Source organism: Rhinolophus sinicus, linkage group LG01 (assembly GCF_036562045.2).
Source record: "Rhinolophus sinicus isolate RSC01 linkage group LG01, ASM3656204v1, whole genome shotgun sequence".
NCBI lineage: Eukaryota > Metazoa > Chordata > Mammalia > Chiroptera > Rhinolophidae > Rhinolophus > Rhinolophus sinicus.
Window position 1 is genome coordinate 202,756,270 of NC_133751.1, and position 128,747 is coordinate 202,885,016.

General features: G+C 47.5%; 3 protein-coding genes and 2 long non-coding RNA genes across 9 annotated transcripts; 3 read left to right on the forward strand and 2 right to left on the reverse strand.

The window, feature by feature from the left end:
* The first annotated feature begins 294 nt into the window (after positions 1-294).
* Positions 295-1,800, forward strand: LOC141567521 (uncharacterized). Its single transcript, XR_012490210.1, has 2 exons — positions 295-718; positions 1,420-1,800. It is a non-coding gene; the product is annotated as an uncharacterized LOC141567521 (long non-coding RNA).
* A 13,082-nt stretch (positions 1,801-14,882) lies between these two features.
* Positions 14,883-15,658, reverse strand: LOC141567523 (uncharacterized). Its single transcript, XR_012490211.1, has 2 exons — positions 15,365-15,658; positions 14,883-15,106 (listed from the first exon to the last, which is right to left on the reverse strand). It is a non-coding gene; the product is annotated as an uncharacterized LOC141567523 (long non-coding RNA).
* Positions 15,659-44,575: 28,917 nt separating this feature from the next.
* Positions 44,576-49,505, forward strand: PTMA (prothymosin alpha). The gene is made up of 5 exons (XM_019739816.2): positions 44,576-44,807; positions 47,495-47,566; positions 47,812-47,905; positions 48,428-48,495; positions 48,771-49,505. Exons 1-5 carry the CDS (start codon positions 44,763-44,765, stop codon positions 48,816-48,818), a joined length of 327 nt encoding a protein of 108 aa, XP_019595375.1. The 5' UTR covers positions 44,576-44,762; the 3' UTR covers positions 48,819-49,505.
* Positions 49,506-59,888: 10,383 nt separating this feature from the next.
* PDE6D (phosphodiesterase 6D) lies at positions 59,889-96,936 on the reverse strand. Its single transcript, XM_019739815.2, has 5 exons — positions 96,700-96,936; positions 63,875-63,963; positions 63,149-63,274; positions 62,352-62,457; positions 59,889-60,491 (listed from the first exon to the last, which is right to left on the reverse strand). Exons 1-5 carry the CDS (start codon positions 96,747-96,749, stop codon positions 60,410-60,412), a joined length of 453 nt encoding a protein of 150 aa, XP_019595374.1. The 5' UTR covers positions 96,750-96,936; the 3' UTR covers positions 59,889-60,409.
* A 353-nt stretch (positions 96,937-97,289) lies between these two features.
* Positions 97,290-121,288, forward strand: COPS7B (COP9 signalosome subunit 7B). Of its 5 annotated transcripts, none has more exons than XM_019739810.2 (8): positions 97,296-97,507; positions 101,407-101,652; positions 103,113-103,290; positions 106,378-106,453; positions 108,944-109,032; positions 110,728-110,930; positions 112,788-112,893; positions 120,076-121,288. In XM_019739810.2, exons 3-8 carry the CDS (start codon positions 103,129-103,131, stop codon positions 120,232-120,234), a joined length of 795 nt encoding a protein of 264 aa, XP_019595369.1. In that variant the 5' UTR covers positions 97,296-97,507; positions 101,407-101,652; positions 103,113-103,128; the 3' UTR covers positions 120,235-121,288. The 5 variants fall into 5 exon arrangements, with proteins under 5 accessions (XP_074171068.1, XP_019595369.1, XP_019595372.1 ...); XM_019739812.2 differs by having other exon boundaries at positions 97,305-97,507; positions 101,377-101,652; XM_019739813.2 differs by lacking the exon at positions 101,407-101,652 and having other exon boundaries at positions 97,301-97,507.
* The last annotated feature ends 7,459 nt before the right edge of the window (positions 121,289-128,747 follow it).

Here is a 128,747-nt window from a genome sequence, read left to right on the forward strand (position 1 = left end):
GTGCTCACCCCTCTGTGTCTGAGTGTTGGACTATTCAAGGCTATGGCAGGGCCTTGCTTGTGGCTGAGGGTGGAACTGGCCCCTGCAGGAGCCACTGTCCCTCTCTGGGGGCAGGCCTTGGGCAACAGGTGAATTTTGCAGCAGTGATGGTGCCTGCCAGACACTTGTCATCAACCTCACATGGATCTTTTGAATTCAGTGTTTGGCACCAGCCCAAAGTCTCTTGGTACCACGGACAGTGATCCCTCTAGGCAAAAAGGAAACGTCTGGGACTGTAACAAGGCAGACTTGTGAGCGCCCAAAACTGGTTCTGAAAGATTTACAGAAAAAAAAAAAAAAGACTAAAAATATTTTGAACAATGAAAGCAAAATCTTTGAAACAGAGAACTTTTTAGGGTGGTTCCTTTAGACTTCTGTTCTATTTGGACTTTGAAGAGATCTGTTTTAGTATTGTAGAGGTGAAAAACTGGGTTCATTAAAGGAGGTATTTGTTCATGCCTCTGCACAAAGAGGTGGAGACAGAGAGCTGGCTCCTGGGGTCCCCGGGGTTCCCCCCCTTTCTGTTTGTTTCTGTTTACATCTGTGTGTCTCTGGGCGTGTCCCCCTGGGTTGTGCACACCCAGGCTCCTCTAGGTGTGTCCCGTCTCTGCGGCAGATCAGGCAGCAGGGTGTTTCTCCACTGCGGGGAAATTCCAGGGCAGATCCTGCCTCAGCTGCAGTGAGACAATATTTCCTTGGGAGGAAACCAGCTCTCAGAGCCAAGAATGAAACAGTTTCCACTCCTGGAGGGAGAGGGAGGAGGGAGAAGAGAGAGGAGGGAAGAGACAGGAGGGAGGAGGGAAGAGGCAGGAGGGAGGAGGGAAGAGGCAGGAGGGAGGAGGGAAGAGGCAGGAGGGAGGAGGGAAGAGGCAGGAGGGAGGAGGGAAGAGCCAGGAGGGAGGAGGGAAGAGGCAGGAGGGAGATGGGAGGAGGGAGATGGGAGGAGGAAGGACCAGGGAGAGAGGAGGAAAGAGGCAGGAGGGACGTGGGCATTGCTATAGGAAGGCGGAGCTGTCCTCATGGAGGCCCCCCAGGAAGGGAGCCGCCCAGGGCCTACAGGCCCCTGATTCCCTGAAGCCTCCAGACACAGTTTAAATTTAGACCCGCTATTCTGGTCCTTGCAGCTCTGCCTCACCCTGTAGCCTTCAGCTGGCCAGTTTCCCTAAGCACAACTCCCGGACCCAGGGGTGGATTGTGTAGTAAGCTTTTCTCTCAGAGGCAAACAATGTCCTAATCATTGTTTTGTGGAGCTGTGTGTGGAACTGTGATGTGGAAAGGAATGGAAGAAAGATCAAAGCCAGAAAAATCCACCACCCTAACTCATATTTCCAAACCTGGGACCCCCATATCCACATGCCCTGAAATGTATTTGTCCCACAGGCGTTCATGGAGAGTTGGCCACGTGAGCAACTGCGATGGGAACCCACTGAGTCTCATTCACTGCCTAGTGGAAATTCAGACAAGAAAAGGACTGGTTAAGTGCACTGGGGAGAGTGCTATGGAGTCATGCAGGGGAAATCAACGTCACATAAACTCAGTTCTCCAGAATGGAAGACCCAGGACAGCAGGGACGGCTTTGCTCACTGCTGTATCCCCAGCTCCAGCCCCATGGCTGTATTAACTGAACACTTGCTATGTGCCAGGCACTGTATTAAGTACTTTAAATGCATTATTCAATCTTATCCTCACGTACTTGAATCCCAGTTTTCTGTGAACTCCCATGCATGTACGTGAATCTAAAAATCTCTTTTCTCTTGCTAATCTGTCTTTTGCCAGTTAATTTGCAGGCTCCCAAATACTGAACATAAGATGGTGGAGAAAAAGGTTTTCCTTGCAGACAATGTCAAGTTTGATCTGGAGGGAGAAACACTGGTGCTGCATCCTTCAGGTGGTGGGGGGACCTGCTGACCCCTAACCAGTTGGTGGTGGTCAGGATGGATCTGTACTAAGTTTTCTTTCACCTGGTCACTGTGCAACTATAGTGTCCGAGGACACTATAATTTTGCAACTGTGTTTCTATCACACAAAGCTAACTTACATCGGAACCTCTTCCCTCAGCCTCTTCAACACGCTTCCAGCTGAAAGAAGGGCCGCGCCAGGAAGGGACACTGTCCAAGCAGCAGGTTGGCTGGCCATAGAGAGCAAGTGGGCATTTACTTTGGGGAATATGGTGTGCACTGCAGCCCTGAGCTCTGTGAGCCTGAGGGGAATCCCTTTTGGCAGGACTGACTCACACTAAACAAACTCATCAAGTACAGATGTAAAAACCAGAATGCTATCTTCTTATTTTACAGAGAAGCCTGTCTGGCCAACAAGATACTCTCATTTTGCAGGTCTGTACAGTCTTTCTCTATCCCTTGGTATGTGAGTCTGGCAGGAAACTATACTAAAGTGGGAAGGTTGCTGCGTGGGCCTAGCATCTGTTGGTGAATGTCAGTGGCCCAAAGCGATGAAAGGGTCGGATGTCCATGAGAAGAAGGCCCCTGCTGGCCATGTAGACCATAGGACAAAGCACATATTCTTCAGCTCAGTTATTCAGAGCATGACATGTAAATACTGATAAATTTAGAACTGCTCTGACTGTGTGTGTGTGTGTGTGTGTGTGTGAAGCCCGCCTACCCAGCCCACCCCTCGGGAGCTCTGGGGAGCAGGTGGAATACTTCTGACCTCTTAGCATCTTTCTGAGGTGTCCCTGGCCAATGGCTGCTGGCCTGCCTGAAGTTCCTGGTGAGAGAAGCCAGGCAGGAGAGCTTGTTGGTTGCAGGAGGGTTCAAATAGTAAAAGGATGGTATTTCTTATAAAGAGCCCCAAGCTCAAGGGCAAGGTGAGTATCTCTGGATAGACAGAGATCTTGGTACCCTAACACTTGGATTTAGGGGCACCACAGATAAAGTCTTCTACCCAAAGACCAACCCCCCTTTGACTCCCCTGCCCCAAATTCTACTATGTAGTCATTTTTTGGATTAAGGTACTATAGTCCTATGGGGCCCCTTTGGAATTCTGGGTATGAATAAATGAATCCAAGAGTTACCCTGAAATTTCTGGCTGTGTCTGGGTACTCCTGTTTCTGTGGAAAGGCATTCTTTTTCAACAGGCTGCAGGGGGAAATGACCAGAGAAATAAAAGGAAAAGAATGAGAAGGGAGCTATTTATATGCAGATAAAGAGCAATTTCCAAGAAAATATTGTTAAATAAAGAAGCCAGGTGCAGACCAGGTGCCTAAAATCTTCATATTTAAGTAATAACCGGCAGGGTTCCAGCACATTCCTTTTGGCTGTAAATGTGCTGAGTAGCTCTGGAAGGAAAGAGAGCTGGTCAAGTTTGAGGCCGAGAGGCAGGAAGGAAAACTTCTTACCACATTCTCTTTTCAACTTTTGAATATTGTCCCATGTGTTTGTGTATCAATTCAAGGCACAATTTGTTTTTAAAACTGCATTTGGCCTGATGTTAAACTGCAGATGCTTCTGCCTCTAGCTCTAAGACTCAGGTCTGCTCTTTGCTGCCAACACATTCCCAGGTCATCACGGACCAGGCAAAATCGCACGTCCGTGGCCCAGGGACAGAGGGCCACTGGCAAGGGAGCAAGTGTGAGTGGGAGTGGCACACAGGTCCTCTGGCACGAGTTTGGGGCACAGTCCATATCTTCACTTACACCTCATAGATCCCAGAAGGAATAGGACACCAGGCATTGACCATTGACCCCCGCAGATGGCAGTGTGCGGCCAGCCTTCCCAGGAAGGGTGCCAGCCACACAGCACACCAAGAGTGCTAGCAGGGCGACTGTGACAGCAGGAGCACCCTAGGCAGGGCTGGGCAGGTTTTGTCATCTTTTTGGAGCCACAGGCCTCTCTGGAATCTGGTGAGGCCTCTGGAACCTTCTCAGAGTGAAGTGTTTAAATGCATAAACTAAAATACCCAGGATTAGTGAGGGATATAAATGATAAATGTCTAACTATTACATTGTTTTGTACACCTGAAACTAATTAAAAAAAAAAATTAAAAAAATAATAAAATAAAATACCCAGGATTACAAAGCAAGCAAATTATTTTGAAATACAATTGCCATGTGTGCTAGTAATTCTTTATTAATGTATTAAATCAGGTCCTGATATATACTATGATTTTGAAGTCTTGATATGCCTTTGGGATTTTGATGATTTTAAATTAGTTATTTTTCAAGAAACAAAAGACTCAGGAAGAAACTTTTACCTCCCCTCTAACGGCCTAAAAGAATTTAGATGAGGGCCTGTCTGGGAAGGGAGCTGTCCTCATAGGTTATTGTGGTTTAATATGAACTGGTGTGTGATAGACAGGGAGGAACCAGCAAGGCCCATTTGATCAGTCTTCTCTGTGTCCCAGGGTTAAAGGGAGCCCAGCAAACATTTGTTTATCAAACTTTTGCTTTTCCATCCCCATGTGAATTGCTTCCTGCCCTTTGAAGTCCCAAACCGCCCCCCACCCTTCTCTTTGGCTCAAGGTGACATATAAGCTTCAACTACTTGATTTGTCCCAGGGTCTCATATTCCCATGGAACCCCAGTACACACATATTTTGATCATTTTCTCCTGTTAAACTGTCTCATGTCAATTTGATTGTTAGAGCAGCTGGAAGAATTTAGAAGGGTAGAAAGAAAATTATTTTTCCTCCCCCACATGAGCACAGATGATATTCAAAGTATCTGCAACAACTGTGGTGTGACACGAAAATAGCTGTGACTTCTGTTGTTGACAAAGTTCCAGGACCCGCCCATAATACTGTGGTGCGAGGCCTACACACACAATGGAAGGAAATGCTGTATTTCAATGGAAGATTAGGGAAAGTAGATTTGTAAATTCTTCCCATCCAAGTTCACCAACTCCCAGGACCTTAACTGCACACTAAGAATCTGAGGAGTGGAAGTTTAGAGGGGCACCAAGTCGGGAAGAAAAGATGGATTTCTAGACCATCCCTCCAAACCAGTGTTTACTTTTTCCATTCATAGTAGGTGTGGCAGGGGACATAGAGGGCGGTCCGGGGACTGGTCTGGGACACTTTGCCTTGGCTGGAAGCCAGTGTGGAGTTTGCATGGATGGATGCTCCACCTGACATTTCCAGGCTGTCCAGTGACAAAAGAAAAGCAAGGCACGGCTGGGAGAACCATTCAGGGCTCCCCTGCCTTCTCATTCCTCCATCTCTCCTCCCAGGCCACCCCGGTTCATTTTGAAGGGGTTCAGAATGAGCCTCCCCAAAATGCGCCATTTAGGCATGTGAACTGTTTCGAGCTGAAGGTCACCAAGACCCAGCAGATTGAAGAAAAGCTTTTGCCTCCACTTTACCTAAAAGAATGTAGACAGAGGGCCTGTCCCAGAAGAGAAGATCACCACGGATAACTACAGAGTGTGAGCCAGGTGTGGTGGGCTGGAGGGGGCTACTCACGGCCTAGAAATCACGTTTCTGTGTCCCATTGTCTCTGCAGGACCCAACAAATATTTGTTTACCGAACATTTGCTCTTGCCATCTTCCTGTGAACTGTCTTCCTCCTCCATGAAGTCCAGGATCCCTCCCACTGCCTCACTTGAGTAGGGAGGGTTTGAAGTACTTGACATGGAGGCCCCTTACCCTCCTGATCTCGCTCCTTTGGATTTCCACAGTCTTTCAAAGTCCTGTAAAATATCGCTGCCAGACAGTTCCAGGAGCCGCAAGTAGGGGCTGGGCCACCCCATCCCTTACGCCTGACACACACTGGTGTCACTACCACCACCTGGTAGTGTTTGGACATAACTTCCTCATGCGACTAGTGCCAGCTCCCAGAGGAACCTTCTCATCCCATGCGTGGCCACACAGAGAGATCTGGAGAGGGAAGGGGAGCACAGCCCCTCCTCTCCACCCCTACCTTCCCTGAAGTGCCTCTGCTGCCTGAGCAGGCAGACATTTCTCAACCTGCCCATAAAACCAGTTTCTCCAGGTCCTTGCAAGATGGTTCTATAGGGAAGAAAAATTTTTCCTTCTAACCTTCTAGGTTCTTTGGCTGCTCTAATCATCGAATTAATATAAGACAGATTAACAGAAGAAAAACAAATCTAATTTTGTATATACGGGAGCGCCATCAAAAGTAAGACCCAAAGGGCAGCCAGGCAATTGAAGCTTATGTAACATTCTGAGCTGAGGAAAGGGGTAAGCATCCATCAGATACAAAGGGGAGGAAGGCCTTTCACAGGAAGGCAGAGATGTTTGGAAAACAAAGGTTGCCCTGCTCTGCAGATAAGTTTCTTAGGTAAAAAAAGGTATCTCTGGTAATAGCTCTCTTCCTGGTACAACCCCCCCTTTCCAATGCAAATTTAGACAGTTGAGGGGGAGGAAAAGAGCTTTTCCTGAATCTGCTGGGTTTTGATTGCCTTTAGCTCAAATAATTCTCATGCCAAAGTGACATCTTTTGGGGTGGTAAATTCTACTCCACTTCAGGACTTACCTATTGGGTGCCTCCCCCATCCAATTGTGGAACAAAAGCCATTTGTCAAAAATGGGAATAGATGTTGTTGAAGGTACAAGGGGAATCAAACTCTCTTACTTTTTTGTATATTAAAAATTTACATAAATTTTTAAAAATTTAAAGTAGTTTGTTTTCAAGATAGATGACCTTAAAAGTACATATCGAAAGTCTCTTGGTTCATCATCACTCACAACAAATTTGAAAGTCTGCAGAACTACAAAATCCTACATGGGTAGAAACCACCACATTCAAATCATTCCCTCTTATACTCAGACCTGATTATAATCCCCAGTTTTAAAAAGTAGCCATGTAGCCATTTGGAAGATTCTGGAATAAAGGTCAGTATGCTCACTAAGTCAGTAGGGAGTTCTGCATCTGCCAGCCTTCTTTTCTCCATAGTAACAACTTTACCTTTGACCAGGCACTTTTTCCAGCCTTTGAAATGTGTTAACTCATAGAATTCATCAACTTTAGAAACGTACCACTACTATCCCCACCTGTGAGAGGAAAATGAATTGTAAAGAAAGTGACTTGCCCTAGTCACACAGCCAGTGAGGGGAGAGCCCAGCAGGCCACTGACCTTGGGGGCACAGTGCCTTCCCACGCTGTGGCCAAGCCCCAAGGCACATTCCCATCACAGACTAGAGACTTCTTCTCAAGTCTTCTGAGGCACATCCATACAACGGAATATTATTCAGCCATAAAAAGCAATGGAATACTGATATGTGCTACCACCTTGATGAACTTAAAAACATACACTAAGTGAAAGAAGGCAGGCCCACTAGGCACCTATTATGGATTCCATTTACATGAGCTGTCCAGAACAGGCAAATCCAGAGACAGAAAACAGATTAGTGGTGGGGTTGGGAAGAGAGGCAGATGAGGAGTGACTGCTAATGAATCTAGGGTTTCCTTTTGGGGTGATAAAATGATCTGGAATTTGTGGTGATGGTTGCTCAACTTTGTGAATGTATTAAAAACTGAGTTATATGCTTTTAAAAGGGTTGGTGTGGTTTTTTTTTAAAGAGATAATTTTTTAAAAACTTTTATTTACTTAGGTGTGTTTTTCCAGGACCCATCAGCTCCAAGTAGTTGTTTCAATCTAGTTGTGGAGGGCGCAGCTCAGTGGACTATGTAGGGATCAGTCAGGTAACCTTGTTGTTTAAGAGCACCACACTCTAACCAACTGAACTAACAGGCCGCCCCCCCTCCCCCACCAAAAACAAAGGGTAAATTTTATGGTATGTGGATTACATCTCAAAAAAAAACATCTTTTGAAAGTTCTCAATAATTTGGTCTAATGAGAATATTTCATTTTAGTCAACCAAAGCTAATGAAGGGTAGCAGAATATACCACCCCTAAATATACCACTTTGGCATAAGGATGATTTGCGGCTGAAAGCAACTGAGAAGCAGAGACAAGAAAAGTTCTCTGCCCTCCTCCTATTTGCCTAAAGGCAGGACATAAATTTGCAGAGTTGTCCTCCCTCTCCCCTCTCTACCAGGAAGGACAGAAGTTAATCACTGGATACAACTCTAAACCCTTATCAGCCTGGAGATGGCACCAGAGGAAGCTTCATAACAAGCCTTGCTAAAACTAGCCCTTACCTACCATTAGTTCCACATATATTTACCTTCCCTAATTTTTCACCCTAGATACTCAAGTCCTTTTCCTTTGTCTGGTCACTTCTTTAAAAATGTGTTGTTCTCTTGTTAAGATGCTATAATAAGCCCAAGTTCTAAGCACCGCCTTTGAGTTACTCATCACTGGGTGCTCCCAAGTGTATCATGAGATGCACATTTTAATGAACTTCTGTTTATTTTTCTCTTGATAATCTGTCTTTTGTTAGTCTAATTTATAGGGCCCCAGTCAGAGAACCTAAGTGGGGAGAGGAAAGTTTAGTTTTTTCTTCTCCTATAGAAATCTCCATGGTCTGCTTCCTTTCTCCATCTCAGCTCCTGTCACTCCCGCCCCGCCCTCTAAGCTCCCACGCCCAGCCTTTCTGGACTTCTTCAGTACAGCTTTGACGTGCCTTTTCCCTCTTCAGCATCTGAGAATCCTGGGCTCAGCTAAAGCATCACTGCCTCCAGGAAGCCTCCCTAGTCTTTTGCCTAAGTCAGAGCCACTGCCACCTGGTGTAGCACCTCACTATCCTGCATTCACTGATGTAAATGATGTTGGGTCTGGCGGCAGTTTCTGGGTGTGGGCCGGGATCGTGTCTCATGAAGCCGAAGAATGGACACACGGGCCAGGGAGAGGCAAAATGTTGTAAAGGAAGATAGCTTATTAGAGGCAGAAGAGGTTGCAGCTCCCAAGTGGGAGGGGGTACCCGAAACTGGGAAGCCCAATAGCTAAGGCAAAAGGCTTTTACTTTTATACTTTCCCCTGCCTGCTTGGGAAGGGGGCTGGAGCCTTCTAATGGAATTCATCTATTAGGTTTGTCCTGTTTGCTCATCCTGAAGGGATTAACGAACCAGCCCATTCCTATCTATCAGATCTGCTCCTTTGTCGGACAGAAGGGATTTGAGATCATCTATTAAACTCAAGGCATATTCTCATGTCTCTGTCCTGGAGTGAAGGAGACATTCCAGGACCTTTAGTTTCAGGATACGGCTGCTTTTTTGTTTATTCCATCAGAGACCCTCCTGTCTACCTAGCAATCATACTAACTAACCAGTCTCATCACCACCCTGGTAGTTTGGCTTCCTCAAGAAATTCTAGGTTCCATGAGGGCAGGGGTGGGCTTTCTTATTCACTATTCTATCCCCTGCCACCAGCAACCCAACAGAGAAGGCACAAATCCACTGAACAAAGAACACAGGGCTCAGATGCAGAGGGGCCTGGTGCTTTGAGAGGGCCGGGCTCCTTCCCTCCCAGGGTCCCAACTGACATCCAGCCAGCCCATCCTTCAGGCCCTTTCAAAGGTGGGGGGGCAACCTCACATGGATCCATTTCCCCTAAGCCCTTTACTATTTACTTCACATAATGCATGTACCTGATGCATCAGGCAAGCACCTGACTTGTTTCTGAAGTTAATTTAAAAACTTCTCGGGGCCAGCCACGTGGCTCAGGCTATTGGAGCTCCGTGCTCCTACCTCCGAAGGTTGCCAGTTTGATTCCCACATGGGCCAGTGGGCTCTCAACAAGGTTGCCAGTTCAACTCCCACAAGGGATGGTGGGCAGTGCCCCCTGCAACTAGCAACGGCAACTGGACCTGGAGCTGAGCTGCGCCCTCCACAACTAAGACTGAAAGGACAACAACTTGAAGCTGAACGGCACCCTCCACAACAAAAACAAAGATTGAAGGGACAACTTGACTTGGAAAAAAGTCCTGGAAGTACACACTGTTCCCCAATAAAGTTCTGTCCCCCTTCCCCAATAAAAATCTTTAAAAACCTTCTTTCCTTAAGTTTTAAGCAGTTTTGGATGTTATCTGTGGTGGAAATGCTTGTGATCTGCAAGGAGCTGTATTAATGTTTTCTCAAAGCAACCACCTAGTTGATCTTGCTACTTTTGAAATGTGGAACAGCAACCAAACATAACTGCTGCCACTTACTGAGCAACTACTACAGTCTGTGGCCCAGTCACTTTACAAATATCATTTCCAATCAACACCCACCCACCCCAACTCTGCCCGGACATGTTCTTACCCACGTTTTACAGAAGACAGAATAAGGAATTAAGTAACTTGGCAAAGCCACAAGCTAGTAAGTGTTACTTTCTTTTATAATATTTAAGAAAAGGCAATTATTTAGGAAGCTTTTCAGTTTCTGGAACTTTTTGATTGTTCCTGCCCTGCCCTCTCTACCTTGAACTGAATCTAATCTGCAAAAATGCGTTCCTCATAGGCTCAAATGAGCTGGGGAAACGCAAGTTAAGGCAGTTATGACCTGAGAATGTGCTACAGTAGGAACAAAAGGGGAGACAGGAATGAGGCGGCTTTCCCTCCCACCCCCCAGACGTGATCACGAGTCACGTGAGTTTTCGGGGCTCACTAGATGCCAACATTGCAGAGTCGGGGTGCTCCAGACGTCACCGAGTGCAGCCCCCTCAGTGCACAGGCCCGAGCTGCCCCCGAGACAGCGAGGACCGGAACTTCCCGACACCTCCGAGCCGCTGGGGCTTTTCCATCTGCACCAACAGCTCGCTCCCAATTAATCAAAAAGTGCCATCGGTTACCTGTATAACAGGAACCAAACAACGCACAGAAAAACACTGGCTGGAACCAGGCCAGTGTATTAAACAGTGGTTGTCTTGGAAGGTGGGTTTACTATTTTTCCTACTTTCCTGTACTTTAAGTACTTTTGTGTACTTAACCTTTCCGTATTTCAGCTTCTCCATCGGTACGTAGTTACGAAAATTAAAGCACTTTAAAAATGGCCTGGTAAGTATTCAGTGAATGTCTGCTATCAGTTCCTTTGAAATTACCAAGAACATGTATTACTCACACGATGAAAAAAATATTTTTAATGTTTGACTGATTACAGCTTTTACGAATGTCTCTTTAATGAAAAAAAATTTACTTTTTTTTGCATCGGTGTCCTCATCCCTCTCCCAAATCCACATCCCAATGTGAGGTAGCAAGTTGCAACTACTGGAATCATTTGCGGAGGGGTCTGCCTTTTCGTTAAGAAAAGCCCTGGGAACCACATTCCAAGACTTTCTAAATGGCTACATCACCCTGCTCCCGCGCGGACGGGCGCGGAGCGAGAAATGACTTTGGAAGATGGCCTCAGCTTTCCCGGAAGCGAGCCCGTCCCTCCGCACTGGTGAAAAGGGCCCCAGCTCCGCCATTACAGGGCGCGAGGCAAAATGGAGGCGCCTAACCCTCCGGCGGCGGCCGCCAGCGGGGCGCCTGCGCCCTAGCGCACCCGTCCGGCCCCACCCGGCCCACGAGGCCGTTAAGGCCGTTAAGGGAGGGAGAAGGGAGGGGAAGGCGCGCTGCACCACGCCCCAACTCGCGCCCGAGCTTGCGGTTCCGGCGAGCCCAGCTCCGGCCCCGGGAGTCCAGTCCAGGCCGCTCCGGACCGCTAGCCGCTCCGTAGATGCTGACCGTGCTCCGTGCTTTCTCTCCAGCCCTTTGTGTCCTGGTGCGCGTCGGAGGGAGCGCGGGAACGCGCGCCGTGCCGTGCGCCTGCGCGAGGGGGCGGATGGCGCGCCCTGCCGGGAGTCGGGAGTGGGCGCTGCTCCCGGCCGCCCCGCCCCCGCCCCGCCCCTGGCCGCCATTTCGTGCTCCGGCGCGCGCGGCCTCCGCGTGATGGACGCCCGGAAGCCCGGACAACAAAGGCCTGAGTGCAGGGGCTGCGCGGATTGCACGTCTTTGCGATGCCCGCGGGACGAAATTGGCGTCGAGAGGCTGCTGCTGTGCCTGACTGTGGAGGGAAGTGGGCGCCTCTACCTCCTGCGAAAGGACCTGCGCTAGAGCGCGCAGACGCTCTCGGATGCCCATACTTGTGTTTGTAGCCGGCATGCACGAACCCGTGGGTTTCCACGTATTCCTGTGTGCACAACCTCGAGGACGTTCTCACACTCGAATATGCGCGCACTTGTGTTTGCACTGCCTGGCTACTTACCAGGTCCGGTGTGCATGGACTCAGTGCTCATACGAATCTGGGATGTGCTCGGACACGTCTATTCATGAATCTTGTGTGTGGCCCATCCTCAATAGCGGTGGGTGTGCAGAGACCAGGAGTGCAAGCTCTGTCTCCCCCCAAAGTCAGGGGTAACCACGAAAAGTATCCCATTTCTGGCCTGTTTTGGGTTGATCCGCTCTTGCAGAGTTTACTTGCAAAGCATAACCACTGGGCCGCTACCCTGTGGTAGTCTCACCCTTTCCTGTGTTCTTTCCTCCCGCTCATGGGGCTCCTACTGTGACCCTGACTTTGCACTGGGGGCACGTGGTGACAGTGCGGCCTAATGAAGGAAGTAGACCGAGAAAGGGGTAGTTAAGGGCATCGTGATGCAGCTGTGAAGGAGGGGCCTGGCCTGCAAAGGTCAAGAAAAGCTTCCCAGAAGAAGCCATGAGCCACGGCCAGCATGGTCAGCCAGGTCCAGGCCCCAGAGGGAAGCGGTGCTCAAGCCCCAGAACGTGGTTCTAGGAGGCATTTGAACAGGAGATAGACCAAATTCACTTTTCTGGGAGGACGGGTTTGAAGCAGAGGCGGGCAGGTGATGGAAAGGACGCCTGTTTGTGGAGCCCAGGCTCAGCAGGGAAGTGGCCTCCCCAGGGAGGGAAGGGGGAAGAAAAGCAGGATGGGGGACTGTGGTCTCAACAGCTGTTTACAACTCCTGCTGCTTCTGGCTCTTCTGTGTTGAGCACACTCTTCTCCCCAGTAGAGGGACACAGAAGCAAGCCCCAGAACCCCCCTTTACCAGCTGGGCGTAAGGACAAGCACCTATTATTGATGAAGGTGATGTTGGATCTGTTGACAGTTTCTGAGTGAGGGCAGAGATCATGCCTCCTGAAGCTGAAGAATGGAAACGGACCAGGGAGAGGCAAAAAGTTTAAAAAAAAAGGATAGTTTATTAGAGGCAGGAGAAGAAGTTGCAGCTCCCGAGCGGGAGGAGGTCCAGAATGGGGGGGGGTGCCCCGTGACTGAGGCAAAGCTCTTACTTTTATACCTTCCCTTGCCTGCTTGGGGAAGGGAAGCTGTTTGAAGAAGGGAACCGGAGCCTTCTAATGAAATTCATCTACCAGGTTTGTTCTGCTTGCCCATCCTAAAGGAATTAGCAAAGTAACCCACTCTTTATCAGATCTGCTCCGTTTGTCAGGCCAAAATGAATTTTATGATTAACCTCAAGGCCTTGTTACATTATGTCCTGGAGCGAAGGAGTGATTTCAAAACCTGAAGTTTTAGGATATGACTGTCTTTGTTTATTCCACTAGGGACCTCCCTGTCTACCTAGGGACATGCTAACTCTCTTGTATCATTATCAGTGGGGATGGAGGGAGACACTGCCTGTGGAAAACAGCCCAGGCACAGAGTAAGTGTTCAGTAAACACAGGATGTGGCATCTGAGCAGGACTGGCTTTAGAAGTCCCCTTGTGTGGCCCTCCTTTCCCTTCCATCAAAGAACCACCTGTCTGTGTATCTTGCATCTGGTTATGGGTACCCTCTTGTTATGCTAGCTATTTCTAAGTTCATTTAAGGGTATAAAAGTCCGTCTCCTCTAACATACCTCTACATTCCCATTGAGAACCCTTCCATAAGATCCCCGATATGTTGTCATTGAACCCCCTTTTGAATATATCTCAAGATGGAGAACAGGCCACTTCACAAGACAGCCTTACAAGCTTAACATGTAACGTTTACCTTATGAGGCCCAGAACTTTCTGATCTGAAATGAAGGCTTTTTTTTCCTGTCACCCAAAAGATAATTTCAAAAGAAACTGTCAACAGATCCAACATCACCATCAATAATAGGTGCTTGTCCTTACGCCCAGTTGGTAAAGGGGGGTTCTGGGGCTTGATTCTGTGTCCCTCTCCTGGGGAGAATGAAAACTGTAGGGGGTTCTGAGGTGGGACTGGATGGGCGCGTGGGGAGTGACCTTGACAGGCACAGCCTAACTCCCCCCATCCTTCACACAGTTGCCCCAGGTCTGGGCATAGTCACAGTCCATGCTATTGAGGGTAGGCAGAGCTGATCCCCTGCTCAGAGGCGCCAGCCACTTTATGCAGAAAAAACCAGCAGGGACCCTTCTCAGAAGGGGACTGTGGGCACAAAGGATGCCCAGGGCTGTCCTTAGGGGTGAGGTGATCCTGCTGAACCCTCTCAGCAGCCACTTCTGGGCAGCCCTGCCTGCCTGGTAGGGGGGGACTGGGGATAGGCAGCCTCTGCAGGCTGGAGCTTCCTAGGAAACCAAGCCTGAGATCTGCTCTAATAAAGTAACCTCGAAGTAGGGGAGATGGTCCTACTTTCCCTCCTGCTGAACAGGCAAGTTGTACTGGCTTCCTGCTCAGCATTTCACCCTTTTCCCAAAGGCCCAAGGACCTGGGTGATGTCATCCTCAAAGGCCCTTCCCTGGATTGTGGGCTCCAGAGGTGAGCCACCACCCCATCCCTTGAGCAGGGGGCCAGAGCTGCCTCCTCTGACATCTGCTGCACTGGGCTTGGGGTCCGTGCCCAGGAAACACACCTGGTGACGTTCTCTGGCTCCCAAGAGTAAAGCACAGGGACCTAGAAGGCGCCACCCTTGGGTGGCTTCTTATTTCCAAAGGGTCACATTTAAGAGTGAGGAGGGGTCCCTGGAGAAATAAGACTGTTTGCAGAAGAATAAATGCCACCTTGTGCCTGCTGACTTCCTACAGAGGTCTGTGGGCTTGTTCCGGGCCTGTGTAAATAATTCAATGGAAAACTCCAGAAGGGAGGCAGCTCACGTGATCCTGACCTTGCCCGCCAGCAGCCAGGTTATATTAATAAAATGTTTCCCCTCTGAGCAGTCAGTGACGGGGTCAGGATGCCTCAGTCACAACCCAGATAAATAAGACATCGCTCTGGGCTCCTGGGGAGGGATCGCTGGGTAGGTGGGATTTCTTCTGGGAGACCACCCCTCCCGCTGCTTCTGCGGTCCTGCTCAGAGGCTCCAGGATGTGGCGCCTGTAAAATTGCAAAGCCTGGGTCCTGGCTGTCCCAAACGTGTTCTGCCCCCCCCCCCGCTACCCCCGCAGGGCAGCCCGGGGCCCAGGCAGTTTGCTGGGGGTAGGGGGCGGGAAGGTTTCCGGCCGGCTTCTGCCAAGCCAGGCAGGGTGTCCCCCTCGGGCAGCAAGGAAGGAGGACCACCGAGCACGGCCCCTGCCCCCTCCCCCACTTCCCAGTCCAACTCAACGTCGCATTCCCTGCCATCCCAATCGGCACCTGAGAAGTTGGGGGTTGGGCGGATCCCGGGCCCCAGCCCTGGGCGGTTCCTCCTGGGTTCGACCGCCCCAGTCCGGCCCTCCCGTCTGGGAGGCGGCCTGGGCGGGGAGGAGGGAGCAGGGCGCAGGGCGGAGGGCGGAGGGAGGAGGGAGCGAGTGGAGCCACTGCCCAGAGGCCGCGCCGCCGAGGCACAAACATTTCCTTATGTGGTGGCTCTGAGGGCCGAGGGCCTGGGCGGCGCCCGGGGGGTTGCTGGGGACGCCAGACACGCCCCGAGTGATCGAGGCCACCCTGGCTCCCACAGGCAGGGCCGCTGCCCACCGGGATCTCCGCCTCATCTTGTGGACTAGACAAAGAGGAAAGTCCCCCTGCCCTGTCCTTTGTCCCTTGGAGCAAGTCCTACGTTTCCCCAGGAGGAAGTGGCTGCTGCTTCTCCAGCCAGACCCTCTTTCCCGACTTACCCTGCATTTGTGGAGAAAGATGCCTGAGATCTGAGGTTCAGGCCAAGTCCTCAGGCCTGGGCCAGGAAGGAAAGCAGGTGTGGGCTGCCTGCTCTCCTTTGCCGAGGTACCACCCCGGCCCTTCCCTGGCCCATTAGCACAATGCAGCACCCTCTTTGCCTCGGGAGCTATATTTGGCCTTGGGGTAACAGAGGGACTCATGGGAGGGACGCCAGGGAATGGAAGTGGACGAGGGGCATCCTTTTAGTTCCAGGCTCTAGTCCTCCAAGAGCACTTGACAGCTTGGGGTGGCTGGAGCTGCCTTCTCACTGCAAGGGCAGGTTTCAAGGTCTCCCTGCACTGCTGGGGGCAGGGAGGACAGGGAACTGAGCAGGTGCCCGAGCTTTCCAGAGCCTGATTAATGCATCCCTAGCTCTGACATCCCCCTCCCGAGGTTCTGGGGTGTCTGCTCTGACCCCCAGAACTATCCTTGGGCCAGTATCTCTCTTCTCCAATGTTACAGCCTTTAAGCAGAATTTAATATCTGATAGGGCAGCTTCCCCCATGGGATATTTTTTAAGTAGGGCTTTTAGCAGGGCATTTGCTCAGCCTAGTGAATCTCTAATTGGTCTAGTTTCAAGGAGTATAATTTGAGGCTGCATCTGAGAGAAAATTCCTGTATTGGAGGCCTTCGCGTGCAGCCCCACCCCCATGGGCTGAGGGAGAAGAAACTCCCTGTGCCCGGCCCTCGCCCTCCCCACCAGCTTCCCGGTGACTCCGATCAGTCCTCATCCCTCCTCCTGTCGCCCTTGATCCCTGGCTCCCTGGGGTCTGTTCCTGTGTCACAGGACACTCACTCAGCTGCCTTCCCCTGCCACTGCTCTTACTACCCAGCATGGGAAAATCAGCTCCAGCCTCAGCGTTCCCCTCAGCCCCAGGGCACTCACCCCATCCCGGTTCTGTGGGAATGGCCAGGATGCAGGCCCAGCAGTTAGAGAACCACTCTTCTGTAGGCTGCGGGGTTCTGGGAGCTGAAGTCAAGAACGCTGTCAGTAAAATGACAATAGCCATCCTGGCCCCAGGCACTGAAACAGTACAGCACTGCATAGACTGTCCAGTTCTAAGACTCTCTTTTCACACTGAGGAGAGGTCCCCAAGAAATCTGAAGAAGGGAGATGGGGAAATAGACACTCAAAACCATGAGACACGCTAATCCAAACACTGACAAAATGTCCCAGTCTCAGAGTTAGATGTGACCTTAGTCGTCACCTCATTCACCCCAACTACTGAGAGCAGAAATCTTTTGCACTATTCCTGGATTGTTTCCAGTGGCAGGGAACTCACTACTGGAGTGTGTTCTGTCTTGTATAGAATTGAAATCTGCTTTCTTTAATGTCCATCTTCATGGTTCTTGTCTGCCTGCCTGTGTTCTCTGAAGGCAGGGTCCCAGCGAGTCCCACTGCCCTCCCACAGTGCTGGTGGAGCATAGTGGCGTTCAATGAATGTGTGGTCCGGATGAATAATGAAGCAATATTCAATGTTTGTCAAAGTGCCACCTCGAAGCCATCCACTCTGGGCTAAACCACACGAGCATTTCCCACCATCTCATCTATGACACAGTTTCCTGAACACTGTCCTTCCCAGCTCGCTACTGCATCCAGGTTGCAGTGTTTGTTCTAAGGAGTGGACCCCTGAAGCAAACTCAACTCTCCAGATGTGCTCAACTGGCGCAGAAGGAGAGTGCTGTGTGCTCTGTGCTGTCATCCACACAGCCTGGCCCTGTGAGGCCTTATTTTTAGCATCCTGCTGTGGTTGCATCTCTCTGAGCCCCAGGCTGGTCCTTTGTGTGGCACAGCTGTAGCTTTAACTTTCACAATTTTAACAAAGAGAAGGGCTCCTTGCTGTACATGGCAATAGCGCCTTGCCCTGGGATGGGCCCCAACTGTCATTTCAGGGGTCTAGAGTGGGGAATGGGCAGCCCCAGCCCTCCCGGGTGGAACCTGCTCATGGGGCCAGGACTCTGGATGTGGGCAAGGATGCCAGCCTGTGCCTTTTGCCAAGGAAGAAACACCTGGCTTGGGGCTCTCCCCAAGCCCCTAAACTGAGACCCATAATTGGGTACTCAGCAGGTCCCTGACTATGGTTAGGGTGCTAGGGTTGCCAGATGCTGTGGCTCAGCCTTGCTCTCCCACAGCTGAACAGGTTTGGGGGAGCTGTGAACACAACTCCGAGTTAATATGTGTTTGTTGACTGACGCCTGGGTGGCTAGGAGATGGGGAGCAATCCCAGGCGAGTGTCCACACCTTGGACACCTGCTCCTTCCATCTCCTCCTAGGTTGAGCGCCAGGGCAGACTCACATCTCTCGCCCTCAGTGTGTGGGTCTGATGAAGGGCCGTGAGAGGAAGTCCTGGCCCTGAGGCAGCCTCGGGTAGACCAGCAGTCTGGCCAAGACCAGGCCTAGCCTGAACATACAGACTAAAGGCAGGTGGAACGTGAAGTCCAAAAAGTCCTACCAGGGAGGAACAGAGAGGTTTCCCTCCCATGAAGGGGCTTTACGCCACACAGAGTGCCTTCCCTCTAGAGTGACCTGCCAGCCAGGGAGGGGCAGGCATCCTCCTTCCCGGTCACCACAAACATGATGGAGCAGTGGTGGGAGCTCAGGCAGGGGCCTGGCCAATGGAGGAGGAGCGTGGTGGGGGAGGGACGGATCATTGCTCCTGCTCAATTCCACTGCAGATCATTGTGACAGAGAGGAAACCCCAGAAACCAACGAGGCCAGTGCAGGGCAACTGAAAGGAAGATAAAAGTTACCCGAGGCTGAGAGGAAAGGAAGGCTGCGGAGAGGCCCCTGGGTGGCCCATGTGCCAAGGAGAGCAGGAGCCCACTCCTAGACCGCACCCTCACACCCCCGGCCCTTCGCCCAGCCTGTGCACACCCCTTCACTCGGTCCTTCCCACTGTGCTGATGCTAAGTGGAGACAGGTGCCCCTCTCCCTGCTCGCTGACACTGCTGTGGATTTGCAGACACCTTCAGGCCTAGACCCTCGGGGCCTGTCCCAGGCCTTGGCGAGCACGTGAGCCCCTGGAGCCCCTTGGGGCCATGGAAGGCAGGCTGTATGTGTAGGGAAAGAGTCCTGGACAGGTTCTCAGGGCAGGGGTTGAGGTCCAGCTCTGACCCTAGCTGGCTGGATGACCTCGGGCAGATCTCAGCTCTGCTGGCCAATGTGTAATTGCTCTGATTCTCAGAGGATGGGCCATGTGAGCCTTCCCTAGGTGGGAAGCAGGGAGGAGGTCAAGGCCAGAGCTTGGGTATGAAATGTAAATGAGAAACCAATATGTAAATCAGTCAATGTTTGTTCCTTCTTTTCTGACAAGACCCAGTGTGACCCAGATGCCCCCAAAGAGTGCCTGTGACATGGCATTTGGGTGTCCTCACAGAAAGGAGTGGTCTAGGCATCTGGGGGGTACAGCAACATTGACCTGCTGGGGACAGGGGCCCAGCTGGAAGCCAGCCCTTCCCTGCCTGAGCCCAGGGCCCTTGGTCCCTTGCCGGTGAAATGCACAGCATTCTGCCCCTTCTGCAGTCACTTGTGTCCTGTGTCAATCACAGACTGTCAGTGGTATCTGTCCCCCCAGGCTCAGAGTGGAATGTCTTTCAGTCTGGGACCCAGGTGGCCCTGTGGGGCTGGGGACTAATATGGTAAAGACCTTTGAGGAGCTGGCTGGCCACCCAATATAACAGGAACAGTTGTGGCTTTAGATAGGGGTCTCTGTAGGCCAGGTCCCCTAGGCTCTTTCTAGCAAAAATACCTTGGGGTGAGAGGAGACCAATCTTGGGATCCTGTCTCAAAGGATGCCAGGCACTCACTCAAATGTTGCCAGGCAGGGTAACACCAGCATTGTGGGGGAGGGGTGGCTGTTTCCTGAGGCTGCTGGTCAGGCAGGCAGCTGGGCCACTGGGGCCCTGGGGAGACCCAGATGTTGTCTCTTTTCAGCTCCGTTGCTTCCCAAAGTGGGAGGAGGGAGACTGGAGAGGCCACAAGGAGGAGCCAAGGGGCCCCTTGGGGTTTACTGAGGAGCAGTCAAGGAGGGAGAGTAGGGGACATCTGTTTCCCAGGCTGCAGGCTTCAGGGAGCAAAATGGGCCAGGACGGGACTCAGAGCACCACCTTCCAGGCCTCCCTCCTGCAGGAGTGGGCTCCGAGGTGTCCTGGTAGGGACTGAGTGAGGAAGATGGGTTCTAAGACCCCCACACTGAGTGAGCCCCAATCAAACCCTAGTTGTGGGAGACGTGAAGCCAGGAAAGGAGGGTCAGCCCCTAAGGGAAGGTAGGGGGATCCACCCCCCAGCTCCTTCTCTGCCCTGGCCTGCTGGAGGGCACCAAAACACCTGAGACATAGACCACCTGGCAGTTTCAAACCCCATTCAAGCCCTGGATGAGGGCAGGGACCCCCATTTTACTGGGACTCTTGTTTTCCACTGAAATCAATGAGCCTCAGTTCTTGAGGGTCCTTGGAGTCCCCCTGAAGCGCTAGGTAAGAGGCTGCGAAGAAGGAGGCATGGGGAAGGGCTTACAGACCTGGGGGGCTGTCTCTGGGCACTGTGCCCCCGCCCTGGGGGCTTGCACATCTGATTGCACCGCCCTGGAAAGCCCCCTTCCCTCCCCTGGCCCCACCCCTCCTCTGGGCTCCCTCTCCCCACCATCCAGGTCCCAGAGATAAAAGAGCCCCTCCCCACAGGGCATCCCACTTCCTGCCTTGGTCACTGCAAACAGCTTAGATCCCTGTCCCCAATGAGGAAGCAGGAGTGGCTCTGCCACTGTGCTGGCTCCCACCCTCCCCCACCCCGGGTTCCAAGCACCTGATCCCACATTTATCCGTGATATTGACTCCTCCCGTCAACTGAAACCACTGACTTGAGTCCCTCCATGTTAACCCGAGTGCCCTGAGCCCACCTCCCTCTTGGCTCCCTTTCCTCACAGCCACCTTCTTGAAAGAGATGTCCCCATCTCCATTTCCTCCTCCCTTCCTCATTCCTCAGCCCGAGGCCCGGAACTGCTCAAAGGCTTGTCTCTGCAGTACTGGTCCGCCTCCTCTCCTGCTCCCTTGAGTGTCCACCTCTCTGGCCCTTCCTGTCCTCCTTGCGTCCCTCTGTCTGCCTGGATCTCAGTGCTAGAGTTCTTTCACCAAGAGTGGCGGAGGGTTGGGGCCAAGGGCACTGGCATCAAACACCCTGGGTTCAAAGAAGCCTTATTGCCTACCAGCTGGATTGCCTGGGGCAAGTTCCTTCACCCTCTGGGCCTGGGTCTCAGCTGCAAAGTGGGTAGGACAACATGGAAGCAACCTCCCAGGTCTGTGAGGATTTAGAAGCACATGCCCTCCCTTAGCACGGCTGACACAGGACAACTGCTGCTCGGAGGAGCTGAAGGGAGCCCCGGTTCAAGGTTTGCCTGGTGGACCCTGGCACTGGTACTGTCTGACAGCAATGGGCCAGATAACCAGGGTGAGTTTACAGAGGGCTTCACAGGGCTTCCGGCCATTGGGCTGCTCTGGGGATCCCAGTGATCTGAGAAGTCACACACACACATACCCCATGATTACTCTTCCTGAGCACCTTTGAGGGGCTCAGTCATTTGTACAGAATACCATGTTCTTCCCTCTGCTTCTACTGCTCCCAAGGTCAAAGTCCCCCAGCCCACCCCACCCTGGGCATCTTTATCCAGAACCTGAGGCCCCGGGACATAAAGGGTGAAGGCTGGCAACAGATGGGTTAACTGCTGGCCTGGCTCCTGGAAGGGATGCTTCTTAGGGCATGCAACTCCCCCGTCCACTCCTGGCCTTTCTTTGGTTCCCAAAGCAGCCAGCACCCCTGCCCTCTTCATACATTCCCCTCTACTCCCTCTGACCGAAGGGGACAGAGGGCTCCCCCAGGTGGCCAAACGTTCCAAGGCCAGAAGCTGGGGAGTCTGCAAGGCCCGCTTCAAACATCTTGCCCCTTCAGCCCCATAAATATATCTGCCTGGTCAGACCAGATGTTCTAGTGTGGGGTTGGGAAAATCAGGTCACTTGTATGTGCATTCACGTCTGAATGAAACAAGCAATATGTGCAGTCCAGTGTTGTAAAGTGTTCTGAGCCAGGCTGTGGGGAGTTGCTCATAGCCATGCTAAATGCTGGTGGAGTAGACTGTCTGCTGGGCCTAGCCTAACACTCTGCTTTGTGTCATGGGTCACAGGACACAGAGACCTGGGGACAGGAAGCAGAGGGCAGAGGCCCAGCTAGAAGCCCAAAACACAGCAGCACCAGTGATCACAACCATCTATCACGTGCCTTCTGTGTGCCTGTCACCCTGTCCCAGGCTTTCCATTCTTATTTACTTCTCACAACAACTTAGGAAATAGGCATTATTATAATCCCCATTTAGCAGATGAGGAAACTGGGCCTCGGTGAAATTAAATCTCTTGTCCAAAATCACACAGTCATGTAGGTGAAGCCTGAATTTGAACTCACAGATGTCTGACTCCAAATTCCTTCCTCTTCTGGAAGCCTGCCTATGCACAGGAAGATAATCTGGCAAAATCAATAGAAGGACATGAGCATACACGGAGATGCTCGTGAATGAGGATGTGTAGCTCCTTCCTGCCCCAGGAGCACACGTGCAGGTGCTCAGCAGAAGCAAGTGGGACGATAGGCCAGTTATACCAGCACCGCGAATACTCACATGTGAGAGAAAGGGAGAGCCAACCAGCTGTCCTCCAAGGTGCCCACCCAGGCCCTGATAGCTTCCGACGTCTGCTTGGATACTGGTCCTTCCAGAACACGGACTCCTGGACACCAGAAAGTTCCAGTGATGGGCTGCAACCCCCCTCAGCTCACTGGCAGGCTGAGGCCCAGCGTTCTCAACCCAAACAGGTCTGGTGACAGCCATGCACAGCCCATACACGAATGTGGGCTCAATCACACATCCCTCACACACACACATCTTCTGAAGACAGAACCTGCTGCCACCATCTGTTCTGTGCACACACAGTTCAACTCTTGACCTCTTGGGCACACAGTCCAGCTCACACTGACAAGTGCACAGCTCTGAGAGAGAAAGGGAAGAAAGATTGAGCTAGCTGGGGTACTGAAAATCCCTGAAGCCTCATAGACATCTGGGGCCTAAGCCCTGGGATCAACCCCTTGGATTCAGTATCTGCCCTCAGGTAAGCTTTCCACCTTCCCAGGCCCTGCCTGAGACTGTCTTGGGCCCTCCCATTTTAAAGGTTGTGCCGAGGCCTGGAATGCCCACGATGGCCACCAGGGGGCGTGTGAGCATTGAATAATCCATTCAGCCCAGCCTTTCCCCCCAAACCTCCTTCATTCACTCCTAAGTATGTATAATGTCAAGCATCCATTCTGTGCCAGGTGAAAGGAAACGTTGAAGAGGGGAAGGTGGTTAGGACAAGGGAAGAGGCACGTACCTACGCTTCAGTGGGACTGGAGGTTAGATGGGGAAGGTGTTGACAGGAGGCGCTCGGTCAAAAATAACAGCTAGAATTCATTGAGCACCAACTGTGTTCCAAGCTCTTCTAGATTTTGATAAGCACTAACTCATTTAATCCACAACTGTATGAACTAGGTGCTTCCATTATTCTTTTATTGTGGGTACACAGTAAAGCAGGCATAATGAGTTACTGCGTGGAGTTGTCGTAAGGATTGAATGGATCAATATGATTATGTGCAAAACACTTGGAACACTGCCCAGTTGTTATCATTGTCCCCATTGTACAGAAGGGAGAACCAAGGCAGAGTTAGCAAGGAGTGGTTTCCTTGCTGGTTCCACAGTGTGGGCTTATCCAGTTACTAGACCCCCTGATAGGTCCAATTAGGGAGTTCTGGGGGCAGCAGGGAGCCACTAGAAAATTTTAGCAGGGAACGGACAAGACCTAGTTTGCATTTCATGCTGGCTATAGGGTGGGCCAGCCTGGTGGTAGAGGATTGGTTAGGTGGAGGCTGTCACCATGTGTCCAGCTGTGATCAGGATGACAGCGGAGCAGTAGAGAAGACATATTTGAGATATTAAGGAAACAGCCTGGAGGGTCTTGGTGACCAATTTCATGGCAGAACTGGGGGAAGGAGGAGCAGAAATCAGTGGATGGGGAAGCAGAATAGGGAGAGGGGAGGGACACGTGGGGCATCAGAGGGGAGAAGCCTATGGGTCCCCAACCTGCCCTCTAGCCTTGACCTGGGAGAGGGCTCCAGCTCTACACCTTTAGGGCTGAAGGTAAAGGAAAAGCAGCCCTCAGATCTCTTTGCCCCATCTTTCCTGGAGAGCCTTGTGTGGTGTGAGGGCCAGGAACCCTAAATTCTGGCTCCCCTCTCTTCAGGGCCTGTGGGGCTCAGGGCTCCCTGAGGATGGCACTGCACTGGTCTCTCCCCTCCTGCCTGGCACCCACAGGGGCAGGACCTGTGAGTCCCACCCACCCTCTCTGGTTGGCTGTCCCCAGCATTGGGACAATGATAACATCCCCCTCCCCTTGGACATGGAAGCGTCAGTCTCACAAAGCCCTCTCTCCTCTGCAGGATCTCCTTTAATCCTCACAACTACCTGGCAGTGTAGGCTCTTATGATTTTGGTTTCACAACTTTAGGAGTCACCTCTGGGGTAAGAGACTTGCCCTAGGTCACACAGCTTGCGCCTGGACCTGTTCCCTTCCAGGATTTTGCTGCCAATCATGGGCTCTTATCCCCTCTACTCCCAGCACCATCATGCCCTTGGTGGCCATCTTGGGGAGATGGAGGCAGCTGTACTCTGCAACTTGTACTCTGCAGCTGTGTCTGTGCAGAGCTGAGAATGGGGCTGAGAGGGGCATGGTTTGGAGTCATCAGGACTCCTGGGGTAGAACGTGGGTCCAGCTTCTCTCCCAGCTGGGTGGGGTACAGAGCCTCCCTAAGGGTGGGGGTGGAGTGGATCATGCCTGGGCAGGCAAGTGGGGACAAAGAGGGCTCCAGCACACCTGGCCGCCAGGCAGCCAGAGCCCGCCAGCACAGATTCAAAGTGGGGTTGAGGCTGTGATTGGTGGCTCGGGTCCCTCGCTCCACCCCTTCTCTCTCACCTCCCAGGAAGCCGGGAAAGAGGGATGCAGTTGAGAAGGCCCCTCACTTAAGTCCTTAAGCACCAAGGGGTGGCCTCGCTGGCAGTGAACTCAATTAACTCCCTCTCGTGCCCCAAGCGCTGCAGGGCCCGTCTGGCTTTCTGGCGCCGCTGCCGTAAACGTCGGTGACTCCGAAAGCTGCCAGGCTTGGGTGGTCCGGGCCTCAAATCATCCACCCACCCTGACCTGTCCTGCAGGCTCCTTCACTCCCAGTCCGTCCTCTCTGAGTGTTCCGTTCTCTGACCCCTCTCCCAGTCAACTTCCTGGGCCCTAGCCCCTTTCCATCTGGGCACCCCTGGCTCACTCCTGCCCTGGAACCCTGCCCTTCCGGCCTTCCTGCCCGGGCCCCGAACGAACCCGAGCGCACCTGGGCCTGGGGTGGCGGTGGGGGGAGCTGGGTGCACAAGTTGCCGGTCTCGGCGGCGGCGGGTCTGGTGAGGGGGTGCTGGGTAGGAACCCGACTCCGGTCCGCGCCCCGCCCCCGGCGCAGATGGCCCGGGCGCGGGCAGGTCCCGGGCCGCGGTTCCGGGCTCGGGTTTCGGCCGCTAGGGGCGGGGCCGGCGCGAGGGGCCCGCTGAGGCCGCGGCCAATCAACCGCCAGGCCGAGACCCCAGCCACCAATCATGGCTCCGCCCGGCCGCCCCCTCCCCGCCGCGTTCTTTGTTCCCAATCGCGCTGGCGGCCCTCGGCGCGGCGCGACCCTGCGGCCAGGCTCCCGGCCTCCCGCCTTGCGACTTCCGACCCGCGTGGACCCGGTTGTGTGCACGCGCGTGTGTGCAGGGCCGGCCCAGGCTTGTCCCAGGGCACTCCGGGCCCCGCCTCCAGGGACTGACTTGCCCGTGGCCTTGCACACTCGGGTGCCCGCGGCTGCCCCAGTGTGAGCCTGGCCAAAGCCCCAGAAAAGCTTTTTTGAGAGGATGAACTTTGACCATGGACGGGGCGGGGGGCGGGGGGGGGGGCTTTGAGTGAGCACCGGGACCTGGGCATTGGTCCAGCTCATTGCTCACCTTTCCTCCCTCTCTCTTGCTTCCTTGCCTTTGCTCAGGCTCTTTCTCTGCCTGCTGCCTTTCAGATACACCCACCTAATGAATCCGGATCCTTCCTTCCAGACTTACCATGGGGTTGATTCTCTGATGCTCCTGGGAGTCGCACATGACCACTCACCCAGCACGTGGTCCCCTCTAGTTTGGATTTGGGCATCTCAGCAGAGGCCCTGAGAGACTCACTCAGCAACCCCAGCACCTGGAAGAGGGTGGTGCTGCTCCATGCCTGTCTTTTCAAGGGGGCAACAACAAGCTCTCAAACACTTTGGGAGTCACACAGCACTTTCAGGCCTATCCTTGGTTCCACCTGAGACAGGCTTGGTATCCCAGGCCTGTTGTAGGATTAAAAGAACTAAAATCTGTGGTGAACAGAGTCTGATAAGGAATCATGCACCCGTGCATGCCACAGCCCCTGCCACAGCATGGACTTGCCCTTCCAGAGCCCCTGCCACTTCCAGATTCCCAAACCCAGCAGACACTCCTCTTATTCTCCCTCCCACTCCTTGCAGTCCCCTTCCTTGACCTTTGAGCCTGCTCTGGATGCCATCCTCAGTCCCCTTTTCTTCCCTCCACCTTCCATGAGCTCATCCACTCCCAGACTTCCACCTACCCTGCCCTGATCTGTCTCCTGGGTCCCTGGGAGACCTCCACCTGGACATCCCTGGAGTATCTCAAACCCAGTTTGTCTTAAACTCAAGGTCCCCTCATCTTGCCACACTCACTTCTGTATCTGTAAAGGACTCACATCCTCCATTGCCCAGGCCAGAGACCTAGGTGTCATCCCCACCCCCCTCGCCCACCATCCCAGCTCGACTGCCCCACTCCCCCAGGGCCGGTGCCTTGGTCCACGCTTTCCTACTTTTTGCCTGTTCTCCTAATCAGCCTCCTTGTTCTCTACAGCCACAGTCTGCAGGGCCTGCTGCTTGCAAGGGTCCTTCTCCCATTGCACTCAGCATCCAGTGCTAACTCCTGGGTATACCCAACAGGGCCCTGCCATCTGGCCCTGTCTGCCTTCCTGTCTCGGCCACAGGCACACAGAATTACTTCAGTTCAAGCCCTTGTCACACACTAGGAGGTTGGGAGTGGGTCTACTTTTCCAGAGCCCCCTAATAGAAGTGGTCCAAGGCACTGGGGCAATCAGAGGAACAGTTAAGGCTGGGGAGCTGACTGCTTCAGCAAATAGGCTCTGCAAACAGGCACACTTAGGTCTGGGCCCTGGCTTTGCACTTGCCTACTTTGTGACTTTGGCTCAGTTACTCACCCTATCTGGCTCTCATGTCCCAGATGGGTTTAATATGGCCTCTTTGAAGGGCTAGAGGAGAACTTGAGACGCAGGGCCAAGAATGGACAGGGGCAATCTCCCATCCCAGGTACTCCCCAAAGCTCCAGCTTCTAGATCACCTAGGGGAGAGGCAGGACCTGAGATGCAAGAGCAAGTTGGGAGGCATTGGGGGAGGAGGAAAGAAGCAGGAGAGGAGGGGGGGAGGGGAGGCTGACAAAAGAGACCAGCTGCTGTTTGCACACAAACCCCAAGTTGATAATGAGTGGAGGGGCGGGGGCGGGGCAGGGAAATGTCTTGGCAGGAGCCTCTGCCAGCTGAAGAGTCTGCCCAGGATCATCGTGCCCCTCCCTCCACCACCCCCTACTCTGGGCCCCCACTACTCACACCCAGCCATGCATCTGCTCCTAGGGTCCAGTCTGGGTGATCTGGCCTCCTCAGCCCAAGACTCAAATCCTCCCGTTCAGCCACGCACATCTTGAGAGCAGCCCCAGGGAAGCCTACGGGAAGGGTCAGAGCCTAATAGAGCTCCTGGGCATCAGAGGACCAGCGAGAAGGCCCAGACTCCAGCCTCTGAACTCCTGGGCAGATTGAAGGCCCCTGGAGGAGCTCTGGAGAAGAGACGAGGCTGCCAGATGTGAGGCATAGAAGAGTCCTCTGCCCCTGCGGCCTCCCCCTTACAGGGGCAAAGCGGCATACCATGGCTGGGGGGTAAGCCAGGATGCTTCCAACAGCCCCTTGGCTCCCAGTAATACCAGGAAGGCCCTGGGTGGCCCACCAGATGGGATGAAGATAAGGCCCAAGAAACACTGATGGGACCCTTGGTATTAGGAGTGGGACCCCCTCCCCAACCACTTGGTCACCCTTGCCTGGAGCATCATGGAATGGTTTCTCTTCCTATGGCCCTAGGGAACTGCCCCATCTCCGCCTGCCCCCAGGGTCTGGCTGGCCTGTTGGAATCTCCCCTGGGCCAAGAGCTGCCCCATGCCCACAGCCAGCTCCTGCCATGTGGACTGTGGGTGCAGCTGACAGGCTGTGCCAGCAACAAGAGTCTGTGCTCCCACTGCTGCCATGTGCCAGCCTAGCAACCGCTCCCAGGGGCTGGGAGAGGCGGTGCGGGGAGGGGACAGCAGCGCTCATGCTCTCCTCCTCCCCACTGCCTCCTCTTTCCCTTGATGCTTGAGCTCCCTGCCAACACCTTCTCCAGAGCAGGGTCAGCCTGGCGCCTGTCTCCAAGGATGGGGCAGGAGTGTGGCAAACCACATCGCTGGGCCTTGGGCTTCAATGGGCCAGTCCCTAAGGAGCCAGAGGCCAAGCTGTGTGTGGAGCAGCAGAGAGGAAAACACTGTGTGGACCCTGAGGCCCCGGGCAGAGGCCTGTGGGAGAGAGGACCATTCCCTTCAGTTTCTTTCTCACCTCTCCTTCTCTGAAGGAATGGGATTGGGTGCAGTGCGAGGGAAGATAGGGCTGTCCAGGGAGGCAGGAAAGCTAGGCAAAGGCTTGGAGATGGAATGACAGGGGCACAGGAGCAGAGGTTCACAGTGAGAAGAGGCGTGGGGTCAGGTGATGAAGGGGCCTTGAACACCAAAGTAAATGAGGACTTTATCCTGGAATCCGTGGGAGCCACAGAAGATGCTGAGCAAGGAGAAACAAGATGGCCAGGACAGTGGGACGATCATAGCCACAGTCCACCGAGAGGAGGAATGACACCCCAGTGGGGATCCAGCCCAGTCCTTGAACCTCTCTGGGCCTCAGCTCCCTCCGCCGTAATTCTGGGGCAATAGGAGATTGCTCTCATGAGTTGTTGGGGGCGTTGGATGATGTCATGCACGCGGAGCTCTCCTGAAAATACTATTTTCAGTAGCGGGAAGAAAGAGTGGCTTGAATGGGGGCTCAGATCCTGAGTCACAGGGCGGCCTCCATGTGGTCAGAGTGCACCATTGCTCATGTCCATTCCTGGGAGGTTTGGGAAGTAGTGGTGTACCCAGAAAGAATGTTGATGGGCTCCCAAGGGTGCCCCCGCACAGCACTGGCTGTGCAGCCGGAGTCCAGAAGTGCAGGATGTGTTCCTGAGCCACATGCCGTGAGAGGGCCTGTGGGTGGGTGAGAACGAGTGCTGTTGGAGCAGTGGCCTAAGAGGTAACTGCTTTAGGATCTCCAGGGCCCGCCATGAAAGGCCTGGGTACCACCAGGGAAAAGGTGGGGTGGGAGCAAGAAGCCAGCCACCCACAAGGTTCTAGATAGTGAATGGGCCTTGACGTAAAAAGGCCTTTGGGGTGTAGAAGAATAAAGTTGTTTCTCCCACACCCGCATGTGTGTGCACGTGTGCCTATTTTGTTGAGCCTGAATGATTGTGTGCTCAGGGACATTTTACCTGAGCTGGATTCCACGAGTGAGCACAGGGCCGGCTTCAGCAGGGGCTTCGGGAACATCAGGCCCTACGGGTAGAGAAATGCCCACGTAAGACCCCGAGGTCAGTGCCAAGGAGGCCGGCCCGGTGCCACCCCGAGAAGGGACCAGGCTGGCTGGGGCCCACGGCGTTACCCGGCCCACCCTCCCAGGCCCAGGCCACAGAGGAGGCATTGATGGGAAAGATGTGCCTGGAGGCGCTGCAGCTGGCGCAGCATTGGCATCGCTGGGCCTCGGAGGGGGAGCAGGATGGTCCCTGTAGCATCCGTCGGGCTCCAAGCCCAGTTCTGAGCATCTGTGGTTGTGTGGGCACCCAGGCGTCTTCATCCTGAGGTGCTTCTCTGTGGCAGGCAGGGGGGCCTGACTCAGTGCCCGCACACCCCTGGAAGGAAAAAGCAATGGGCCTTCCTTCCCAGGAGTTGGCAGGAGGCAGAGGGCCTCCCATCCACCCTTGAAGCCCACAACGGATGGTCTCTGCCCTGCTGAGACTTCTTCAGTGACCCTCCAGCAGCAGGCAGTATTGGAGCACCTATGCCTGACCATCTCTCTGGCCTTGCTTTTCACCACTGGACTCCCAGTGGACCTTTCACTCACTGGCTTGCCCCCACTTACCTTTCTGATTCTTTGCTGCCAGTGTCCTAAGCTCCCCACATCTTCACCCACCTGGCCTGCCTGGCCAGCTCTCAGGCTTTACCTACCCCTCAAGCCTCAGCTCAGGCTTGTCTCCTCCACAGAGCCTTCCAGGATTGCTGCAGGCCAACTTAGGCCCTCCTAGGCGCCCCTTGCATTTTGTAGGCGCCTCCAGCATAGTTATCTTAATTATCATGCTAGATTATAACTGTTCACGTGCTCCTTAGAGGTGTAACTCGCTCAATATCTTCCTGCTTGTTTCCTCCCCGGAGATGAGTGTGGAGGGGCCATGAGGCAGTGAGGGGACCAAGGCTCAAGGCCGGTGCCAGGCATGGGGGTGGCAGCTGGCCTGTCACCCCACTGCCCCTCCATATAGGACCACACAGCCCCAAGGGCCCTGCAAACCCACACCCCTTACAGGCCTGCAGCCCTTCCTCCCTCCCCATTGTCTTTCCAAGGGTTTGTTAAGGTGGTGCTCCCTGGGAGGGGGGGCCCTGGGAACACTGAAATAGGAGCTAAGACCCCAGAGGGAAAACCTTCAGTCCTCCCCTTTTGCCAGTGTCCAGCTCTTCTGGCCCCATTGAGCCGCTGGTGATTCCTTAAGTACAGAAGCTCCCCCAAGCTTTCCCACCCCCAAACCCAGAGTCCTGGAGCCGTGCCAAGCAGAGGTTACACATGTCATTTAAGACCCACCTCTGCTGCTTACAAGTTAAGGGCCTTGGGCGAGGGGCCCATCCTTCTGAGCCTCAGTTTTCTCCTCTGTGAAATGGGCATCCTTAACAGTCCCTGCCTTGCAGGTGGGTGCGTGGACAAACAGAGCAGCACAGGAAGAGCTGCTGTGGGGCCGGGCACACAGTGCATGGAAGTTGGCTGTTATCACTGTGGTGGTTACTATGTGTTGAGCCCTTTCTTGGCTGAGCTGTTGGGATGGTGTTTGGACCCCAGCAGAGAGCCACTCAGTATGTGCTCACTAAACCCAGGGACATGAACAGGATGGGGGTCAGCCCTGGAATGCCGCACCTGTGCTATGAGCAAACAGCATGCATCAGGGAACATCTGGCAAGACACCAGGCCTTGTTTCTCAGGGACTTAAGTGTCTATTCCTGGTGGGGCCAAGCTCAGGACCTGGCCATGCGCCCTGGCTGAATGAAGTTCTTCCTCCTCCTTTTCCCAGGAGGGGAGGACAAGGCTGGCCCTCCCTGTCCACTCTCCTCCCCCAGTTCCCCTTCTCTGTTGCCCCACCATAATTAGGCTCTTTGCAGCTCAGAAGGAGGTGTCTGTGTCTCCTCTCCATCCCAGTCTCAGCTGGCCCAGGGTGGGGGTCTCTCCTGAAGCAAGGCGGGAGCCCTGGCCAAGCCTGTGGTAGGGTTGGGCCCTCTTGTCTCGCACTGCACGGCCCCTTGCTCAGTGGTCAGCTGTGCATGGGGCTCGGCAGGGCCCGGACAGGCTGCTCTCGTCATTAGCGGTCCGGCCTCGCTCCAAGTGAATTAGCTGGTCCTCCGGGAGCGAGCGCTGAGGCCTGCAGGCTCCTGGCACGGGCCAGTGATTCATTCACCACAGCCTCACCCCCACCAGAGGCCAGTGGCATCCCTGCCCCCAGCCCACCAGCCTGGTTGGCGGCCGGGGAGCAGGAGGCAGCTGCCCAGAGCAGCCCTGGCTGCCTGTCCATCTGCCCCTATCATCCTATTAATCAGGTTGCTCCCTGCTCCCTCGGGTCACGCTGGCCGCCATCCGCAGTCCCCTCCCACATGCAGACCTGGTGGCCCTGGATCTGCGCCTGGCCCTGCTTCCGCCAACCTGGCCCGCTCTGCCAGGCTCTGTCTTCAGCTCCCTTCGTCCACTGGGCACCTTGAGTGACCCTCGGGAGTCTCTCTCATCCTCTTTCCCCCTCCCTCTGTGCCTTTCTGCCTTCCTCAACAGAGGCCCTGGGATCCACTTAACTGGTCTTGATGAAAAACAGAGGCTCTGCCCAGGCATAGGAGGCTCCCGATAACTGCCCAGGGCCGGTCCCTGCCAGCCTCAGGGTAGGTCTGGGCTTTAGGACTAATGTGGATGAGGAAGGCACTGCCTCTGCCGCATAAGCCCCTAGAAACCCACACACGTCCTTCAATGACCCCTGCCTCATCATTTTCATTTACTCAACAGGAGACAGGTGCTCAGAAGCAGGTGTGGATGAGTGAATGAATGAATGAATGCCTTTCCCGCACAGCAAATATGACTTCTCTTCATCAACTCATGTAACTCACGTTTGCTCAGACCGCTCTGGCTTGAAAACTGTTCCACAGCAGCTGCAGAGTGGAAAGCACCTACATTTCGCAGCCAGAAGAACTGAATCCGGCCCCAACCTGTTGCCTATGAGCCGCCTCTGAGCCAACAGGTCCTCATGGTCACATGGGGCCGATCGCCCTCCCCCAGGCTAGTTCTGAGGATTAGAGACCATTTGTCTTGTACATAGAGCTACCACCCAAATGGCAGCCAGAGAGGACTCTGCCCCAAGGGTTCTCCCTGGGGGGCCTCCCTAGCACATATGTCACATGTGTGTGCAGTTTCCCCTGCATTGTTCTCTAATCCTTGATGGTTGCTCTATAATTGCTCTCAGATGGTCTCATCACAACGCATAGCATCTGCAGAACAGGTGACAGTTTACAGACTGTAACTTCTTCCTCATCCCCTTCCCACCTTTACAAAAAGAAACTGAGGCTCAGAGAGTCCACCAGTTTCTCTAAGACCACACAGTGAGGAAGCAGAGCTGGCCCCTCCCCAGCCTATGAGGCCTGCTGGTCCCCAGCCCACTGTGTCCCCACTTCCAGGCAGGGGAGGGAGGCACCGGGAGGGAGCTCAGCTGGAGGCAAGGAGACTACCTAGGATCTGCAGGCTGATGGGGGACGTGGGCATTTCACTCAGCACCGGGCAGGCGGGTGCATGGCTGTCCATGCGGGATTATGTGCTCACCTGTGTGTACAGGGGTTGAGGCTGACACCAGGCGACCCCGGAAGGGAGTTTCTGGAGGGATCATGCCTCCCAAGGTGGGATGTGAGGCTAGGTTAGTTCCACAGTCCCTTTCTGTTCTTAGGCTTCGGTGACTCAGAAACTTCTAGAAAAAGATTGGGCCAAATGAAATGTTTCTACTGGAACTGAGGTTCCATTATCACCAGATAAGCTGCATTATTCGCTGTTTTATTTATTCATTTACTTAGTTAGTTTTGGTCAGAAAACTGGAGCATCAGGGAGGTACCTGGAAATGTCCCAGAGAGACAGTGAGGTGAGAATGGGAGAGGAGGCAGCTAAGCTAGGAGCCTCCGGAGGGAGCGGTGGGAGTGCTCATCCAGAGGAAATGGGAGGAGGATCAGCAGGAAAGGCCTGAATCCACCTGGAGTAGCACTCCTTGCCTTTGAAGTCCCAGCTCTGAGGATGCCTCCTCTGAGAAGCCCTCCCTAACTGCTCAGGCGGGGCTCATCGGCTCTCTCCTCAGGTTCTGTTGCTGTGGCCCTCCACACACTTAGTGTGGACCTTCCTGATTATGCCTGCCTCCCCCACTGGGTGGTGTGTGTGTGTGTTTGTATGGATGCCTACATTTGGCAAGGTTAAAAAAGTACAGAAATGTATAAAGAAGAATGGAGCAAACATCCGTGTACCTGCAGGGACCGGCTTTGTGCCCCGACCTGTAGATGGGAAGGGTACTTGCATGACTGCCGACGTCGCAGACAGTGCTCATGACTGCACATGCACAAACACATGTCTGGCCACACTCATGGAACATGTCACCCAACATGGATTATGTGTTCATGGTTGTATTTCCAAGGCACGTGCACACCTATAGTCGGGATGTGGAAGGACTGGAAAGAAGCCTGTTTCAGAGAAGAAGCCGGGCCAAGGCCAGGGGTGTGTCTGGGCCAAGGCAGCGTGTCTGCCGTGTGCCTGTCCGCCCAGGGTTCCGCCGAAGGTTCCTGCCACTCTCACTCAGTGTTTCTGTTTGATTGGGCAAGGCAAGCTCCCTCATCTAGGGGAGTCCACAGTGGGCCAGCAGGGTTGGGGCTTCCTGGCCCTATTTCCGGGATTTCAGGCTGCACTACTTGGCCGTTTCCGGGTCTTTCCTGCTGGCCCCTCTACCAGACCTGACGTCCAGCAGCTGGGAGGCAGCAGGCAGCCCTGGCTCCGGGATGGCTTACACATGGTGTGACAGATCGGGACTGAGGGCGACCCAAGGGCAGAGATCAGAGTCTTCAGTGACTTCGGAGTTGTTACCACCAACCGCACTGCCACAGTTTCTTGAAAGGCAACAATCATGAGCTTTGTATGCCAAGAAGGGAAATTACCACCAAGTAATAATAATAAAAATTACCAACTTGCTCTAAGTTGTGGGTTGCTTTGTCACTGAGATGTGAAGAAAATGACTGCTGCCAGTGTCCTGGAAAAGCTCATATGCCCCATTTCTGCAGAGCAGTTCCATTCTCTCTCCCCAAGATGGCCCATGTGGAGCTTCAGGTGCTCAGCTGATCTCAACAGCTGTAAGCATCAGAGGGCAGTTGGGGTTTTCAAGAGGGTCCCCTCTGTATTTCACTGGGGATTTGTGAGCCCCTGGGGTCCTGAGCCCAGGGAGCCCATTCAGGGAGTGAGGGGGTACCTGGCTGGATGGCGGCTCTTTCCTCTGAGGGACTGGCCAGGCCTCATTGTGGAATGTCCCAGCCTTGGGACCCTGGTGTTTCGAACTCCTGCTGCTAATTCTGGGGAGCGTTGGGCCACATTTTCTTAAGGCTGAGCCTCGTGCCAGGTCTCTAGGGACATTACTGTCACTAAGGAGAAAGCCAAACCTGAATTATTTGGTGTAAAAGACACGGAAGAAGCCACAAAGAGAGGTGGCTGATTTGTCACTCATCCTTAAATAATGCAATGAACTTTACCATCTCTTGGAAAGTCCCCCAAAACATAGGAGAATGATAACAGGGAAACGGCAGGTGGAATGGTAGTGAAGTGTGAGGAAGGTGCAGAATCACCAAGCCCTATTCGGGCAGGGGATGCTAGGAAGGTCTGGAGAATTGTGTGTGGGTTTTTTTTGAGGGGGACAACCACTTATGGAGCCAGGCCAGGGGCAAAAGAGCAGCTGGGGCTGTGTGGGATGACCCATTTACACTTCACCAGCTTGCTCTGGGACCCTCCATTTCCTCTTCCATAAAATGGGGCATGAACCTGGATTGGTGTGAGGCTTAAAATGGCACAACCTGTGAGAAAGTGCTTTAGTATAAGGGGCTCCAGCTTGTTTAATTAATTATCACCTCAATTAATTTAGGCCTCGGTTCTAAAGTTTATAGAAATACCTAAAGGCCAACAGGAAAAAAATAATCACTGAAGAAGTTGAGCTAAGGGAAAGTAGAGTAGAAATAAAAGGAAGCTGGGGTCTGGTTAGTCTCATCCACCCGGGGTCTGTTCCAGAACCCAGAAGTACCTTCCAGGTGAGTCCGGCAGCGCAGACAGAGAAGGAAGTGTAGTCAGTTATAAGACACAGAAGTTCTATAAACAAAAAATGAAGCAAGTGATTCAGGAGAAGTCTTAGGAGGTTGTTATTGAGCCCCATTTTACATGTGAGAAAACTAAAGCTCGCAGCAGTTCATCTTGCCTGAGGACCCACACTGTAAGCCACAAAGGCCAGCTGGGAAACCCCCACACAGAAGGACAGGAAGGGGGGACCTGGAGTTTGTGCTCCTAACCACCAGGAAACACTGTCCTGCTGGTGCTGAGGCCCAAGAAAAATTTGTCCTGTGAGTCACTCTGAAAGGGACCTTGTGTGACCTTGTACTTCCACAGCCCTGAGCCAGGCCATAGTAAATGGTAGTTCTGCCTGGAGAAGTGTTCGAGGCAGATGTTACCAATTGTCTACTGAGGCCATGAAAAAGCACAATGGAACACCCTGGGAGCTCTTAGCTTTCAGTAGGCTAACTTTCTGGTGAGCCCGTAGAGACAAACAATTGCAAAATTCTCTTCCCCGCAGGTCACCAGGTCTCACTGGAAAAAATCTTGCCTCACAGCTGGAAAGTCACATATCTGGAAAGACTTCTCTGCTCCCCCTGCAACCTGAGAGGCACCTACTGGGGGATGAGGGCCTCAGTGGGTGAGAATAAAATCAACAGAGAATGGCAAGCACCCCTGTCCATGTTCAGGAGGTGGGGTTGGGCAGAGATGAGAGGGTGGTAGGGTTGCTTCTGACCAGTGAGTAGCTTTACTCTTTGAAAGTTGGAGGCTGCACCTGCTACTGCAGGTAGGATGGGTCTCTGGAGTCAGGCTGCCTTGTTTTGAATCCCAGCTCTGCCACTCACTTTGGGCAACACCTGCCCACACTGTACCTCAGTTGCCCCTTTTGTAAGGCAGAGATAACCGCAAGCCTTATAGGACTGAATGAGTTAATGTTAATGTACATTTAGAACTCTGAACAATGTCTGGCCCAGAGTTTGTTCAGTAAACAGGAGCTGCTCTTCTCACATGGCCTCTCTACTGCTGACATCAAAATGTGCCGGGGTTTCCACTGTGGTCACTTGTTATGGCCCCGATGGGGCAGGTCTTTGGAGTCTTGCCCAGTAGCTGTACACCAAGGTGGAAGGGCACTTGAAATGTCTGTGCTTGGTTGGGCCAAGCCAGGTTCCAGAAATGCCCCTCTTCCCATTGACCCTCCTGTCCCACTTTCTTGCTCATGCACAAGCCTGGCTTGTTTCCATGCTGGAGCTGCCATTGCTCACTACCCCCTCTCCCTCCTCTCACATCTTACCCTGACTCCTGGCTCTTGCCAAGCCCTACTTGCTCCAGGAAGTGCCCCTGACCTCTCTGGTCTGCCCTGGTCTTGCAAGCTGGTGTCAGCCAGGACCCCAGACATTCAGCGACAGGGAGGGGGGTGGCATGGAGCCCTGGCAGCCAGGGCCACGGGGGCTGTCTTCCTGGCCAGGCGCCACTCCACTGGCAAATCAGGCTTCCATTTTGGGTTCCAGCATCTCCATATGTAAAATGAGGTTCTCGCCTGTCCTCTCGATCTGCAGGGGTGCTTTCCATAACTGTTTGAAGTGTGTTCAGTTTTTCTCTGCTCCTCTGGCACAGAGCAGGCAGCAACACCCCAGGATGAGCGTTCAGTGGAACGTCAGGCCCAATTCCATTCAACTCAGATCAACTAAACAGTCATTTCATGATGAAGTATAGTCAGACGTACAAGGCAGAGGGCCACGCCAAGTGGAAACACAACCAGATCTGCCCTTACCACCCCCAGCTCATGATGCCTGCAGGGCGGTGGGCGCTTACACAACTGTCCATGCCCAGAAATCCCTTCATTTCAGCTCAGATGATGGGAACAAGTTGAGGAAGGTGAAGAGACTTGTTTAGAACCACTGTCAGTCAAGCCTAGGAGTGGATTCTCCAGTCCCACTCCTACTGGTGGCCCTGAGAGGAAGAGAGGCAGGGGCTAACGAGAGAAAGCACAGAGAACCCCACTATTGCCAATTGACAGCCTTCTACAAAGCCGAAAACTTTAAGTAACCAGAAGCTGGGGTTCTTGGCTAAGGATGGCCTTCATGCTTGTTCCTCCCTGCTTTGAAGGCTGTTTCGGGTAGGCTCATTTAGTAACATTAATCGTTCATTTCTAATTTTCCTTTTATGTGTTTCTGCAGGTATTCAGAATACATTTTACTTTCCATCATGAATGCCCCTGAATCCAGATTTGGCCTTGTCTAATAGTCGTGGTGACTTTTGAAGAACATCCTGGAATACATTCTACCATCCTGACAATGTAAATTGAGGAAACCTTGAACATATCACATCAGTGGAGAAATCAGTGGAGACTGATTTCTACAAACGTGATAAATACTTTGAAGGAGGGGTCTCAAAACCATGTCTTGGCCAAGGATTTTGCAGCCCAGAGCTCTGTGGCCTGTGAAGAGACAGGACAGAGAAGGGACAAATCGCCAAGCTGTTCTCTCCCTGTGGGCTGGGCCATATTCTTCTCTCCATTTAGCAAGTGGGAAAACTGAGACCTTGCCAGCAGCCAAGTGGATGAGAGGTGTCTGGCCGATGCTTTTGAGGTAACACTTTTAAAGCACCTAAGTGGCAAAACGAGTGGCCTGGAGAAAGCTGCAGACAGCCAATAAATAGTCACAATTCAAGATCTGGCCACAAGGCAGCAAGTTGAGAACACTGCAGCCGAAGAAAGTGTGAGCCAGCTCTCAGTTCAGATGTCTGAGCTCCTGCTTTCCTCTCAGGCTTTAAACACATGGAGCTCTGCTTCCCTAGAGAAGGTGCCACCACTTTCCTTTCCCTGGGGAGGTTTGAGTTGTAGGGTAATTCTGCACCCCATTTTGAGATTTTCCTATAGAATTGTCCAAGTGAGAGTTTCACTTTTTTCCCCCTTGTGAATCTCAGAAAACCTCTTAGAGGAGAGAACATTTTCTTTTTTTTAAAGATTTTATTGGGGAAGGGGAACAGGACTTTATTGGAGAATACAATGTGTACTTCCAGGTCTTTTTCCAGGTCAAGTTGTTGTCCTTTCAGTCTTAGTCGTGGAGGGTGCAGCTCAGCTCCAGGTCCAGTTGCCGTTGTTAGTTGTAGGGGGCATAGCCCATCATCCCTTGAGGGAGTCGAACAGGCAACCTTGTGGTTGAGAGGAGGTGCTCCAACCGACTGAGGCATCTGGGAGCTCAGTGGCAGCTCAGATCAAGGTGCCGTGTTCAATCTTAGTTGCAGGGGGCACAGCCCACCATCCCTTGTGGAAGTCAAGAAGTCAAACCAGCAACCGTGTGGTTGAGAGCCCACTGGCCCATGTGGGAATCGAACCAGCAGCCTTGGGCATTAGGAGCACTGAGCTCCAACCGCCTGAGCCACAGGGCCGGCCGGGGAAAACAGTTTTGAAAGGAGCCTGAGGCATCTCCTCCCACAGTTCTAGATGCTTGCTCCCACCTGGATCTAGAAACTAACAGATTCCCATGCTCACAACCATCACCACACATGGCAGCCAAGAGCCCACCCGGGAGCGTGTGGGAGCTGGTGATCCCTGCGCTGCGAGTGCTCTGTGAGCTTCGCTAAAACCTTCAATCCTTCTGCTCTGTCATGTGCAAACCAAATGCTCCCAGCATCACCCTGTATTCTCCATGGCAAAGAGAAGCAGCACCCAAGTGGGAGGCTCTTTTGGATCGAGGGCCACAGCACCCTTCTTCACGGTGGTATAAGATTTCTTGTGAAATGCCAATCTTACCAGTGTGACCGTGTCCCAGTGTGCCCGGGAGTTTCCTGGTTGTAGCACTGGGAGCTCTGCGTCCCAGAACAACCTGGACTGTCAGTCCCCGTCTGTACTCCCCTTTGGTGTGAGAGAGTGAGCAAATCCTGGCTGGTGGTATGTCCTCCCTTCCTTACACCTTCTCCCTGCAAACAAGACTGGGGTGGCTTGTCTGCCAGGGGTAAAGGGAAGGTAGAAAAGACCCATTTGAGGTTAACAGAGAAGAGGAAGAGGAAGCTCTGAGATGTCAAAGACCCTGCGTTTCCTCAAGCTCCAGCTTACCTGGACACACAGATCCTCAGTGGGAGCCCACTCCAGGCTCCTGTTTGCTGGGTTTCCTGTGGGGCCAGGTGGCAGGAAGTGCCAGGTGCAGAGGTGCCGGTTAAATGCTTCCTCACAGTCACATACAGGTGTTTAACCTTTCCTCAGGCGCCCCGCTTTCACAGGCTCTCGCAGGCAGAGTGACTGGGTGTGTGCCTGCACATGTGCTCTCCCCACCGGCACCTTCACCTGCCACAGTGATGATGGGCCCACGCACTCACCAACAGGAACCAGAGCTTCAGCAAAACACCCACGGAGCTCGAGCTATGCAAATAGGCTTGCACACATGGGGATGGATGCAGGGAAGGGGGTCGGGAAATAGTCCAGGCAGGCAGAAGATGCCTGGAGACCCTGCAGGGGGCATGTGCAGGGGAGTCCAGAACTGGCACCTCCATACGAGTGTGCTCTGGGGGACGCGGTGGCCGCATACACAGCACACACTCTTCCCCAGCCTCTATTCCTCATTTTTACTCGGTGCTCCAGTTTGGCATCAGTTTCGGGGCAGGCCTTGAATCTCAAGAGATGCTCCCCACCCTCTCCCTGCCAGGCAGGAGCCTCTTGGTACAGCCAGACCTGTGTGGGTACCAGGGCCTCTGGCACAGATTCCCGGGAGAACGGGCAGGCCCGGGCGAGCTGTACAAGAGAGCAGGCGTGTGGGGGGTGACTCTTACACAATCTGGTCCTGGCTCAGTAGGGCGGGAGAGTTGAAAGGCCTCTGGCAGCTCCCCAGGCCCTGATGCCTGGGCAAGGAAACCACAGCCTGAAAGTCCTGGTTTCTGAAGGGTGGGAAGGCGGGAGTTTTTGAGGTCTGCTCCACTCGGGCTGCCTCCCAGACTCTGTCATTCCTCTGAGGCCAGAGGGACTGCCAAGCATGTCAGGCACCGAATCATAGACTTCCAGAAACTCAGCTAGGCTGGTGCCCTCATTTCCCACCGAATATGGGAAGATTTGCTGAAGACATTGTTCCTTTGTCCAGAGTCCTACGAACACTGTGAAACCAACCCTCTTAGGTATAGAGGGTGGCTGGAAAATGGAGTCCCAAGAACACTAATGGTTTTCCCAGAGGTGCCAGACACTATCTGAAGAACTTTCGGAATATTAACCCCTTCAGTTCCCACCGTACCCCTGGAAGGTAGGAACTGTTACTGTCATCTCCATTTTTTTGAGGTGAGGAAGTACCTCTCCCAGTGTCACATGGGCAGCATGTAGCAGGGCTGGGATTTGAACCCAGGCAGCTTTGCCAGCATTTATATTCTTTCTGGTCTTTTGGGAATCAAGCAGAATTGTGAGACAACCATTTAGGAATAGGATGGAAATGGCTTTGGAGAAGGTGTTGTAAACTTAAGTGCCTACAGGGCCAGGCTGGTGAATAAATGTATGACTCAGGCTGGGCAGGGAGAGGCCTGTGGTCCAACTGGAGAGTGTGTAGGGAACCCAGAGGTGTCCCTATGCACATTTCCTAAACACAAAACTTGCTTGAAGGCCATTTGGGGGCTGCTAAGAGAGCTTTAACATAAGCCCAGTGTACCTGAGGCTGTGAACAGACCCTGACCAGGATATGTGGCCTACCAGGGTACATCAGCTTTTTTTTGGTGGTGGTGGTGGCGGGGGGGGGGGGGGGGGGCTTGAAAGGCCACAGAAGCAGCAAAGGGCAGAGATGCATCAATAAATAAAAGTGGGGAGTTGCCTAAGGCTCATGATAGCCTAAGTCGAATATCACACTCCCATGGCCAGGAGGAGAGGCCCAAGGAGGCTGCTTCATTTCCAGGGCTCATCTAACAACTTCTCCATTCTAGGGTTTTAGCCTCAGCCTAAGCACGGATTCATTTGGTTACTCCAAGTCCCTTGCTATAATCCTTCAGTCTGCTCTCCTGACTGGTTAAAAGGAAAGTGATACCATATTAGAGGTTGAACCTATCAATTCGCTGATTTTCAATTGGTTTTGACCTACAAAAACATCAATTTCATATGATTCAACGCTATAATTGTCCTACCTATTGCAAGGTGCAGAGAACAAAGGAAAATGCTTGAAGCATGAGCCACAGGCTCACTGCTATGTACACAGCAGGCACTCAGTGAGTGCTTGGTGAATTAAATGCTGGTTCCATGTTGGCATGAACCTTTCTTACCTACTTCAAGCCAAAGGCAGCTGAATGGGGACAGGGTCAGGCAAAGCAGTGATTCGAGGGCAATTCACATTCACCCAGCTTTTCCTAGATGCAATACCCACCCTGCTGCACTCCTCACATAATGGCCACAATCCAGAAGTCATGTTTAGCTGTGGACACAGACGACTGTCCAAGGCTACCATCCAGACAGGGAAGACGACCCAATCGCTTAGATGTGGCACAGACCAAGCTCTCTCGCTGCATCGGGTTTTGTGGACTCAACAATCCCCTAGAGTGTAACCAGAGCTTAATAGATGCACCGCAGGTAGACGGCGCTCTCCTGTCCCATTTATAATGCCGCACAAACCTCTCGGAGAATGTGGCACAAAGGAGGGGGTGGTGGCGGCAGTGGCCGAAGAGCCTGTTCCTCATCTGAGGCCAAGGGCGGCGTCAGGTCCGCGCCTCAATAAAGCTGGTGGTGGTAGGGAGGGGACCGAACAAAGAGTTGAGACGCATGGTCCTCGGGGACACCTTTGTGAGTCCCTTGGATTGGCGCGCGCTCAGCCTGGGAAGAATCCCACCTCCAGCTATTGGGGCGCTTTGGGGCAAGGCGGAGACACGGCGGGCGCCCCCTCCGCCGCCGCGTACCTGGGACGGGATGGCGACCGCTGGGCAGCGGGAAGTGGCGCGGTGCCCCCGCCCTGTCCAGCACCTGTCCCACGTTTGTCCCGGCCAAAAGACGGAGTTCGGGTTTCTTTTTCCCCCAAAGACAACTCGCTCGAGAAAGCCCCACAGGCCAGAGGCCAGACTGGCGGATATGCTCGGGGATGCGGGGCTGACGCGTGCGGGACTGACGCGTGCAGGACAGGGTGAGCGGGTAAGGGCCCAAACACAGCTGGCGCTCTGGTTCTCGGTGCCTCTTCCCGATGGGGCAGCGGAGTCCGAGGCCGGGGGAGGAAGCCAGACGAGTGTATGGTAAGCTCAGTAAAGTGGGTCTCGTAGTGGGAATGGGGCCACCTGGCCACTGACCTAAGAAAACCAAGAAGAGCGACTCAGTCTCTCCCCTCGCCCCGGATTTCAAGCTCTACAGGACTTGGCAACTGTCTTTCCTCTATGATCCCAGACTCCGGGTTTTCTCCATTCCCTGATCGGCGGCCCCAAGAGACAGACAGCGGCACCTGCCAATGGAAGGACGCAAAGCGTCAACTTTGTGTTCGCCCGCCACTCTCAGCCAGTGTGCGCTCGTTTCTCTCGAGTCCCGCCTTCCGTGTCGGGCGCCCCCTTGTGGCAGCACAGGGATGAACTCTATCTGTCGCCATCTTGTGTGTGGCACAGGTATTTTTCTGGAACTTATTTCCATCTATTCTAATGTTTCTTCCCACACAGCGGGTTTCTTAATTCGACAGCCAAGTGCGGTGGCAATAAGGAGAGTATAGCCTACAGTTTTCGGATCGTCTGCGTGGGTTGGCTCGCCACGTCACGCCACATTCGCCGAGCCCAACGCCATCTTGAGTGTGGCGTCTGAATGGTTCCCTTCTCGGGGCTCCTCGTGGTTCCCTAAATGGCGCCCCAAACTTCAAGGATTCCCCAAGGAGTAGCCCAGCCGGTCTAAGGGACGATTATTGCCCCCCAATAACTCCTCAGTGTTTAAGTTCATGTGCCCCTCGCAGCCCCTTAAGTGGGATGAGAGAGGGGTATGTATGCTCGAAGGCCAGGCGCTGGAAGGAGGCTCCCTGAGTCTGCCGCGACGGCAGTGACCGTTCCGGGCAGGCGCTGTCCAGAATCCTGGAGTGTGGCGCCCGCGGGCTGTCATGCTCGAGGGCAGGAGCCTGTACCGGCCTTTCAGTCCCCTCGATGTATGAATCACTGAGTGTGTGTGCTTGGCTCGTAGCCCGCTCCTCGACTGGCTTAGGGGGTGAACGCAGGGGATGATGGTGGGCGACGGGGTGACCTCCCCAAAGACTCGGGGCCCCTGGGGCTGGGCAGATGGGATGGACATGGTAGAGAGACGGGCAGTCCAGGTACGCAGCTCTCGGCCTCGCGCCCTCATCGCTCGTCGTGGGGCTTACGCCCACCTGCGCAAGGACAATCCTTGCTCGAGAGTGGCCAGGCACCGGGGCAAGCATCTCCTTGGGTACGGCTAAGGGAACCGCCCGGGGCGAGCTCAGCCCAGCACCCGGCCTTCCCCTCCCCCTCGCTGGCAGCCGTCGTGCGCCGGCCGCCACCTCCTCTTCCCTCCCCCTCCTTCCGAGGAGCCAAGGGGAGGGGAGGACGGGGGGCTGGGCGGGCAGCTTTGCCGCGCTTTGGCTTTTTGCGTCAGCAGCCCCAGCAAAACAGCAGCGGGAGCGCGCGCCCCGAGCGCTCCCGCGCGCCCTTCCCCCGCGGCGTAGGTGCAGCGGAGACCAGGCAAACTCAGGCCCTGAATGACAGTGAGATCGGCGACTGCGCAGCGCGGGACGCACCAAGGCACTGCCGCTTTAAGCACGCTTGCCCATTGTTCGGAATGGAGCCAATGAGCAAGCGCCCGCTCCCTGCGTTCAGCCAATAGTATTCGGGCAAAGGAAGCCTAGTGCCGCCCATAATCTATATTAAAGGTTCTGGCGCCGCGTGAGTTCCCCACTGGCTGCTCTGAAAAGCCATCTTTGCATTGTTCCCGTGTCTGGCTCCCACTCGCCGCAACCACCTCCGCCGCGCGCCTCTTCCGCCGCCGCGGACTCCGGCAGCTTTTTCGCTAGAGTCCTCGAACTCTCGCTTTCTTTCTAATCCGCTGCTTAGGATCACCGGCGTGCCCCACCATGTCAGACGCGGCCGTGGACACCAGCTCCGAGATCACCACCAAGGTGAGGGTAGACGCCGCCCGCCCCTTCGGGCTCCGCGCGTTGTCGCCGGAGCGGTGTTTGGCGCGCCGCGGCTGGGTTACCGCGAGCCCACTGTGGTTCCCTCCTGCGGGGAGCCCGGTCTAGGCCCCCTGGCAGTCCACTCGTTGTGTGCGGGGGAGGGGGCGGGAGGCGCCGCGGGCAGACCTGATGTCTGTGGTGGAGTGGGACGGGCGTCCTCAGGGTCGTGCGGGAGGGGAGCGCGGAGGCTAAGCGGCTCTGGGGGAAGGTTGCTCCACGGTTCCGAAAACTTGTTTGTGATTCGTCTGAGTGGCGGCGGGAGGAGAGGGGCCGGGCTGGGGGGTCGTCGGCCCGCAGGGCGCACGGAAATAACTTTGAAACTCGAGCGCGTTTGGAATCGGAAGTGCTGGGGGGGGCGCGTGTGCGGGCCGGCTGCGGGAAGTGGCGGCGGCTGCCCGCCGGCGGCGCTGCTCTTTGTTCCGCGCCGGGCCGCCCCTTTTCGCGCCTTGTGGGTCAGAGAAGGTTTATCTGCCCTGAGGTCTGATAAGGTGGAGTGGGCGGCGGGCCGGTAGCGAGGTCGACCGTCTCTGCGGAGGTGTGAAGGTCTCCTCAGACTTGGGTGCTTGGGGAGGCGGGGGTGGGCGTCTTCCGGGAGAGTGTTGAGGAGCAGCCGCCTAGTTTCAGTAATTCACCAGCGGTGCCGGGTTTGGCTGAGGAGCGAGCCCACGCGCCGGAGGGGAGGAAACGGAAAGTGAAGGAGCGGCGCGCCGGGACGACGATGGGCGCCCCCCGCGGCTGCCCTGGAGCACCGTGTACGCGGTCCCTCCAGGGGCGACGCGGGCGAACAAAAGCTGCGGCCGCTCCTGACCCGTTCTGGGGTCGTGCTGGGCGCCGGGGCTGCCAAGTCTGGAGGTACGGGTCCGTTGCCGCCCTCAGTTTTGAGGTCCTGTGCGTTTGGCGCAGCTCCGCTTCTGCGCGCCGGGTTTGTCCCGCTGCCCGCCCCAGGGAGAGTCTCCGCCCTCGGCGGGAGCGCGACACTTTTGAGGCGAACCGGCTTTTTAACCTTTCGGCTCTTCTCAGAGCCCCTCTCGTGCCCCTGGTGACAGGCGCGAGTCACCTTGGCGTCTCCTTAACCCCAGTGCCCCTGGCGTCACCTGGCTCTCCCAGGGGCGATTCCCCCGGCGGAGCGGAGCTTGCGACCCGGCTCTCCACGGGCTCGCGCCGATCCCCTCTGAGCCCAGCCGGGGACTAGTTTGCGTTGGAGGATCTGCCTTCCCCAGCGCGGACGTCCGCGTGTGCTTTTCTCCGAGGTGATTTCCCGCTGGTGGCACTAAATAACCGTGTGGAACGCGTCCTCGACGACCTAGGTTGTGGGGCTGAAAAAGCCCGGCGGACGTAGGGGCGTCCTCCCGCGGGACTTTGCCCGCCAAATGCGGAGACGCAAGCCCGCGTATCTAGGCCGGGGGTGGGGGGGCTGCGTGGGCGTCGGGAGCCAAGGAAAGACTCGTGCGCACCTCGCGCGGACGCCGGGGCCGCGGCGGCCCCGCGGGCTCTGGGTCTCTAGGGTCAGGGACACTCTCGGCGGCCCCGGGGCCACGTGCTCCGCGCGCGCGGTGCGTGCTGAAGCCCGCGCGCAAAGCCCGCCGGGCGGGGACTGCGCGCCTGCGCGCTGCGACCTCCCCGCCCCCACCCCCTCCCTGGGGCTTTGACCGCCAGGGGGCGGGAGCGGGCGGCACCGGTGTCCACGGTGGTCCGGCAGGGGCCAACCCGGCAGACAGGTGCCCGGGGCGGCTCTCTGGACGGCGCCCCGGGCCGTTCGACGCCTGTGTTGGCGGCCGGCCCAGCCATACGGGGTGGAAAAAGTTACGGGGCATCAGGGAGACGACCGCCATGGCGCTGCCTGCTGGCCGTGTCAGTCCTGCTAGGTGCGCATGGACGGAAGGGCTAGAGCCCGCGGGAGGGAGATGGGGCGCTCCAGGCCGCGCTATTGCGAGCGAGCGAGCGAGAGAGAGAGGCCTCAGGCTTAGGCACGCGTCACCCGAGTCCATTTTCAGGCAACGGTTTGAGACACCGCCCCCTCCCCACCCCTGGACAGCTGTCCAATATGGGGGGGATTGGGGTTTGGGGGTTTTTACAAAGGCCTGAGGTGGCCAGGTCCTGGACTACCGTGGTTTTGGCCCTTGAGCTCTGGCTTCGAGGACTTTGGTGAGGCAGCCTCCCCAATTCTGCCTGTTGGCTCTCTCCCTTTCCCTTCCCTGGCTAGTCCACCCACGGGAATTCTCCCGCAGTGTCAGGGCCCTCCCTCCTCTGCCTTATTTATGGCACATACCTGCTGCCTTCCCAGAAGGATTTGTGAGAGGCGGTGCTCCCTCTGGTTGGAAACAAGTCTGATGGGTGTGTGTGAGTGAAGTGTTTCTGGGCTTGTCTGCCCGGCCAGACGAGTTTGGGGCTGTGGTGCCACATGGCCTTTTTAGCGTGTTCCTCTAAAGGCTGCGAAATCAGACTGACATCCTGACCACAGACACACTCCGTATTCTGTGGCCTTTCTTTCCGTGGGTTCCATGTGTACTATGCGGCTCTTCTCACTTTGGCCATCAATCAGCACCACATACATACCTGTAACCCCTGGGGGCCGTTGCTAGCCTTAGGTTTCTTAAAAGGCTTACTAGTTCCTTCTTCCCTTTTTGAAGGACTTAAAGGAGAAGAAGGAAGTTGTGGAGGAGGCAGAAAATGGAAGAGACGCACCTGCTAACGGGAACGCTGTGAGTGTCCACCTTGCTCATGACCCCCTAACAGCTTCTGGCCAAGAAGTTTTCCTCCAATGATTTTGGACATAGTCCAGGCTGGGGGATGAGGCTGAGCCCTTGGGCCCTTCTTGTGTCAAGGTCTCCTGGTGTGGAGCTTCAGGGGCTCTGAGGCTGTAGACGCACTTGGGCAGGGTTTGGAGGAAGGGACGGGGACTGCAGTGACGCTGTGTGTTCATTAATGTCGTGTGTTTTCTGTTGAGAATGAGGAAAATGGGGAGCAGGAGGCTGACAATGAGGTAGATGAAGAAGAGGAAGAAGGAGGAGAGGAGGAGGAGGAGGAGGAGGAAGGTGATGGTGAGTAGCCTTGTCTGTCTCCCCTTTTGGGGCGGTACCTGTCCCTGGCCTCTGGCACGGGTAGGAATTGGACTCCCAGGGTGGGGGCCAGTGGACGACCTGCAGCTCGGTCCTGTTCCTGTGGGGTAGGACCATCCTTGTCTTAGGCTAGCGATGTGAAGCTGTACCCCACACTTAACTCCCGCTGGAGAGCTCCATCCTCACTGAGCTGTGGGTGTAGTGTAGCCTTGGTACAGTTGCTTGGGTCACTGGACCCTCTTCTCCCTCCTGAAGAAAAGTGCCTGCATGGGCGTGTGGGTACCCTGACTGCCTGGTTTATCAGGCAGCAGACAGATCAGGGACACTCTACCCTGGCATATCTGTTACTGAGAGATGCCCTGAGGCACTGCAGTCCAGCTCCCCGCTGTGCGTGTGCCCCCCCCCCCCCCCCCGCCCCCAGTCTGGCTGCCACTGGGTGCGGCGACCAAGGCCCTCCCTCATTGGCTGAGAAGGCAGTGTGGTTTACCTGGGTTAATTCTCCAGGTGAGGAAGAGGATGAAGATGAGGAGGCTGAGGCAACTACGGGCAAGCGGGCAGCTGAAGATGATGAGGTGGGTTCTGGCCTGAGGGAGAGTTGGGGGCTGAGGCACTGTAGCTGGAAGGGCTGATGGGACTCAGCTGTGTTTGGGGTGCTGCGTGTTCCTGAGTGGCTCCATCTCAATGTTGAGCAGGAACAGGAGGGAACATGGGCCCGGCTTCCCAGAGCTCTAGAGGCTTCTGGAGCTGCCAGTGCCTGGTCCTTCACTGCCCACAGGAGCTGAGACAGTTGGTAGTTGGGCCCAGTGCATTGGAAGGGGCCTTGACTTGACAGTCTTTCCCTGTCCAGGATGACGATGTTGACACCAAGAAGCAGAAGACTGATGAAGATGACTAGACAGCAAAAAAAGGAAAAGTTAAACTTAAAAATAAAAAAGGCCGCCGTGACCTATTCACCTTCCACTTCCCGTCTCAGAATCTAAACGTGGTCACCTTCGAGTAGAGAGTCCCGCCCGCCTGCCCGCCCACCACGGGCAGTGCCACCCGCAGATGATGACACGCTCTCCACCACCCAACCAAAACCACAACGTGAATTTGCAACAGGGGAGGAAAAAAGAACCAAAACTTCCAAGGCCCTGCTTTTTTTCTTAAAAGTACTTTAAAAAGGAAAATTTGTTTGTATATTTTATTTACATTTTATATTTTTGTACATATTGTTAGGGGTCAGCCATTTTTAATGATCTCGTGATGACCAAACCAGCCTTTGGAGCGTTCTCTGTCCTACTTCTGACTTTACTTGTGGTGTGACCATGTTCATTATAATCTCAAAGGAGAAAAAAAACCTTGTAAAAAAAGCAAAAACAACAAAAAAACAATCTTATTCCGAGCATTCCAGTAACTTTTTTTGTGTATGTACTTAGCTGTACTATAAGTAGTTGGTTTGTATGAGATGGTTAAAAAGGCCAAAGATAAAAGGTTTCTTTTTTTCCTTTTTTTGTCTATGAAGTTGCTGTTTATTTTTTTTGGCCTGTTTGATGTATGTGTGAAACAATGTTGTCCAACAATAAACCGGAATTTTATTTTGCTGAGTTGTTCTAACAAAGCTGTCTCGAAGCCTGGTCTTTCTGTTTTGGTTTCTTGAAACCTGGGGATGGGGCAAACAGATAGGGGATGATTTTGAACTCAGGCCATCTGTTTTTCCTGGGTAGGAACAGTGGGTCGAAGACACCTGTTTGGGAGGGGATGGGTATGCCCTTTGAGCCACAGCCTCTGGAGTTACAGGCTGAAGGGAGCTGCTTACCAGGTTGGCCTCCTACTGATTGTACCAAGAACCTTTCTGGGACCACGTCATTGGATGCCACGTGGACCTCGGTGCCCTGGAAGGTGTCCATAGATAGCTCCAGTCACTAGAACAGGCTGCATGTGTGGCTGCCCTAGTGTGGATGCAGCCTCCCAGTGGGACAACTTGGCCTTAGCTGCGTGGGCCTCACTGTTAGCCTGGCTATGGAGTGGCTCCCCCTGGTGGAGGTATGTGGCACCTTGTCCCTTAGGACTCACTTTCCAGGGCACTGATGCAGCGGCAGTGCCCTCATTATCCAAGCTCTCGCCTCCTAGAGAAACCTTGGTTAGCCTGGCAGGCCCCCCTTCTCCTTGAGCACAGTGGGAGGTGATCTGTGGGCCATTTTGACTTTCAGACAGGTGAACAGTGTGGGGAAGGCTAACTAGAGGAAGTGTGACCTCAAGCTGGAACCCTCAGGGAGGTGACAGCCACTAAGCCTTGTGTCCTGGCCTGGGGTCCACAGATGAGTTCCATGCGCAGAAGCCGCCTGTAAGCACTCATAGTATGTCCTTCAGTAGAGGTGGTTGTGCCCATTCTCCAGGGGTCGGGAAGGGTTGACACCCCAGCTGTGGCGGTTCAGGCAATGGGCATATTTCAGCTGGAGGCTGCAGGACCCGCTGGAAGAGATCAGCCATTGAGGACAAAGTTGTGAGTCCTGAGCCCAACTCTGCCACCAGCTTGGTGACCCTGGGCCTCCTTAATCCCTCCTGAGTACATCTTGTGTCATGGTGTCCAAGTGAGATACTGATGGGTGTGAGGAAAGTGGTTCAGAAGGGGTGGGCCACAGACCTCCCACCGGGAGGAACCGCGCCTGGAGTTGAGTTTGTCCTGCATGCAGGGGTGGCTGTGGGCAAAGGAAGGTGAGGGGACCGAGAAGCCGTGCACCCTGCCACCCCAACACTGGCCATATGGGGGTTACTTGCTTTGGAGCTGATGGGGTGGGGGGCACACTGATCACAAGAAAGCCCTGGTACCCCAGCACCTCCTGATAGAGGGAGATGGGTATTTCATCCATACCCCATCCCTCTCATTGCCTTCCTCCCTCTCTGATCCTCACCATTTGCCTTGAGTTGTTATAGAGACGCCTCCGTTGGGGGTGGGGGTGGGCGAATGTTAACAGGCATTCAGGCCTCCATCTATCTACAGCTAGTACTATACCGGGCCACAGACCAGGGAATGCGACGCAGGGAGGGCTTCCCTGGGGAGGCAGCGTTGAGGCTGAGACTAATGACCAGGAGGATGAAAAAGGAGATGGGGGTGGGGGTGGAGAGGGTGAGGGTGCATGGACAAAGGGGGTGGAAAGTGACAGGCAGTCTGTGGGCCAGTTACGAGGTAGGATTGGGGGAAGCCATGGAGGAGTTTTAAGCAGGAAAACGGAAAACACTGAAGTGACCAGCAGAGGTGGGGTGGGGGTTACGGGGGATGCTGGGAGGGAGGGAGGGGTGCATGTAAGAGACCACATAGGGTAAAGCATCAGGACTCAGGGATGGATTAGATGTTGGAGGTGGTTCCCAGGGAGGATCCCCCAGGTTCTGGCCTGAGCCCCTGAGCACAGGAAGGAGCCATTTACCACAGGGAAGGGGCTGGAGATGAGGTCTGGAGCCCACAGGTGCACAGGTGTGGCGGGCAGGAGACAGGCCTGGGCTGGGCCAGAGTAACCCCGGCCAAGGTGTGGAAAAGGCGAGCCAGAGCGAGGGTGTAGCAAGGAGACAAGGCTCAAGTGACACTGGGGAACATACCCAGCTGGCACTGTCCCACCCAGTAAGTGAGAACTCGGAGACCAGGGTCACCTCTTCCTCTGCCTGCCCAGTGCCTCGCCCCACTCGCTTACCAGCCACGCCGCCTCCTGTGTCCATGACAAGCTTGGTCCTCAGGGCCTTTGCACTTGCGGTTCTTGCCACAGGAATGTCTGGCTCCCAGACTTCTCATGACTGGCTCAGTGCCAGCATTGGTCTTCCCTGGTCCCCAATCTAAAGAAGGCCCTCTTCAGTTCTCCCTTGGTGGCATAGTCATTCTCACAGTGTGAGCTTATATATTTACCTGTTTGTGTGTTTTTGGCTGCCCCCACTGAGGTCAGGGGCCACTTACCACACTTCCTGCATGTGGTGGTATTCTGTTCACTCATTCGTTCGTTCATTTATTCATTCATTCACACTGTACCGAATGCTCTTCCTGTGTCAGGTGCCTTTATAGGCTCCAGAGATACAGAAAAGACCAAGAGAGACCAGGCTCCTCATCCCGACACAGCAGGACACCTTCTGGTGGCAGGACACCATGCTCACCCTCTCCACCACATTTGTGGTTTCTGTCGGGCATCGTGTGCTGGGGAAGTCCCTGCCCTTCACAGGGGCTAGAGCTTAGCTGTCCTCAGTGGGCCGCTCAGGCCCCAGGACACACGTCTCCCATTGAGCTGCCCCCAAACTTGCCAGGGTCAGGGTCAGACCAAGACTTTGGTAGCAGGGACCCTCTGACCATGTGCGCCCACCCCGCACCCCTGCACAGGCCGGGCCACTGGCCAGATGCTCTGTCCTGCTGCCCAGGGCAGCAGTTTTGTGGATATTCCCAAGCCTGGAGTCCAGGGGATTCTGTAAGGCAGCAGAAGGGGGCTCCATAGAGCAGGCAGCACGTGGAGCTGGGTCAGGTCTAATGCAGCTCCCTCAGGCTGCGGTTCTGCTCAGAACTACTCGCAAAACCACACAGGAGAGAAGCAGCACCATCCAGACAGACATGGCAGTTAATACAGGGCAAGTAACTGAAGCTTGCTGGGCCTCAGTCTTCTCTGCACAGTGAAAACAATAGCAGGAAGCATGAGCCTGGGCCCAGGCCTGCCTCTCTTGGGGTTCCACATCTGCACTGAGCTCTTGTATCCTCTGTCCCAGCCACATCCCCATCACCCCACTGAAAGTTTGGCCTGGGACAGCCCTTGCTGGGTTTCGCAAGGGATGGGCGCCCTCTGGTGGCCACAGAGGAACTGCAGCGGGCTCCCCTGGGTTCTGCTCCGTCTAGGAAAGAGCCCTTCAGTGGGCCCTGGTCCCAGGGGCAGCCTCAGCCACCCCACCCCCAAAACAAGACCTTCCATCTCTGTTGCTGGAACCTCAGTCAGACATGACAGTCATTTCCCAGGCTTGGCTCCTCTGAGGTCACAGGCCCCCTGACTCACTCTGGCTGAATCCCATTCAAATGCTCAGTGTGCACAGCGCCCTCCTAGGGAGGCCCCACTCTCTGAGCCCTGGACTCCTCACAGTGGCTGCTGCTCTGAGTACAGTCCTAGGCCCTTAGGCTGCTTGGAACTGGGGGCGGGGCTGGGGCCACCCAGCTGCACTCCCTGGCACTGTCTGAGCTGCCTGCCAGGCTACTCCAGGCCGGAGAGCCAGGATCTGGTGTCACTTCTACTCCGTTGTCAGTGCCGGCACAGGGATCCAAAGGCCTCCTAAATCCCTGATGCCCAGTCTGCTTCTGCCAGGCCTCCTGTGACCTCCTGTGTCCTATATGCAGGCCAGCCCTACCCGCCTCGGGCCTCTAGCTCCCCATGGTCCCCTCCTGGTGGAAGCTACTTCCTGGGGATAGAAACCCTGGTCCCAGCTTTACTTAGGATAGTCCAATTTTGCAGTGTGGTTGCTTGTCCTCCCCAACCCTAAGTTCAGGTCGGACAGGGAAGGGGGCAGGGCTGTCCCCAGGCCTTCCCCTCCAGAGACCTCAGCCTGTGCTCGCAGGGTCTGATCTGAGCTCTGACGTGATGGACATTCAAATTAGGAAACATGGGCTGAAACATTCTAAGACCACCTGGGACATTGACCTAATATACTGGGTGAATGACTGTGGGGACAGAGCCAGGAGTGCAGTTTCCAGGTTCTCGGCCTCATGTGGAAAGGTGCTGGCTCAGGTAGTAAATGGCCATCAACTGTGATTGGATGGCTATCAGCTGTGGCTAGTTGGCCGTCAGCTGTAACCATTGAGCCATTGGCCACTAATATAACTGCTATGGCTACGCTAGCAGCAAATGGGGGCTAGCAAGAAGACGGTGGCTGGCAAGCGCGGATTGCAATTAGGATGGCGGGTTGCGGATAGTGTGGCTCCTGCTTCCTGTGTCTCCAACCCAGCCGCCAGCGAGAATATAGTGGTATGACTCCCCTACCTATGGCTCCTTTTTGGCCTCACCATATCCTGCGTTCTTATGTGGGGAGGAGGAGCAGAGACCCCGCAAGCCGCCCTGCATGACACATGGCACAGGGAGCAGGATCTCCTGCATGACACCCCGCATGACAATGACACACATTATTTCTGGAGAAGGCCTAGCAGTCAGTGTGGGGTGAATTCTGTCAAGTCCTGAGCACAGTCAAGGGAACCAGCTTGGAATGTACGTGCCTGCATGGGCTCTCTGTCAAGTCTGCTGCCTGTAGCAACAAGTACCAGGTGGTCACTTGAGACAAACTCACTGTACCCATGCCAGGGGCGGGGGTGGGGGTGGGGGGTGGATCAGCTGTGAGGCTCTTTGCAGGGAGCAGATAGATCCCTTGCAGCAGGGAGCAGATAGATTCCTTGCAGCAAGGAGCTGCTGGTGAGGATTCCAGAAGGTACCAGGGGACAGCTGTTGTTTCTGACACCAGCCGCCATCTCTTCACCCTGCTCTTGGCAATAATCCCCTGAAACAATGTCCAGTTTTCTTCCTGGAGAACTTCCCCTCCCCCACTCTCAATCAAGCTCAGGTAAAACCTGTGACTTGCTTCTGGCCTATCAGTGCCCTGAGTCCCCCCACCCTCACAATATTGATTAGCTTGGAGTTGACACATGATCCAAGCTGATGCAATCATAGTGAGCCCTGGGATTTTTGCTGAGTTTCTGGGAAGGAAGGAAACATTTGTTTTTGTCCTTTTGGGGACTTGAATTTAGGCAGCTGAGAGGTTAAGGCTGCAGCCCACACAGATAGGAGCAGAACTGAGTTACAAGGTAGAGGAACCACAAGCTCTGATAACATGGCTTTCAGCCCCTGGCTCCAACTGTGCCTGACACCTGACGAATCTCGGACTTTTCAGTTATACAGTCAGTAAATTTCCTCCCAACTTAGGCTCGTTCAAGTAGGTTTTCTGTCGTCCGTAACTGAGTCCTATTAGTCCTGTTAGCAAACACGAGAATAAAGGGCTCCAGGCTCCAAGGCCAACCAGGCCGCCATGAACAAAGACAGCTTGAAAAGGGAGGAGTGCAGAGATGTGGGAAATCCCCTCTCCGGTGTGGTTTCCAGGTTGAGGGCACAGAGAGGTGACGTGACTTCAGAAGAGGTTGTGATGCTCACGGTCCATCTCGCGATAGGATCCCAGTACTGCTTGAATTCTTCCCAGCTGGGTTGCGGGGGTTGGCCCAGGGCGATCTGAGCTGCCCACGTTGTATCCCCGGCCTACAGCCCCGTCCCTCTTCTCCAGCACTCGGTGATCACTGGTGCTCTGACCTCTCAGGGACACACTGAATTTCCAGTGTTCCCACCTGTGCCTCACAGTCAAACAGTCTCACTGAACTAACTTCATTCCTCTGAGGCTGCTGGATAAGGGGTGAGACCCCCAAAGGCATGTAGCCTGGCGCTTCCTAAGTCTCTGTCCAAAGCTGTGCCTAAGAGGTGAGATCCATCCTGTTTGGTGACGTGCTGGGGTAAGCAATGTTAAAAGGGCTTTCTTTCTGCAGAACTCACTGCGTCTTTAATATATCAAGGCTCTCCAAGAGGAAGGTTTAACATGCAGCTCGCACCAGATTTAGTTGACCTTGATTTTTTTTCTCAGAAAGCCTTATAACATATTGAAGGACATTAGTGCCCAGAAAAAGCTGAACTTGCACAACAAAGACCCTCACCAGGGCTCAGGAAATATTTGCTGAACTAAACAGATGATGGGAAAAGATTCTTTTGGGAACCAGTTCTACAATCTGGCTCTTAGAACCCTGCACGGGCCTCCTTCTGGCTCCCCGGCTGCAGCTGGTTCGGGCCCCATGCTCAGCTGGTGCTGTCAACCCAGCCCAGGAGGTGACTGGTGTCAGTAGGTGGGGGACAGCAAAGAGTGGAAACTGGTACAAATCTTTCTGGAAAGACCCTATATTTCAAGATCCAAAAAATGTGCACATACTTTTTGGACCTTGAAATTCATCTGCAACTCTATTCTGTGTCCTAGGAAAACTTGTACCCCTTTCCACATAGTTATTCTCTGGGTCCTTCTCTCTAGTCCCTCAAAATGTCCCACGTCAGACTCCTGTGGTTTCCAATGGAGCCCAGGGCCGTGGCCTGCTGGGAAGTCACCTAGTCTTGAAAATGCGGGGAAGGATGGGTTCCAGTCCCTTGGGGGAGGTGACAGTAGATTCTACAATTCTGATCCCTTTGTCAACACTGTCCCTGAGAGCTTTGAGGCTCCTCCACCAGTCAACCTCTCAGTAAGCATCTCTACCAGGCAGCTGCTCTTTCCTTTCCGTGGGGACAATGTTGTCTCAATCCATTCTGAAGAGAGAACATTTCCTGACCTTGACATCAAATGGGTCCTATTATTAGGTGGGTGGGCATTTTATGAATTTCCTACTCTGCCTAGGGGGTCTGCCAAAATCACAAACAAGGACTAAACTTGAAATGGTTAGCCTCTTGTTATGCAGTGACATTGTTTTAGATGTGGTACTGCCAGTGGCCACTTGCCTCCCCAGGGAGGCCAAGGAAGTGCCTGTGGGCAGAGGCAAGGTTTTCCTCAGCAAATGCTGGTGTGTCTCCTCCCAAGCCCACACCTGACATCCCAGAATTCTGTGCCATAATGACATCATTTGGGCCTGGAAAGGTTTGAGGCTCATTATGATCATAAAACCATTTCCATGTCATAAAATGTCTACCTTTATGTGACGGTAAACCCTCCAAGAAAAACTGATTGTAACCTTAGCCTAATTATAGCAATGAATTGTAGACTGTTGCTGAAGGTAAGCCAATTCAAAGTTAGCAGATATCTGCTGGAAGAGATGATTTGGATTCCAATCCTGACCATGGGCTGGGCCCCGAGTAAACGATCTCTATAACCAACAAGGTAGCATGGAAGAAATGACCATCATCAACTGCTGTAATAACATAAAACAGCAAAATAAAACCCCAAGTTCTCTAACTAGTTAGACTGATCATATGCTGTGCCATTATATGGGCACCCTGTGCACCATAAAATATTCAGAGAGCAAATTGTTTAGCTCAAATGCACATACGTTAGCCCAAAATGAAAGTGATAATTAGAATATAAATTAAAAATTCAAGTGACAATAATTTTGCTTATCGTCTTATAATTGAGAAGAGCTATTTGGGGGATGGTTTCAATAAATCAAATCACTTAAAAAGCCATTCTAAGAAATCTAAGTAAATGCCTTCTTTTTCTTTGAATATATTTTCTTTAATAAGTACAATTCAAAAGCACTCCATGGGACCAGGAGCTGCCTCGAGTTCAGAAGTGGGTGTTCAGCACCCCACTTATTGCTGCCGGAGATGGAGATGTGTGTTTCCAACCCTCTGAAAGGCATGTTTTAAAACCACGGGCTTACCAGAGGTCACCAGACTTTCTCTATTCACTGCTTCCTTAGTGTGTCTAATTTTTTTCATGGTGCAACTAGGCCAAGTAAGTAACTAATTATGCCCTTTATTAAGTAGTTAGGTCCAAATAACTTATTAAGTACTTATGTCCTAACTTAGTGGCTATTGCATTATTTGGGGGGAAAAAGCCACATAAATTGAGAGAAAATGTTTTTATTTCATTTATAATCACAATGACTCACTAATGGGGTGTGTGCCTGTGGCACTGCACAGCTTCTCAAACCTTGGAATCAGATTAGACGCTACCACCCTCATTTCCTGTTCACACTGATTTTTGAGGTGTACTTGCTTTTTACAACCCAAACCTCCAAAAACCTGGTCTCCTAAAGATACCTCATCAAAAAGCATGTAGTGTGTTCTAATGTTCAAACTGAACTATCTTGAGCTAATAGTTTGAGCAGTACGTGACAGACGTCCCGTATCACTGTACTTCCTTTGAAAATTAAAAGGTCCTGCAGCGCTCCTGTGAGTTTGCTGCAGGCCCCTGGGGCACCTTGGTGTACAGTTTGGGAACCGAATGTCTTCACCAGATCTCTATTCTCATGACTCCACTCCATTCCACCCCTCAGCCTATTCAAAGTTACAGTCAAAGCTGCTCAGTTTCAGACCAAATAAAATCACCAAAAAAACTGTTAAGCCAGATGACGTCTTCACTTTGAGGACCATTTTAACAGGATGTTTCGAAAGCTCTACAGCAATCACCAGGTCAATAGCAAGGAGTTCTAAAAATAAACTTGGCAATACAGAGGGATTGGTGGTCAGACGCACATCCTGGGGCTCTCTGGTTGTGATGTGAAGGACAATTGAGAAGGGGAGCCAGTGCCATCGGTTGGACAGGCCCCAGACGCTTAAAGGAAGCGAGGTGCGGCAGTGGGCATGGAGGACAATGAAGGAGAGGTTTCCGAAGCCACGGCAACAGGCCTCGACCTACTGGATTGTGGGGCAGCCCATCCCTCCCCTCTAACCTCCAGAAGTTCTCATCTTTCCCCCACACCTGGGCAGAGGCTGCTCCCTGCCCCTCCCACCCAAGCCTGGAGGGTGAAGGAGAGCAAGGACCTCTTTTTCCTGCTCCCCACTCCTTTCTCCTCTTCATACTACACCAGGCTGGAAGGGGCAGGCTTTCCTTCCTCCCACAGGTAGGGCCTTTCCTAGCAGATCCCGAGTTCGCTGTAGGAAACTAGACAATCAAATGCGCACACCTGGTTCTTGTTCTGTTGATGCCAGTCTAAGGGATTAAAAAAAATCTCTTCTTTTGAGTAGAACCTGGCTTTCCAGGCTGTTGGCCTGCAAGGGACTTGTCAATCCTGTTTTGGGGATTTGAAGCTGTTTGCTGCTGACTTCCTTCTGTTTCTTCACCTGCTCACTCCAGAATGCTGCTGCCGTTGCCCTGTCCTGTTTTTTTCAGAGCACTGGTTACATACTACCTGAAATGATCTGCTCTCTGTTCTCCTCTCATTGGAATCCAATGGCAGGGACTTCACTTATCTTGTCCAGGAAGTATCTCCACTATTTAGAATGGTGTCTGGTACATAAAAAGTGCTCAGTAACTATGCATGTGGTGAATGTATAATGCTTAAAGAATTTAAGAGATGGCATTTTCAGAAAGCAAAAGGAAACCTTCACTCATTTTTACCTTGCTTTTTTGTTTTTTTAATCCAATCTTTGGTAATTAAAAATGAGCTTTTCAAGACAACAGATCTAATGTGAGGAACAGAACTGTCACTGAAATATGGGGACAGTATACTAAAAATGCACTGCTTCTCCTCCCCACCCACAGAAGCAAACAGTGCCTTCAGTAAGTGACGGGGAGCAGGAAGCGGGAGCAGGTCTACACCAGGGATGGCCCATCTCTTGGTGTATTCTCCTCTCCTCTAGCCTCAGACCATACTATTTTGGGAACTGAAAAACTTTTAATTGTTGGTATTTTATAAAGGACAGTGAAGGCTACTCGTAGCTCAGAGGTAAGTTCCTAAAAGAGAATCTTTTAAAATTTTCTCTCTTATGTTACTCTTGAAAGCACTGCAGATATAATAATCACTTCTCTCCCACACTGGCATCCTCTGATGGCAGTTTTTTAAAGCCCCCCAGCGTCCCAGCCCATCCCGGACGCTTACCCAGGGATCTGCAGTTAACTTCAGGGAGATCTTTTCTTCATTTTCTCACTTCTGTTCTCTCACTTAGGCATATGAGTCCCTACTCTACCAACTTAGAACTTCTACTTTCTGGAAACCTCTTGAAGAAATGCCCATTATAAAGGAATGGAAAAAGCTAAAACAACAAACAAACTAACAAAGGGAGCATGTATGTTGTAGAAGGGATCACTAAATATCAGATCTAAAACACAAAGTTAAGGTAATAGATTCTGTTCAGGTATGTTTTAGGTTCTTGGGAAGCAGGAACTGAAGCACTCAGGCACAGCGAGATCTATGTCACTCTCTGGAGTAAAATACTGTTGTGATTCTACGGTCCGATAAACATCTTTTTTCCCATCACGGAGCCAGGTTCATGTTCCGGAAAAAGGAGAGATGAAAGCAGTGCCATGCTAAAGACTGTAGGAATATTTTAATTCATATGTTTCAATTCATTACGTAATAATAATATCACAGTCTATTTTACAAGTTAAACGTATGAGAATGTATGAAATAGAAACAGTAGGAAAAGACTAAACATGGGTCAAGAACATGAATTTTTCCAAAACCAGGGGCCAAAGGAAGATGTGTCCCCTGCAGGAAGAGGCAGGGAGGGTGACAGGAACAGCATCAGCCCGTGGTATGTGTTTGTCCCTGTGTTTACCCTGGGAAGGAGTCGAGGCACGCCCTCTGCCCTGGTCTGAGGTGGGGAGTTAAGTCTGGTCAGTGGAAGATGGCAGCTTGAGGGAAAAAAGCCATCTGGTTACCTACACAGAGAGCTGGTCCCCTGGTGGCCTCAGGTGGGTTTTGTCATAGAAGGAATTAGGGGTGGAAGTGTCAAAAATCAAATGTGTGGAGGAAATAAGTAAACAGTTTCCTCCTCCGCCCCCCCAAAAAACCCCCCCAAATTCTTGAAATGCACATACATTCTTCTCTCAAACGTAGAAAAGTCTCACTCTGGATGTGCTTACAAGAAGATCGTCGTCAAAAAACTTTGTCTCTATGATAACATTCCCACTATAAGTAAGAAGAGAGGGCAAGAGAGTGATGTATTAGGCAACAGATTTCATTTTCACAAAGTAGTTTCAATCTGGGTCTGCTGGACCCATGGACATGCACCCACCTAGAACCTTGGCTTGGGGACATAAAATTTGTGTCCATATGGGGTTAGAAGTCTAACATGACGTTTAACTTATGACTAGGTTTGTCTTCCTCAAGTTCGGAAATCAGGAGAGAGAACATGTCTTAATCCTTGGTACACTTAAGGCCCTTAGCAGAGTGCTCTGCATACAGGGGTGCTTGTAAATATGACTGCCTTTCTGATGCACATGAAACCTGCAGCCTGCAGGAGTGGTACTTTTCCTTATGATTCGGCTGTGAGTTGGTCTGTCCTGCATCTATTTTCCTCACTTTGGGTAATAGCACTCTGCTCTTCTTTTGGGGAACCATGTATCTCTAGTCCACTGGTCAATCAAATGGCCCTTCCCTCACCTGACAAAGGGGTGGGCACTGGATGTAATCAGGGCCAATCAGACACTCTTTCCTGAGCAGGATACTTCCTATGGTTGGTTGCTCCTTGAGGAAACCATCCACAGATTCCTGCCATCTGCATCTCTGGAGCTGCCCCGTGCTCATCCCTACCCTTTCAACTCTGTCATGTTGGCCCAGGGTCAGTTTCTACCGCTTGAAACCAAAGAACCTCAAATGATACACCTGTGTTAGGTAGAGTAGAATTTCATTTTCCTTGGTGGATATCTCAGTGTTTGCAAACCAAACCACTTTTGAACTGAGTTAAGGGCAGAAGAGGTACTGTTTTGGGGTTCTGAAAAATAAGACATGACTTCAATAACCTAAATATATTAACACAGACTTATTGGTTTTAGCACCTGAAAGAAATCAGGCTGGCCAAGAAGTCAAATTAAGGTTAATGAAATCTAAAAAATGCCCTTCTACAGACTACATTATACTTTCCCAGGATCATTATTAGCCAGCAGATACATTTTTGTTGGCAATTACATATAAAAAAGGTAAATAAGGAACTCAAGATCTGATTGGTTCATAGAATATAAAAATACCTATTATTCTAATTAAAAACCTATTAAAGACAAAGTAAATAATCTCTATTTACAATTTCAATGTGGCTTTCATAAAGGACCTGTTTAATGAGATTATCCAACATGATACAATTATGTATGTGAATAAATTGTTACTAGGCACTATTACTTAAACCTTTGAAAGACTGTCTTTTCCCAAGAGAAAATGGTGGGTGGGCCGTTATTGACAGTGTTTTTGGATAAAGGACAAACGAATTATTCTGTGAGCAGAAAGTATAGCTATTAAAATGGAAAGCTAGTCTCTGAAAAACTGTAACAAAACATTATCCTCTAAAACAGAATTAGGACTTTGCCAGATTCTGTTAAAGGCTATCTAAATAGAGCACCAGAAGTTTGATGGTCAGCAAAGGGAGGAAATTAGCATGGATTTAATATATTTTAATTATGTGCCAGTTTCCTTCCATGTCATCTCACTTGATCCTCACTATACCTCTGTGACAGAGCATTATTAATTCCACGTTTAGAGAGGAGGAGAGCAAGGCCCAGAGAGGTAAGTACATTGTCCGAGATTAAACAACTTGTCAGGATCAATCAGGAATTTAGTCTAAGAGTCTAATCTAAAGGTTTTTATTCTCCCCTTTGTATCACACTGTCTTTTTCATATGACAAAAGTCAGTAACCTGTAACCTTGGATCCCCCGGGTTATTCTTTTACCCTCACTTTCCACCTAGCTTGCCTGCCCGCTGAATGGGACCACGAGTCCCACCTGCCAGGAATGCCTGCTTCTAGACACACTCCACGATCCTGCGGCCTGCTCACTCACGTTAGCACGCTGGCTGGCATCATCTGGGACTCGGGCGCTGCCTCTATCAGGGACTGCCAGGTGTTTGTGGAGTTAGGGATCACAAAGCCAAACTCGAAGAACCATTCTGAAGGGAGAAGGAAAAGCGGGTGAGCGGGTGCCCCAGATATTATATAGTATCAGGGCTCTTTTTCCCCTCTTTTAGAGTGAGCCTCTTCTTACCCTGAGAACTACCAATGAAGCCATCGGAAACCCGTCAGGCCAGAGGCATAGAAAGGACGTGGAAGCCCCCTTCAGACTGCCCTCTGAACCACACCAGACGCCTGCTCCCTATGCTCCGGGGTCTAAGGACTAGGGCCAGTGGGCGAGTCCAGTATAAGCCACACTTTCTTAGAAGTAGGTTGGATGTAATTATAAACAGACATATGGACTAGGCCGCCCACTTGGCATCTGAGCTCTGGGACACATGTGCACTCTTACGCTTCCTGGTGAAAACTCAGTGCAGAGGGGCCCTTGTCAAATCTGTGTGCCTGTCTGGAGAGCACGGTACCAGGCCCTCCGGGGCAGCTTCCCTGTGACCGTGCCACAATACCACATCAGTGACAAAGCAGGCACCAATCCTCAGCCCAGTGTCAGAAAGCCTCTGGTTGGGCGCAAAGCCCCTTTTTGTGCCAGCTTTCTTTTTGTTTGCAGGGTGTAGGAATCCTATCACAGATTGAGATGCAAAATGAATGTTATCAAAGCAGTGCTTTAGTTCACTGGGTCTTGTGTCCCTGTCACCCTGAGCCTGGATTTCAGGCCTGGAGGCAGCAGAATACCTTCTAGGCATTGCCCTTTGAAGTAAACTTTTTGTTCCAGGCGGAATTTTTCCATTTGCTCTGCTGAAGAGAAGTTCAATTCGCGAGACACTGCCTTGCACTTGAGAATTTTCTTGGGAACACGGGCTGGTAAAGAAAAAGAAATATTGAAGTCATTCTAAATGAAAACCGAATGACTATGGTGCTTCAAGTTTCTGGGAGCTGATTTAGAGAACCCATTATCTATGCTAAATTGCAGAGAATGCTTTGGTAATAGAATTATACTTTTTAATTAAAGGCAGAGGTCCCTAATTGGTCAAATGCATTTGACTGAAAGATCTTCAAGGAACACCAGATTTACTGCATCTAAGGGCCTTACGAGCTACTCTCATCAGGAAAGGGGCTGAATGGGCACCGTCTTTCTACTCCGTTCTGTTGGTTTAAACCCCTTAGTTTTTCTTTTACTTCAGGGAGATAAAAAGGCAAATTTTACTTTGGAAAAAAATAAGTTGAGACCTTAGTTTATATTTTTGGGTATGTTCTAATGCTAAAATTTCCACACTAAGTGGGTTTTGGGAAGTGGGAGACAGAAGCATAAGAAAGGAAGTAGAAATCTCAACAACACCTGGACTGGCGTGCTGTGCCTCCAGGGCCTGCCCTCCTATTGGATCTGCACTGACTGAGCTGCTGCATGCTTAGCCCTGTCCTCCAGTCTCAGCCCAGGGAAGACAAAGGGTGGGCCAGTACCTTCATGCTCCACGCCGGGGACTGACAGGTCTTCTGTTCCTTGCCAGAGTATCTTCCCTGTCTCAGCATCCCGAAGGTTCATCCAATTTCTGATCAAATACATTAAGGAAAAATAAGGCACTGAAAATGACTCCTACTTTGTACTCGGCCTAACAGCTAAGTGCCATGAAAGCAAGAAAGAATGTGTGGAGTGTCCAAAACCCATCTAAAGGAAGAAGCATAAAACTCAGAGGAGATATATATTTTGTGTATTGTTTTAAATTTTGTGTTGTATTCTTCTTCTTCTTTTTTTATTATTAGTTTCAGATGTACAAAACAATGTAATAGTTAGACAGCTATACCTCTCACAAAGTGCTAACCTCCCTCCCCCAATCTACTACTCTCAGAGGAGATATTTTATCTACAACATAAGAACCCAAAGACTGTACATAGTTAGAAATTGCAAGAAAGAGGTAGAAAATGAACAATGTAAAATTTCAAAATTTCCAACAGAATCTGACCAGCCAAGACAAGATCTAAAGCAACAGATATAAGTAGCATCCTAGGAAACAACTCGGGCAAATCACTGTAAAGATCACAGTCCCTACGTTTTACTCTCAAGTCCAGAGCTCTCAAGTAACTTTTCAGTGGCCTGCTCTTAAATGTGACCATATAGCAAAGCATCACCAGAAACTCAAGAAAGCATTTTTATGAAAGACAGACCAAAACAAAGAGGAAAAAAGCAACTTAGAGGAAAAAAGAGACTACAGAAGCAGATACAAAATTTTAAAAAGGAGCATTAAAAACAAACAAAAACAATCAGAGACAACATAAGCCTTACAGTCACTAAAAATGATACACAGTTGAATTTTGCATATTTTAGGTGATTTTCTCTGGCTCAAGATTACAATTTTTGAGGTCAGTCAATTGATAGATAATCTCAGTCAGAAAATATCTTCTAACTTAAGTATAAATATTTTCTAGCAACTGTATTGTTCATCATACAATAAATGAGTAATAATACCAATATAAAAAGAGAACACTCAGAGAACAAAAAAGAACTCTAGAAAATTATATATTATGATAGCAGAACCAAACAACTCAATGCAAGGATTGGAAGATAAAGTTGAAGAACTCTTTCAGGAAGGAAAAAAAAAAAAGGCAGTAAGGATAGAAAACAGGAGAGTAAAGACACAAAAGCTGGAAATCAGTCAAAAAAATCCAACATCTAACTAATAGGAGTTCGAGAAGGAATAAAAAAAACCGAAGAGAGGAAATCATCAAAGAAGTAATTCAAGAAAATGTCCCAGATGAAAACGGTCCAGCAAGTGCCCAAGTCACATTATTGTGAACTTGCAGAACGTCAAGATTAAAGAGAAGCATCCAGAGGGAAAACAAATTGTCACATAATGGGTCAAAATCAGAATGGGGAAAAACAGTCAGAATGAAACAGACTTTTCAATAGGACTCTGTAGGATTAAAAAAAAAAAATGGAGCAGTGCCTTTAAAATCCTCAGGGACATGATTCCCAAAACTAAAAAGAACACTTTACTTTCTCAAGAAACTAATAATAATATGCTCCTTCAAAACGACAGAGAACAGCAAGGAAGAGGACAACACTGGATCCAGAAAGCAAGGGATCTAAAACAAGAGACAGGTGAAGGTGTCCTTGGAGTCACAGTGAAAGAGACCTGAGGATAATAACTCTTTATAGAGGCCTGGAAGGTGACTAGGGGTCCAGACAGGAGCAGGTCAGAATGCTCAGGGAGAGATTTTCTTTTAGATGAAATTCATAGAATATCCAATGTGTTTACAATGGAAAGAAGATTGATACAGTTAGGGGAGATGGGGAGGGGGTTTAAATTAGTGAAGGTACAGAAAATCTAAGCAAATGAATAAAAATCCAAGACAATTATTAACATCAGGGAAAAAAAGGTGGTACTGAAAGAAAGTTGTAGTCACAGTATATTACATGGCTTCATTGCAAATGGTGCTGACATAGTCAAAATAATAAAAACACAGACTATGGAGCCAACACAATTAACCTGGGAGGATAGAGGAAGAAGAGTGTGTATGTGTGGTCAGGTGTCAAGTGTCATTTTCCATAGTGTGAAGTCAATAAAAAATACCTAAAAAACCTTAAGACAGCCACAATGTGCTATTTAGAAATACCAAGATACATACCAAATAAATCAGCTGGAAAGACTCGAAAATGGTTTTCTCTGGGGAGTAGAAAATAGGAGTGGGAGGACATGGAATGCTGCTCTTCATGAGAAACTGGGTAGAACTATGACTCTAACGATGTACCATCCAACTTTGATAAAAATAAAGATTAAATTTAGAAAAAGATAGTCCTGAGTTTCTTTGTTTGTTTTTTAAAAACAATGGACAAATCATTAAAAGAAGAGAGAATCAATATTATCCACATGTGGAGGCTAACTATGAGAAAGAGGGTTAGGATTTGTAAAGAGACTGAGCTTCAGATAAATACAGTTGATACAGTTTAGGTGTCGTTTTTTTCTTTTTTTTCTTTTTTCTTTTGCTGTCTAGAAACCAAACCTCATTCCAGCAGCACCTTGCAGCCTCCCTTCCCCAGTGGGAGGCAGTGACTGTTTTGCACTATAGCAACTAGAAGAGTTGCTTCATATTTCTAAACTACTTTTTTTTTGGTAACACCTAAATTCAAAAGCAAGTCAAAAGTGTACATACTTGCTTAGGTCACGTCTTAGAATTCTAATTACTACAAATATGCTTACCCATCTGGGGTCTCCACATGTTAAGAGAAAGCTTCCCTAACTTGCTCTAGCAAGTCCACTCTGAGCTCCTATCTAAATAGTACGACCTTAGACATTTTAGCCCAAAGTTTTCAGAAGGTACAGTACTCATTTGACTTCCTCAGTTCATGATTTTCATTCTCTCTTTACACTCTATTTTGTACCAATACAAACTACTCTGAACACCAGACTTTCTTAAGTTAAACAACAAAACTAAAATTACTTCTCAAGTTCCAGGCTCACATTCAGGTGGGGGCATTCTAGCCAAACTACCGCAATAAAAGCCTTCGAGAAGGGGTTCCCCTCACAACGCAACAGCTGGCTCAGACCTAGCACCCACCAGAAAAAGCATTGCTGCCACTGGCCCAGGTCAGCAAAGAAAAGTCTGGGACCGGGACTTACTCTTCAATCTATTAGGAGATAAAAAGAAAAACGTCTTAAATTATAGTGTTCTCTGTGAGTGGACAGTGAATTTCAGATTCTTCCATTTTATAGCAAGGGAGAGAAGCTACTAAAAATACCTGGTTTATCTCCCTAACATTAGCACCTCTTCTCTTTATAAATAATCAGGTGAAGGACTTACTTATCTTTTTGGGAAAATTATTAAAAAAATACCTTTGGTCAGTTCAACAATTAGGCATTTCCTGCCTGTACCCTAATCTGAAAAACTGCCTATGTCTATATCACTTGCTTCAGTTTATTATCCTAACAAGACCTGTAGGATTTTTATCCTCAATAAACAATACGAAATTAGAGAACTGAAAACAGAGCTCATCCAACAACAGTGGGATAGAAGCTACTTAGAGCCCCTCCAAATTCTGTAATTTTAGGGGTGGAAAAGAAGGCTCCTAGTTCATGGTAGACATGTAGCCATTTGGGAATAACTTTATAAATCATAAAAATACAAATCCATGCTAGTCTATTAGTAAAACAAAATAAAAATTATTGATGTAGGTGTAGATCTTAAAATAATGAGAAAAGCTGGTCCTCAAAAGAGGACGCATACTTGGCTAAAAATGTTGGAAATGAAAGGCAAGTTTTGATGGCTGGTTGTCACCTGGCTGAAAACAATTTTTGTCTTAACAGCTTTTTGCCAACCAGATTTTTCAGAGAAAAAGAGCCTGAGTTTTAAGACTCAAAGGTCAAGTCACTTCCAATCTTGAGAGAGGAGAGGATTAGGCGGACAGGCTTTAAAGAGGGGAGCGGGAGGACTATTTATAAACACCACCTGCCGGGTCAGCCAGGTCTTTTCTCATTTAAAAGCTCCCTGGTGATTTATGTGCCGGACAATCACCAAGGAAGCCTCCACCCTGAGGAGAGCTGTCCCTGGTAGGTAGCCTCTTATGTACAACCAGGCAGGCAAAAGAAATACTCTCACACAGAAAAGTGAGAGCATCTTAAAAATAAGCTTCAGAGAAAAATCAACAGTGCGTCAAGTGCCAAACCTTAGGAAAGGTGAAAAAGGAAGTAAATGAAGGTAAACATTATGGAGGCATGAGGGACACTTGGCTCACCTCGGACAGTTACATAAGTCCTCCGATGTTTTAAAGAATAAATGTGAAGGGGTACAATTTAGGTTCAGTCCAGGGCAGGAGCTGGGGACAGACCCAAGGCAGAGACGGCGGTCACTGAGGTGGTGGCGGCGGAGTGGGAAGGGAAGGCCTGGGGATGGGAAGAAACTCTGCCAGATGAATGGGGTTCTAGGTAAATTTCCTCCAGGGATGTGAATGCAGGAACTGGGATAAACGATTTAAAATATTTTGTAACAACCATCTAGAAGCATTTTGGAATGAGTACACTGGCTCTTGGAGACTTAATTAGTTTTAAATAGAAATGGTCCACATCAATTTTTATATATTAAACAGAACAGATCCACTGTACATGCAAGTACTTCACTGGCCAGCTGAGGGAGATTAGGGGAGAGGAAGAGAGCAGAGAGAGTGAACAAGGAAGGCAGAGGGGAAAGAGGAAAGAAACACAGAACACACATCAACAGGGAGAGAGAGAAAGACAGACATGAGAGAGGGAGTGAAAGAGACAGAACCAAGAGACAGTGCCAGGACAGAAGGTAAGAAAAAGAAAGAGCTCAGGAAGTTTGGAGATGAGAGTCGTTTTTCCTACTGTAATATTGAGTTGTAAGACTTGTCTTGGTTAGTGGCTTTCACAGAATGGTTTTGAATTGATGGAGGAAGACCATGTGCTCTTAACTGTTAAGTCTCTTTGAAAATGTTAATTGGCTGATTCATAGTTTCCTGTAATTTATCATCCAAACTGTGGTACTTTTGAGAATTAAAGAGGGTCTAACTCAGGGCTGTCCAAACTTTTTTCAACGGTTTTCACCAAGGGCCATATGCGGTAAAATACACAAACAGCCGGTCCACTCACTCGAGGTGAAGTACGTATTGCCTCACCTGGTTTATTTAAGTAAACTAAATATATTTTTGGAATTTGCTGCGGGCCAATTAACAACGGATCATGCGCTGCAGTTTGGACACCCCTGGTCTCACTGGAGAGCACGCTTAAACGAGTTGGTTCCTGTAAAGTGTTTAGAACAGTGCCTGGGTATTAAGCAGTATGTTAGCTATTAGTATTATTATTATTGTTAATTCATAATCATCTATCTAGCCTCCTGATGGTTTTCCTTGCTTCTATTCTCGCCTCTAATCCATTCTCCTCACAGAAGGAAGTGGTTTCTTAAAACTGTAAATTAGATGTCAATCCCCGTTTTCCTTTGCACTTAAAAAACAATCGAGATCTTCCCACAGTTCACAAGGCAGCCCAGCCAGCGCGCTCTAGCCACAACGGAGTCCTTTCTTTCTCCAACACTGGCGTCTCTTCTGCCTGCGATGCCCACCTGAGCGCTCTTGCCCTTGACTCTTCACACGCTCAGGTCCTGGCTTCAGTGGCACCTCCTTAGAGAGACTCTTGGGACCACTCAGTTTACAGCGGTCCCAGAACCTAGATCTGCATGACTCCTAAGAAAATCACTAGAAAACAATGATTTTTTTCATACTGTTGATACTTGCTGTTAAGCTGGTTCTCTTAAGGTATTTTTTCTTTTATATTGTTGATACGATAGCCTCCCAACTAATCTCTCTCCTTCAATGTCTAGTCCATTGTTTCCCAAAGGATGCTTTGAGATCTTGTTTAAAATGCTGTTTCCAAGGCATCTCAGACCTATTTAATCAGAATCTCTCCAGGGTCTGGGAATGCTCATTTTAGAAAGCAATTCTTATGTGCAATAAACTTGAGGTACCACTTGTCTAGTCTTTATAACCTAATACACTGTGACTAGCGTTGCATTCCTAAAATACAGGCTGGAGCATATCATCACTTCAGAAACCCTCAAAAGATGTTCACTGTTCGGAGAAAATTCCTTGAATTCTTAGCTCATCACTTAAAGTTCTTTACACTGTGGCACAGACATCTCTGGTCTCCTTTCCTGCTTCAGACCCCTTCCTATCCCCCATTCTCACCTGGGCACAGTGAATAATACACCATGCCCTCATGCATCTCTGCGTGCTCTGGTCAGTTCGGACGCTTGTTTTGAAGTCTCTCACTAGAGGAGCCAGCAAAATCAAGAGTTGAGTTGCCTTTTGGGGACCAATTAAGTGTTATGATCACCACAAGGCCACACCAGACAAGCTGATAAAAGGAGATGGGAAGAAACCCTGCTTTGGCGTAGAGGACCTCTATGGAGGCAACCATGACAGAGGAAAATGGTAAGACACGGTAATTGTCATTGGCAGAGGCTGGCTACAATTGCCACAGATGTACCAACTGTAGAGCAAAGCCATCCATATCACCCCAAGAAAATCTTTCTAAAAAGCATCAAATGTGACTAGTCCATTTCCATCACTGAGAGAAGGAAACGCCCTCTGTCTTTTTTATATAATGCTGTAAAGGCTGCGAAGAAAAACTTGTTCCAAAAAATGGCAGTTTCTCATTGTGTGATGAGACTAAGAGAAAAGCAATAATGCAGAGCTGTTAAGAACCCTAAAAAGTTACACAGCTGAGAAGTAGCAGCCCAGGATTTGGAATGATGGTCAGACTCTGAAGCTCAGGCTTCTCCCTCTATCTCCCGCTGCCTCCCTCCCTATGGGTGAGGAATAAAGCAACAATAAAACAACCATCTTATTCTTTGTGCTCTGCCATCATCTTTCTTATCCTTTCCTCCAAAGGTTAAAGTTCACCCTTGTTTCTATTACAACTTTCTAAATTACCATATTTTTTCTTAATTAAATGAAAAATAACTTATTTGTAAAAAGACACAGAAAAACTAAGTCTTAATTACCAAAATGCTCAAACCAATGCAATTCTGATTTCAGTCATAGGCTCAGGAAAATGATTTTGATCCTTTCAAGCATTAGCAGTTCAGGTCTCCCTTAGTTTGCTCATTCTGGTATATCCTGAGTTTTATGGTCTTTGGATGATGTAGAGTTGAAGGTGAATATTAGGTGATGGAACAGAAATATGTTTTTAACAATGGATTAAAAGACGCATTTTGTATTCAGGGAAGAGAATGAGTCAAGAAATGTTGAGTTAGGAGAAATAAAGATGCTATGTGTAAAGTAAGCCATGATTGGCCGGCCCAGTGGCTCAGGTGGTTGGAGCTTGATGCTCCTAATGCCAAAGGCTGCCGGGTTCGATTCCCACATGGGCCAGTGGGCTCTCAACCACAAGGTTGCTGGTTTAACTCCTCAACTCCCGCAAGGGATGGTGGGCTCCGCCCCCTGCAACTAACAACAGCAACTGGACCTGGAGCTGAGCTGCACCATCCACAACTAAGATTGAAAGGACAACAACTTGACCTGGAAAAAGTCCTGGAAGTACACACTGTTCCTCAATAAAGTCCTGTTCCCCTTCCCCAATAAAAAAATTCTTAAAAAAATAATTATTAAAAAAAGAAAAAGTAAGCCATGATTCATGCTTGGTAGAAAGACAAACACTAGAAGCATTTCCTTTAAAGTCAGAAGTGGCACAGAGATACCTTCCAGCACCACTATTATTTAACACATTATTCTGAAGAAACTAGGCAATATAAGAGAAAGAAACAAGAAATATAAAAATTGGAAAAGAGTAAATTATTGTTATTTGCAAGTGATATGATTAGATATTTGGAAAACCCAAAAGAATAAAATGAAAAGCTACTGTAAATAATAAATGGATAAGTAAGGCTGCTTGGCTTAAAATTAATATACAAAAAGTAATAAATGTTTTGTATATTAACGAAAATCAGAAAATGCAGTGGAAGGAAAAATCTCATTTGCAAAAGCAACAAAAAAATTAAGTACTTAGGAATAAACACATCATATAAAGTGTAGGACCTATAAGAAAAACTTTAAATGCTACTGAGGGACACAAAATAAATCTTAAATAAATGGAAAGGTACACCCTAATTTTGAATAGAAAATATTAATGTCATAAAAATGTAACACTCCATATATTAATGCAATGTACAGTTATAAAAAAATGTAAATTTAATGCAATCCAAATAACTATAGGATTTTCTGAAAAACCAGAAAAAGGGATTCTAAAGTTCATATGGAAAGTATGAGAATAACCAGGAAAATTAATGAAGAGTAACAAAAAATAAGTAACAAATACATCCTCCCAGATGTCAAAACTTACAAAGGTATAGTAATTAAAATAGTGTGCAATGCTGGATATGAGACAGATCATTGGAAGAGAATAGAAAGTTCACCTAGAAAACAAAATTATATGGAATTTTATATGTTAATAGGGACCTTTTAAATCGGTGGCAAAAAAGATGAACTACTGAATAGTGTTGGAGCCAAAGGGTGGCCATCTAGAGAAATTAAATTTCTACTTCACTCCTTCCATTAAAATGTATTTCAAATAGATCAAAGATTTAAGAGAGAGAGAGAGAGAGAGAGAGAGAAGAGAAAACTACTAAGAGAAAATGTGGGACTCTTTTTTATAACCTAGAAGTGGGAAAGGTCTAATATGACAAAAACATCCAGAAGCCTTTAACAGGAAGTCTCTTCCTTCTCTGCCCAACCCTGCAAACTGCCGATCTTACTCCAGTGCTACCATGTCGTTGTCCTATTCCTCCCATTTAAGGCCTGTAAAGGCTCCCTCTTGCTTTTAATATATAATTTATTCCTCCATCTGATTTTAAAAAAAAAGCATAGTCCACCTTATAAACTGAAAATTTTTTTTTGGTCAGGGGAGACTTAGTTTTCACTGTATAACCTTTTATACTATTTGAAAATGTTTAAATCTGTACATGACTTAAAAATAAAAGCATAAATAACTTTTATAAAAATTACTTCTTAATTGTTAAGCAAAGGACAGGCCTAATTTTTCATAGCCCTGCTCACTTGAATTTCTTTCTTTCACTGGAAGCTTTTCTCTTTAGTGATGCAGGCTTGGGTTCCTCATTACTCTAATATACGGTAAATTCCAGCAGGGTCTGTTGAACTGGATCTGATTAATTTTTGCAGCAGCTTCTGCCAAGTCAACTCTGGTGTCACAGGTTTCACTTCACTAAAGGCAGCGGTGTGTAGCTTCTTTAAACAAAGGGGCAGAATGACCAGGCCACACATTTGTACCTCCTGGCTAAGACAGACACTATAATCCTACATCTCTGAACTCATCAACATTTAAAAATCAGCTTCCACTTGCCAAACAGCCCCTTCCCAATGCCTATTTCTTCTCTTCTTTCTCTGTGTAATTTTCTAGTACGGCTCCCCATAACTCTTCCTTTTATCTGGAACTCTCATAGTGCTTTTAACAGGCATTTTGTGTACTAGTTACTGTCTCCCTAATTTGATTATGGGTTTCTTGAGGGCAGAGGTGTTTCCTCTCATTAAGTTGATAGCAAAAGCAGGGAAATCTTTGGCTGTGAGTTCCTTGGCATTTGGTCACATCAATCAGTAATGTTTCCATTGTACCAAAAATACTTAGGAAAAATTTTATTTTTCTCTTGGGTAATATGGCTTGGAAAGATGAACAATGGAGAAATTGCTTAGAAATTATTAGGTTTGGGGTACCCTACATAAGGGTAGTCAGTATTAATTTTTTATAAGGTATATTTTCTTAGGAGGGATCTTTAGAATTGTTTGAATTAAGGCAAAAAAAGGGACTAATTTTAAAATCAGTATTTTATTTTTATTCTACCTTGTGAAGTCCAAATTAATTTCTCTTTTTCATGGCACTTATTAACAGATAGCTTAGAGTTATCATATAGTTCTTATTTGTCTATGACTTTACTATATTTTTAGTCTATTTAAAAAATAATCAGGGGCAGCCAGTTGGCTCAGTTGGTCAGAGTGCAGAGCTCATGGCACCAACATAGCTGGCTGGATTCCCACATAGGCCAGTGAGCTGCGCCCTCCACAACTAGAGTGAAAACAACAACTTGACTTGGAGCTGATGGGTCCTGGAAAAACACACAGTTCCTCAACATTCCCCCCAAAAAATTTAAAAAAAAATCAGATTCTAGAAATAATCCTTTTCTGACATGCTAAGAACAACTTAGAATTATAAACTGGGAAATGGAGTTTCTAAAAGATGCTACAAAGTCAAAACAGGGGGAACAGTCCTAAAGCTTTGCCAGAGAAGCAAAGATCATTAGCTCTATTATGCAACTTGACCAAGTGCAAAGGAATCATTTTTAAATGGAATATTATTATTATTAATAAATTGCAGTCAGTCTCCTTTATATTTTCATACTATTTTTAAAGATTTTCCAGCTTTTAAAATAAATGAGTATAGCCGCTTGCTGGTCATTTGAACATACACATTTAACTAGAAAAAGGTACCACTCCAGGATCCTGTGATATGCCTCAATATGAGAGGCCAGAGAGAACACTTTTTCATGCAGGTGAATTTAATTCTAGCAATTTAAAATAGCCATGTGAAAACAAAGACTTTTTTTGTAAATTAAACAATTTAAAAATATCTGTAGGAATTTACTGTTTTAAAGGTACCAAATGAGTTACCTTATAAAGGAAATAACTTTAATATTAACATTTAAAGCCCCAATCTGAGAGCTGTAAGTGAATTTCTGTGATTGTGATTTCTTAAGACACAGTATATCCACAATAAGTCTTCATTGTGACAGGGAAGAATTCCAGTCATGTGGGATGATAACAACTTCTAAAGATTATATCCCACTTAGATACAATCACATTTTAGATACTGAAACCCCTAAAAAGTCAGAACTTAATTTGTCACACCACTGTAATAAATCTTTCTCTACCGCACAAGACCTTTCTTAAACAAATTCCTTTGATGTCTTCATAAAGTTACCTTTGTTCCTTTTTTTAAAGCCAAAGACTCTGAAGTGCATCACTGTCACATCAATGGCATCTTATAATACACTTTTAATACTGCCTCACGCAAGGGCCAAGATCAAACTATCTGTATGGGAAACAGCTTCTAGGGCAGCACTAACTGTTTCACCAAGGGAACCTGAAATTCTGTGTTATGTTGGTAACTGCTGGCAGAGATGGTTGCTGTCAATTTGCTTGTCACATTATTTTCCTTTGTCTCAGTGAAAAACCACAGGGGAGGCCGACAGGGTTTGCTTTTGACTTGTAACAACAGCAGAGGCTATGGACTCCCTCCCCTGCCTAACACGACTCCTGGCTCCTCCCCTGGAAACGGGAAAAGTGGAGACACAACACACCAAACAGGAGGAGTAATCTGCTCTTCCATGAAACTTTTGGTTGGCTACTTGGGGAACATAAAAATGTCCCTCCGAGGAAGGATCAAAAGGAAATTCTGTAGAGCTGGCTTTGACAAAAGTCCACTAGGTTTCCTGTTACCGTTTGCTCTTGGCTCAACTTCTCACTTCTTTTAACATACATCGCTGAGTCTGAACGTAAATAAGACAGTTGAAAAGCAGCTGTTTCCACAACTGTTTTGCATGGTTAGTCACCAAATGAACTCTCAGGGTAATTCTAGAACATATGTGATCCAGGTGAGACAGCAGTTAATGGTATTGTACCCACCAATGTCCATTTCCTGGTTTTGATAATATACTATGGCTATGTAAGCTGTTCTCATTGAAGGGCGCTGGATGAAGGGTACATGGGAACTCACTGTACCAAGTTTAAAAATCAAAAAAATAGACAAAGGCGCCCATAGGTGGTACATCCACACTACTAGTTTCTAAGACAACATTTAAGACTCCAAGCTAAGCTTTTCTTTATGGCCTTCAATATATCCCATTGTTGTTTTACTTATGTTTAAACCTTATAATGAGGTTTTCTCCTCAGTAAATCAGAGTAAATTATATTCTAGTAGGGTAACAAACATTTCAACAGGGCAATAAGGCCAGGAGTACATCCAAGTGAAATTAAAGGGCCAGGAGGAGGTTTCCTGAGCTCCTTTGACTGGGGTTTACTTCTCACCCTGAGAATTACAGGTTTCAGGATGGGGAAAAGATGCAGAAGAGTCAGTAGTTGTGGAGAGAGGTGCTGAACTATACATAGCTGCTGGTGCTTTTGAACCTGGGTAACTAGAAAAATAATGGTACTGTATAAACATTCAAGAGAGAAAACCGATTTCATTTCAGAGAGGAGACGAACGGAGTGGGTAACAGTCTGGTGGAGGACGCTCACTGGGAAGCCCTCAGGGACCTCAAGGATGAAATGGAAAAAAAAAAAAAAAGAGCTACTGTAGAGCGAAGGTGGCAGGTGGGAAGTGCACTGAAGTCTACCTCAGGCTGTAATAAGTAGTGTGGTACTAGCACAAAAATTGGCAGATTGATATACTAAAAACCTAGCTGCGACACCAGCATATATGAAAACTTTAAAAGATGCTAAATTCCAAATCAGTGAAGAAAAATGGTTAATTATCTCACATTGCTTGCTCTAATAAACTCCAACTGGCCTCAAGAGTTAGAATATAAAGAAAATATAGGTGAATATTTTATGACCTGAGAATGAGGAAGGCCTCTCTAGGTATAAAAGCAAAAGAAGAAATCATAAATAGAGTATATATAATTCCATAGAAAAAGCTTAGGACCTGAGTGGTTTCAGCAGGAGAGGGAAAGCACTCGAGTTGGGGACAGAGATCAAGAGATTAGTTTATTCAAATTGTTTTAAGTTTTTTCGAGGAGAATGTATTTGTGTGTTATTTGAATTAATTAAATTTCATTTAAAAAGTATTTCAGAAAGTAAAAACAGAGAACACCTTCTTTATCTCAAAAGTCACCATAAAAAAGTTAAGCCAAATGAAAAACTAGAAAAATATTTATAACACAACAAGCAAAGAGACAAGGTCTTTACTATATAAGGAGCACTTACTCATATATAAGAAAAAAACACCTTAAAAGAACACTAGGCAAAACATGGGGGAAATGCAAATTTTCACCTGTCAAACTGGCCCCCTGAGCCTGGCCCTCAGAGTGGTTGAGGGAGACAGAGCTGCCCTCCCCAGGGTTCCCAGGGGCGTCTCCTCCTTGGGGACAGGTCAGGTTTCAGTGAGGGAGGCCTGTGGGAGGGAGGCTCAGTGAGGGGCTCCAGGAGGAAGGGGATTTTGTTTAGAACGGAAAAGGGCTTTCGGAGGGGTGGTGCTGGGGAGAACTGGAGGAGTATAAAGCAAGGGGAGCAGAAAACCAGAAAACACCGGTACTAGGAGGAGCCTGCATTTTGGGAGGTACAGGAAGTTTACAGAAACGAGGGGCATGGAGTCATCTGTAGCCTATTCTCAAGGTTTCCAACTTTGACAAAATTATTTTGGTGCCAAAATTGCCCAAGGGCTTTGTCTCTTTGGGCATTGACCTTCATGACCTCCTCTGACCTTCCGTTCTAGTGAGTCACCAAGCCCTGCTATTTCTTCCATTGAAATGCATTTTCATGTTTTCTTTTTTAATCCAATTTACGCACTATGCCAGACTATTGTTTCTAAAATATCACTTGGATCCTGTCACCTCTCAACTCAAAACCTTTCAGGGCTGTCTATTGTCACTGGATCAAGAGTAGACACACGCCCTTGTCTGACACTCTTAACTATGCGGGTCTCCAGTTCACTTCAAAAACCACCTGTCTGGCCAAAGCAGACCAATCACTGACTTGTCCCTGCACGTGGCACTGTCCCTGGAAACCTTTTTCAGTGCTTTTCCTGAGGCTGATGTCCCACCCCAAACCCCTTTCTTCAGTCCTCCTCCCACTAGTATACGATGTGGCTAAAGCACAGGCCCAGGGGTGCAGAGCCCTGACCGTAGTCACGGCTCTGCGTTTCACAGTTGTGCAACCTTGGGCTTGGTTTCAGGCTTAGTTTGCCTCAATTCCAAAACGTAATAAATATTTATATGATTTTTGTGACGATTCAATGAGAATTAATGTATACAAAACTATACAGTGCCTGGAACATGGTAAGTACTCGCTAAGTAACATTATTGTTCAAACCACTCTTTTCTGAGTATATAGTCTTTCTTACTAGGCGGTACTAGCTTGTGTGCACTGTATTTTATCTTTTCCATTTAACCTTTTTATGCTTTGGTATTGTTTCCTCCTACTTTATATACTTCATCTCACTGACACAGGGTGTGACAAGCCCTGTATAATGTGCTTTACAAACACAAAACCCCATGAATTAGGTATCGTTATCTCTATTACTTCACTTTCTGGGTAGAAAAACTAAGTTTTGGAGGTATTAAAAACCTTACCTAATATTAAACAGTTATTCAATAATGGGCTGAAGATGCAGGTGATTTTTGCATTGATTTTTAAGATTGAAATTGCTCACAATTTCTACAAATAATCATTGGGCAGTCCTAATGAGCCAGTTCTGTTGTTCGTCCCTTACCTGGAGATTTTCCCCAGGGAGAACTGATCGTGTCACTAGATCTGGCTTCCACATCACTCCCCAAACAGCCAGAGCCTGTGCTTTGCTCCAGGGACTGCCATGACCCCTTCACTTTCAGAAAGAAAGCACACTAGAATCTCCATGTTCTGTTATAAGAGAGGAAGATCATTTGAAGAGAAATCACACCATCAGGCATGAAGAACAAACACCAGGTTTCCATCAGCAAAAAGCATCCTTTATCTTCCTTTAGTTTTTTAAGAGGAAAAAAAAAAAAAAGAGGCTCTTAATAGAAAGAGCCAAGCCTTCTGAGTACAAGAGAAGGCAACTTTTCCCAAAGGTAACATTTACAAGAGTGTGTCTTAAGAGTCAGAAAGACAAAACTCTGAAGGGCACGGAAGGACAGACCCCACTACTATTTATTCTCTACTGTGATCTATTACATGAGAGTACCACTACAAACAGCCAAATTTTTTTTTGCAAAATTGAAGAAAAACAAAAATGAACCATTATATTAACTGATATTGCAATTATGTTTACAAATTGATTCCCAGTGGAACCATCACACGTGGTATATCCACATAATGGATTATTATATGGAATTAAAAAGGAATTAAGTATTGATATATGCTACAAAATGAATAAACCTTGAAAACACTATCTTAAGTGAAAGAAGCCAGTCACAAAAGACCCAGTCTATGAGTCCATTTATATGAAATATCCAGAATAGGCAAATCTATAGAGACAAAAAGTAGATTAATGTTTTCCCAGGGCTAGGGTAGCAGGGCAGGGGAAATGGGGCGTGACTGATAATGGGGAGTCACTGATAATGGGTTTCTTTCTGAGGTGATGCGATGTTCTAAAAGACTGTGTGGATGGCTGCACACCATTGTGAATACACTGGAAACTGTTGAATTGTACATTTTAATTTGGTGACTTGTATGGTACGGTGGATGATAACTCAATAAAGCTGTTACATATGTATTTTAAAAGAATTATAGCCATATCAAGGCTTTAAAATTAGTGTTGTAAACTATTTCAAAAAGCAAAAATCCAATAAAGAATCAGAGAGACACTGTGAAAAAGGGGTCTGCAGGAATATGAAGAATCTAGCATAAAGATGAAATGTATTCCTGGTCTGGACCAAGCTGAAAAACAAATAAAAAACCACACGACATGTCAATTATAGCTCAGTAAAAATGGAAAAAAACACTAGGGAGAGTCCAACAACCTGTTTCACCTTTCTTTGCAGTTTTTTTTTTTTTAATAAATGACAAAAGTATGTCTAGTCTGCACATGCACTCCATAGATATATGAAAAGCTTAATAGTAATTTTTCTCATGCCCAAATAACCTTTCACCATAACGTTTTCTAAATCATTGCTTCAACAATAATTTAAAAATAGGGAATTAGGCTATTAAGGCCATCAATGAGATCCATCATTCATTTGCACAGCACCTTAAAATTTGTAAATCATTTTTACACATATTATCTCGGCTGACCCTCTTGAAGCAGGTGTCACCCCCATTTTAAAGATGAAGAAACGGCCTCAGAGACATTAACTAGCCTTACAGCTAGTGAGAGGTAGAGACCAATTAGAACCTAGGTCTTGCTCTCCTAAGCCACCTTCTAAGTTTATAACAAAATCACTCTTTTTGTATAAAATATTCCTCTATTTTACTACAGTTTTTTCTTGGTGAATTTTCTCTTACATATGTTATTTGAATCTGATTTTAAATAATAATTTAGTACATAGTGAGACACAGTTTAGTATATAGTATAATATATATTCTACACTAATCTCAATCATATACTTCATTTTTAAAAATAAAATAACTGTTACTCAGGATGAACAAATTCCAAACTGACTACTACAAATAGTTTTTGACTAATGGTTAAGAAGTCAAAATAATGCTTTAGGGCAATAACTTTGCTAGGAACCCAAAAATCAAACATGTCTTATCCATTTAATTTACCAAATATATTAACATCAGTGGCCACATAAATATTCTTTCCTTAATTTGTGTTTTCCAACCTTATTTAAGAGTTAAGGCGCTATGATGACAGAGGATAGTAGCTGCACATCCTCCAAAACACAGTGTCATTCTGAACATAAATAAATGTGGTCTAACCCCCAAATTTTGATATAATTTTAGATAGAAGTTTTCAAAATTATGTTCCCTCCAGAATGGCCACAATAGTCATCTACTTTATAGTTGTTAAAAACTTAACTGGTGTAAAGTAATGATCAACATATCATTGGTAAAAACAAAACAAAACAAAACAAAAAAACCAAATTAACCCAGATTTGAATATGACCAAAGGGTTTTGGATCCTCACACGTATAACAAAGCTGAATTGGACATTTCATTTGTCCACCATTTATTGAATGTTTATGAGTGTTAGACTCAGGGCTAGGATATACTATGATTAACAAGACATGATCCCTGTGTATGTTCCCTGGAGTTCTCCTCCAGGTAGGGAAAACCACCAGGTAAAAGAATAATCACAATGCAATGTGAGAAGGACTATCTATAACGAAGGCTTGTACAAAGTACCATCTTGGTCTTGCTTGTGATCTGGTCTTGTGAGATAAGATAAGTATCAGTGTCTAAAACATGCCTCCAAAGCTGACGATACACTCATGAACCTGTATCGCCTTTCAGTACTGTGCCATACCCAGGTGTCTCATCTCTTCCTGATTTGCATATCCAGACAAGATAGCCCAGGTTGATAGTACTACCGTCTCAGGTTAAGGCACAAACTCAGATCAGACACTAAAAGGGAATATCCCTTGTCACCACGTCCAGCTCCTGAAGCCTTTAGGTTGTAAAGTGCCTCGGAATCTTTCTCCTCAGAAGAAATGCTAAGTTTAAAAGCTCTGTCAGTCAGAGCTCTGTTATTCACTACAATTCTGCGAATAAAACATTAAGCCTATTTCTTTAAAACGAAAAACTACACATTTCTGAACCTTTTATAGACAGATTCTGGTAGAGAAAAGGTTAAACGAGGTAAAAGGATGACAAATACGCCGAACTTTTCTCCTGCAGAGTAAGCCACAATGCACATTTACAAAGGTTCCCCAACTGCAGAAAGTATCTCCTGTCTTCCGATTGGAAAGAGACCATTAGCAAAATTGATTTCCTCCCATATAATTCAACTTGACTGAGTTAAGGACATAACAGTTTTATAGGCAGATCATTATTATTTTTTTAAGTTGTAGGACTGGTATTTATTCCCAAGGTTTGGGAAAGGGGATGTACTTGACTTTCTTGGATTACAATATAGCTTGGCTAACTACACACCACTGAGATTCTCTAAGGGTTTTCCAGCTTTCCATGTCATGATGTATATGACTCGATTCACTTGATTAATGCAGAGGAAACTCAAACTGTAAGAGACAACTGTAAGTTGTCTTAAAGCACAACTCCAACTAAACCAAAAAGGATTTGAAGAGGAAGTTTAGAACTACAATTCCTTCCAACACATGGGTTGCAATCCAAACATCATTAAGAATCCCCTGTGGCGCATGCAGCATCTTCTGGGAAGGTAAAGTCAAGTTCTTCGTGCTACGTTGAAGAACTCAGACAAATGCTGGTACACAGTTACCGAGAGTTGAAAAAGCCTCTGGCAGGATGTGATCTGACCTCATGGCAGTGTCGACATCGCCATCTAAACATCTTCCCTCTGTTGACAACGAAAGCGTCCAAACACTAAAGGTTTCCGAGTTCATCAGCCAGTCTCTCCCAGGCCCTAGTCAATATGTAAACATACTTTTGAAGGTAAAAATCCAGTCATCCTGGGTCAGGATTCACTTTAAACAATATAAAAGCCTGCGTAAATGCTATTGCATGGTATGAGAAAATATTTATAATATACTGATATGTGAAAAAGGAAAAATAATTTAAAAATTAGAAAGCAGCTTATGAAAAACATTGAATGTGATTACATTTTTAAAAAAGTATATATACACATATGAGGATTCTTTACCAAAAGAATTCATGGCTATTCTAGAAAGTTTGGAAAACAGAAGACAAAAAAGAAATAGCTGTAATCCTATCACCCAGAATTTACCATTTCATATTTTGGTGTCTATCTTTCCATTTTTTCTATGCATATATACATCCTCTTAATAAATGTAATTGTAAAAAATATAGTTCTTTTTTTTTTTTAGTCATTAGTCTTACACTGATTTATATATAATGATATTCTAATAAACTGGGGCAAATTATAAGACTCATGCATAAGAGTGGTTCTCAGCCTTGGCTGCATATTAGAATCACCTGGGAACTTTTAAAACCCCAATGCCTGGACCATCCCCCAGACCAATTAAATCAGAATCTCTGGAGCTGGAACCCAGACATCAGTATTTCTCAACGCTCCTTTGGTGATTACACTGAACAGCCAGGGCTGAGAACCACTACTTGGCAGAGTTCCCACTGCCCCCCCCTGCCCTCAGCACCAACTTTGAGCAAAACATGATTTACAGTAGTGCTTTCTTAAACTTCCATGTGCACACAAATCCTGTGGGGGATCTTGCCAACATATAGATTCTGGTTCAGTAGGTACGGGGTGGCGCCCGAGATTCTGCATTGCTAACCAGCTCCCCAGGCGATGCCCACGCTATTGGCCCAGGGACCAGACTTTGAGTTGTGTTAGGTGTCTGGGAAAGAAGACCCTTTTAAAGAATGGAAAGAAAAAATTATAGACATCGAAGCCCATATTCTATACCACCAGACAGGAAGGGGTAGTCTACAGCGGACGAACAAAGAATTGATACTGGGAGTTAAAAGACATTTCTAGGAAATAAGATTTTAGGGAACTGAAAGAAAGTTTGAAATAACAACACATTTTTCAGGGGAAAACAGTCATTGGAGCTTAAATATTTTGTGTGCACAAAGGAGGGCAAGAAAGCATGGGGGAGAAGACAGGTGGGCAGTGAGAGAAAAAGATCAAATGTCTGAAACATTGTTATGGAAAAAATAAAACCCTTGGCTACAGTGCTGGAAAGCCATGGAGAAGCACTGTAAGGGAACCTGCAGAATTCTGTGCCAAAAACATGTTTGGGAACCAGTACAGATAATAAACTGAAGTTGGTGCAGATTAATAACCACCTTCCATCAGCTCCCTCCTGGGGACATAAGAGACCCCAGGAGTGTAAATCTCCCCAGGCAGTGCTTTAGGAACCAACAACAAACAGTGGACTATTTACCCAGGCGCTTTCTCTTTGTGTTCAGAGAGCACAAGAAGCTCAAACATGGGGTCTCTTTGCAGCATCTTGGCAATACCCTTCTTCAAATTTCTAAACTTCACTAGACAGATAACCACAAAGAAAAAGGAAAAGACGTAAGATGTTTTTTTCCCCTGAGGGCTTTCCCACGGAAATTTGAAATGTTTAGCATATTTTTTAATATGACAAAGTAAATATTTAATATAAAAATATTTATAAGTCACCATTAGACCCTTCATCTTCCAAAATAATTTCTAACAATAACAAAATAGAAAAACTTTCATATGCAATTATCTAGGGCGACTAGATGAATGAGCTGGTATACTTTATTGGCAATTCCTTATCTAATAGACCATATCTAAGTAAAATTCTATTTAAATGAACAGAAGAAACTAAAGGGGAAGACTTTACCAAGAAATGGGAAGAATTCTTTTGTCAGATGCTTCATGCTACACATCTCTTGAGTGTTAAGAACCTTTGGCAGAACATACAAGTCATAGTAATACCACTGACCTTTATATTCAGCACTTCTGTGCTGTATAACGGTGACGGCTAACACGTACTGAACGCCAGCTATTGGCTAAGCGCTTTATCCGGATCTAAATCTTCACAACCCTATGAAATAGGCATTATTATTATAGCGCTTATGTGGACGAGGAATTTGTGGTTTAGGGATGGCAAGTAACTTGCTCAAAGGTCACAAAGCCAATAAATCATAAAGTTGGTTATTGATTGCCTGATTTCAGTATCCATTCTTTTAACGTATGACACGATCAGCTATCCTGTATATGCCAGTCTGTACCAGGGAGAGACTGGGGGACAGAAGATGACTAAGTCACGATCCTTAAGATCCTGGTATAGGACAAGCAGTCCTCTGACAGGAAGCTAGAAAGGCACCTCCAAATACTGCAGGAGACAGGAGGCCGTTTGGTGTGGAAGGCCAGTGAAGATTAGGCTGCTAATATATTCCGCAGGTCAGAACTCATTTACTTTTGGGGTCCCTGATTCTTGGTCTTTTATTAAATATGGGTAAAAGACATACTTACAAAGAAGATGTGTTGTATGACTAGAGACACTATTTTCTAGGTTAGGCAAGTTTTACAGAAATTGTTGAACCATATCAAACTATATAAAAATCAATAAAGCCACAACCACGTCCAGGTAACAGATCTAGTACAAACTGAGGAGTTGGTCTGTTCCACATTCAAGTGGTAAGGAGTCCACTCAGGACTGGGAGAACAGACTCAGGTCTGGTCTCTCTTCTGAGCGTCTATAAAATCTCTGAAGGCTAAAGGAAACCTCATTGATTTTATTAGCCTATCAATCGCTGTTGAGGTCAATAATTCTTAATCTATGGTTCATCAATAATGCAGACAAAGTCCTAATTCCTGCATTTCTCGGAGCTGGCTTCCTAACAGTCTTGTTTAACTTGATAATTGGAGACAGTATAAGGCCAAGGAGAAGGTGAACAATATTTCCAGCCTTTTCTAGCATCTGGCTATATTCATCGCTTAAAGCTAGCCCTCAAAGAAAGAGGAGGCAGAGTAAAAGAACTAAATTTGAGTACCTAAATTCAATACATATGCCAAGTGCTGTACTAAGAGCCCCTCTTTTCTATTTTTTAATCTTCTCACTTAATACTGACACCCACATGAAACAGTGGTGCTCTCAGTTGAAGACCTTCCTCAGGAACTCAAAGCTCGTAAGTAACATATGAGGTGTGATCATAAAATACGGTGAATGTTTAAATTTAAAAAAAAATTTATTACAATAAAAGACACATTGCCATTAATCTCCCTCAAAATACTCCCCCTCGCTTCAAACATACTTATCCCATCATTCTTGCTACTTTCTGAAGCAGTTCTGGAAGCCCTCTTTTGTGTCTTTAGTTTTGTTGTCGTGGCTGTCCCGATGTCCTGAATTGATTCAAAACGTTTACCTTTCATGGTCATGTTAACTTTGGGGAAGAGCCAGAAGTCGCATGGTGCCAGATCCGGTGAATAAGGTGGATGAGGACACACCGTAATGTCTTTATTTGACAGATATCGCTGTACCAGAAGTGATGTGTGTGACATGGAGCCTTTCCGTTATGATCACAAAATACGGTGAATGCTGCTGCTGAGTGCCATCCAACGGAAAGGCAGGGATCTTCAATAAGGGCAGTGGTGCGTAGATAGCGTGTGACAAGTGTCAACTTATTTGGTGCAGTCAGTTGGGTGTGAGCTACGGTTGAGAAAAGGTGTGTTTTAAAGCGTGCCATAAATCATCCTCCATCCTAACAATGCTCTGTGTCACACATCACTTCTGGTATGGCAATTTCTGCCAAATAAAAACATTACAGTGTGTCCTCATCCACCTTATTCATTAGATCTGGCACCGTGACTTCTGGCTCTTCCCCAGAGTCAAAATGATTCAGGACACTGAGGCAGCCATGACAGTGCAACTAAGGGCACTCATGAAAAAGGACTTCTAGAACTGCTTCAGAAAGTGGCAAGAATGATGGGATAAATGTGTTTGAAGCGAGGGGGGGTATTTTGAGGGGGATTAATGGCAATGTGTCTTTTACTGTAATAATTTTTAAAAATTTTGAACATTCACCATATTGTTTAATCCATCTCGTAGCTAGCTAGTGTTCAGAGAGAGAGGTCTGTGCATACTACATACTCTTGGAAAGAAAAGTGCTGTCAGGCAGCTGCAGGGGGCTGAGTATTTTTGTGAGGACAGGCCGCCAGGGCCAGAATTGCTGAGGGAACTGACGAGAAGGTGAGAAAGGCAGGCAGACCCCAAATGTACCACAAAAATGTTTCTTTTGCCTTTCCTAACAATGTCCTCTTGGGATATGGTTAGTCGAAAATGAGGGCGATGTATTGAGTTATTGATGCTGTACTGATCTGCAATAGACACAAAATTCTTTTTATAAAACTTCTCTATTATAAGTTGCATTCAAATATTATTTAAGTTTACATATTTCAAAATAATGATCTCCTTCAAATGCAGCAATGTGTTTGAATATTAAAAAGTATACCTCCTGCTTTTCTATCCTTTGAATCCCTCTTATCTGAGGGGGATTCAAGACCTTATAATTTGCTTTTCAAAAATTATCTTGGCATAGAAGACTTGTTTGTTTGTTACAAAGTTTTTGATAAAAAGACTTCTTACCCTATTCAGCTAATCTTTTGAGAAGATACAGAAGGAAATGAGAAAATCTCAGGTAGGAAAAGCCTTTGGCAGTATGGTCCACATTACAACATGGAGAGATGCCCTGATTCAAAGAGCAGGGGTTAGTATTTGAAATCAATCCTAGCCAACTATAGATTTGCTCATGAGAGCTAGTTCGGATAAGTGGGTTGGCATTTTTCTGTAGATATTTTGAGTAAGTTTCACATATTTGGTAAGATCAAAATGAATCTTTCTCAGAAATTCATGCAGGAGATTTACTAGTGTATATTTACCTTGCTAGAGAGCCAAAGGAACGACCTTCAGAGAGAGTGGTAAGAAAAAGTTTGTTTTACAAGAAGGGTAACATGACTGTAGTACTCTTTACTTTCTCACTTAATCATCTCCCTCCAACTCTCCAAAGAGAGCTGTTGCTGTCATTTTTTCCTTCCTATTACTATAATCACACTAACCATCTCATTCACCTTTATTCCCCAAACATGCACTGAAGTTCTACTGTGTATCAGGCACGAGTTATATTGGGGATTCCACAGCCATGCTTCTCAAAATGTGGTCCACAGATTGGTGCTTGTTTATGAATTCATTTGTTACCAGTCTGTGACAAGATAAGTGTTTAAAAATTTTAACAGCGATTTAGCAGAGAAATTTGTTGATTGTAACACCCTGTTTCCCCAAAAAGAAGAATCAGCTCTAATGTGCCTTTTGGAGCAAAAATTCATATAAAACCAGGTCTTATATTATAGTAAAATAAGACCGGGTCTTAATGAATTTTTGCTCCAAAAGGCATGTTAGAGCTGATTGTCAGGCTAGGTCTTATTTTTGGAGAAACATGGTAATACAATTTTTTGACTTATATTTTGTATGTCATTTTCTAAGAATTCAGTTTCATTTATTTTATAAAAATATCGGTCTGTGAAGGACTGGAAGTAAAACCCTGGTTCTTTAGCAGTGACAGTATAAGAAGCACTTTCCAGAGGACAGAAAGACAAGACCTCTGCTTTTGACCGGTCTTAGTTTAATCCTAGTGAATGTACAACAAGAAAAAGTCCTTCCATCCTCAGACATACACATTTCTGAGCAATTATGTGAAGTTTAGGTTTTGTAAACACGTTGGGGAATGTTGATTTACAAAAAAAGGTTGTAAGTTAATAGAGAAGGGTGAGGTGGGAAGATAGTGTTAAGTGGAAAGGACAATTTGCTACAGAACAGGAGGGCGGCAGGTATAAGAAATTGCTGCAAGCCTGGCGTAAAGAAGTCAAGAGGGTAAGTCAAGGCTTACTGGAGGGAGGAAGACGATGAGTCTAACCTGTGCCAGCCAGCCACTTCAGTCACCTCTTAGCCTAGCCCGGCCCCTAGATGCACCCTGTCCTCCAGCCATGCCGAACGGCTGCACTTTCTAAAGACATTATATTCCTGTGCTTCAGTGCTTAGCACACGCTGCTCCCCTCTGCCGAGAACAAGCATCCTGCTCTCCTTACAGACCCAGGGCTATGTCAACCTCCTCTCTGACTGTGGTCCCCAATGCACTCCACGCAAAGCTGTCTGATCCCTCCTCAGTGCACGTACTTATCAGAATGTACTGCACATTCAAGTTTGCAAGTCAAATTCCATGGCACCACATTACTTCTCCTTCCTTCTCAGTGCTCAGCACGTAACTGGCACTCAAACATGTGTTGAACCACACCGAGTATCAGAGAGCACGTCAGAGGGGTTGATTAGAAGTCTCTCTTTCAGGCTGAGCAACCAGAAAGCAAGGCTCACTGAAGAGTGTCTGGAAGCCAAACCAGGAGAGCTCCTCATTCAGGGTTCAGCAGGCTGTGGAAAGACCAACCTGGAGCCGGAGCTCAGCAAAAAACAAAAAGCAAACCAACCAACCCCTCAAAAAACCCATTCTCCCTAAGGAGAACAGCTGAGTCAGTCAGCTGAATTGCAGGTAAAAACACATTAGAATTTAAAAGCTCATTCTGCAGTAAGTTGAATTCATGACTTGGCAGGGTACTTGTAAATTATATATGGGCATGTGGTTCATTACCTAGTCTGAGAAATTTCAAGGTAAGTAGAATTTTCAGGCAAAGTGGCTGACTAAGCACATAATGATATATGCTAATGTCTACCATGGTAGACCTGAGCAATATGAGGCAAAGCTTCAATACCAAGGTCACAGGCATGAAGGAAAACATCTCCCTTCTTATTCCTCTGGGCAGGAAGCAGCTGCAATGACTAGCAGTAAACAAAGGGGGTTTCTATTTAGTGGTAGCCTGAGCATTTTCATGATAGGAATGCCTTTCTTTGCTGTGCTTTCCTAGTTTTTTGTTGTGGCTTTTCTTTTTCTTCTTCTTCTCTGTCTTTTAACACTCTGCCTTTATAATCTCTCTCCACTCAAACTCTTTCCTCCTTGCTCACTTTCTGAAGTCATTTCCTTCTCTTACTTCTACCTTCATTAATTTTTAAATAGCCCTTCTGCCAAAAGCCCTCTTTCTAGGCACGAGCATTGGTTATATAGAGCATCCTGTCTTTTAGTACATTCTTAAGAACCAATTCTAACTCCTGGACATTTAAACATCGTTTTCTGCCCAAAATTTGTCAGTGATTTTCCCTGTGATATTTATCTTATTTATGAGGGGCAAGGTGAGAAAATATAAATGGTTTCCCTGAGAAACCAGGTTTCAGTATCCTTGAAACCTAATATGCCACACTGTAATCAGTGGTGAGATCCCTGTGAAATAATACTCTAGCCCTGGCAAAGGTACAGAGCTTGGAGAACATAGAATCAAAATTCAAACTGGCCTGGGAAACACTGGAGGTAAGTAATTTAGTAATGAGAAAAAGATCACTATTTGAAACAACACAGTCTTCTCACTAGCAAAGTCAAACGATGAAACAAACCTTTCTTTTTCTAGTAGGTCTATTATTCTACTGATATGTGCCATTATGTGCCTGAAACTGGCTAGAAACAAGCTAGAATAGACATATCCGAGAGATTCTGAGAGACTCCCTTTGCATTTTTATTTGCTTCCCAGAACCTATTAATTGAAGAAGACATAATACAAGGCACTTTCCCAAGGGCAGGTTCCTAAAAGGATCAGCCACTGTTTCAGATATGTTTGTTGGAGGGATATTGCCTTGAATTTTATTAAAACCCAGTCAGAAATCCCTGAATTTTACCTAGTTTTTAAAACGCTACAGTATTGAGAGGAAAATCAACTTCCTCAAGTTATAACCCTCTTAATAAAAGCAAAGCCAAAGATGATTTTGGCTTTCCAATGGGACATATGTGTCATGTAAGGGATTCCTTTGCTATCATGCCAACAGCCACAGTTACTTTCCAGAATGGTGAAAAAAAGCTTCAAATGTTTAAGCTGGAGTAAAAAACAATCAGTAAGACTCTGGCTTTATCAACGCCCTGAAAAAACGACACCTCAAAATTTGCGAAATAGAAAGCAACCCTGAACTTTAAAGCAAAGATAAATAGTTAACAATGTAATAGCAAGCATAATGCATTTGCAGAGCTATGATTTTTAAAGTGAGTTGGCATATATTATTTCATTTATTTCATAACATTTATGGAAGGCATATGGAGCAGGCATTATCCTTTAATAGATGTGAAGCACCTTGCACAAAGTCGGATAGCTTGTAATAAGTGCTTCCATTAATAAAATCTCTCTACCTACTCAAGCTACTTCCCTAACATTTGCTTTCCTAGGTCACCAGATTTCTTGAAACAGTAAGCTATTCTTGATGACTTTATTTCCTCATCTATTATCCATTTTGAAATCTTGGCAAATTATAGTTTAATTTGTTTCCTCAAACATCTACTATTCTCAAAAAGCTCACCAATGACTCAAATATTCCCTGAATGAATGAAATTTCCAGCAATTTCAAGGACTTGTTTTTGATCCTCATTCTTAATCCCTGTGAAACACTCTCTTCCCTTGTTTTCCATGCCTTCACTTTCCTTCCTCTCTGTTACTCTCCAGTATCTGAAAAATTAAACTGCTCCACACCTACTCATCTTTCAAGATCCTATTCAAATGACAATTCTGAAGTCTTCCACGCCTCCAGCAGAAGTCATTCTTTCTCTACGGTTCCACAGCACTTGCCACTACTAGGCACTCATCACGCTGTGTTCTGATCGTTATTATCTCTTTGTCTCTCCCTTATATATGAAAACTGGCTGATCATTTCGTATCTCTTGGGTTTAGCAGATTACCTGGCATTTACAGACCCTGCTAACAAACGTCTGAATGAACCGCCAGTAAGTGGTAGCACTATGGCTAGAACTTACTGCCTTTGCTCTTCACAGAGAAGATGGCTCAAAAACAAAGGCTTACAGTTCAATTTCTCACCTCTTAGTCCATGAAAGTTATCAAGCTAGAGTCTCAGATTTAGTCCCTTTTAAAAAATCTTTCATTGAGCAGTGACTGTCCATGAACCATCATTTCCAAACAGAACTGTCACCCATGGGATGGTTATGACTCTCCTGCGATTTGCCCATCCACTCTTTCTCCACCATGTGAGGACACGGAGAGAAGGTGGCCATCTGCAAGCTAGGAACTGAGCCCCCACCAGGAACCAAATCAGCTAGCACCTTGAGCTTGGACTTTCCAGCCTCCAGAACTGCTGAGAATCAAATCTGTTTAAGCCACCCAGTGTATGATATTTTGTTTTAGCAGCTCTAGCAGACTAATGCATGTTGCTTAAATACTTTCTGGAAAAGCTTCTTTTTTTTTCAGGTAACTCTAATTGTTAAAAAGTTCTTCCTTATTTGATTGTAAACCCTGCCCTCTGTATCTGAAAGCAAACAAAGAATATAGGGGATATGACCACAATGGAAAAGAATAATTTTCAAGTGAAAAATAAACCTGTGACTTAAATACTACAGAAAAATTTTAAACTTAAAATCAATACTGCAAAAAATTTTTTAATTCTCCAGAGAGGCATCATAGTATATTGTAGAAAACAGCAGTTTATAGAAAGCCAAAAAAAGGTTTAAATTGAGGTTCTGCCTTTAGCTGAGTGATAACCTCATCAATCCTTAATTTCCTACCTATATAGTGAGGGTAATAATGCATAGAGTTGTTGTGATAATGTATCCAAGTAGTTTGAAAAACTGAAAAAGACGATAGGAATGTCAGATATTATTAAGCCATCCCCTTTCTTCTGTGGCTATATTTATAGTATTACTTATATTAGAGCTATTTATATTTAGTTCTCTAGACTTTATCTAAATTCAGAGGCAATAATTGCTCTCCATGATTCTGAATAAGTGGACCTACAATGTACTACACAAAACACTTCATCAAAAGCAACAGTGAGTATCTAAGAAGAGTAGTCTGAAAAACAAAAAGGAAACAATATCTTGCTTTAATTACATTAAATCACAAAAAATGTTTTGCCTATTTTAGGTGTAATACATATCTCAGTAGAAATACTTGCTGAAAAGAATCCTTGTTAACTAAGAAAGATTGTCACTAAGTCAAAGACCCAGTGTTGGAAAAGGGTTTGAGTCCTTCTGGAGATCACTACTCTAATTCCTCATCTGATGCATACATAATTTCCCCCTGCAATACTCCTGATGGACAGGCACCCATCTGCTGCTTACAATACTTTCTGGATAATGTGTGTTGTTGTTTTTTGCTACCTCCTAATTGTTAGCAATTGGGCTAAATAAACTCTGTCTCCTATAATTGCTACCCTTGAGTCTTGTATTTCTTCTGAGAGCCACACAGAACACATTTAATTCTTTTTCTTTAGAATAGTTTTTAAACTTTAGAAGAGAACACTCAGGTCCCTTGCCCAACTCTTCATCTTCAGGTGAAAACTCCTTAGTTCTCCAATTATTGCATGTATGGCACATTTCAAGTCCCTCTCCTCTGGACCAGCTCCATTTGTCGTGTGCCCCCCTCAATTGTACACTAAAGAAGTTCCTCATGTGTGTTCTTACAGTGGGACTATCACTTTGTTTGCTGTAAACAGTGTGTTTCCTTAGTCCAATCCACTGAAATCTTTATGGGTATTGGACTGTGAGAAAATATATATGCTTTTCCTCTCAGCTTCAAAATTATCAGCAGATCAAAACCAAAAAAAAAAAATGCTGCTCTTAAAATCTTGACAATTTGAGTTTAAGCATTTGAGCAATGGATGGAAGAGTCAGATTACTAGACAAGATGGCCGTTAAAACACCTTCCTATGATGCTAAAGCTCAGGAATTGGGACAGGTCTATACATTCAGAAGTTAAGTCCTTCCCTCTCATAGCAATTTGTGGATGCAGAGTGCTGACAAAGGACGTTTGTGAGGCAAAAGTGAGGTCAAGCCTAGTAAGGACCTAGAGCTGCCAAACCTCAGCACCACTGCTGGCTAAACCTTTATCAAATACAGTGGTGATGTAACTGGAATTTTCCATGAGAGTCTTACCACGTTCTGTTCCATTTTTCCAGAATTTACTATAATGTTCCACTGTAAACCATATACACAATCATGGAAAGAAATTGAGAAGGTCTGAAGAAGACTATAAGTATCTAATTATATGCCAAATTTCTTCCCAAAATGCAAAAGCAGGAATGCCTGTTTAAAAATCCTAAATACCACGATCAATAGGACATTATATTCATTTAATACATTCAGGACAATAGTAACAACTTCTCAAGAGTCTATGCATGAGGATGCCGGAAAACAAACTACCAATCACATGAAATCCATGACTAGACAATCTGTGATCAACAGTGTACACTGGCTATATGGGTGGTATATTTTGGTTGCTTTCCCAGGACTTGAGTTGATAGGCAAAGACTATATTTTAGGAAATAATAAGCCGCAAACTCATTTTTAACATTTGGCCAAGGTATCTATTAGGCAATATTGACATTCAAGAAAAGTTCAACAGTCTACTATTCTTAATAAGGAAACCCAAGTGAATAGATGTAAAGCCCACTATTTTTGACTGGAAGTAAAGTCAAAGATCAAGGTGCTACGAGAAAGGATATAGGGGATCCAGGACCAAACTATGAAGAAGAAATGCAAGAACACAAGTGAAAGGTGCTTTCAGAAACCTCTGAGCCAAACTAGTTCTTTATTTTGTTAACCTGCTGCAAATTGGAATGTGATTAATTCCTAAAAAAAAAGGATAAACACCAGGTATATATCAATGCTTATTAACTGAATCATTTCTTCAAAGAGGCAAAACAGAAGTATCGTAGTTTCTCAGTAAGAAAACAGAATAATAGCATAAAGGCATTGGTTATAATCTCAGAAAAATAAGTGGTATTACAGTAGTATTAATGCTATTGCTAGTGTGAATAATATTAATAATTGTTTATAAAACAAATAAGTAACATTAATTACTTACTTACTATGTGCCAGGCACTGTACTAAGCATTTTACATGCAGTCTCATTGAATCCTAGTAACAGCCCTCTGCGGAAATGCTGTGGATACTGAGTTTGAGTGCTCTGCCGAGGGTCACAAAACCCTATGAGATAGGTTCTATTTTTATCCCCATTTACAGATGAGGAAATTGAGGCAGTGGCTAAAGAGGTTGCTCAGGGACACAGAACTAGGAGTGTGGAACCGGGATTCCAATGCAGGCAGCACACCTCTACAGGCCAGTATAGCTCTCAGCCATTCTCTAGAGATCTACGGATGCAGGGAAACACGAATTAAAACAAGATATCATTTGATGTCCAAATCGGCCAATATTAAAAAGACCAACACAGTCAATGTGCAAAATGAGTACTGTCAACCCGGTTGCTAGGAGAATATAACAGCGATTTCTTTTTATAGTAAAAACTCTTTTTACAGGAACAGATACTCTAAAAGAAAGTCCAGAAAACAATTTATCCATCAAAGGTGGACAACAGTCCGGTAGTTTCTTAATAAACTATTAATTTTATTTTTCCTGAAGGTAGTAGCAAAACCTAGAATTCCCTTCCTCTTTTCTCTTAATTCTCAAATGCCAACGATGGCTACCAGAGGATGAGCATTCCACTGCTTCCATGCTAACATATTTTTATACGGCTGCTTTCCTGGTGATTTAATTGGCCCAGGCCAAACTTTGCCTGAAAGTCTGTTTCTTGACCCACCAACATCATCACTGAATTAGTTAATTTATCTTCTCTTCTAGTGGGCTGACAGAGGTTCTGCTTTCTATTGTTTTCCACATTTGTTCCTTAGCCTCTTTCTCAACAGGTTCAAGAATCAAGACTGAAGGTGAGAAGCTCAAACTTGCCCTTTCTTTTTTGTTCAAAAGGCATTAAAAAGACCCCTTGTTTTCAGCAATACGTTATGTCCAATCCAAAAAGTAATCTCTCAATTCTCCAGTCTCTGGTTTACAGTCTACAGCATACATGCTAAGTAACAATATAAATTACTTAGGGGAGAAATAAAATCCATGCCACAGCTTTTCTAACACTTCAGCCATCCCATTCTACTTTTAGGCACCATTATGAAGAGAAACTTGGAAAGGCATGTGGAGTGTAAAAGAGGCAGTGACTGAACTTCACTACATAAAAGTACTGCAAGTTTATCATGAATGGCAGCATGCAATGGTGATGCCTTTCGATTTTTAAAACAAGCACAGCAGGTCAGGTTCCATTTGAAAAATTTCATTTGTATATCCAAAATGTCCTGTAACTTTTTTGCATTTGTGTGCCAAAATTTACTACCAATTTGGTTTCTGATTGTGACAAAACAATTAAAATTTGCAGGGGTGAAATGGGCATTGGGAAAACACACAGGCAGCTCAAAAAACAGTGCTTTCCTAAACCTCCAGGGGAGGGCCCCTAAAGTGGTGACTGCGTTTTCATTGAGAGAGGAATTTAAGAATGTTCCATATTGTATACATAGGATGTAAGAAGAGGTCAGCAGGAAAATGCCAAATTGGAAAGTACAAGATTGCATTTTTCTCATCCACATTAACTGGTTACAAATGAACAGCCCGTTAAAACACGAAGCTTTCTCACTACAATTAAGGAGAGAAGGTTGCACAAGCGGCACCACAATAGGCCTGAGGCAATGATTTCTGTCTATATCCCATGTATCTTACCGTGTCCCCAACCTAATAAAAAATTGCTGGACAGCTCCACCATGTCTACACGTTAACCGCACAAATGCGAGCGAGCAAAGGACACCTTTGCCAAGAATCTCAGTGGAAAATCAAAACACCTCAAGGCACCTCACGCACAAGTTTAGGGTCCTCATTTCGCTGGAAAGAAAACTGGGAAGTTGAGGGAGAAGCAGCAACCGTCCGTCCGATGCCTCAAAAGGCCTAGACGGAGTTAAGATTAGGGCGATCTGAGACTTCTCTCCTCACCACTCCTCCTCTGCTCCAGCCCTGGAAGGAGCCACAAGTGAGGAAGAGAAGTTGTGGAAACAAGACGGGGTGGGATGGGGGAACCCGAGAGAGTTGAACACAAACGTTTGTATTTGTCCCACACAAGGTCACTCGCTCCAAGTCACTTTTCCCTGCTCTATCCGGGGGCTTCCCGCCAAGGGGTTTGCTGGGCTTCGAGCCCAGCCCACCGCGCCCCCTCTGCCCTTTCCTGCGGGCCGCAGCCCCTTTCCTGCCTCAAGGTGCGGACCGGAGCTGGGACCCAAGCTGGCCTCCCCGACACCCGTTGCCGACGTCCGGCACTTCTCTCAGCCCAATTCCGGGGCTCCTCCGCCTACACCCCCCAAGGCTCCAGGCAACGTCCCCTTCCTCCATCAGGACGCCCCTTGCCCCGCCTCCAGCGCCGGGTCCCGTCGGCGGCCCCGGACGCCGTTCTTTCCTCCCTCCCGCAGCCTCCCTTCGAGTGCCCACCTGGCGCGGCCCCCATCCCCAGCCCGTCTCCACTGCAAGCGGCCGCCTCCCAAGTCCTCCCGGCCCCGCCCCGCTCCCGGGCGGATACAGTTTGAAGCCCCTCAGGATCTCCCTGGCACGCTCGTCCTTGGCTGACATGATGCGGCGGCCGCCGCCCGCGGCTCTCCCACGTTGGCCCGGCGGAGCCTCGCAGACGGTGCCCCGGAGCCGAGGACTGAGCCGCAGGCCGGCCTGAAGACCTCGGGAGAGCAGCGGCAGCGGCCAGACCCGGACCGGCCTCTCCCTCCCCTCAGCTCCCGCTCCAGATCCCTTCTCCTTCCCCCGAGCCTCGGAGCGCCCGCCCCGAAGCCAATAGAAAGCCCGCCTCGGGGATTGACATCCTGTTAAGCCAATAAAAGCACTCAGCGGCTTCGCAGGGGGGACGAAGAGCGTCAGTGGGAAGGGCCCTCCCCGGGAAGTCCCGTAGGACAAATTTTTCATTCGGTGTTGTTGCCTAGACTTTGCCCCAGCGGAGGGTTGGTTTCAACTCTTCAGAGGCTCGAGGGGCCGCTGGGCACACTAGGGATCTGAGATGACGGCCGGTTGCAATGAGCGATGTGGCAGAGACTACATTTCCCAGCATTCCATGGGCGATCGCGGGAACCACAGATCCCAGAGCGCAACAGAGTCTCGAGGACTACAAATCCCAGCATTCCTGGCATCATAGTCCTCTAACTTCGACTCCAGTGTGCCGCGCAGTGTGCGCAAATTCATAAACCCTCGCTCAGGTTTGGTGGTTTCTGAATCTCGAGAGTTGAAACCAGGCGTGAAGACCCTCTTCACTCTCAAAGAAGATGACAGCCTACAGAGAGGTAACTTCTGTTTACATGGAACTCAGAAATCTCCTGCAAATCATGGTAAGGCTCCAAAACACAAACAAAACTGATTAAACCATGAAAGATAATATAACAAAATGACTCCTTCAAATCATGCTTGTTTGTTGGTCTGGGGTGCCTTTTACGTATTTTGCGGGGGTTTCCTGTTGTGCTGCGTTGGGCAGGGAGAGAAAGCGATTGTATACCCAGAATATCAATACAGAAAGGGACTTGAGAGAATTTGCTAATCCAACCCTGGTTGTTTTACATATGAGGAAACTGAGGCCCAAAGAGGCGAAGAGATTGTCCACGGGTCACAGTAAGTTGGGGCAGAGTTAGAATTCAGCCCTAAGTCTCCTGACCCGCAATCTGGGCTCTTTGCACACTAAACTGGCGATATTTTTAGCAGCATGGCTATGTGATTATTATTCTCCTTGGTGAAATTTCCCCATCAGGTTGAAACACCCAGAGGTTAGGTAAGCATTTATTTGGTGGTTTCCTGCAAGTGTGATGTTTGTTTATCTTCAGCGTGGGTAGGACTTGATGTTTTGATTCGTTCTTTGTTGCTCAAGGTGACATTAAATGAGATTTCAGGAACTAGGTAAGATTGTAGTGTAAGCTAACGTTTCCTCTATTAGAGATCTCCTATTTCTTTTCTTAGGCTTTCCTTCCTCTTCCTGTCCCCCTTTCACCCATCTGGGCATCCACCCAATTTTTCCTTCCATGTAATTCAACAAACAGCTTTTCAGCTTTCCTTATTTGCCAGGCTCTCTGTCAGTAAAAGGTGAAAGACATGGTCACTGCCACCAGGAAGATAACCATCTAGTTAGGGAAATGAGGAGACTCTACTGAAATTCAAGATGGACTGTGATAAATGGCAAAAAGGAAAAGACATCAGAATGTTACAGAGATTCTGATGGGGAGATTTATTCCACCTGGCATAACTTGATAGAAGAGGTGGCATTTGATCTTGAAGGATGGGAAGGATTTTTTTCTCTGTTAAAAATTTTTATCTTTAGATATTTTTGTTTGTTAATAAGGTATAACATACAGTAAGGGCACGATTTTTGCATATATGTACACCTGTGTCACCACCCCCAAATCAAGATATGAACATTTCCAGCACCCTTTGTGCCCCTTCCTGATTAGCTCTGCATCCTCCTATCTCGATAAGCACTCTTCTGACTTCTTTTACCACAGAACAGTTTTGTCTGTTCTTGAATTTCATATAATGTAATCATACAGTATGTCCGGTATGAATCTGGCTTTTTTCATTCATCAATATTTTTGTGAGATTTATCCGTGTTGTATATAACAGTAGCTTGTTTTTTTTCCTTTCTTTTAATTGCTTAGTATTCCATTGTATGTGTGTAATACTATTTACCTGTTCTGTTGATGGGCATTTAGGTTATCAGTTATCAGTTTTTGGCTATCATTAACAAGGCTGCAATGAGCATGCTTATGTTTCTTTCTGTGGATTTGTGCACTCATTTCTAGGATTTGTGCACTCATTTCTAGGAGAGAAGTTGCTGGCTTGTATGGTGGTCATACGATCAGCAATAGTAGATATTTCCAGTTTTCCAAGTGTGTTTACCAATTTTCACCCTCACCAGCAGTGTAACAGAGTTCTAATGGACTTTTATCTTTGTCAATACCAGGTGTTGTTTGTCAGTCTTTTAATTTTAGCCATTTTGGCGAAATGTGGCCTCTCATTATGAATAGTTTTTATTTACATTGTCCCTGGTGTTGGGCTCCTTTCCGTATGTGTATTGCCTATTTGGATGTCCTCTTTTGTGAAGTACTTGTTCAAGTCTTTTGTTTACTTTATATTGGGCTGTTTTCTTAATAATTTGTGGTTCTTTATGCATAGTCTAGATATGGAGTTCTTTGTTCGATATATGCCTGCAAATATCTTTTCCAAGTCTGTGGCTTGCCTTTTCACTCTCCTTACTGGTTGGTGTCTTTTGATACACAGAAATTCCTAATTCTAGTGCAACAGTTCAGTGTTTTCTTTTATGATTAGTACTTTTTGCATAGAGTTCAATAAATCTGCGTATAGGGTTCGTAGGATTTTAACAGGGAAATACGAGGGAAGAGATTTGCAAAAAAGACAGAGCAAGCTTGAGGCCCTGCTATGAGTTGGGGACGGTGTAAGTTGTGTTGGGCATGGGAAGGCCTGGAGTTTGGACTGTAAAAAAGAATGAAACAAGACAAAGCTGGGAGGGTAGGCGGGAGGCATATGCGAAGGGCTTCAGCTGCAGCCTTGGAGGCTGGACATTGTTCTGGAGGAAGTGGAGGCACTGCTGGAATATTTATGAACTCAAACAGAACTTAGTTGTCTTCCTTCCACCACCAAATTTGCCCCTCCTCTTCCGCAGCCCTGTTCACTTACCACCTCCAGACAGCTCTGCCTTCCCCAGCCAGAATTCTGGGTGATATTCTCCTTCCCTTTCTCTGCTTTCAACTGGTCACCATGTTTGATAGCTTCTATGGTATAAATGTCTCCAACAACTTCCCTTCTTTTACACTACCTTTGTTCAAGATCTCACAATCTTTTATCTGGAATATATCAAGTCATGTTTCCCTTGACTTGAAGTTTCAAATCCCTTGAAGTTTCCCTGCTCCAGTTTTCTCCACATCCAATCCATTCCTATAGCAGCTAGTATGATCATTCTAAAATGGCAATTATTCATGCCTCTTCATATAGCTTAAAACCCTAAATGGCTCCCCAGAGTCCTTAAGATAAAATAAAAACTCCTTTACATGGCTTAGATCCATTGGGATTTGCTTGCTCATTCTTCCAGGCTCAACTCAAGCCCCATCCCCAGAAGCCTGTCTTAAATCACCTCTGCCTAGGGCACAGTCCAGAGTACTAGGTGCCTGTGGCAACTGTCTGTCATAGCCACACAGGCCCGTCTCTCCCAGGGGCTTGTGAGCACTCTTAGGTAGGAACTTTGCAGTATTTAGGTATTTACTGGGTATAGTGCCAGCCCTGAGGTTTCTAAGAACCCGAATGACCTGACTCCAGGTCTATATCCCTCATTTCTCACCCCTGAACACTGGTTCCCGCCTTTCTGGTTTTCTTTTCTGCATCAGTATATGCTGCATAGTGCAAGCCTCTGACTATGGTCACTACCCCCAGTCTTTCCCCCTTTGCCTGAAAGATGCCTGTTTTTTCTTCCGCAGCATACTCTGCTTCCAAAATGTTGTCTCTCATAGCACGTAATACATTGAAGTTTTTTCAGGGCAAGAACCTTGTCTTATCTTCATATAACCTTCTAGAACATAATAGATGCTAATGAAATTTTTGAATAAATGAATGGGTTGGTGTTTGGCTCCTTTGCATCTGTCCTGTCTGATTTCTGCACTCTAAAGCACAAAAGGCTTTAAGACCTTTTGTGGTGTATACTGTACTTTAAAGGAACCAGCTTAAGTGTTCAGTTAAGTAGCATTCCTTAGCCATCTTCCAGGGGAGTTGGTAAGTCCCAAAAGCAGTCACGAATGTCATTTTGGTCACAGAGGCATTGTTGACTTAACCAATCGCTTTCTATTTTAAAACATTTTTTTTTCTGAATAGAGGTCAAGAACATGGTCTTTGGCTTCAGTTAGCCTGGATTCCAAATTGGACTTTGCCACTTTTGGATTTTTAGGCTTGGTTAATTCACCCGAAAAAATGGGAATAATATTACAGGCCATAGAGTTATTATGAGAATTGAACGACACAGCGCACAGCACCTGGCACATGGAAAAACGCTCAATAAATAGTAGTTATTAGGCATCACATTGTCTTCATACCCCAGGATAGCCACAGTGCCACAGGAAGCTCCCGGGGGTAAAGCACCACAGGGGTGGAGTTCACGTCCAGGATGGTGATGGGCCCAGCACCACCTTAGCTGCATTCCTTTTCTTAGGCCTCTGCCCACCCTATTCTTGTGCTACAGTCCGTCGCAGATCCTTTCCCCCTGGCCCGGCCCCCGACTGGAGACTGCGAACGCAATGGGGGGAACCTAGTGTGGGCGGAACTCTCGTGTAGCGGCCGGAGGCTTCCAGGGGAGAGGCAAAGGCGACGGGTCCGCGGAGGTAGAAAAGCGTCGGACGCCGGACCGATCATGGACGCTTGACAACCTGCGGGCAGGCGCCGGGAGGCCGAGACAGCGACCAAGAACATAGAGGGGCGGCGAGAAGAGGTAGGGATCAGCGACAAGGCGGTACCTGGCGCGCCGGGCTCGTCGGGTTTGTCGGGCTTCGCCTCCGCCTCCGGGAAAGCCCGCGGCCACGCCGCCCCCGCCCCGGGGAGTGCGCCCCGCAGTCACTCACTCAGCACCGGCGGCCCTGCCTGGAGCACACCGCCCTGAAATCCACCCCAGCCTGAGAATCTCAGCTCCTGCACCGCGGCTGCTCTGGCTTCCCCACCACCAAAGGCTGCCTCTTTGCCCCTCTGCTTTCCATCAAAATAGCGCCCCTCCGCGATGGGAATCCATCTCCCCTGTGTCTCTACCCTCCTCCTCGGGCCCTCCCACTCCAGAAGAAAGCTGTTATCAGCGCCTCCTTACCTCTTTGCCCCCACGGGCTTTGCTCCGTAGACCAAGATTTGTTTGAGGGATCAAAGTTTCTGTCCATTTCTCTAATCCCTCTCCATTCAATAGCTTCCATTCAATAGCTTCACACTTGTCTGCTTGGAAGGGAGGTTTTCATTCCTTCTTCCGGAACCATCACCACTCCCCCACTTCCCTACTTAGCAACCTTTACTCCCTAGTACTTTTTCTGTTTCCAACAAGACCTTCTTAGGTAACCCTAAGTGAGGCAACATTCTTGTTTCTCTAATACTGTGAAAGCTGCGGTATACCTGCCTCCACAGGAAAACTCTGTGTATTTTGCACCAAACTATACTTTGAATTATCTGCTTCAGCTTACCATACCTCTTCTCTTTCATTTTGTCATACTGCCACAATACCTATCACTCTTGGAGGAGTAACCTTTTCTTGTACAGGACTCCTGGACAGTAGGTATGCAGTGTGTATGCTCGAATCCACTCAGCATGCGATTAGTTTATACAGTTCAGGGACTCTCGTCCCTAATGTCTTCAGGGCAGCAAAACAATATCTTTGTTGTTTTCTCATGTCTTTTTATTGTTTTCTTGAGGTCTCATACAAATTCTGAATTCATGTTTGGTAAAATGTCACGTACCAATAGGAGGTCAAATAGAGGGATTTTCTTATCTATACCTGGCTGCAGTTGGGAATCTAATGACACACTTGAAGCTGTAACTGATTGCTTTTGCTTGTATTTGCCGCCTCTGTGTATGGGCAGGATTCTCTGTTTCTTAACTAGAGCCTAGAAAACAGCTAATGAGAAACTCCTGTGTGTTTCTCTAGGTCCTGGTTAGATTTAAGGGCTTAGAATGTGCTGTTTTGGGAGAGGGCCAGATGGGGATGAAGTGGCTTTTACTAAGTGTTTTTCAAACCTCAGAATAAGGACAAAATCTTTAGTTCAGGTGAATCGTATTCATTTCACAAAGTGGTTGTAGCATCTGGAATCAAACTTTTTTTTTTTTTAATACTATAAAATTATTCTGAGGTCAGATCCAGCGTTAAATAAGCGTAGATTTTGCAAAGGAGAATGATGGAAACACTTTTCTTTTGCACAGATCTCAAGGCCAGAGAATGGCAGGTGAACAGAAACCCTCAAGTAACCTCCTGGAACAGTTTATTTTACTAGCCAAAGGTACTAGTGGCTCAGCCCTCACTGCTCTCATAAGCCAAGTCTTGGAGGCTCCTGGAGTGTATGTCTTTGGAGAATTGCTGGAGCTGGCCAATGTGCAGGAGGTAAGAGCAGTTTCTAAACAATTTCTCTGTCTTCTTTGTTCTCAGCCTTCCTTTGAAGGAAGGTTTCCCAAGAATTTCAGTGCTGAACCGTTGTGGACTTGTGAGGTGCCCTGTTGAGGGAGGGGTGGGAATTGGCAGGACTGGGGAAGAAAGCAAGGACTCCTTCTAGTCAATATTTTTATCTGAACTTGGGGTAAAATTAGATTAGTGGCTAATAATTTGAAAGATGGGGCAAAAACCCCAATTGAACCTAATAAGTCAGGGAAGTAGAGTATAAACATGGACTTACACTTACACAGGATGTTTAACAGAACCTTTGTTGTGCCTTCAAAATGAGATGATCCAGTGAAGAATGACCAGGTGGAATAATGAGATATAAAGGAACCTCTAGTTTTCAACCTCTGCTTCTTGCTTGGGATACTTTAATACAGTCTTCCCTTGTTATCCATGGGGGATTGACCCCCGTCTGATGCTCAGTATTTGCATGTGATCGATATTTGTGTATGGCTATGGCAGGATGTGCCTCTCTCACTTCATTCACGTGGATTCAGCATCGTGCTTGGTGTGTGGCTAATTCAAATTTTGCTTATTGGAACTTTCTGGGATTTTTTTTCCCTCCATATATTTTTGATCTATCATTGGTTGAATCCGCAGATGCGAAACCTGCAGATATGGAGGGCCAACTATTGATTGATTGGTTCTTTTATATTTATTGATTGAGAGAGATAAATAGAAAAGTCTGGCGACCTCTTTATTACCCTGGGGTTGTGTTCAGGAGGTCTTGGTGAGGTGGGTTGTCTTCCTGTTCAGCATCACAGCTTCTTTCTAGTTGCCCAGGAGGTGCTGACTCTGCAGGTGGCTGCCATCTCAGGTCTGGGCGGTACTTGTTCTCGTGAATCATGTGCACGATGCTGCTGTGGGGGGCTTGGGCGTTCTTGTTGCTGGTGGTCCACACAGAGGAGGGGGTGGGCTTTTGTTGGCCAGTTCTTCACTTCATTAGGACACCTTTGCTGTTGGCTGCTGGCTCCAGCTTTGTGGTGAATCAACCCATTGTAGGAGGGGTCACAGGCCTTCAGATTACTGGGCTTGCTGCTGTCCATCTGCATATTCCTCTTGATCAGGAGATGAATGGTTCCCCATAATCATCCGTTGCAGACGTGTGGACATGGCGTCCTCTCCGCTCCCTGCAGCAGCCAGAGGTGGAAAGAGCCACTTGTAGTTTTAATTGTGGATTTTTATTTAATGTCAGTGTTGCTTGCTAGATTGTATACTCTTTTGTGCTCACTATTGTTTCCTTAGAGCTTAATACATGTAGCCTGACACACAGTAGGCTTTCAGTCAAAATTTAATTTACCAGAAATGGAAAAGGAATCCTGTGAGGAAAATTTAAGAGAACTGGGTTCTTTTTTCTTTTTGTTTACAGACTCTATTTTTTAGAGCAGTTTTAGATTCACAGCAAAAGTGAGGGAAAGGTACAGAGATTTCCCATATACGCCCTGCTCTCACCCATTACTAATATCCCCCACCAGAGTGGAATCTACATTGACACTTCATTATCACCCAAAGTCCATGGTTTACATTAGGATTCAGTCTTGGTGTAGTACTTTCTGTGAGTTTGGACAAATGTGTAATGACATATACCCACCGTCACAGTATCATGCAGAGTAGTTTCACTGCCCTAAAAATCCTCGGTGTTCTGCCTGTTCATCACCTGCCCCAACCCCTGGCACCATTGATCTTTTTACTATCTTCATAGTTTTGACTTTTCCATTATGTTATATAGTTGGAATCATACAATATGTAGCTTTTTTTAGATTGACTTTTTTACTTAGTAATATGCATTTAAATTTCTTATGTCTTTTCATGGCGTGATAGCTAGTCATTTTTCAATAGAAGAGATGACCAAGGGGTAATATGTTCCTTCAGGTTTAGGAAAAGCCTGAATGAATATGCCAACTAGTTTTGTAATTATGAAAGATGCTAAAAGGAGATAGATGAAAATTAAAGGCAGAAAGACCTTATTGATTTGGGCCAGTGGCAAAAGTTTTGGAGTATCTGCTCTAGAGAAAATAGTCTGTTACAGCTAGTTTTGTAATGAAAAGTGGAGGCTACATTGTATGGTGTCTTTCACCTCTGATTCAGGACCTCAGGAGGTTCTTGATAAACCTGAGAAGGTAGGCTTGGATGTTAGGGTGCCAGAGTTCTCATTGGGGTGCTTAGCAAATCACTTTCTCTCTCCACAGTTTTGTTTTTTCCATGTGTAAGTTGGGAATACGCTAGTTGCTTTTCAGTGGTCTGAAATTATGGATGTAGTTCCTGGAATGTTTTTTAAAAAGATGGTTAAAATTGAGTAGTATTACCGCTGGTGTCCACAGAATAACTTGGGTATTCCTGTTTAGACTTGACTGAGTTTGGTAAATTGGAAGAGTAACAGGTACATATTTGTGGGTAAAAGAAACACTCAGTTAAGGTAACTGACAACAGAGCAGAGCAGTTCCAGGCAGAACAGTATCTCATTTTTCTTCTGCAGATGGCTCTTTGCTGCCAGCATCAGTGACGAATAAGAAAAATTTTAAGGAAGTTTTTATTTGGGGTAGCCTGATACCTTGGTTTCCTGTCCCAACCTGGCTCTTCTGTCACATCTTCCACTCTGATGGTCTCTCCCAGCGCTCAGTCCATATACAGTCCTGAAACTCGGAACCAAGCTACGCTTTGTTCAGTTAGGGTTGATAGTGAGTGGCTCGTGCTGTACCTGCCAAGCTGGTGTGTAGACCGGCTGTTCCAGTGTTCGTTTTAATGGCAAGGGAATCCTCAGAAAACGTGAACTGCTTCTAGTACTTCTGCTTTGTGTGTATGAGGCAGAAGCAGTTACTTGGGCAGGCTGTGTGGAGTGTAAAACATGTGTTCCGGAGACAGAAAAAGTAAGTTGGGGGCTTTAATTTTCCCTCCAAACAATGAAAGTGTTGGAAGAGACCAACTAATAAACAGTCCAGAACTATGTGTGGCGCTTGATCATCTGCCCCATGGTTGGACCCTGCAGTGCCTGGCAGACAGCTTGGCCTGTGAACTGTTTCTTTTCCTCCTCAGCTTGCAGAAGGAGCTAACGCGGCTTATTTGCAGTTGCTGAACCTGTTTGCCTATGGAACATACCCGGATTACATAGGTGAGTTGGTTAAGATCTTGCAAGGACTTTTCCTCGTTATGTCCCTCTGTGTGGATGTGCTGCCTCCACGAGGGTCCCTGGGGTTGGGAGATAAGGCCTGGGGTGGGACCTTCTCCATCTGGCTGTGTCCCGTTTTACTGTGCTCTGTAGGTGCTTCACATGAGGACTTGCCCTCCCACCTTTTATGTCCCGGTGGGTAAAACGGGGCTATGTTTATGCTCATCTGTAAGTACAGCCCTTGTTACTCTTGAAGTCTGGTGTTTGTGGAACACTTGACGTTGTGACATGTCGGAACCCCCCTTGTAAAGTGTTTAAGCATTTTCAATATTAGCAAAATAATACCACTACTGTATGGAAGAAAATTTGGAAACTAGGGGGAAAAAGTCACTCGTGTTAAACGGCTGTTAGCGTTATGGTGCTGGACTTTTCCTCCTCGGCGTGGGTGTTCTGTTATGTAGGTGCAGTTACATGATGGGTATAATTTAAAATCTTTTTTCACTTATTTCATAGGCACTTACCCATGTTTTAAGTCTGTGTGATCATTTCCCCCCCCCCCCACATACCTAATTACAGTTTATTACAGCAAAAGAATACAGATTAAAGTCAGTAAAGATAAAAGGTGCATAGGACAGAGTCCCGGAGAAACCAAGTGCAAGCTTCCAGCTATCTTCTCCCAGTGGAAGCACGTAGCGGTGCTCATTTCCCCAGAAGCAATGTGACAACATGTACAAAGCATTGCCAACCAGGGAAGCTCACCTGAGCCTTCGTGTCCAGACTGGAGATCAGTCACATAGACACGGGGCACCTGACCTTAGCTACTCATTTTTTGTGTGATCATTTTTAATATTCCATAACCTAATGCTCCATAACCTCCTTAGCCCATTCTCTGTTGTAGGTCATGTGAGTCATTTTAAACTAGAATCATGAGTATCAGGAAGGAGGGGAATGCATGTCCTAATGCTAACTTGCCTTCCACCCAAGCCATTTTTGTCTGCTTCCCTGGTGTACTTTAGCGGCACAACAAGGGCTGGTACGTAGTTTATTCTAGTGGTGTGACTCAGGGCTGTCCCTATTACTGTATCCCCGACCTTCCCCTCTGAATCACTGTCTTCCTGGTCACGTCTACTTACTCTTTGCTGCTGTCAGACTGGACAATTTGCCAGTTTTTTCTGACCTTCGCTTTGTTCCAATGAGTGCGTCCTCTGTTTCCCTGCTCACTAAAGAGACAGCATTGCACAGACTCTGGAACCAAACTGCCTACATTCTAGTCTAGCTCCACTTCTACCCGTTGTGTCCTTTGGCAAATTAAGTAATCTTCTGTTTCCTTATCTGTAATGAGCCAGGTCCATTGGCTAGATGTTCCAGAATTTAGAGTTTGGGGGACTTTAAAAGGGTAATACGATGCACATATCTTTTTATTAACACCCGGGAGGGATGTGGGCAGCACCTGCAGTCAAACACATTCATAATTTTGCATCAAAACAAATGAATGTTTGCAACAAGTAGGATCAAAAGCCCGCCTCAATTCAGGTCAGGATTGCCACCAGAGGAGCTTTAGCACCAGGCTCAAGGGATAAAAATCAGGATGACAGATAAGGAATTGAAAGCATTCAGAATCTATCTCGTGGGACTGTTGTGAGGACTGACTGGATGTGTATATGTGCGTGTGGACCTGTGTGTGTCTACGTTAAGCAAAGCTGGCCATGTGTGCTACCTGCGGCTGGCTGCTGCCATTGCTGCTGCTACCATCATTGCTAGGTCTAAAATTCTGCCCATCCTTCAAGGCTCGTCTCAAACAACATAACTCTTTTGTTCCTGTACCTTCCCAATGTGATTGGCTCACAGGCTCTCTTTCTCCCCGTTTCCCCTTGCCTCCCTTCCTCACTCTCTCTCCCTCTCTCTCTTCCCCTCTCCCTTTCTCTCTCCCTCCCCCTCATCCTTTTGCTCTCTTCTGGTAGTTTGTACTTTCTGCTGGTAATTCTGTCTCTCACTTGTAGCTGTTGAGACATCTGATTGTAAGACTGAGGACAAGTCCAGGGCCACTGAGTTGCGTATAACTCCTGGCGGTTGGTGGCCCTGGAGCTGTGTAATGCAGTAGCCCTGACGAGGCCCGTCTTATTTCTGCACCTGAATCATTTAGGACAGTGCCTTGCACATAACAGATGCTCAGTGATGGCGTGTTGAACTTGATTGAATGTTGCAAAGGGCACAAATAGCATTCCATTAAGATAATTGTCATATCAGTCTGTGCATTCATGCCTGGCTTTGCAGGAGATTAAGTTCCTTCTGTGTAGAGACTGAGTCTTCTTGGGAAGCACATGTCTTCCAAAGAAGACAGGAGGTGCTCGTGGAATGTTTGCCTAATGAATAAAGGCAATCATGAGAGTATTTCAGCAGTAGATTTAGTGTGGGGAATTGGTGTACTCATTCCATAAAGAAATCCTAATTTGATCTTGTGTCTTGATTTTTGTGGTGGGTGGGACTGAGCAGCCAACAAGGAGAGCCTGCCAGAACTGAGCACAGCTCAGCAGAACAAGCTGAAACACCTCACCATCGTGAGCTTGGCGTCGAGAATGAAGGTACAGTCCCGAACCCTTTCCTGTCTCCTCCTCACCTCAAGGCAGGTCTCTCGTTGGCATCATGGCGGGAATTCCCAGCTACACACCCGTAGAGTCACATCATAAACGCACAAAATTTGCTTGGCAAAGGACAAAAGAGGAAAAAGGTAATTAACATAGTGTTGACAATTACACACCATCCCATTTAGGAAAAGTATGCCCAGGAGTGATTGTGAATCAGTGGGTCTCAGTTCTGGCATGCCATGGTGCCTCACATGGCAGGAGCATTTTGCCATTCTAAAAGGAGACTGCTCCATTCAAATACACATTTTTCAAACAGTGGGACATCTCAAGGCAAAGCTAACCACTTCACCTGTTGTTCAGTGTGCAGTGAACTGTGCTAATGCTGGAGGAAAAACTTGCTATGTTGGACTTACTGAGAAGTAGACTTTTAATACGCTGCTTTCCTCTGGGGATTATCAAGGTTTTTATACTCATCAGAATTTTTGCCTTATATGCTAGCTTTAGACCCTGACCTGCTGTAAGATGCCACTCGACTGTATCTCTGACTTCTCTGCCCCACTCAACTAAGAGGGAGCCTTGCAACCAGCAGCTCCTAGTCATTAACAAAGAAGTCCAGATTTGGTTCATTTACAGTTGATTTTAGCTCTCTGCCTAATCCCAGCCCATGTGTCTAAGTTTTTATGGGGCTGTGTCTTTGAGAGTTCGCTATTTGCATTTCCCTTCTGTGATTGAGCTTGAGAGATGTGTATTTCTTCCTGCATCATTTCAGTTGCTGAAGTCTAATCACACATTTCAGCGTGGCATTTCAGGTGGGAGGCCTGTTTCATTAGGAAATGAGGACTGACCTTTTTTTTTGGTTCTGATCAGGGACTTCTCAAGTGTAGCAGAGTAGGAGTAACTTTTTTCCTTATTTCTGCAACCTGTCATTTTAAGCCCACCTACCACCCCTGGTTTTCAGACCTTTAGTCGTAGAATACCCCTCTAGGTGTGTTTGCTGTTACTCTCTTCTCTGTATGCATTTCTTCCTGTCTGTTGCTGCATTTGATTGCTGTGTTAATTTCCAAACAAATAGTGATGTGTCAGAGGATTTGCAGAAAATGGGTTGTTTAGGCAGCCAATTGTCTGGGAGTCATGCACGATGTTGGTATAGCCCAATAAGGGTTTGTTGTTGCGAACTGACATAGGTTGCAAGAGTCCGAGGCAACAACTGTAAACTTCAAGATGACCTCTGAGCTGGCCGTACTAACTGGACACATGTAGGTGTATGTGTCAGCCCACAAGTTTTTTTGCTTGTGCTCTGCTGGGCAAGCAGCCAGTTCTACTCGCCAGTGTCTGAGATTGTTTGGAATTTTGTGATGACTTTGCATTTTATGCAAAGTCTGCAAGCTTCCAGAAGGCAGCAGAGTAGCATATAGAGTCTTCTTAGGGTCTCTAAGAGTTTGCTTTAGAGCAGGAAAGCTGAAGACTGGGCAAAGTCCAGGAGGTAGAGAATCTCAGAGAAAGCATTCCTAGATGCTGTGGGTCTTGTTTGAATCCCACAGGTCTCACAGCTCTTGTTGCCATAGATACTAATAATTATCACTAGACTGCGTTCCCCAGAGTCATGAGGCAGCTGTTGTCTACGTGGGTAATACCTGCATTTCTTTAATATTTGCCAATGGTTTTTGTAAACATCACGTGGCCTATCTGCAGTGTATCCCCTACTCCGTGCTGCTGAGAGACCTGGAGATGCGGAATCTCCGGGAACTGGAAGACCTCATCATCGAAGCTGTCTACACTGACATCATCCAGGGCAAGCTGGACCAGCGAAACCAGCTGCTGGAAGTGGATTTCTGCATTGGCCGGGACATCCGGAAGAAGGACATCAACAATATTGTCAAGACCTTGCACGAATGGTGAGGCTGAGAGAGGCGGGTCTCTTCCCTTTAGGGAGGGGGAGAGCTAGCCTCTGGTTGGGGAAGTGTGGTCTCAGGTATTAGCTGGGGCTGCCTGGGAGCTGGGGCCCTGGGACAGTAAGCCACAGAGTGGCGGGCTGCATTTGTGACATAGCCGTGTGGCAACGGAAACCATTTCAGGCTTCCTAGTGCCATGGATATAAACTAGTTCCTGTCCTAGAGCAGCTGGGGGGCTTTTAATAGCGAGCTGTAGAATGCCCAGAGTTGGCAGGTGGAGCTTCTGAAGCCTAGCTGTGTGACACTGATCGCGTGCCTTGCAAACTCAGCTTCAGAGTTTGACCAAGCTCAGGAAGGTGGTGTTGGTAAGATTCTTTGGGTAAGAGAACCCTGGCCAGTCAGCGTCAGTAACATACTGGGCCGGTGTTCGCAAAACAGGGTGAGGGATAGTGAAGATAAGGAGTGGGTTATGCTAAGTTGGAACGCAGACTCACACACAGAATATTTGGTAACTATACTCTGGTGTATAAAAAGTGGGACATTTGCCTGTGCTCTTATTTTACTAGAATTTGATGTTTGCCAGAGCTGTTGAAGGTTCAGCAAAGGTTTGTTACAAAGTTATATAAATGATTTGGGGCTTGTAAAGCCAGATGGGCTTAGTGGGAGAAGAGGTGTTAGCTGAGTTTTGAAGGGGGCCAGGATTAGAGTGTGATTGGAGGTGAGAGTGTTCCCGGGCAGACTCATGGTGTGTTGCAGGTCAGGAAGCAGAGCAGGCAGCTTTGTGTAGAGGGGGAGGGCAGTTATTTCCTTACCCCCCAGAGGAGTATGTCCAGAGATCCTGCTCTGACCCCCTGGGGTCTAATATCCCTCCCTCCCCGCCCCCCCCACACACACCACAGTTTCTCTCACTTCAGCTGCTGTTGTACCCCAGCCCTCACCCCAAGTTCTAGCCCAGGTGTGGCCCCAAACACCTTCCCTTTACAACCTCTGATATAAGCAGAGGTTGGGAGCTTTCAAAAGATTGTAGAACTGTTAAATCAGAATAAATGGGAAACAAATGTAGAAAACACCCCTAATATGAAAATGGTCTGGCATACCATTAGGATGTCTTTCTGATCCTACCAAAGTTGGCTCTTAGGCCATTTTTGAGATGGCCCGACAGTTTTCACGTCCAAGTCTGGCTTCCTGTTTTTAGCCCCGACATGTTTCCACCCAGGGGTGCCATCTTATCCCCCATCTAGGATGTTTACTAGAACAGATTCTTAAACCTTGTGTTTAGGCCTTAGATTTGGAACAAAATTGGGATATAGCGTGGTATACAAACACCGGGAAATGTTCACGCTATTGAATCTTAAGAGGAGGGTATGTGTGTATTCATTGTACTATTCTTTCCACCTTCTTTAGGTTTAAACATTTTCAAAATAAAAAGTGAGGAAAATAAAATGAGGGGAGGGAGTGATAATTAGGAAGTAACTTAAACTCCCGAGAAAGGGGGCAATCTCCAAACTAGGACGCTTTTAGAAAGGAATTTTCTCTCTTGAGAACAGTGGTTAATCAGTGCCACCTATAAAGTCTCCTAGTTCCTTTAGTTTCAAATTGTGTGAAACTTTCCCGTGGGATACAACAATTGGAGATGAAAGCTGTATTCTGAGAAACCACCCCTCTTCCTCCCTGTTTGTCTCCACATGCCCTGTGTTACCTGTTCAGAAATGGCCGTCTTTTGGAGGCAGTGAAGGGGCGAAAGCCCTGGCAGAGGGGGCGGTATATGAAGACCCCGTAGGGGGTGGGGAGGGAGACTCGGGGGCTGGAGGAGAGCCCCCAGGCCTTTCTGCAGCTCAGGGTTGGTTGTGTCCTTCGTAGGTGTGATGGCTGTGAGGCAGTCCTGCTCGGCATCGAGCAGCAAGTTCTGAGAGCCAACCAGTACAAGGAGGACCACAGCCGGACGCAGCAGCAGGTGGAGGCAGAGGTAAGGAAGGGGGCTTTGCTCCCTGCTCCTGCTGGCCATTTCTTCCTTTGTCTCGTGAGTCTTGGTGTAGATGAAACAAGCCGTCACCAACACAGAGGCACTGGGCCAGGTGCCGGGGTCGAGGTGTATGTCATAGGTCCCTGCTCTTGGTGCCCCTGTCTCCTCTCTGATTCCTGGGGGCCAGAGGGCGAGAGACTTCGAAAGCAGAGAATGTTGTGATTCCTCAGTCGACATGCACGTTGCAGCTGAAGAGCAAAAGGAACGAGTTTGGGGGTGTCCCTTAAAGATGGACAGGTGGATGGGGGTTACCAGGCACGGTGGAGGGAGGGCGCAGTTGAGATGGGGCTTCAAGGCCCGGGTACCGCTGTGCTTCCTACACTGTGGTAGGTACAGTGCTCATTCTGTTCTTCTCTAAACTGTACATATATTTATAACCTTTAAAAAGAAGAAAGGGAAACACTTTGGTGGATGAAATGCAAGTGAAGATAAAAGTGATTGTGGTTTTAGTGACATCTGGTTGTTCAGGACACTTGCAGCCTCTTGGAGGGACAGGCTCCAGCCTTTGAGTTAATAGGCATTTGTTTGGGTGCCTGTAGCCCGGACACCTGTGGCGTGACCTCAGAATCTGTCTGGAGCCCTCAAGATCAAAATGTTATCATCGGAAGTCCTTTTCTAGTGTGACAGGGCTTGAAGTGTTGATGGTATTTAATGTTTTGTAAATCAGGTGTCCAGGAGTGTGGCAGAATGAGGTGTTAGAAATAAGTAGATGTGCCTTTCAAGGGGGGATTTGTGAAATTGGAAGATTCCCGCTACTCCTTGTACTCCTTGCAAATAAAAGCTGTGTTTTTTTGTCTTTGTAAGACCAGCTCCTTGTCCCATGTTTACCCATAGGAGTTGCTCAGATGTTGAGCTGAATATTTCTGGCACAATTTAAAGTGGGTCAGTGGACTGCTGAACTCTGCTTTTCATGCACCAGAGCGAATTTATTTGGGATACACACACACTCCCCTCTGTGCATATATGCTTACTCTGTGGATGCCCAGTCCATCATTAATTTTTAACCCAACTTCTAGCTAAAGAAGTATGAACCACATTTAATTTATCAGCCAAAGACAAATACAAGTAGGAAAATAAGCCTGCTGCTTCTCTACTAAGCTGTTTAACCCCGTTCTGGAATATTGTGGCCTCTTCTCTGACCTGGGATTGGTGTCTGAATAAAGTAAGGAGGGCTGATTACTCCATCCTCTCCATTGATTCTTCCCTGTAAATCAAACCCTGGGAGCAAATGAGGCTTGGAGGTGAAACGCGCGCATCTGATGTGGAGTAGCCTGTGTGACACAAACTGTCTTTACCCGGGTCGGTCGTCTGGGAGGAGCCTGATCACTGCTGGCTGCCCCATCGCGCCCGGACTGGTGCCAGGTGTGTGGTAGGGGTGGGGTGGGCTGGGATTGTGGAGGTTAGCAAAGACGAATGACACTAGTATAGTTTCGAATGGTTCGAGTTTATTTCCGTGATGAATGGCATCTGACGAAAGAAGGTGGGTGTGAGCAGAGGTATTTTAGACACTTGCCTAATGTTGAGGCACGACCAATACTTAGACAACAGTGTGCACTTTGTAATTATTTTTTAAAAAGACAGTCAGCACCTGTGGATTTGTCGTCAGTGGCCCTCTGTGGGAAAACACGGCTGTGGATACCCCAGCTGGCAGAGCCTGAGGCTGCCACCAGGGGGCAGTAAGGGTTTGATTAAGTTTGAGAAAGAAATGCAAGGAAAAGGCTTAAGGCCGCCACCACCACGGATGAAAACAATCTAGCGACTTAATAATCTTCTAGAATATGTGGAACAGACCAGTGTGAAGAGAGGGAGCGTGGTGAAAGCGTGGAGCCTTGGCACTTTTTCTGTTCAGTAAATGTATGAGCAGGCTGCCAGGTGTAGGGTCACCCCCAGCAAAGGCTCACTGAATATTTGTTGACTTGAAAAGAAATCTCCAAAGAACTAAAGTATAATTCTATCATATTCTGCTTGTATTTATGCTTCTGTTACCCTTGACATAAACATTTTTAGCCGTTTTCTCAACTGAGTTGATCTTTTCTTTATTTGTCCTTAAATTAGACTGCTTGTTCTCAAAGAGAAAAACTTGATGCCTCCCCCTCCAAGTCTTATAACAGCAGGTTTCTTTTGGTGAGTCGTAGCTTCAGGAGCCTTCTGTCTTAATGAAGTCAGCTCCATCACATATTACCTAAGAATATTCTCTCCTCTTAGCCTTTCACAGAAATAATATATGAATTAGTTATAATTCCAGCAAACCGGGTGGATGGATGGCTCAGTTGGTCAGAGCATGAGCTCTGAACAACAGGTTTGCTGGTTCGATTCCCACATGGGCCAGTGAGCTGCACCCTCCACAACTAGATTGAAGTCAATGAGCTGCCGCTGAGCTTCTGTAGGGGCGGCTGGATGGTTCAGTTAGTTAGAGCACGAGCTCTCAACAACAAGGTTGCCGGTTCAATTCCCACATGGGATGGTGGGCTGTGCCCCCTGCAACTAAAGATTGAAAACAGTGACTGGACTTGGAGCTGAGCTGCGCCCTCCACAACTAGATTGAAGGACAAATACTTGGAGCTGATGGGCCCTGGAGAAACTATTGTTCCCCAATATTCCCCAATAAGATAAAATAAAGTAAAAGAAAGTAATTCCAGCAAATCTGGGGGAGACAGAACAATAACGTTTACTACCTGTTTCATTATCTCTGAGCAAGCACTCTGGAGGAGTGCAAGCACAAAGCACCTCGTTTATATTTGATTTTGGAGCATATTTTTCTTTATATTTGAGTGTGCCTGTGTCTGATGTTCTATGGGTGTTAATATATAGCTATCACTACATTCACAAAGTAGGCTTTGTTCCAGGCATGCAGGTAAGAAAGCTAATTGGACAAAGTCAGCTCTGTTTCCTGTGAGGTAGAAACCCCCCAGGAGTTAAGTCAGAGTGCACCCAAAGTGTGCCTCCTGGAGAGGCATTCTCTCTCTCTGTCTGCCAGCTCTCCTTTTCTTTCTACCACTTTTCCAACTGCGGCCTCTACTTGCTGTTGTCCGCCTTTGTTTTACCCTGCAACTCAGAGTTTTCCTATCTGGGGAGCTCTTCTCACTCCTTCTGCCTGAAAAAGGTCTCTGAGAGCGAGGCTGCAGGTTTGTCAGCAGGTGCACCTGAAAACTCCTGAGGCCCATGTGTTGACAAACTCCAGGTCATCTAGGGTAATGGAATGGGGTGGCCAGCCAGCCAGGCCACTCAGGAAGAAATTTGGAAGGGAGTGGGACATTTAGGCCAAAGAGGACAAGTCTGTGTGTGTGTGTGGGGGTGTAATTGTCATCATTTGACGGATGGCTCTCTGAAAGAGGAATTAGACTTCAAGAGGTTGTTGTACGAGGCCGACGCATGTTTACACCTACCCAGCTCTTGCAAGTCGGCTGTTGCGAGGCTAGGAAGGAAGAGCTGCCTTGGCAAGTGGGGTGTATGTGCCACAGTGGGGTGTATGTGCCACGAGTCTGCGTCTCAGGCTGGCAGGTCAGGAACTGGCCTCTCAGCTTAGCCACCAAAACTCTGACTCCAAAGCTAGCCCAAGTCACCTGAGGTCACTATCAAAAGAGAAATGTCAGGTAATTTCTGCTAGGCTTGTAATGACATAGTCTATAGAAACACAGGTGCAAAGGATCAAAAATAGAATCATTATTTGGGGATTGATTAAATACTTTTTTCTTATTCACGTAGGGATTATGAGACTATTTGTCAGTAAATCTTAGATACTGTCGAATGAACTCAAAAAGAGTCTGGAGGCTTTGGCTAGAAATAAATGATAAAGATTTATTCAAGGACCTTAGGGTTTGCAAACCAGAAACGCAACTCGGCAATACCCAGAGTGTTTCCAGGAAGAAAAGCTGAGGGTTCTTACAGTAAAAAGTATGTTCTTTTTTTAAAATTTATTTATTGGGGAAAAAGTACATTCTTGAGAAGAATGGGTCCTGCATTCTTAGCTTCCGTATTGGTCCAAGATGGTAATCCTGTCGATGACCAGTCGTCTGGACAATGGATATCAGATGGTCTGGATACATGACCATTCTTCCTCAGTCTTTCAGGGGGTAGTCAGAGGGTTATCTGGAGGTCTGATGTCTATCCAGACATTGGAGCAGGACTGGAAAGTTCAAAAGGTCAAGTTCCCAGGCTAATTAAAATAAGAATAGAATCATTTCCTCAGGCCTCAACTTCCTAAAATTTAGCAGGTTGACTGTAGTGATCCCATTTTATGTCTTCACTCTGTTCCTCAGTATATTAAATGAAATAATTGATATAGAAAACTTTATAGTATAAGCTGATTGTTTAGCAAAAATTATAAAGGACTAGAGGAAATAAGGTCAAATGGTGTTTATCAACCAAGATGAATGATATTCAAGAAATTATACTTTTGTGTTTATTTTTAATAAGCTGTTTTTTGCTAAATGGAAAAGGTAATCATTTGCTTGGGAAGATACCATTTTTGGAAATACAGGCCTTGTATTGAAAACATGTTAGTTTTCTAATGTTTTATTTAGATACAATTTTGTCAGCTTTTGGGGAAACCTTAAATTGAATTATCTCAGACAGTGCATCACAGGTACTGAAAATAGGGCATGAATCTTGTTTTTTTTCATTGTCTTAATGTATATTTTTAAGTTGTAGTATCTTTTAATACATTGGAAATCAAAGGTAACTGACATGCAAAGAAATAAACTTGTCAAGCTGTGACCTCTTATTAAGATTTTAATTAATTTTCCTCAGAATACTTAGAAAGCATGTCAAATTGGAGAACTCTTGGAATGTTTTTATAAACATGTGTTTTATAAAGCAGTGATAACTGAGAAATCACATTTCTTAATCTCTCCTCCCAGGCCATCAAAATACACCTTGAAATAAAAACAAATGTCTGTTTTATAAGAGAAAGAGTGGCAAGCCATCCACTTGCTCCAAATTTTTCACTTACTTTGTCACCAAGTAACTACTGAACAAGAGCTACCAAGGCAGCAGTGAGCCCCTACGGGGATGCCTAGGGCACCGAGGTGGCACTTCTTGGTCTGGCAGGACACTGGATAAACCCTGACTTGATGTAGGCTGCCCCCTTGTATTCAGTCCACAATCCCCTGTGCTCCTTTCAGAAAAGTTACAGTGTTGGTTGAGGCGACAGCAGTTTGGAACATGGATGTTCCGACTCTCAAAACAACAAAAAACCAGAGTGAAAAATGACCTACAATCGAGTCAAGGCTCGTCCTGCAGATGATGTCTCCTCCAGGAACTTAATTTCTGTCTCACTCTCACAGTGCTGTCTCTTACTCACGCTCCTGAGACTGGCTGTTGAGAACTTCGGACCCTGACAACTCCCTTCTCACTCTGTAGAAAACCAAGCCTTCTTCCCAGAGAACATGGACGCTCCTTTACTTTCTCACCAACACACATACACTACCTTGCCTGGACCAGCCTCCTCTTCATTCTAATGATTAAAATAAAACTGCAGCTGCCATGGAAGGCAGTGTGGAGGTTCCTCAGAAAATTAAGAATATAATTACCATATGATCCAACAATCCCTCTCCTGGGTATCTACCAAAAAAATCTGAAAGTATATATCTGTAAAGATATATGTACTCCGATGTTCATTGCAGCTTTATTTATGGTGGCCAAGACACGGAAACAACCAAAGTGTCCTTGATAGATGATTGGATAAAGAAGCTGTGGTATATATGGAATACTATTCTGCCATAAGAAAAGATGAAATAGTGCCATTTACGACAACGTGGATGGATCTTGAGATTATTATGCTGAGCAAAATAAGTCAGACAGAAAAAGTCGGGAACCATATAATTGCAAGCAACAAAGGAACAAGCCAAACAAAGAAAGAAACAAAAGCTCATAGACACAGACAATAGTTTAGTGGTTACCAGAGGGTAAGCGGTGAGGGAGGTCGTAGATAAGGGTAAACGGGATCAAATATATGGTGATGGAAGGAGAAATGACTTAAAAAAAAAAGAGCCAATGCTTCCTCTTTTGCTTTTCTCTTCTCTCAGCCAGCTAAAAGGGCAAAGGCATCAGAGAGCCATTAGAGCTGGTTGTGGACGGTGTATATAAACAGGCACGAAGTTGGTACAGTCCCTTTTCTGAACGCAACATAGCAACAGTTATTAAACTGTAAAATGTGCAACCCCTTTGATCTGGAAAGCTCACTTCCAGGAATATGTTCTTCACAGATGTTCACAAAAGTACGCCAAGGTGGTTGTGGGAGCTCTGTAATGAGGAAAACAAACTGGGAGCTAATTTAAAGATTGTAGAACATTCGTACCTGAATAATACACAGGTGTTACAGAGCGTATGTGTTCTGACTGGGAAAATTTTCAGGAGTTGCTTAAATACAGAGGGTGCCAAAAAAATGTATACACATTTTAAGAAAGGAAAAAACTGTATTAAAATCAAAATACAATGAATGACGCTAGCATTCATTTGATTAACGCCATCTTTTGAGTGAACATCAAACTACACGTTGCTACCGTAATTCAATTCAACTTCGAAAAGTAATACATAGATAACATCTTTTAGAATGTATACATGTTTTGGGCACCCCCGGTATATTTGAGCTACTCTGTTAAGTGCAGAAAGGTATTCTGAAAACAGGAGTGTGGTCGCATTTTACCAGGTTTTACTGCATTTTTATCGTTTGTCACTTAGTTGGCTGAAGTTCATTGTCTACTTGTTTATTCAAGAAGGGCTTCTGGAGCTGTATTCCCAGAGTGCTTGTGAAAATATTTGGTTTCATATGTGAACAACAGTAGTTAGCTGAGCATGGAGTCCTTGGTTACCTTTCTTTTCCTAAGGCCATTTTAAGCACTGCTTTCTTTCACTTCTCTGCCAAATGAAGCTGCTTGGCTTTTCCCCTCTTTTCAACCAAGCAAGCGTTAGTTCCACTTTTTTTTTGCTTGACTCATTTCCACGTAGCTACTCCGTGAATAGCCCCTGCTTCTTTCTTCTCATCTGGGTTTCTGAAAATAATTTCTGATTTTCTCACAGAGGGTTCTGGCTTCTTCCCTGGGTGGCCCCCATTCTGATGAGAATGAGTGCCGTGGGTTTCGAGTGCGTACAGGCTGGGCACACCAATTCTATGTCTCCCTTCAGGTTACCAACATCAAGAAGACACTCAAAGCCACCGCATCTTCCTCGGCTCAGGAGATGGAGCAGCAGTTGGCTGAACGGGAGTGCCCCCCTCACGCCGAGCAGAGGCAGCCCACCAAGAAGATGTCCAAAGTGAAAGGTCTGGTCTCCAGCCGCCACTAGGGCCGGCGGGGGCAGCTGGCACTCACCAGGCCTGGGTCAGGTGGGGAGGGGACACCAAGGGCCCGTTCACTCCCCTCTCTACCTTCAGTGAGTTCCAGACCTGCCCATCCCCTCACCAGCACCGCCCCACCCTCTTGGTACTGTTCCAGAAGAACCGTTAACTCCCTGCCCTTGCCCACTCCCTCCTGTCCCCAGTTCCCTTCAGACTCAGGGGCTCCACTGATGCCATCCCAACAGGGTCAGACACTGCCCAGCTTCCCTCCGGGAGGTTCTTGTCTCTGTTGAAGGGCTTGTCGCCCTCCTAGTTCTTTTGCTCCATGTCATTTTGTCAGGCTGCTTATTGCCGGAGTCAGCTTTAACTGGCCCACAGGGATGACTGCCAAGGAGGCTCCCCTGAGTGATTCGGGGCGCTCCTGGTCCAGCCCGTGTACCACAGTACCCACAATGGTGCAGGCAGTCTCTAGCCAAGCAGCAGAATGCTGTGTTTTCCCTCTTCTGCCTTGTCCCTTGTCGGCAGCTCTGATCAGGCCACAGAGGGATGTGATGCTGGGCTATGTTTACTAAACCTGCGGGTTTTCAGCCTCTTAAGCCCAGCTCCAATCTCTCAGTAGTTAGGAGCCCTGGGCTGGCTAACGTCTGGGATCAGCACCAATGGAGGTGCTGTGGGCCTGCCCGTGGCAGAACCTTCTTCCAGCTTGGTGTTCTCCGCTGCCTCTGGCTGCTCAGACTGGTTTTCGGTGTGAAGGCTCCAGCTGCCCCCTGGGGCCGTCTGCCAACACTTGCTCTCCCACGATCTTTAATTCCTCCCGGCTGCATCTGTGGTGGGGATGGTGGTGCTGCGGCCCCTCTCTCTGGGGAAGGACCTGTTGCTGCCTCTGTCTGTTTCTCTCCCTCCCTCCCCGCACTGATGACCCAGAGCCCTCTGATGATGGCATTCTCCTGGCAAGAGAAAAGGACTTGACTAGCCTTTCTGAACTTGAACAGTTTCAGGTTATATTTTAATTTTTTTTTTGTACAGGTTCTGATTCTAATACATTTCAACATGCTTTTTTTCCCCCTTGTGTCAATATTTGTTATAGACTAATCGCCAGGGATTTTTCACCTGGTTGGAAGGTGGCGTGTGTGTATGTGTGCGTGTTTAGTTTTGTTTTTTTAAGGGGAGGTGGAGGTCTGGACAGATTAAAGTTCATTGAGGGAAAAAGCACATTTTAGAAGAAAAAATAAAAGTGTAGATTTAATTTATGTAACTGTGGAGTGCAGGGTCACCTGGCTGGTGGAGCTGGGGGGGCTGGGGTGAGGGCGGTTCAGGGAGTGGGATGCTGTTTCGGTGCCCTTGTGACAGTGGATTTCTCTCTTCCCATCGTGTCCGGCAACTACCTACCATTGGTCAAATGTCGGCAGGTTTCTCGTTTTCCCTTTAAGCTGGTACATGTACCCATAGAACATGCCCAACTAGAGAGTTTTAATTTCCAAAGTGTATTTCATGAAACCCCTTGGCAGATGCTCTGTGGAAAAGGGGTTCTGTTGTTAAATAAATCGGGCTCATCCTGCATCCCATATCCTCATTGGAAATTCATTATCATGGTCTCTGAGCAGGTCTGGGTGAGGCATCCTGTCTTCACACTGATGTCACCACCAGATCCTTTCTGCTGATATCTAGTGGAACACGTTTTGGGGAAATTTTTGGAAATACTTCTCAAAAATACCTCCGAGCCTTATAGGTTTTCCAACTACAGTCATTCATGGCTTAATGATGGGATATGTTCTGAGAAATGTGTCATTAGGCGGTTTTGTTGGGCATCGTGCAAACATCGTAGAACGTTCCACAAACCTAGATGGTCCCGCCCGCGACACACCCAGGCTGTGTGGTACAGCCTAGTGCTCCTGGGCTACAGACCTATGCAGCGTGTAACGACTGAACACTGTAGGCATTTGTAACACAGTGGTCAGTATTTGTGTACCTAAACATAAACACAGAAAAGGTACAGTAAAAATAAGGTGTAAAAGATAAACGGACACACCTGTACAGGGCACTCGGCGTGAATGGAGCTCGTAGGACTAGGCGTTGCTCCGGGTGAGAAAATGAGTGTGTGGGGGTGTGGCTATGACAGCCTGGGACATACTGTACGTGACTGTCCACTGTCCACACTGTCCACTCAGGCTACACTAAACTGACGGAGAATATTTCTCTTCAATAATAAATTAACCTTAGCTTTAACTTTTTTCTTTAAACTTTTAATTTTTTTTAACTTTTTGACTCTTGTAATAACACTTAACTCAAAACACAAATATAGTACAACTGTACTAAAATATTTTCTTTCTTTATATCCTTATTCTACAGTATAAGCTTTTCTCTATTTTTAAAGTGTTTGATTTTGCTTTTTACAGTTTTTGGTAAGAACTAAGATACAAACACACACATAGCCCAGGCCCACACGAGTCAGGCCCATCAATATCACTGTCCTCTGCCTCCACAGCTCCTCCCACTGGAAGGTCTTGGGGCAATGACATGCGTGTCACCTCCTGTAGCAACACTGCCTTCTTCTGGAACACCTCCTGAAAGGCCTGCCTGAGGCTCTTTTGAGGACGTGTCACCCTTTCCAGAGAGCACTAAGATGTGGTCACTAGTGACAGGAGTTTTTCAGCTCCATTATAACCTTATGAAACCACCGCCCTGTAAGCTGTCAGTTGCTGACCGAGATGTGGTTATGGGGCGCAGGACTGTTTTCTTCTCGACCCCAAGCAGGCACACTTGCTCGGAGTGAGTAGTCTTCCATCCTTACCTTGCCCACTGGTTAGTAGAGTAGGGCCTGTGGCTTGACTGGTATGAAACGTGTGATTGTTTTTTGTTGCCCCACGGCCCTAAGGAGCTGTAGGTTCATCTCCACACTTGTGCTGCTTCCTTAAAAAGGGTAATGACAATAACACATTTGTAAAGTGCTCTACAATGTGTCTTCATGAACAATAAGTCATTGAATCCCTTCACCCAGACCATCTCCTGAGGTTGGTAAGAGTAATCCTCACTTTACATCTGAGAAAATGGGACTCAGAGGTTCACAGTACCACCACGGTAAGTGGCAAAATGATTCCTGGATCTCCTGACTCGTACGTCCTGCCACCTTCTCTGTGTTACATTCTAATTTAGAGTCTGTTCCCCAAACTTGGCACCCCTCTTGCCTGTTTGGTCTTCAGAGCTTATCTTGCTTTTAGCTGATACCTAACACACCACAGTCGCTGCTTCCCAAACCCACCCAGCCACTTTATAAGGAGGCCGAGAGTATGAGGGTGGGGCTCTAGGAACTGGGAGTGGAGCCGAATGTTCTTTGCTCTGCTGGGTGGGACTCGGGTAGGGGGCCTGTCCTCCAGGCTCTGCAGTGTCCCATCTGGCGTGCTGTGACAGCAGGCCTCAGGTCTGAAACGTTTTTACATAGGTGTTTTCCATGTAAATACAACATTCAGGAAAGGTGTCTTCATCAATGGGGACATCTTAGGTTAGCAAGGAGACAGTGCAATATTAAAACAGCTCGGGAGTAGTGCCTGTGGGTGGGCTCAGCCACCTTTAGTTCTAAACTGCTTCCTGATGTCCTCTGCTCTTCTTTAGTCTGTCCCCATGACTGAGGCATCGTTTCCACTTGGGTCACAGTAGAGAGGTGGTCAAAGCCCCCAGTATAGGCCATTGTTGTTCCAAATCCAAGATGGCCACCAGTGATAGGCTTCTCCCTTGAAACTTGAGTCACAGGAAATGGGGACCAAAGACACTAAGATAAGAAGCAGCTTGTGATGATTTTACATATTTGCTGCTCATCTCTGATGTGCAGGGTTGCCTGAAACCAAACCACATTCCAATTCTTGTACTTAGAGTCATTATTCTAACAGCCTGAGACTGCAAACACTTTTAAAAATCCAGTAATTAGTTGATTGTTACTGGACCTGAAGAACTGTCACACTACTTAATATTTGAGTTTCAAGTATAGCATACTCTCAGTCTGTGATTGTACCTGTGTCTTCCTGGGGAATTTGTGTACAGCCATGAGCACCTGACTGCTTCATTAAACCTTTCTTGTAGTTATGCTTGAGATTTACAGATTGAAATCGATTTTTTATTATATGTGAATTTTATTTTACATCTCCTTTACCTTGAAGACATTAAATTGATCTCTTAAACTTGTATCTGTTAGGTCGGTTATCTACTATATTAGGTCAGTAAAGGTGGTGTTAACTATTCATTCTACAAAGGGAATGTTGGGTCTGTTGGGGATCGGAACTGTCGTCCTTTCTTTCAGATGAAACCCACAAGGAAGGCAGCGATGGGGAAAGCAAAGATAGGAGACAGCTCAACTCCTCTTGGGGTCATTTATGCCCGTCCTTATGTTGCTTTTTCTTAGAAGAACCCCACTATGGATTCATCTAATTGTTTACTTTTCCAGGCTTTTGAGTCCTAGGAAATGTGGTGGAACCATGGAGAATGTATAGAAGTAAAATAAGGTCACAATAGGACCCTAGCAAAACACCTCCGACGGGACTCTGAGGGAAGAGATGCACTAGAAGAAATTTTAGAATAAGAGGAGAAATGGAAAACCCAGAGAGGTTGGGGCCTCATACAACACCTCATCCAGTTGCTGGAGAAGTCGAGAAACTTCTTAGGGTGATCCCACTACACATGTGTTGTCTCTAACCTTCACTGGGTCCTCAGAGCTGTTGGGCCATCATGTCGTATGTCCCTAATCAGGCGTCATTCCCTACAACTGTTAGAAAGTTTCACCAGTTTCTTAAAAAGTTTCCCCCATCACACCCCTCTCACTCGCAGCACATGACTATATTTCCTACTTTGTGGTGAAAATAGAGAACACTAGGTGGAAAACCCCCGAGTTTCTTATCTTCCGTCTACAGAATCCTCCACATCCATCCTTACCTCCTTTGTTCTTATCCCTCCTTCCAGGTAGAGTGTGATTCATCCACCTGTGCACTACCGAGCCGCCTCACCTTTTATCCCAAGTTTTCACTTGTGCATCTTTCGCTTCTCCTCCAATGGCTGTATGTGGTGCAAAGTTCTACGCGTTAAGGAGACCCTGCCTGAACCTGATGAGGTCCCTTACGAGCCACCACCTTTTTCTTCAACAAACAAGCTTCTCAAGAACTGCCCACCCTTTCTGACTATTTCCTCATTCACACCTAAATTCTTTGCCTCGTGGCTTCTGCTGCCAACCACACACTCAACGATTTTCTTGTCAAGGAGACCGCTGAGCTAACCTTTTCACCCCTTACCTGGCTTGATCTTACGTTACAGTTGGCACTGGTGAGCCTACTTCTTTAAGTGTTTTTCTCTTAGTTTTCATGGCCCTAATCTCTAGATTTTCCTTGTGTTTTTCTCTGCCGATTCCAAAATTTCTTCAGTGGCATCTCTTCCTTTACAGTCTAGTTCAAGGTGTTTGCTAGGGTTCCACTGTGACCTTATTTTCCTTCTATACATTCTCCATAGGTTATATGATTCACTCCTATGGTCCCACTTCCATTAGTAACACCCAAACCTCTGTCTTTGGTTCATTCTGCCAGTAGGTATAGCCAACAGCCAGCTGGGCGTCTCTACTTGCCATCTCCCAGGTCTACTCATAGTCAGTAAATGGTGCCCACCATTCACCAAGAGTATTATTTTGTAGGGCTGCCATAACAAAATACCACAGAATTGGGGCCTTAAACAACAGAAATTTATTTCCTCACAGTTCTGGAGGCCGGAGTCCAAGATCAAAGTGTTGGCAGACTTGTTGTCTTTTAAGACATCTCTCCTTGGCTTGCAAGATGGACACTCACTATGTCTCACACGGCCTTTCCTCTGCGCATGTGCGCCCCTGGTTCTTTCCTTCTTGTAAGGACACCAGTCACATTGGATTAAGGCCCCACACTTACGACTGTATTTGACCTCAGTTACCTCTTGAAAGGCCTATCCCCAAATGCTGTGAGTGTGGAGGGGGGGTACGGGCAGGGTTTCAAGCAGCAACGACGGCCTCTTGGGGGTCAGCCTCAAAGGAACCACGGGCTTGATTGTCAATTTTGAAATGCCCACCTGGTTGGTTTCTGGAAGACGAGTGGGGACAACTTGCTTGAGAATGTGGCCGTGTAAAGATTCATTCTTCTGGTTGTGATTTCTTCACTCAGTTGTCTGACAACCTCTTTAGGAAAAACTAGGAGTGGAATGTTTGAGATTCAGAGTGCACCCCCAGAAGGCCTTGCCAGACTTACATTCCCCCAGCTGTGGAAGCCAGAGCTTCACAGCGGGGTGCCAGGGTGCCAGAGCCTGAGTGGGTGACAGACGGTGTCCTGCTGAGATGATCACTTTCTGTGTGTGCCTTGTGACAAGCTGTGTGTCCCAGCCCTGGACAGCCCTAGACATTGTCATTCTTTTTTACATTATCACCGATCTGATTGAGGGACTAAGTACCTCCTTGATATTATATTGTTCATTGCTTTAGTTACTTACCAGTATTTTTCATATGCTGAGTATTCCATTACATTTCTTCGTTTGTAAAGAAATTCTTGTTCTTTTACTCATTTTGACACCAGGCTGTTGCTTTTTTAATGCGGATTTCTAAGTATTACCTAGAAACTACCAGCAGAGGGCAGCAGTGCATCAGGGTGCTGAGGGATGGTGCTGAAATACACTGTCCAAAATAACGGTATATTTTGGGCAAAGAAGAACCCGAGCCCTGAGACGTTGACATCAGTGGACTCAGGGGAACTCAGAACAAACACAGACAAGGTGGTTAATTTCCTCTTCAAATTGAGTTGTTTGTCTGAAAGTCGATGGGTGGGCTGGGAACAAGAAGATGAAAGGTCAAGGCTAGGTCCCAGAGTGGTACCTGAATCTGCTTGATAGATACATCCAGGAGCCATAAGATGGAGGGCACTTTTAGTGGTGGTGTACCACTGCTTGAGTTCCAGGTGGTTGCCCGAGTAGTGTGTGTGTGTGTGTGTGTGTGTGTGTGCGCGTGCGTGCACGCGTGTGCATGCACAGATACCTACCCACCCTCCAGAAAGGTAGCTGAATAGCTCTCTTTGAGCTGGCTTGTTCTCAAACTCGCTGGGTGAGCTCTTAAACGCATAGCTTCATAAGGAGGGCCTGGATGGTGATGCTGGGACTGGGGTCATGGAGCGGGGAGGACCTGTGAATGCTGCCCTGGCCTCCTTTCACCCTAGGAAGCTAGATGAGCCTCAGGAAGATGTGAAGCCCCTGAAATCATATGCAGAATCATCTCCGCTCTTACATTAATTTTAAAAAGGTTTAATTTTGAAATGAATGTAGATTCATAAATAGCAGCAAAAATAGTGAAGAGGCCGGTGTACGTTTCGCCCAGTTCCCCCAACGGTAACATCTCCCATAACTTTAGTACAATAGCTAAACCAGGAAAGTGACATTGGTACAGCTCAGGCCTTACTCGGACGCCGCGAGTTTTACCTGCACTAGGTGTGCGTGCGCGCGTGTGCTTGCGTGTGTGTGCATGTTTGTGTGCGAGTCTGTGCACGCGCATGTGCTTGCGGGTGTGAGTGTGTGTGCATGTGTGTGTGTGAGTCTGCGCGTGCGTGTGCTTGCGGGTGTGAGTGTGTGTTTCTGCATGCCATTACTGAGCTATGTGTGCAGTCCTGGACTGTAATCTTTTGGACTTCTTGTTTTGTGGGAAAAGTATGCTTATACCCATATTTGTTTAAATTGTTAGAAGAGTTCTGTTACTTTCAGCATAACATTTTCTAACTTACATATAATTGCAAGGTGCAGAAAACATAATGCAAACTGGTTAAAAAAAAATAGTGAGGGGAGGAATATTGGTTCACGTAATAAAATCCAGAGGCATGACTGAACTGGCCCCAAAGGTTCATGGACAGGGGAGGTGTCTGGAAAGAAATTTGAGGTGTTGCTACCAGGGGGAGGGAAATAGATGCTGGGGAGTAAACCATAGGTGTCCACTACCTCCAACAGGGGTTTTCTTTCCTTCCCAGGTCAAATCAGCTATGACCAGGAGAACAGGATCATATAGCACATTCTTTCTTTCAAAAAATCTTTTTACTGTAAAATGAGATACAGAAAAAGTCACACGAAAAAGGTAGAGTTTAATGGACTATTATAAGGCAAACACCCCAAACGCTCTTGTAACCGAGAGCCAGGATGTTGCAGCATCCCCTCCCCCGCCAGTGGGTCCTCCATGTCCTGTCCCAATCACAGCCACCCCCTGACCCCAATAATGAACACTACCTGGCTTTTACAGTAATCACTTCCTTGTGTCTGTATAGTTTTATCATCTGTGCATGCATCCCTGGAAACTGTGGTTGTCTTGCCCACTTTAAAAACTCAATCTTTTACATCTCTTTTAATCTACAGTTTCTCCCGTTCTCCCTTTCTTTTCCTTTCATTTCATCTGTTGAAGAATCCAGGCCTCTTGACTGTAGCATTTCTCACGGTCTGGATTTTGCTTGCTGCTCACTCATGGGACAGTTTAATACACTCTGTTGCGCTCGGTATTTAC

What these genes read in the sequence shown, in the direction of transcription:
- PTMA (XM_019739816.2), top strand. Translation starts at nt 44,763, where the DNA reads ATGTCAGACGCGGCCGTGGACACCAGCTCCGAGATCACCACCAAG. An exon ending in CACCTGCTAACGGGAACGCT is followed by an intron (nt 47,567 to 47,811) that starts GTGAGTGTCCAC and finishes TTTTCTGTTGAG; the next exon opens with AATGAGGAAAATGGGGAGCA. An exon ending in GGGCAGCTGAAGATGATGAG is followed by an intron (nt 48,496 to 48,770) that starts GTGGGTTCTGGC and finishes TTCCCTGTCCAG; the next exon opens with GATGACGATGTTGACACCAA.
- PDE6D (XM_019739815.2), bottom strand. Translation starts at nt 96,749, where the DNA reads ATGTCAGCCAAGGACGAGCGTGCCAGGGAGATCCTGAGGGGCTTCAAA. An exon ending in CCCCGGCGTGGAGCATGAAG is followed by an intron (nt 63,275 to 63,874) that starts GTACTGGCCCAC and finishes TTTCTTTACCAG; the next exon opens with CCCGTGTTCCCAAGAAAATT. An exon ending in ATGCCAGCCAGCGTGCTAAC is followed by an intron (nt 60,492 to 62,351) that starts GTGAGTGAGCAG and finishes TCTTACTTATAG; the next exon opens with TGGGAATGTTATCATAGAGA.
- COPS7B (XM_019739810.2), top strand. Translation starts at nt 103,129, where the DNA reads ATGGCAGGTGAACAGAAACCCTCAAGTAACCTCCTGGAACAGTTTATT. An exon ending in AGCTGGCCAATGTGCAGGAG is followed by an intron (nt 103,291 to 106,377) that starts GTAAGAGCAGTT and finishes TTTCCTCCTCAG; the next exon opens with CTTGCAGAAGGAGCTAACGC. An exon ending in AACATACCCGGATTACATAG is followed by an intron (nt 106,454 to 108,943) that starts GTGAGTTGGTTA and finishes GGGACTGAGCAG; the next exon opens with CCAACAAGGAGAGCCTGCCA.